General features: G+C 39.8%; 2 protein-coding genes and 1 pseudogene across 4 annotated transcripts; 2 read left to right on the forward strand and 1 right to left on the reverse strand.

Annotated features, from left to right (window-relative positions):
- Positions 1-7,050: 7,050 nt before the first annotated feature.
- Positions 7,051-19,690, reverse strand: ATG12 (autophagy related 12). Of its 2 annotated transcripts, XM_044263222.1 has the most exons (5): positions 19,315-19,690; positions 15,253-15,389; positions 10,153-10,208; positions 8,711-8,773; positions 7,051-8,082 (listed from the first exon to the last, which is right to left on the reverse strand). In XM_044263222.1, exons 1-5 carry the CDS (start codon positions 19,475-19,477, stop codon positions 7,884-7,886), a joined length of 618 nt encoding a protein of 205 aa, XP_044119157.1. In that variant the 5' UTR covers positions 19,478-19,690; the 3' UTR covers positions 7,051-7,883. The 2 variants fall into 2 exon arrangements, with proteins under 2 accessions (XP_044119157.1, XP_044119166.1); XM_044263231.1 differs by lacking the exon at positions 10,153-10,208 and having other exon boundaries at positions 7,939-8,082; positions 19,315-19,679.
- Positions 18,422-18,555, forward strand: LOC122896756 (annotated as a pseudogene).
- Positions 19,691-19,851: 161 nt separating the features above from the next.
- Positions 19,852-98,468, forward strand: AP3S1 (adaptor related protein complex 3 subunit sigma 1). 2 transcript variants are annotated; one of them, XM_044263208.1, is made up of 7 exons: positions 19,852-20,035; positions 46,637-46,728; positions 50,419-50,530; positions 72,131-72,202; positions 88,805-88,912; positions 92,004-92,044; positions 97,848-97,928. In XM_044263208.1, the coding sequence occupies exons 1-6, from the start codon at positions 19,967-19,969 to the stop codon at positions 92,037-92,039; spliced, it is 489 nt and encodes a 162-aa protein (XP_044119143.1). In that variant the 5' UTR covers positions 19,852-19,966; the 3' UTR covers positions 92,040-92,044; positions 97,848-97,928. The 2 variants fall into 2 exon arrangements, with proteins under 2 accessions (XP_044119143.1, XP_044119133.1); XM_044263198.1 differs by lacking the exon at positions 92,004-92,044 and having other exon boundaries at positions 19,854-20,035; positions 97,848-98,468.
- The last annotated feature ends 45,711 nt before the right edge of the window (positions 98,469-144,179 follow it).

A 144,179-nucleotide genomic window follows, 5' to 3' on the forward strand; every position in this document is an offset into this window, starting at 1 on the left:
GGTTGACGACAGAGTCCACTCCCTGGCTGGAGAGCTCCTGTGTCGTCGACTGAAAAGTCTCCATAACAAAAAGAACTGGAAGTCTTTCTTGGTGGTGGTGGTGGGGGGGGACGACTCCAAACCTAAATGTATTGTACTGAAAATGCATGTTCACAAAGGACACTTGGGTCTTGAGCAAGTCTAGGGAGACGACGGAAGGCCAGGGACCCCTCTTCGATTTTAAAATCAAACAATTCCTTTAAAATCTCTTCGGTGCAAAGACCGGATGGCTCATTGATGGCGCCTAAAGCAGTTAATTTAAAGGGTTCTAACTGGACTACTAAGATCAAATCGAAGCGTGCACTTGAACGAGCCTACTGTTTCGGGAAACGTGTTTGCTGTGCAGGGCGCTCAGCACGCATTCGGAACGACACAACTTGAGTGTGAATGAAAATAAGTGTGAGGGACAGATTCATTCCTTCTCCTTATAAACGGACCCAGGGAATAATTCGGATTTAAGGCCTAAATTTCTGCAAGACTGGTCTTTCCCTGCCCCCACCCCCACCCCCATTTTGCTTCACTGTATGTTTCTATACTTAAATTTACTTGTGCCACGTAGTAAGTGCCCTAAAGTTATACTTTAAACATCAGTGTTTAAACTGATTACACTGTAAATATTAACAATATTGTTAGGGAGTAAAAGTGGAAAGCATCTCAGAAGCCTATTTTTTTGTGATAACAGGTTGCTGAGAGGTGGTTAATTGACGTACTCTGGGGCAGACTACTTTGTACATGCTTTTGTTTACTCGAATTTTTTTTGGTGTGTTTTCTGTTGTCTCTTAATTACTTCGTTTTAGCTATCCTAATCTGCTTTCACTGGCTCTTCTTCTTGACCCTCAAAGAATTCAAGAATCTTTCCTAATATAGCCGTATTCACGCATTCATATTCATTGCCTCTCTTCTCCTACATCTTCCCACAAACACAATTTCATTGGTTGTTTCTATGTGGATGTCGCCTAGTTCTCCCTAATTTTATATACCGAGACCAGTTCTTTTTAACATCGTTTGGCACCTGAAACGCAACATATTTGAAACTCCTTTCAAGCCATGCTTCTTAACTCCTGGAGATTCTATTTCTTCTGCAGTGAGGCTACCTAGGTTCAAAAACCACATCCATCACGGTCAGCCCCTTTCCTTGCTTCATTCTAAAACCCTTCTACCAAATGTCACATTTTATACCTCCGTATCTTTTATGATTTCCTGCCTTTCTATTCCTATTGTTACTACACATGCTTCAGCGTCTGTGTTGGCTAGATTGTTGCAGATCTCCTAAACAGCATTCCTTGATTCCAGCAAACTCCTCTCCTCTCCCTCTGCCGTTGGGGTGAATTCTTTATTCACAGCCACTTAGATTCTTATCCTAAGGCAACAGCTCATGATGTCATTTCCCAGCCCCATATTTTCAGTAACTCTTATTTCTAATACACAAGTTAGTCAGTCTGGCATTAAAAGTTCTCCACCTTTTGCCATTATTTACTTTTTTTTTTTTTAACAAGTAGATCTTTCAGCAAAATGGAAGTAGCAACTATCTTGTGTTTACTCAATCCATTCTTTTGATTAAGCTTCCTCTCCTGACTAGATTCTAGAAGGTCTTAGCTCAAATGCTTTTCTTTCGAGTGAACTGTATTTCCCCCTGAACTGGGGTGATAACCAGTATCCTTCTTAAGGCACTTACTACATCAGAGCATGTAATAGTTGCTTATGGGAGTCATAATGTGACACACAGAACCTTTAGGACAGTCTCTGCTTACATTCTATTTTTGTATCCCCTTCAGTGCCAAGCACACAGTGCCCTGTGTATGCTTGAAGGGCAAAGTTAGGAAAAACAGAAGTAACTGTCTAGAGTAATTCGATTGCTTGGTTTTCTTTAGGGATCCTGGGGTAGTGAATTCAAATCCAGAAGACTTCTCTCAATTGTTTTTGGTTTCTGTGCAAAGGACACCTGAATTCTTCCCAGAACAGTTACACTGCTGAAAAGGAGGAGGAGGAGCGGGAGGAAGAGGAAGAAATTAGAATAAGAGGAAAATGATTAGCATCATAGGCTCTATTAACAAAAAGTAGAATACCTAGACCCAAGAAAGTAGTATTTCCACTGTACTCGGCATTGCCCAGGGCAATGATTATCACATTTTCAGACACTGACGTAGGGTAGATATCCACAGAAGGGAACAAGAGTTACTAAAGTTCTGGAAATAATGGTCTCTCCATCCATTCAACACATTTTTATTTTTTTTAAAGATTTTAGTTATTTATTTGACAGAGAGAGAGAGAGATCACAAGTAGGCAGAGAGGTAGGCAGAGAGAGAGAGGGAAGCAGGCTCCCCGATGAGCAGAGCCCAATATGGGGCTCAATCCCAGGGCCCCGAGATCACGACCTGAGCCGAAGGCAGAGGCTTAACCCACTGAGCCACCCAGGTGCCCCATTCAACACATTTTAAAGAAGCATGTGCTATATGCTAGGCACACTTCACAAAATGAAGGCACTGCCCTTATAGGGCTTATGCTCTGGAGTGGGGTAGAGGAAGATAGACACGCCAGCGAATATGACAGTATGTGCGGAGAAATGGACACATAATGTACACAGATGTGTAATAGAGACAAAAACAGCAGGAGAAGCGGGATAGAGAGGGTGGTGAGATCTGTCATTTTACAGGTGTTCAGCGGAACACTTCCCTGATGAAGTGGTATTTCAGCAGGGACTGAAGGGAAGTTAGTGAGATTTGTAGCCATCTGGGGGAAGTTTACAGGTAAACAGCTAAATGCAAAAGCCCAGGGAGGAAATATTAAGTGTTTGATGAACACAGATATGGGCAACAGTGAGTGGAAGTAGGGATTACAAATCAAATAGGCCCTCACAGAACAATGTAAATCACTGAGAGTTTGGCGGGAGAGCAAGCAGATCAAGGGAAGCCAATTATTTGGCTATTAACAACCATCTGAGTGAGAGATAACAGTGGATTTGGCCAGAGTACTGGCAGAAGAGAGGACAAATGGCTGCTTTTGTAACAGGTTTTGAAGGTAAAGCTGTTAGGATTTGCAGATTTGGAAGTGGGTTGTTAGAGAGGGATCAAGAATGAGCCACAACTGGGGCGCCTGGGTGGCTCGGTGGGTTAAAGCCTCTGCCTTTGGCTCAGGTCATCAGGTCATGATCCCAGGGTCCTGGGATCGAGCCCCATGTTGGGCTCTCTGCTCAGCAGGGAGCCTGCTTCTTCCTCTCTCTCTGCCTGCCTCTCTGCCTACTTGTGATCTTTGCCTGTCAAATAAATAAATAAAATCTTTTTAAAAAAAAAAAAAGAATGAGCCACAACGGGGTGCCTAGGGAAGGGGGGAGCTCAGTAGGTTAAGTGTCCGCCTTTTTTTGCTCAGGTCTTGATCCTGGAGTTCCAGGATGGAGCCCTGAGCCGAGCCACTGTGCTGGGCTCACTGCTCATCAGGAAGTCTGCTTCTCCCTCTCCCTTGCCCCCGTCCCCCCATTCTCTCTCTTGCTCACTCTCTTCTCTCTCAAATAAATAAAATCCTTAAAAAAAAAAAAAAAAAGAGTCACAATGACTGTAACAGATTTGTCATTGACTAAGAAGATTTAGGGTGACTGGGGTGGGAATGAGGAAAAAGATAAGCTTTAAAGGTCTATGTAGTAGAACAAACTGCAAATAGTTGGAAGAGGCAGGAGGAAGAGAAGACAGCTTTTTAAGGAACAGAGCCGTCTCAAAACGGTAGGGCCTTCTTTATGGTGACTGCTCTGAGCAGTCAGCATACACTGGCCATGTATCCGCTGTGAGGACACAGACAGAACTGCAGATTTGTAAAGACTCTTTGTAACCTACTCAAACATACATGGTTTATTTTTCATTAACATTGTGTAAGAAAACAGGTACATCTAGTATCTGGTACCAAATCTTTTTCCTTTCTATTATTTCTAAAGATTGAAGTTAAAAACACTCAAGATTTCAGGGGCACCTGGGTGGCTCGGTGGGCTAAACCTCTGCCTTCAGCTCAGGTCATGATCAGGGTCCTGGGATCGAGCCCCGCATTGGGCTCTCTGCTCAGTGGAGAGCCTGCCTCTCTGCCTACTTGTGATGTCTGTCAAATAAATAAGTAAATCTTAAAAAAAAAAAAAACCACTCAAGATTTCAGTTTAAATCTAAAAACCTGTCTAATGAGAACCAAAGTGCTGAGTGAGAATAGGGATCTTGTCTTATATACCAAAGCTGAGGGCATACAGGCACTTAATGAGTGAATAAATGGAAGGTACAAATAAGAGTTGTTTCAAGACTTTCAATAGATTTTGCTTAACTGCCCCTTGAAAATGTGGTGCCCATTCATATTTCATGCACCAACAATATGAAGGGACTTCCCTACCCACAACTTTGCCAATACTGACAGTCACCGTGCTTTGTACAACTGCTAATGTGGTGACAATTAGCATCTCATAGTTATTTGGGTAAGTAAGGGGATTCTGCACTTTTTGTGTTTTAGTAGGCATCTGCATTATAAATTTTTTAAAAATTTTAATTTCCGTAGAGCTAACAGTGGTATGATAGTTTCTGGTGTATGATACAGTGATTGAACAATTCCATGCGTCACCTGGTGCTCATCACAAGGGCTTTCCTTAATCCCCATCACGAATTCACCCATCAACCCCACACTTTTTCTTCTATGAACTGCATTTTAATATTTTTTGCTCATTTTTCTGGTTTTTTTCTTCTCTAACTGGTATGAGTTCTTCATACACACTAGAAGAGCATACATATGTTGCAAATATTTTGCTTTATCTTAAGCCATATAAAAATTTAAGATTTATTTTCTTTAATGTTGCTTTGCCACGTTAAATATTTTGCAGGTTGCATTTAAAAAGTTCATTTAATGTATAATGAATTACTATGAATGTATTAAGAAAATGTACTAAATATTATGTGTGGGTAACAAAAAACCAAAAGGATCCTATTTTCAGGCACATTACAATCATGGAAGGTTATTATATGCATGTTTATTTTATTTTAAAGGTTTTATTTGAGAGAGGGAATGAGGCGGGGAGAGAGAGAGAGAGAGCATGAGAAGGGGGAGGGTCAGAGGGAGAAGCAGACTCCCTGCTGAGCAGGGACCATGATGCGGATTCTATTCCGGGACTCCAGGATCATGACCTGAGCTGAAGGCAGTCACATAACCAACTGAGCCACCTAGCCTCAGGAACGTTTATGATAAAACTATGCAGTAGGGCTGTGATACGCACATTTATACTACAATGCAGTAGGGCTGTGATAGTGGAAGTTCACAGTGAGTGTTCTTATGAAGCAGAGAGTATCCTGAATGACTTAGACAGGCTTAAAGGAAAGTTAAAATCAGAATTAGGCAGAGAGGTAAGATGTGAAGCGGGGGAAGTTCTAGGTACACTTCCAGAAGTCAGCTGCATGAGCAGGTGTCAGGAAAAGGCACTTTCAGGGAACCGTGCATTATCTGGTGTGGGCTGGCTAATGTTGTAGAGAAAGAGTAAGACTACACCTGCTGAATTGTTTTGAATACTTTCCCTTCCATTACGTGGCCTGTAGCTGCCTTCGCCAGTGCCAGAAGCTTGCCCAGGACAGTATAAACCTTGGAAAATGAAGCAGAAGCTGCAGGAAGGGAGATTTTCATTTTCATACCCCTTGCACACCACAGACCAGCCCATTTTGGGTTACGCACAGATGAATCAGGTTGACTAAAGCCATATAATCTTAGGCATGGTCTGCACTTTCAGTTCTCTAATCTGAGTAGAATATGTATTTAAGGTCCCTTGAGGGTAAAACGTCTAGGAAATCATAGATGCCACACAGTATCAAATCTTATTTGGATCACTAATAAACATTTTTAGCTTACCTTAGACCCTAAGTATGGGGAAATCCTGATGAGATCCTTGGCATGGATAGTCAGAGGCGGAAGCACTGTACTCCATTATTACCTATGTTCCATGGGCTCTGGGTCACTGTTGCACAGTAGGATAAAGAACGACATAGCAGACATCGATTTTCTCATAAACACGGAAAACTTAAAATATAACTGGAAGGTTCAGTGCCCTCCAACCTCCAGGTTCAATTACAATTAAGACAGGTTAAATCAGATAGCTGCAAAAATATTTGTGAAGTGTATTTTAGTTTCTAGTCACTTAATAACTTGTGAGATCCAGGCTTAAAAGTAAATGTTGCAAAGTCAGCATGGAATGATAAAATCCTTTGGGTAAGGATTTAAGAGATAAAAGTGTAAATAATGTTTGAAAAAAATGTAAAGTCCTATATATTCTTCAAGGTTATTAGAGATGAAAACAGGTAAAGTATGGCGGCTCCTGGCTCAGTTGGTTAAGCGTCTGCCTTCAGCTCAGGTCATGATCCCAGGGCCCTGGGGTCGAGCCCTGCATCAGGCTCCCTACTCAATGCGGAGTCTGCTTCTCCCTCTGCCTTTGCTGCTCCCTCTGTTCATGCTCTCAATCTCTCTCAAATAAAATCTTTAACACAAACAAAAAGGTATGTATATTTAGCTAACCTGAGATTTTCTTCACTGTAAACTGAATTGTTCCCTAGCATACGGTACTAAGGCCAATACAGGGCAGACCATTAACCATAAAGTACATTGTGGGATTAAAGGGACAAAAGTGTAGTTCAAAGGTTTTTGACAAAATCATGTATTCCTATTATCTTTGAAAATAAACACTCAGAATTCTTGTATACATCTTAGATCCTGCTTGGACATTTCATTCAATTTATTGGAATGCTTTTTGAAATACCACATTACCATTACAATACAGAATGGTATTATACAGACTCGCACTTCAATTACCAGTCTAACAGCATCAGGAAAAATGGGACTTTTAGTCATAGCATGAAATATATATAGAATCTAAGGCTGTCCGGGGCGCCTGGGTGGCTCAGTAGGTTAAGCCGCTGCCTTCGGCTCAGGTCATGATCTCAGGGTCCTGGGATCGAGTCCCACATCGGGCTCTCTGCTCGGCAGGGAGCCTGCTTCCCTCTCTCTCTCTCTGCCTGCCTCTCCATCTACTTGTGATTTCTCTCTGTCAAATAAATAAATAAAATCTTTAAAAAAAAAAAAAAAAGAATCTAAGGCTGTCCAATTATTCAAGTGTCTTCAACTTTAAAAACATTGTAAAAAACTCAAAAGATGTTGCTAGGTTTACTGAGTGCTTCTGACAGTGTAAAAATAAGACATAAAATAACACCAGTTACAACCATTAGGACTCACAATCATTTAAACAAAAGGACTGAAAAGAGTTCTATGACTTAATTGTCCAGAATTTGTAAAATTCCTTGTTTCCCAATAAAATATTTCTAAACCACGCATATTCTCTAAAGCAGCTTTCCAGTGTATCAACACGCATGCTCTCTTGGCTAGTTGTCTGCTAAAAATTAGCAGGAATTGCTTTTTTCCTCCACTATCATATGGCAAAGATATAAAACCAAACTCCTTAACTCCGTCTGCCAGCTAGGCTACCCTCTACTGGACTGTGTAAGACATAAACCCAGCAGGACAATGGGACTATTTCCTAACTGTACATGAGAAAAGGCATACCCATACCTCAAATTGAACTTCACTGAATACACACAGAAAGAATCCTTCAGAAAACTGACTTTCACAATGGGGAAAAAAAGCAGCAGAGTGTTCTTTCTACAAGTAAACAATTTCAGTCAGTGAAAACTGGTAGAAAAGCAGCCTTCTACAGTCTTGGTCTCCTTTTTCAACTACTTGGTGGCCAACCTGGAACAGCTGTAGTTCATGGGTATATTGTAAAGCCAAACTTTTATGATTTGTGTATTAATACAAATCATATTTTTGTGAGTCCATCTACTCTATGGATTTCTTTATGCATAAACACGATTCATAGTAGATACATGCTGTGTAAAGCACATACACAAGTCTCTTGTCACAAGTATCAACTTTTTCCAGAGCTGTTCGCTTTGCAAAGATTCATTTGGGTAGGAAGAACTTTTTCTCTGTACTTCATCCCCAGGCCTGAGATTTGCAGTAATGCAGGACCAGTTTACCATCACTGCCAAAACACTACAAAAAGAAAAAAAAAAAAAAGGCAATAAATTAAACTCCATTTAATTATTATTCCTAGATGAGACTAAGGAAAAGAATGTCACATATATCATAAAATATCCTCCACCATGTAAGTTATCTATAAGACTATTTCTTTTAACAGATCCAGATTACTCTCCGATTCAGATCAGTAATCATAAATGTTTAATAAAACCTAGCATTTTAGGCATGGGTGGGCTTGCATATTATTTTGTTCCTTTCCTACATCTCTGAAGATAAGGTATGTACTGTTTTCTAGTAGTGGTGCTAGTGTGTACAGTACAGCCATTATACGGCCATTAAACTCTAAGAATATTGAGTACAGTCATTCTTATTATGTAGCTTTCCTTTTCAATGTCTTCGGAGGCAGATCTGGATTACTGTACTTCAAAATCATTGTCTGTTGGTATTACTTATTTCTTAATTCTTCCATCACTATAGTCTGAGATCCACCTGTGTTCTAAGTGTTAAGATGTAACAAAGTAATCTCTCCTTTCATGACAGCTAAGAATGGCATATCTCCTCTTAAAATGTTGTCAGTTCACGATCACATAATACACACAGATGTGCATACTTCATTAGGAATCAAAGCACTGATGTTTATTACCTCATAGAGGGTTCCAACTTCCTGGTCTGGAGAGGGGGCAAAGGACTGATTGACATAAATAAACTGCAAGAAAGAAAAAGAGGATTCATTTTTAATGGTATCCTGATTAATCTGCACTTTTCTGGGTTCAGTCAGCTATTTCAGAACTGTTTTCAGAATTGTAAAAAACTTCCCCAGACTCCTTCTAATTCCAGTAACTTACTTAACTAATGAGATCTCTCAAAGATCAATCACATCTTTTCTCTGGAGGACTAAAAGTAACAGAATTTCTGGTCCTAGAATAGTGGTTCCCAACTTTTTATAACTAAGAAACTTTTAAATATTGTCTTTACAAATAGCATTTGAAGGTTCATTCAAGAAAGTAATTACTGGAAAAACTCATTTTCCCACTTATAATTAAAGACAAAATTTCTTCTGATAAAATGCTATACATAGCCCCAAATCAAGAAATCTAATATTTGAGCTATATGTGTACTTTGCTGGGGGGGGGGGGAGATGATAAACATGGTTGGAGATATATACCTTGTTATCACCCGGGAAAACTCTCAAAGGTACGGCACTTCAGATGGAGTACCACTATTATTAAGTCACTTTCAGCCATGTGAGGTTATAAAAAAGTAACATAATTGAAGTAAAAAGTAACACAGCCTTGTTCTTTAAAGGATTCACTCTTTAATGATTCAGTCTGATCTATTTTCACTAAAACATTTCTAGTACTTAAAACATTTCTGGGAGCACCTGGGTGCCTCAGTCTGTTATGTGTCTGCCTTCAGCTCAGGTTTGGGATCCAGCCGTGCATCAGGCTCCCTGCTCAGCCGGAAGTCTGTTTTTCTCTCTCAAATAAATAAATAAAATCTTAAAAAAAAAAAACAGTAACAAAACAAAAAAACATTTTTGAAGACCCTAAAATGAAAGGCCACAGTGTCAAAGTGGCTTTTGATAATTTTCTTTTTTAGAAAACACAACACATTATTTGCAGGTAACATACTCAATTTTCCTTTGTAATCAAATTCTAAGGCTAAAACTTCCTGGGCTTAACATAGTTTTTTTTTTTTTTTTTAATTTATTTATTCGACAGAGATTACAAGTAGAGAGGCAGGCAGAGAGAGTGGGGGAAGCAGGCTCCCCGCTGAGCGGAGAACCCGATGTGGGGCTGGATCCCAGGACCCTGAGGTCATGACCTGAGCTGAGCTGAACGCAGGGCTTTAACCCACTGAGCCACCCGGGTGCCCCTTAACATAGTCTTTAAAGAAAACAAAAAACAAAAAACAAAAAACAGCACTGGAATAGTTGCTTCAGAAATACTACATGGGTTACCAGCCGTAACAAGAATAAATATAGCTTCCATGTCTCCCCAAGGCAATACAGTGTAATTGAGAAGAGAAACTAAGAGATAGATCTAGGTTTGAATTTTGGCTCCAAATACAAATAACCTTTCTCACCCTATTTCCTTATTTGTAGATGTGGAAAATAACAATACCGGTGCTTCATGGGGCTGCTAGGAAAGATAAAATGAGATAGGACACATCATGGATCAGTGCCTGGTATATGTACTCAATAGACACTAGTTATGATGATTAATTTCAAAATAGTCCACGTGTCATTTATCAACTCATGGTTAAGACTAATGGTTCTAACATAAAAACTCAAGAACTTAACACAAATCAGTGTGCATTTTAATGTGAATTTCCTATAATACGTACATAATAACTTGTGTTTAGTTCCTGGCAGTTTTGACTGGACAGAGATTTTAGTCTTGGTACATTTTAAATCAGAAGAAGGGCTCTCGATGATTGTTTATTTTATCAAATAGTCACTGAGTGTCTCCTATGTGCTGGAAACTGCACAAAGTGTGGAACTATGAAGATTATTATGACCTCCTCCCTCAATGAGTTGATCTAATGGAGAGGCAGATACACAAATATAAAAGAATACAGATGGGGAACGTGCCTGTGACAAGGTATACAGTACACAGAGATGTGGCATCAGTTCAGCCTAGCAGAAAGGTCAGGGAAGTTTCCTGAAGGAGATACTTGAGAAATAAACAGGATTTACTAGGTGAAGAGAATAAGGGCTTTGGAGGCAAATGGGCAAAAGGACGGACTGTGAGTGTTGAGGGGACAGTAGAGTAGATGTAGTAGAGAAATACAGGAACTCAACATGGTTTATGTAACAGGAGTTAGCAATTGAAAGCAATAATAAAGAAAAGCAAGGGACGCCTGGGTGGCTCAGTTGGTTGGACGACTGCCTTCAGCTCAGGTCATGATCCCGGAGTCCCGGGATCGAGTCCCGCATCGGGCTCCCAGCTCCATGGGGAGTCTGCTTCTCCCTCTGACCTTCTCCTAGCTCATGCTCTCTCTCAAATAAATAAATAAAATCTTTAAAAAAAAAAAAATAAGAAAAGCAATACACCTAATTTAAAATTCCATGAAAGTAAAATGTTCATGATGTACTCTTTTGCTAAATACTACAATGTGGGAAGATAAAATTATTTTCAAAAATAATTTTTTTTTTAAAGATTTTATTTATTTATTTGACAGAGAGAGATTACAAGTAGGCAGAGAGGCAGGCAGAGAGAGAGAGAGGAGGAAGCAGGCTCCCTGCAGAGCAGAGAGCCCGATGCGGGACTCGATCCCAGGACCCTGAGATCATGACCTGAGCCGAAGGCAGCGGCTTAACCCACTGAGCCACCCAGGCGCCCAATAATTTTATTTTTAAATCGCTAGTCTTTGCTCTCATCATTATGAAACTTTCTGTAGTAGCTTCCTCAGGAAGGGTTCATGGGAACGATTCCAAGTTCTTGCACATTGCTAACAGTTTATGTCTATTGAAAGTCAGTTTGGGGGGTGCCTGCGTGGCTCTGTCATTAAAGCATCCAACTCTTGGTTTTGGCTCAGGTCATGATCTCAGGATCTTGCTATCAGCTCTGAGTCAGGCTTTGTGCTCCAGCATGGAGTCAGCTTGAAATTCTCTCCTTCTCCATCCCCTTGGGCTTCTCCCCAGCTTGCATGCACTCAGTCATGCGTGCCCCACCACCGACAAAAAAAACAAATAAAGCCAGCTTTGTTGCATAGAAAATTCTTATCTCAATTTCTTTCTTTATAACTTTGCTCTCAACATTTGATGATAATTTTCTTTCAAAGTCATGTTCTCTTTTTTTCCCTATGTATCTAAAGGAGTTGTTTTTTGTTTTTGTTTTTAATTTCAACCCTAGTTAATCTCACCAGAATACTTCTTGGTGCTTGTTCTTTTTTGTTGATATGGTCAGATAATTTTTCACTATGTAGTTCCAATTCTTATTAAGAAATTTCCCTTAATACTTTTAAATATTCATTTTTGTTCTTTTGCCTTTTCAGGGACTCCTGTTATCCATATGTTCACTGTCCTTTATCCACACTCAATTACTTGCCTCCTTTTCTGAAATATTTTTTTATCTTTTTCTTTCCTTTTTTCTTTAAAAAAAGATTTTATTTATTTATTTGACAGACAGAGATCTCAAGTAGGGGGAGAAGCAGGCAGAGAGAGAGAGAGAAGGAAGAAGCAAGCTCCCTGCTAAGCAGAGAGCCCAATGTGGGGTTTGATCCTAGGACCCCCTAGGCAGAGGCTTTAACCCACTGAGCCACTCAGGCACCCTTACCTTTCTTTCTGATTAAAAAAATTGGCCTTTATTGGACTCCTGGGTGGCTCAGTCAATTAAGCATCTAACTCTTCATTTCGTCTCAAGTGACATGAGATCAAGCCCTGAGTCAGGCTCTGCACTAGGCCTGGAGACTACTTAAGATTCTCTCTCCCTCTCCCTTTTGCCCCTCTCCTAGAAAAAATAAAACCACCACCACAAAACAGGTTTTTTTGCCTCCTATTTTTTCTAAGGCGTTATTGGTTATTTGCTCTTATGTTTCTCCTACTTAAATCTCCATTTCCAGAATAATTTTTTAAATTTATAATTCTTTTCCTGAGCTGTGTCACTTCAATTGAGTTTTCCTAATGCTGATTTCTGATGTTCTTTCACATCTTTTTTTATTTTTCTTAATGTCTTTTAGCTTGCTCTGGAATATTAAGTTAGTTATTGACCTATATCACAGTCACATCTTTTTGGCATGCTTTCATTGTCTTCAGGAATGTTATTTTTCTTTCTTATAACATTGTATGGGATTTAACCTTGATACTTCTCTGTTGCCCCCCAACCTTTTTTTTTTTTTTTTAAAGATTTACTTATTTACTCTCTTGAGAGAGAGAGCAAGAGTGGGAGGGTGTGAGGGACAGGAAGAAACAATCTCAAGCAGACTCTGTGCCAAGGGCAGAGCCTGACATATGGCTCTATCACAGGGCTCTGAGACTGGGACCCAAGCAGAAACCAAGAGTCAGCTGCTTAACCAACTGTGCCACCCTGGTGCCCCTCATTGCTTATTTTTATATGTAGTTTTTTCAACTTTAGCTTTCTACTCTTTCTCTCCACTTTGACCTGGTATTTCTATTTCCTTCTTCTTTCATGTTACTAACGTGTTCAATTTTGTTTCACTTCTAGAAGTTCCTCCTCTGTGTGGGGTCTTGTCCCGCGATGGAGCCCTACTGAGTCTGTTTGGAGAACTTTCTGGGGCTAGACTGCCCCAGCCCCTTCAGCCCTCCTTGGGGCAGAAGCACTGTAATCACCTGCTACTGCAGAGGAACAAATCCTCTCAATTTCGGCTACCATACTTACCGCCTGCTCTACTTCCCAGTGAACACACGCTGGCTATTTTTAGGCTCTCCTTCTCTCAGGGCTGCCAGCTGCCGAACCTGTCGCTTCTTTTAGCACATTTGGTGATGCCATGCATTTTAGGGTTCATGAGGATACTCCCTCAACTAGGTTTGTTATAAATACTCACCAACTGTTTTTTGGTTTTGCTATCTAATCAACAGCATTTTTTGTGGTAATGTGAAGATCCAATCTCTGACACCACTATCTTCATTGAATCCCTAGCATTGTATCTTCCTTAACATCCATTTTGCTTAAAATACTGTGGGGTATAGCTAAATGAAAGTCAGATATGAGTTCTACTTCAGTCAAGGGAAGCGACAAAATGATTCTACTTTTATTTGTTTCCTATTGCTTCCATGGAAAGAACTAATCAGACTCACTACAAAGGTTTGAAGTTGAACCATATGAAACTGCTATTTTTACCTGTTATAATGGTTGACTGATGGCCGTTTTACATGGTTCAAGCTAATACACATTGGTATCAAGCAAGTGTTTTCAGATTACTGATTACAGGCAACACAAAGAGTCAAGACTCTAACATGGGACATGGCATCATTTCACCTTCTACTCAGAAATTTCTAAAAGTAATGCCTTAATTATTTGGTACTCTTCCAGTTTTCTATTTCACCAACTCTTTCGGCTGTATCCTTTGTACAGACAGCTTCTGCTCTTTTCTCCCAAGTCTGTGTCCTCAGTCCCCTAATGTTTCCATTTAGTCCTGGATGCTAGTCAAGTCCTCTGCTCCTGTGATTTTAGCTACCATAAGCATGTCAATGACATTATAACCTGCCACGTATCCTTGGCATTTCTTTAAATTCTATATGGCAATCTTGTAAAACACGCTTTTCTCACTCTAAATGATCGCAAAAGTAACTTCCTCTGGAAGATTCTTTGGCTCTATGCTATTCCTGCCTCAAACACCTTCTATTTATTGACCTACCCTGCACTTACTTTTGTACCTATAACCTTCACGAGAGTCACTTACAGTCAAACTCTTAGGTCAGTTTCTTCCCCGTCAATAACAAAAAGAAAGAAATTCCAACACATACCACTTTAATAAATTAATTCACTCATTTTATGTATCCTTAAGTTCATAAACAACTATAACACTAACACTAATGCATACAAATCTTAATTCATATTTTAAAAACACTTACTGATTCTTCATTTACCAACTACTTCTTCTCCTACCTGCATTAGTATAGACCACAATTGTGATCTGCAGATAAAGGTGTCTGATATATTACTTATAATGTGACCAAAAAAAAAAAAAAAATACATGTAGCCATTTAAAATTCTGTAGAGAGATACCAAGTCAAAAACCAGTGGCATTTAAAATATTATCCTCACAACTGCCACCACAAAGTGCTTACCATGTACTGTATTATGAAATAGGTTAACTTCCTTAGTTCTTCCATGACATCGCAAAAAATATACTGCTTACCTCAAGAAGATTGGGAAGGAACACTGATAGTAAAAAACAAATTTTAAAAAACCCAGAACTTTTCTGTACTAATATTCTGAGAGCTCTTTCTGCATGAGCTTTCAGTGACTGAGGAAAACAAAAACCCAACAAAGTAGGTTAAAAAGCAGTATGCACTGTAAAAGCAAATCCAAAAATTGTTTCATTTCTGAGTTCCCCAGAGAATTCGATGTAGTACAGAAATTCCATCAACAAAAGAAATAGACATTACTAAAGGAACATATGTGGCTCCATATTCATTTCTGTGTACACCAGTTATTCACAGTTGCCTAGGAACTACTGTGAATTTATGTAGGGAAATGACCACTGTTACTTTCATACCAACTGTTCAGAAGCCACAAGCTTAAGGAACTTTTTGATGAAGTCAATGAGTCCTTGAATGGTTCGGGTTCGCTCTACAGCCCACTTCTTTGTTTTCATTATAGGGGTGTCTCCCACAGCTTTCAACAGGACATCAACTGTCAAAGAAAAAAAAAAACAAAAAACACTGGCAATTACACTGAGCCATCCAAAGTAAATGTGATATAAAAGACTTCAGAAAACTTAAACCTTTAATTGACATACAGTTTATGTATTTATGATACTGGAGGCATGTCTAAGATGTACAAATGTTAGGTAAGATTCTTTCTCATCATGCTTTTGTGGATTTTTTCCCCTTGACCCTACAGTCCCATAAAGACCTCCCCATGAAACTGACCTTTAAAATGCATTTGCATGTAACAGGCAATTCCAAAGAGAAGACATGAAGATAGAAGAGGAAAAGATAGTACAAAAGAAAATAAGAAAAAATATGTAAGATAATGTTATGTCCTTTTTCAACGGCCAAACTAGTAAAGTTATAATAACAACAATGTAGACAGTATTACTGTTGGGAAAGCAAAATTGTACACCCTTTCTGGGGAATATTATGGTAATAGATATCCAAATACTTCAAGATATACTTTGACTCAGTAACACTTCTAGGAATCTAGTCTAAGAAAAATATGAGATGTGAAAAGAGTCACTTAAAAGGATTTCACCTTTGTTGAAGACTTTATTTTTACAGAAAAAAAACAAGAAAACAACCTTGGTAAACCTAAATACCCAGCAAGGATATTTAGAAGAGTGGTTAAATAAAGGATATTATATTCTATGATAGAATTTATGTAACACAGTAGAGCACAAAATTCTAAATTCCCTGGGATCAAAATCCTGCTTCTGTCACTTACTAGGTTATATATCAGGACAAGCTTTTTTTTTTTTTTTTTTTTTAAAGATTTTATTTATTTATTTGACAGAGAGAAATCACAAGTAGATGGAGAGGCAGGCAGAGAGAGAGAAGCAGGCTTCCTGCTGAGCAGAGAGCCCGATGCGGGCCTCGATCCCAGGACCCTGATGCGGGCCTCGATCCCAGGACCCTGAGATCATGACCTGAGCCGAAGGCAGCGGCTTAACCCACTGAGCCACCCAGGCGCCCTCAGGACAAGCTTTTAATCACCCTGTACCAGTTTCTCCATTTGTAAAATGAGGATATCATCTACCTTACAAGGTTGTGAAGATTAAATTAGTTAATACACGAGAAGTACTTAGAACGGTATCAGCTCATAACTCATACTTACTGAACCCTAAGATTATTAAGCTGCTACTAGAGAAACATTATAAAAACATACTTAACAATGTGACAAAGTTATCAAAATGTACTAAATACAAAACAGTATGTACGATAGGATATCAATTTCATTAAAGCCACCACAAACACATATTCACAGAAATGAGGACTATGGACCAAAATGCTACTTCTCAGTAGTGACATTAGAGACGATCACTTGATTTTATTTGTGCTTTTTGTAACCACCAAGTTTTCTACAATAAACTTAATAAACTAGTAAAAAGTATTAAAAAGGAAATACAACTAGGAGCCAAAAGACTTCAGATAGAGAAATCAAGTTTCAATTTCTAGACAGGGATGCCTGGGGTGGCTCAGGTGGTTATGGGTTCTGTCTTTGGCTTAGGTCATGATTCCAGAGTGCTGGAATAGAGTCCCCCATTGGGCTCCCCGCTCTGCGGGAAGCCTGCTTCTCCCTCTGCCTGCTGCTTCCCTGCTTGTGCACACGCTCTCTCTGACAAATAAATAAAATCTTAAAAAAAAAAAAAAAAATCCAGATATCTACAATTAAGAGTTAACACTGAAAGCAAAATAGTGTACTGCTGCCCCCTACAGTCAACTCTATCCTACTACATCTTCCTTGTCTCATTCCTTGGTCTTCAACATTTGAGATTCCCACCAGGTCTCTGCAGTTTATTCAAGGTTTGCCCCTAGAATGAATGAACCCAGAACACAGGACACATACAATTTATCTTCCAGCTAAAGTTTATCTTCCTTTCTCCATTTAATAATTATAACTTTAGTTAGTTAAATATAAATGAATTGGGAGATAACAGAGAAGATTTTGGTTGACTCAGCTTCCATACCTCCCTTAATCCTTGGGACCTAGGGATAACTCAACTATAACTGGGTATTTCAGTAAAGTGAGGCAGAAAATATTGTGAGTTATATATACTACTGAAGGAAGAAGAGCGGGAAGGCAAGAAGCTAGGAAAGTTACTTACAGTAGTTATAGCTGTAACCTTTTTTCTTTTTTTAAATTCTAAAGGTGATTTGCTTAGAGTTCTCAACCATAGCTATATATTAGAATCAAGATTTATAAGAATACAGGAATCCACAACAATTAATTTAGAATCTTCTAGAAGTAGTGCACTGGTAAGTTCAAAAGCTCTCCCAAGTAATCCTAATTAGTACCTAAGGACCAACAACCTTGGTCAGCTTCAGGAATCTGTATTCTTCTGTAGCTTAAACTAAAGCTGGAGCATATGAAATACTGGAGCTTCTTCCATCAGAAGAGATCCTCAAAAAAGGACAACTTCAGGGTATATATTCAACAGCTAGAAACAGCTAGAAACTCCTCATCACAGAGGCGAAATCAAATGCTCCCAAGAGCCAGAAAATGAAAATACCATTTCTCAATGGTGGTTTAAAGAAAAAGAAAACTATGCAGACCGAAGAAAACACGCCCATATAACCGGAGGCCGTATCTGGGTTATGGGCCACTAATTTTTTTCCCTCTGTTTTCCTCAGGTATCTTCAGGGTCAAGTAGTAAGCTTTTGACTGAGGCTGTCAAAGCCCACTCTAGGTCCCCCCCCCCAACAACCAAACAAAAAAAAAAACCTTTGAAGTTTGTTTCTGCTTATAGTAAAATGAGGAAAAAAAAAAAGAAACATGGAATTCTTCTTAAAGACTCTACTGCTTCTTTACAGAAATCATCACAGGTTTCTGTTACTCTACTAGGGCATCGTGGGGAAATAAGACTGTGTTTCCCCCCAAATGTAGAGCCGGTCTGACTTCAAACGGAGCGGGTACCAGGAGACCATTCTCCAAAAGAAGCAGAAACTGATGTTCTATCCAAAGGCTGTGAGATCACGGACTAGAAAACATGCCATACCTAGATTTTAAAACTCGGGCCTGATAAAAACTGAGGCCTAGGGTCAACCACTCCGGATGTGCTGACCCCTGCGATTTCCCCAAATGTGGGAAACTCGACTGCATAATTTGTGGTAGTGGGGGACTGCGTTCGCGCTTTCCCCTGTAACAAAAAAAAAAAAAAAAAAAAAAGAACCAATCCGAACTGTTACCGCTGATGCGAGGATTTTTTTCAAAGGCAACTCTACAGAGGATGCTCAAGGCCAAGTGACTTCCTTAGGATTTTCCATCAACGGCGAACTAATTCCCAAGCAATGAAGGGTTTGAGGACTAATTCAAGCAATGAAATGACTCGCTTATAAAGGTTCCAAACCTTTGGGGGTCGTTTGGGGTGGGGCGGAGGAGGAGGAGATCCTATGCCTTTGGTTTTTCTCTTGACACTCTTCAAACTTGATAAAATTTGTTTTTGGTACAAAGAGTGAATTCACAGGCACTTGATAAGGCGTTTCTTCTAACCCAGACTTGCCACCGACCATCCCTAACTTAACCTTAAGCCATTCATCAAGTCATTACGTCCCCTGTTAAGCACCTGGAGCTACCCGAGATCCCACTCAGCCCCTACCTCCAACCCGCCCGCAGTCTGGCCAATTCAAAGGAGGAGTGGAACGCAGTACAGGAAGTACTGTGGCGGTCAAGGACCCCACACCACAGCGCCAGGGCGCGTCCGGAGACCGCCCTCCCCAGAGCTACCCAACGCAAAGGTCCCGAAAGCCGAAAACCACACTTCCTCTCTCCTCACTGGTCAAAAGCCACCACTGGGCCCAGCCTCCTCGAAAGTTTGCTGCTTTATTGGCCGCCAGGGACCCAGTCGGACGCAATCTAAACCTCCCGCCTCTGCCTGGAGAGAAACTGCTCTCAAAATTACTTTTTTTCTTGGTGTCGCCGGCAGGCTCCTCTGTCCCCGGGGAGACCGCAGCGGAAGAAGGGGGCTCCGGAGTGGCTGTCTCTGGGGAGACCTCCGTAGGTCCTTCGCCTTCAGCAGCGGTTGAGGGAGGAAGCTGCAGCGTCGACTCCGACTCCTCAGCCATCTTGCTCAGTAGAAGGCGAGGGCGGAAGTGGTGGCTCAGCGTATTCAGGGGGCGGGGTTTACGGCAGGGGGCGTCACTGAAGAGGCTCCGGTGTGGTGGCCGGGGGAACTCAACCCAACGGTGAAAGTTGGAGTTGTCAGTTGGTCCTCTACGTGGAACATGCCACAGAGCCCTGAGTACTAGTCCCGCAACTACGCTTTTGCACAGTAACAATCCTCCGGAAGAAGTCTGCGAACCACATACCCGCGCACCTCGTAGTGCGCAGGCGCCTCTCTGACTAGCGGGCTCGAGACCGGAGATGTTTCCGCTTCCCTTCGCGTCGGCTCCGCCCAGGCCCCGCCCAGGCCCCGCCCCGCGGCTCGGGAGCGCGCGCGCGCGCGTGCGGGAGGGGGCGGGTGGGGAAGGATCGCCGGTGAGATCCTGAGGCGAGGCTCGCGCGCCCGCCCCCGCCCTGGCCCACAGCGCCCACCCGGTCGGCCCGGCTCAGCCATGATCAAGGCGATCCTCATCTTCAACAACCACGGGAAGCCGCGGCTCTCCAAGTTCTACCAGCCCTACGTGAGTATCCCGCCGCCGCCGATCCGCGCGAGGGGGAGTAGTTGGCGGCTGGCAGCGCCTTCAGGGCGACCCCCTGAGGCGCGCCGCGGCCCTTCGCGCGCCCTCGGCCGCCTCGCGCTCCGGGGCTGTCAGCCTCCCGCCCGGGGCGAGCGAGGTACCCACCTCCCGCCGCGCTCCTGTCCTCCGACGTGGCTCTACCTGGGCGGCTCCTCCGCGGGTCTGTGGGCTGGGCGGCTTCCCCGAGGCGCGGGCGAGGCCCTGGGGACTTCCCGGGGCCGGGGGCTCTCGGCGGCCGGGCGGCCGCAGCCCACCTGCACCCGCGAACCCACCCGGCGCTCCGGCCTGCCCGCCGCCCGAGCTCGGGGCCCCACCTCCCTGACTCGCAGCCTCTCCCGGCCGACTTCTCTCTCTCCTCGCAGGGACAGATGGGCTCCTGTTTTTCCCGGTAATCCCCTCGTCGCGCAGGAACTTGGGGCTTCCTGCGTTCGCCTGAGCGCTCGCTCTGGACCGTCTCCCCTGGGTGCTCGGTCCAGCTCTCGGCCGCCCGATGTGACTTTCAGGTGCCTCATTAGAGAAAAAAAAAGTGAGGACCGAACATTTTTTTTTTTTTTAAATGGAGCTTTTCCCCTAGTGGCCATGAAGGAGGTCCTGCAGTAGCCGGCGACGTTTGACCCGTCACAGCTGTGACGGTCCGTAACCTGAAAGTTCCCATTGCAGCAGCTGGTTTGGCATTTCGCTCCCTAAGGGGATGGGGTCTCGTCTGTAGCTTTCCTTCTACTTAGGAAGACTGGTCATATTCGTTAAAACTCTCCGTGCAGTGTAAATGGTGTTGCAGAAAAAGCAGGAGGTTTTAAGGGGGGGGTAGGGGAGTGGGTAATGAGGGTTACAGACGTAGGTGCCTGTCTGAGGGCAAAATTCACCGCTAGGTAAAACGTAAAATGAAGCTGTCCGTGTGAGAATTCCTGTAGAGATATTAACTATTGGGTCGTGTGGGGGCATTCTGCTTAGAGTCAGAAATGAACTTTCAATTAAATACTGAGATGGTGCCAAGGCTAGCACTTCTGTGCATATAAACCCCAGATGGAAATGATGCCTGCCGTTGAAAATGAAATGTGAAAATGTCACTTGGCTTAAAATGATAATGCAGTCTGTGGAGGTGTTAGCCGAAGTGAGAAATCTTGAGCTTATTCCTCATTTCCTTAAGTAGTTTTGCTTCTGTGGGTGATAAGGAATATTTTCCTCTGTTCCCATTTGGTTTTAGTATGGTGTAATTCATACTAACGCTGTTGTTTCTGAGTTCGGTATGATTTTTTTTTAAAATATTTAATTTATTTATTTATTTGACAGAGACACAGTGAGAGAAGGAACCCAAGCAGGAGAGGGAGAAGCAGGCCCCCGCTGATCAGGGAGCTAGATGCGGGGCTAGATCCCAGGACGCTGGGATCATGATCTGAGCCGAAGGCAGATGCTTAACTGAGCCACCTCGATATGATTTTTTTTTTTTATCATAATGAGGCGCCCCTCGATATGATTTTTTTTTAAAGATTTTATTTATTTATTTGTCAGAGAGGGGGAGAGCGAGCAAGCACAGGCAGACAGAGAGGCAGGCAGAAGCAGAGGGAGAAGCAGGCTCCCCGTCGAGGGCAAGGAGCCTGATGTGGGACTCGATCCCAGGACCCTGGGATCATGACCTGAGCCGAAGGCAGCTGCTTAACCAACTGAGCCACCCAGGCGTCCCACGATATGATTTGTTTTTAACCCAGAATAAAATCATAGTTGATCCTGCTGAGTGGGGGAAAAATGCCCTTAACTGTATGTTGTTACCCATTTTCCTAAAATGCAGTATTGGTGTTTACTGAAGGAATCTTTTTTCTTAACTATATTCCCTGGGTCATCCATTTGCAGGGTAGGAAAGGTGTTTTGTGATACTGAAACAAATCAAAGATGTGTTTTTTCATAGCTACACTTAATATCAGTACTCAAAATAGTAAGTTTTCTGGCTCCTTTGTGGTATCAGTATAACCCACTCATGTAGTTCAGAATTTAAGCATCAACAGAAAGATGTATTTAATCTGGGAATCCAGGAATACATCTTTCTCCTGTCCGAAAAATGGGAGAAGTGCCTTTTACCTTTATTTAGAGGTAGCAGTGAAGGTTACTGTGGGAGGAGGCAGTCCTGGCATCAGTGGCAATTCTGGTGTCATTTTTGGCCGTGCATTAGTGACAGTGTTACTGGGGACAGGGAGCTAAAAGGTGTAAAGAGAAGAACCTAGTGTTCACTGGACATGTAGAAGTGGGAATGCCAGGAACTGTTTCTATTAATTATTAGTTTTTCCTAAATTGGGTTTAGCCAATTATATATTTTTCTTGGTCAAGAATAATGGAACATAACTGATTTGAGGGGAGAAATCTTTTCCACTCCTTTATGCCATCCAGCCAGTTTGTCAGCATATATTCGTTTCATGCCTACCATGTCCAGGCAGGGTTTTAAAATCTGGAAATGAACAAACGTAACTAATGCTCTTTTGGCGGGCGCGGGGGATGGACAAAGCTAATAAGAAGTAGAATATGTATACCATGCCAGACAGTAGTAAGTGCTGTGAAAAAAAAAAAAAGTGGAGTAGGGTGAAAAGGGAGTATGAGGATGACAGTTTAAAATAGGATAGTCAAGGGGCGCCTGGGTGGCTCAGTGGGTTAAGCCACTGCCTTTGGCTCGGGTCATGATCTCAGGGTCTGGGATTGAGCCCCACATCGGGCTCTCTGCTCAGCGCGGAGCCTGCTTCCCCCCTCTCTCTCAGCCTGCCTCTCTGCCTACTTGTGATCTCTCTCTCTGTCAAATAAAAGAAAAAAAATAGGATAGTCAAGTAAGTCCTCACCTAGAAGGTGACATTCGAACAAAGTCTTGAAATAGGTAAGAAAGCCAGACTTGCCAGTATCTGAGGGTAGGTCATTCCAGGCAGAGGGAGCAATAGATGCAAAGGCCCTGAGGATGGAATGGCTATTTGAAGATTCTGTCCTTTTTGAACAACACCAAGAAATAGCATGGTCAGAGCAGACTATGTAAGGAAAGAGTTTTTGGAAAAGAGGTCTGTTTGTATAGGGCTTCAGAGTTATTCTCTTCTCACTGCCTGGAATGTCCTTCCCTTGTATTGCCAAGTGTCCAGATTTGACCTCTTGTTCCACATTTAACTCAAACATCACTTAAGCACTTCCTGAAGCTTTTTATCTTGCTGGATGACTCCTGTTGGTTCTTAGGATTTTATTTTTATCGTTATTTATGGTACAGTATTCGGTTGCACAGCCTATAATTCCTTGGGGCATCCTATAGATTCCTTGAGAGAAGGTATCAGGTTTTAGATGTATTTGTGTCACCCCTAGCAACCAACATTGAATTTTGAATATAGACGCTCTCAAAAGTCATTGCTTAATGTGTTCATTCGATCCTCCCAGCCTAATATGGAGTTTGGATTAGAAGTGACTTCTAAGGCTCCTTCCACCTTTTAAAATTTTGTCCTTCATTAACTGGATGTTTTAAGAATTCATGCCTTCAGGATAAAAGCAATGGTGGAATAGTTGATACTTCAGCTGTTTCTGTTTTAAGTTGAAGCTTCTAAGAAGTATGTATTCTCAAGACTGACAGTTTTGAGTGTAATTTATTAAGCAGCCCCCAGGGGTGTGGTCCTTATAAGATGCCAGAGATTTGATTCTAACAATAATGGTTTAGCAGTGAGCAGTTTGGAAACTGTTGAACCATTTGCCAGCCATTTCCCTTATTGCATTGGATTTCCATTCCTCATTTATCCTTCCTCTTTTGTAAAAAAAGCTTATTTATTTTTTAGTAATCTCTATACCCAACTCACGACTCATGACCTGGAGATCAAAAATCACATGATCTTCCAACTGAGCCAGCCAGACGCCCCTATTCTTCCTTTTGACACAACAATTTATATGTTCATCTTTACCCTTTGGTAGTGCAGATTTCCGTTTCCTGCTGTAATAGACATTTAAGGTTTAATTGTGCCTGCCAGCTGCTGTGAGGTTTGATATATACGAAGTCACACATCTCTTTTGCTAAACTGAAATTTTTGGTTCATTCCGCTAGAGTCAGATACTAAAGAATTCAGGGGTGGACTCAGAATATTGTCACCTCTTGTATTTGCCCTCTATTTCCTTGAGCTATGACTACAGAAGTTTGAATGTTTTCCTTGGTTTAATTGTTTCTTTAATTGATGGTTAGCCCCAGCAACTTGGCAACAATTAACTTTAGTCTTTTAGTATTTGCTTGGCAATATTTGTGTATTGCCATGAAGAACTAATGAGACATGTAGTTAATAAGCCAGATTTATTTTTACATAGCTATCAAACAAAACCCTTGGGTTTTGATTCCTATGTTATTAATTAAGCATGACGTATCACTATAAATAAAGTGAGCATGTTTTTCTTTTATATGAATTATAGTAGTTGTTTCCACAGATACAAAAGATTGTACACATATAAAATGCACTGTTCATACATGAATTACAAACTGTTACAAATATGAGTTGTCTCAGTTTTCTTATAAACTAAATCTGATTATTGTTGTCAATTAAATGCATGCCCTAGAACGGACCTAAGATTGTTCTTTCCTTTTTTGAATTTGCTGACATAAAAAGCAAAAATTTATAAATATATATATATTTTTTTTCTTTTTAAATTTCTAAGAAAGATACATCCATGTTTACCAATATCTTTTCTTAGTGACTCTTAAGACAGACAGTGTGGCAGATGGGATAGTTAAATTTCTTTTTATGACCAAAATATCATTATCAACAGTTCTAAGGATTAAGGTGCTAACACATGGTAACATATACTATTTGAGTTGTCTCGTTAAGAAGAGAATTCCAAATGATTTGATTTCTTTCCATATTAATTAGGATGCTGTTGACTACCTAAATAGGGTTTTATTTAGCCTGACTTAAATTTGCTTGAAAAGAACTGTATTAGGATACATAATAGGAAGTGCAGAATAGTAGATTCCAAAATTATTTCATTCAGCAAATTAATGACTTCATCACAGCTTCAGTTTCTTTCTCTTTTTCTTCCTTGCTTTTCACGAAGTTGATATTCAGAGGCTGGCTTCCTCATTGAAATCAGTGGTAACCAATTCAGTCTTTAAGCAGAGTGTGATCTGTTCCTGCTAGGCATGTCTTCCCCTTTAGTCTGGTTAGCTCTGCCTAAGATAAATAACAGCTTACAGTAATCAGTATCCACCCTTGGAACTGAGGGTGGACACATGAATGAATTTACTATTCTGTTGGAAACGTGTAAGAGAGGAGTGGATGTTGGGTAGGTAAACAGGTGTCACTATTCCCTCTTGAGTCATGCACATTTCTTTTGAATAGATACTATTTTTCTTCTCTCATAATTTTACATTGATTCTGAGGTGGTTAATACCAGGAAAAACATATTGATAATACGTAGTTCTGAACATGTTCCACAAATATTAAAAAACTGAAGTTTATTGTTGCCATGTTATGGGGCTAATCATCAATTAAAGGTATTCCTTAAAGCATCATTGAAAAATTCAAATTCTAATATCATTATTTTCCTTGTAAGGAAAATTATGTATCCTTGAAGTCTTGCTTTTAAAAAATTGATATTAAAGCTGCTGACAATTGTAAAGAAGGAAATAAAATGTTCAGAATTATAGTGATTTTTTATTTTCATGGAAAGGTTGTAAATAAGACAATATTAGAGGTCATTCCTCTGCCTTTTCAAAGAAGTAGAAGGTCTTGTATAGGGTGGCTGTATTATGTTTCTTTAGTAAAGTTGTTAACTATTAAATTACTTAATTTTTAAATACATTTCCTTTTTTGTGATTATGTGGAAAATATTAAAGTGTTAAGATCACTAAGGTCATCTTGATTTCAGTATTCATAGTTAACTATTAACATTTACTTTAATTCCTTCCATAATGTCCCAGTGAAGAATATACACCTTTTAGACATTAATAACATAAAATGAATGCATTGAAAATGTTGGTGGATTTATAGAATATTTGTGGCTTTCAGATAACGAAATATGTTAATGTCTGGCAATTCTATTGTTAAAATGTTTTAAAATACATTAATGTAAATAGCATTTAGTCATTTGCATTCATTGTTTTCTCTGTGTATGTCTGTCTCTTTACGAAATTGGACTTACATGTGTGACCTGAGTGTATGAGGGCCCTTCCATTTTCTCATCCCGAAGGGAAATCTTTGCTAATTTTCTTTGGAAAGTCAAAGAATTCTTTCTTGTCTTTAGCACTTGGACATGTCTTTGTACTTGTGAATTGTGGATTTCTTTCTTTTTTTTTTTTTAATTTAATTTTGTTTTTTCAGTGTTCCAAGATTCATTGGGAATTGTGGATTTCTTCACTGTTCATGCTAAACCAAGGTGATTCTGAGTTGTTGTCCCCCTAGAGGAGCCAGTCTTCTTCCAGCTTCTTGTCACATAAAACTCTCATATTGGGACAAATTACACTTGTTCTTTCCTTGCCCATTCTGCCTTATCAGTCTTACCCTTCCCAAATCCTTTGAACTGAAGTATAGATAAACAAATTTTTTTTACAGAGAGATCATGCAATGCTCAGAAGGATATTGCAGTATAGGAGGAGTAAAGGCCAGCATTCTAGCTAATGGGTGGTAAGTTCTGCAGACTTCAAAGGGGGGCACTTCTAGACGGCTTTGAGAGGAGGAGTGGTCTTTTTGGATACTCCCGGACCTGTCCATTGTTCTCTCCTTTCCCTTGTGCCCTGCCCTTATTTCTTCCACAAATATTTGTTGTTTGTGTGTCCCTGTTCAAAGCGCAGGTAATTTGATGACCAAGACAAGTATCACCCCTGCGCTGTGAGTTTTACATTCTGGTGATAGGTTATAGACAATAAACAAAGTATGTAAAATTGTGTTTAGCTTGAAGAAAAATGAAATGGTGGAAAGGGATAAAAAGTGGTGGGGGAGGGACTATTCGATGAGATCCTCAAGGAGAGCCTCTTTCAGGACATTTAAGAAAAGAACCGAATGAGGTAAGGGATGTGTTTGAGAACAACTGAGGAAAGAATATTTCAGGCAGAAAATGGTGCAGGATCCCTCAAACGGGACCAAAGTAGGTGTTGAGGAATATCAAGAAGGCAAGCTGAGTGATCGCAGGGAAGTGTGGCAAGAGATGAGGCTGGAGAGAAGGACCACGACAGCCCCGTTTTCATCTCTCTCAGTGTGATGACATCATCCCCAACATGCTCTTCACAAGAAAGGTATTTCGCCCTGAATCCTACTTGTAGTTTGCGCAATTGGACGGTGCCTCTGGCCTTTACAGGCTAGGCAGTAATGTTTTCTTCTGCTCAGTCATTTTCTGCTCTATCCCAGTTATCCTTAGGCTCCAGAGAGGTGGGAGTGCTAGCCCAACAAATGAAGGTCAAAGTGACTCCCCCAGTTCTGTGCAGCCTAGTACTAATGAGACCTGTGATCAAGCTGGTTCCATTTCCTAAATCACCTCTGAAGTCATGGAGAAAAGCATTTATTTTTCTCAGACATCTCACAACCTTAATTATAGGTGAGCACTATTTATGTGAAGCCCCGTAGACCACCTCGATTACTGTGCTGAGAAGCGTTTATGTCTTTCCTGCCTTGTTTTTGAAGCCTGGTGTAATTCAAGAATCACCGGCTGTCAGTCATTGTTCTCTTTGTCACCCAGGAGGAAAGGGCTCTTTTTCAATGTGCCAGACCCTTTGAATTGTTTTGATTTCTTTGTGCTATATAATTAAATGCGTAAGATTGCCAGTTCATCCCATCACAGATATATTCTGCTATTTCCTGTCATGAATATATCTTAGCGTGACAGTTCTGAGTTTTTTAAGGTGGAGAAATACACATAAAATTGACTTTTAAGCAAACAGTTCTGTGGCATTATGTATGTTCACGTTGTTGTACAACTGACACCACTATCCATATCTGGAAGTTCTTCATCTTTACGAATTGAATCTTTGTACACATTAAACACTGACTCTCATTCTCGCCTTCTACCAGACACTGGCAACCAGCATTCTATTTTTTGTCTCAATTCGACTACTTTAGGAACCTCATAGAAGAGGAATCATATGGTATTTGTCCTATTGTGACTGGCTTATTTCACTTAGTAGAATGTCTTCAAGATTCACTGATATTGTAGCATGTATCAAAATATCCTTTTTAAGACTGGATGATCCATTATATGTTACGCATATGCTACATGGTTTACCTGGATTGCTTCAACTTTTTGGCTGTTGTGAATAATCCTGCTACGAACATGGGTCATCAGGTATACATGGGAACATGTGTGTACGAATACCTGTTTGAGTCCCTGCCTTCACTTCTTTTTCTACCCAGAAGTGGAATTGCTGGATCATGTGGTAATTCTATGTTTAATTTTTTTGAGAATTTGCTGTACCATTTTCCATGGTAGCTGTGCCATTTTCCATTCCCACCAGCAATGCACAAGGGTTCTAATTTTCCTACATCCTTGCTGATACTTGTTATTTTCAGTTTTTTTTTTTTTTAAGATTTTATTTATTTATTTGTCAGAGAGAGAGGAGCGGGAGTGAGCACAGGCAGAGAGTGGCAGGCAGAGGCAGAGGGAGAAGCAGGCTCCCTGCCAAGCAAGGAGCCCGATGTGGGACTCGATCCCAGGACGCTGGGATCATGACCTGGGCTGAAGGCAGCCGCTTAACCAAGTGAGCCACCCAGGCGTCCCTTATTTTCAGTTTTTTTATTACTGCTGTCAGAACGGCTATGAAGTAGTAGCTCATTGTGATTTTGTTTTACATTTGTGTAATGACGGTGATGTTAGCATCTTGTCATGTGCTTACTGATTATATATCTTTGAGGAAGTATATATTAAATCCTTTGTTCATTTTTTTTTTAAAGATTTTATTTATTTATTTGACAGAGAGAGATCACAAGTAGGCAGAGAGAGAGAGGAGGAAGCAGGCTCCCCGCTGAGCAGAGAGCCCGATGCAGGACTCGATCCCAGGACCCTGAGATCATGACCTGAGCCGAAGGCAGCAGCTTAACCCACTGAGCCACCCAGGCGCCCCTTTGTTCATTTTTTAACCTGGTTGTTTTATTGTTGTTGTTGAGTTGTGGAAGTTCTTTATGTAGTCTAGATATCATTCCCTTATCAGATACATGATCTGCAAATATTTTCTCCCAATCCATGGGCTGTCTTTTCACCTAAGCAATGGCATCTTTTTTCAAAAGATAATGTCCTTTGATGCATAAAAGCTTTTAATTTTGGTAAGGCCCAGCTTATCTTTTTTTGGGTCTCCTGTGCTTTTGCTGTCATATCTGGAAAATAATTTATAGTGATTGCATAAAAGTTCATTGTATAATGTATCATAATTTATCTAGCTAACCTACCACTGTGGAGTTTTATTTTGAATAAGCGATTTTTTTATGAAGGCTAAATAAGAAAATACTTACAGATAATACAGACTAATAACAAAATAACAAAAATAATAACAGCTACCTTTATTATTACTACTACTTGCTACTTTCCACTGTTGGTTGGAAGATTATGTAGGTAAGGAACTGTAGAATATTCCAGAGATCGCAGATATTTTTTGCATTTCTGCAGTATAAATTATCTCTTTGTAGGCTTTGTTTTGAAATGAACTTCTTTCTTTTTTTTTTTTAAATAAAAGATTTTTATTTATTTATTTGACAGACAAAGATCACAAGCAGGCAGAGAGGCAGGCAGAAAGAGAGGAAGGGAAGCAGACTCCCTGCCAAGCAGAGAGCCCGACGCAGGGCTTGATCCCAGGACCCTGGGAACATGACCTGAGCTGAAGGCAGAGGCTTTAACCCACTGAGCCACCCAGGTGCCCCAAGGAATGAACTTCTTTCTTAATACAGAATACTAAATCATCCAAAATTCTTCCAGAGGAGCAGTTTCATAAGGAGACTTTATAGGAGAAAGTTAGTTATAATACTTGCCCTGGCTTTTTTTTTTTTTAAAGAATGACCTAGTCTTTAAAAGTTACAATTCATATGTTATAAAATTCACCCATTGAAAGTATATACAGTTTAGTACAGTTGATTGTATTCACAGTTGTGCATATGACCATCACCGTAATTTAAATTTAAAACATTTTCATCAAAACAGTTGAAACCTAGTACCTATTAACAGTCACTCCCCAGATCCCACTGCCCCTTTTCCTTGGCAACCACTAATCCATTTTCTGTGTCTAGAGGTTTTTCTGTTCTAGATGCCTCATATAAATGAAATAATAAAATATGTAGTCTTGTGCTCGCTTCGGCAGCACATATACTAAAATATGTAGTCTTTTGTGACTTGCTTTTTTCACTTACAGTGGTGGTTTTAAGATTCACTGTGTTATATATATGTGTTATGTATCAGTATGGCATTCCTTTTAATGGCCAAATAATATCCCTTTGTATAGATAGACCACCTTTTTTTTTTTCTTTTCAGCATAACAGAATTCATTGTTTTTGCACCACACCCAGTGCTCCATGCAATACATGCCCTCCTTAATACCCACCACCTGGCTCCCCCAACCTCCCACCCCCCGCCTCTTCAAAACCCTCAGATTGTTTTTCAGAGTCCATAGTCTCTCATGGTTCATCTCCCCTTCCAATTTCCCTCCACTCCCTTCTCCTTTCCATCTCCCTATGTCCTCCGTGTTATTTGTTATGCTCCACAAATAAGTGAAACCATATGATAATTGACTCTCTCTGCTTGACTTATTTCACTCAGCATAATCTCTTCCAGTCCAGTCCATGTTGCTACAAAATTTGGGTATTCATCCTTTCTGATGAAAGCATAGTACCCCATAGTGTATGTGGACCACATCTTCCTTATCCATTCATCCGTTGAAGGGCATCTTGGTTCTTTCCGCAGTTTGGCAACCGTGGCCATTGCTGCTATAAACAATGGGGTACAGATGGCCTTTCTTTTCACTACATCTGTATCTTTGGGGTAAATATCCAATAGTGCAATTGCAGGGTCATAGGGAAGCTCTATTTTTAATTTCTTAAGGAATCTCCACACTGTTCTCCAAAGTGGCTGCACCAACTTGCATTCCCACCAACAGTGTAAGAGGGTTCCCCTTTCTCCACATCCTCTCCAACACACGTTGTTTCCTGTCTTGCTAATTTTGACCATTCTAACTGGTGTAAGGTGGTATCTCAATGTGGTTTTAATTTGAATCTCCCTGATGGCTAGTGATGGCACATTTTTTCATGTGTCTGATAGCCATTTGTATGTCTTCATTGAAGAAGTGTCTGTTCATGTCTTCTGCCCATTTTTTGACATGGTTATCTGTTTTGTGTGTGTTGAGTTTGAGAAGTTCTTTATAGATCGTGGATATCAACCTTTTGTCTGTACTGTCATTTGCAAATATCTTCTCCCATTCCGTGGGTTGCCTCTTTGTTTTGTTGACTGTTTCCTTTGCTGTGCAGAAGCTTTTGATCTTGATGAAGTCTCAAAAGTTCATTTTCGCTTTTGATTCCTTTGCCTTTGGAGACACATCTTGAAAGAAGTTGCTGTGGCTGATATCGAAGAGGACCACCTTTTATTTCTTTGTTATGTGATGGATGTTTGGGTTGTTTCCATCTTTGACTACTATGAATAATGCTGTGAACATTACATTCATATACAAATATTTGTGTTGACGTTTGTTTTCATTTCTCTTGGGCATATATCTAGGTGTGGAATTGTTATGATAACTCTATCTTTAATTGTTTGAAGAACTGCCGGAGTATTTTCCAAATTGTACTATTTCACATTCTCATCAGAAGCATATGACAGTCCCAGTTTCCCTATATCCTCATTAACTAACTCTTATCTTGTTATTGTTCTTTTTTGATTCTGACCATCCTGGTGTATGTCAAGTGGCATCTATCTGTTGTGATTTTGATTTGTATTTTCCTAATGACAAATGATGTTGAGCATCTTTTCATGTTATTATTGACTACTTGCATATCTTCCTTGAAAAAAAGTCTTTTCAAATCCTTTGTCCATTTATAAGTTGGGTTGTATTTTTATTACTAAGTTCTAAGTCCTTTATGCATTCTGGATGCAAGTGCCTTATCAGGTATATGATTTGCTTATATTTCTTTCTATTCTGGTTGTTGGTTGTTGCCATTTTCCTGCTGATATCATTTGTAGCACTTATTAACTTACTAATCTTATTATAATTAAAAAGATTTTTAATTTTGGTGTCTACTTTGTCTGTTTTTCTTGTTTGTGCTTTTGGTCTTATATCTAAGAAGGGTTTGTCTAATCCAAGGTCATGAAGAGTAAGGAAACCTGTGTTTCCTTCCAAGAGTTTTGTAATTTTAGTTCTTACATTCAGGTCTATGATCCACTTTGAGTTAGTTTTATATATGACCTGAGGTAGGGATCTAACTTTGTCCTTTTGAGTGTGGCTCTCTAGTTTTCCCAGCACCATTTGTTGAAAAGGCGACTGGTTTTTTTTTGTTGTTGTTTGTTTGTTTGTTTGTTTTGTTTTGTCTTAAAGATTTTACCTATTTATTAGAGAGAGAGAGAGAGAACTTAAGCAAGGGGAAGGGAGAGGGACAAGCAGACTCCCTGCTGAGCAGGAAGCCCAGTGGGGGACATGATGACCCGAGCCAAAGGCAGACATCTAAACCACTGAGCCACCCAGGTTCCTCAAAAGACGGCTGTTCTTTATTCATTAAATTGTCTTGGTCTCTTCCTCTAACTATCCCCCCACCTTCCAATTTTACCTTGTTCTTGAATTCTCAAACCTTTCAGCTGTCGCTGTGGTTAAATTATCTCTTTAAATATTTCAAACTCAGTCTGTCACCTCAGCTATGTGTTCAAAAAAAAAAAGGGGGGTCTTCGCTACTAAAACTGGGAGATAGTATAGTGAATGGTAGTTGTAGAGTGTTAATAATAGCTATCATTTATTGAGCACTTTCTTTATTGGGCTAAGCAGCTTTAATACATTTTTATACATTGTAAGGGAAGATACCAGAGGGTTTTTCTCTAAAGAAATTTAATGAAGGATCTGGGCAAGTATTAATATTTTTCCCTCCATGTTTGGGATTTAAGGTAGCCGCATTCTCATTGCTTGTCCATTATGCACTCGGGCTTAAGTGAGGCCTACTTACATAGCACCAAGGCTTTGTGCAGACTTCCTGCTGGCAAACAACCCACACTCACTGAATTTTCTTTCCTGGGACCGTTTCTTTTTCATTATTTTGAAATGTTAGGTTGTTCTGAGGCTTAACCTTCATACCTCTCTTGCTTTTAATGAAAAGTGAGCTTTGTTTCTCATATATACATCTTGCTCTCCTGATCCCATGGTTTTGCCTGTTTTGGTTTTTTTTTTCAGCTTTGAATGCCATGCAACTTCATATTCTCTCTTCATTGAATTTCTAAATTCTATTTATTCTATAAGTCTCTTTCTAGACATCTGTCTCTTCTTCAAAGATGATGATCTTGCTGCTGAAAATCATTGTTCCTCTTCACCTCTTGTAGTACGCTATTTGTATCATGCTTATGTCAGGAATTGCTTTCTAACTTTTATTACAACGACATCTATTTCTCTTTGGGAATATTAAAAAAGGCAAGACACAGAACACTGAATAAAAGTTTGAAATGGTTATATTCATTTTATTTTTTTATTTAAATTCTCAGAGAAAAAGATCTCTTTTTCTTTCATCTTGGTAATCCTTGATATTCTAGCAGCTAGCAGAGTCTGAATGCATTTTAAGAAAAAAATTCTCTTGAGGCGCCTGGGTGGCTCAGTGGGTTAAGCCGCTGCCTTCGGCTCAGGTCAGGATCTCAGGGTCCTGGGATCGAGTCCCGCATCGGGTTCTCTGCTCAGCAGGGAGCCTGCTTCCTCCTCTCTCTCTCTCTCTGCCTGCCTCTCTGCCTACTCGTGATCTCTCTCTGTCAAATAAATAAATAAAATCTTAAAAAAAAAATCCTCTTGAGTGTGTATTAGAGGAGGGATGAGGATTATGACGTATTTACTATTTGACTAGAGGATGTTTTGGTTTTAAAGTTGCCTTTATGACATACGTATAAGAACAGGAAATGAGCATAGGAAGAGAGAAAGGTTTTGTTAGTGGGTTGCTGAGTCTTTAAAATGAATTTTCACTAATGCATTAAGAGAAGTGTTTATTTATTTATTTATTTATTATTTGGTTTACTTTTATTTATTTTTTTTCTCAATTTATTTATTTTAGTGTTTATTTATTTTTAAGAGAAGTAACTAAAACAACAAATGTTGTTGCCTTTATATAACTCTAGTTTTCTTTAGACTGATGTAATCTAGGAGTTGTGACCAGTTGAAATGTATCTGTTGACTTCTGTGATGAAGCTATAGTATTAGGAAATCTGATCTGCCTGAAGCAAGCTCTAGGCTTCTTTACGAAAGCTATTAAATTAAATTGATTAATAAAGAAAGGGAAATTGTCTTATGTCAGCAGAGATTTGATTTGTTTAATCTCAAACTTTGGATGTTTGATTAAAATCTTAAGGCATTCTTCCTGATACTGATTTTCTTAGATGAGTATTGCTGACATTTTAAGAAAGGTGCTTATGAGAGGCAGTCTTAGAAGTTTATATGAGAGGGACGCCTGGGTGGCGCAGTTGGTTGGACGACTGCCTCCGGCTCAGGGCGTGATCCTGGAGTCCCGGGATCGAGTCCCACATCAGGCTCCCAGCTCCATGGGGAGTCTGCTTTGCTCTCTGACCTTCTCCTCGCTCATGCTCTCTCTCACTGTCTCTCTCTCTCAAATAAATAAATAAAATCTTTAAAAAAAAAAAAAAAAAAAAAGAAGTTTATATGAGAAATTATTTTCACTGATAAAATAATAAAACATAGTTATGGTTTAGCTTATATAATCTGTAGTTTGTTTATAAACAATAATAGTGCAAAAAGGATAACTTTTCTTAAAAGAAAACTCCTTACAAGATTTTACACCTGTCATTAGAATTCTAGAGCTTCTTTTATAGACAGTCCCAGAGACAGATGTTTTAAGTAAGTCATTGTTAATCCATGCTTATTATGTGCCAGGTATTGTTTTTAAGAGCTTTATGTATTTTTTTTTTTTTTTAGATTTTATTTATTTATTTGACAGAGAGAGGTATCAGAAGTGGGCAGAGAGAGAGAGGGAAGCAGGCTCCCCACTGAGCAGAGAGCCCCTTGTGGGGCTCTATCCCAGGACCCTGGGATCATGACCTGAGCTGAAGGCAGAGGCTTAACCCACTGAGCCACCCATGCACCCCAGAAATTTATGTATTTTAACTTAATCCTTGCAACAACTATGTGAGGTAAATATTGTTGTATTATTTATACTATAAATGTTATGATATTCAGTCACAGAGAGGTTAAGTAACTTGTTCAAAGTCACACAGTTAATAAAGTGCATGTCCAGGAATAGACCCATATAGTCTGGTTGCAGATTTTATACTCTCCTCCCTTCCTTCTTTATTTTTACTTTGTTTAACAAAGTTATACAGACACATAGGTTAAAGGATCTAATAGTTCTGTAAGGCTTATGATGAAAAATAACATTCTTTCATTTCTCCCTTCCCACAGGTAGATACTTTTAGCTGATTATTCAGTATTTACATGTCTCTAAATGTGTTTGTTTTGCTGCCATATTTTTTCAGTTGCAGGCATGATCTGTTTACTTCTGCTATTGACAATGCTTCTGTAGCTCCTTACTGTGTCCCACCCAACGTCTGCATCCTTCCCAGTCTTCTCACTGTTATTTCATAATACTGGTTAGAGCAGTATCTGGTGTTTTCATTAATTTCCTGTGTAAATGCTTTTCTCACCTGAACCATGTTGTAAATTGTGCTTAGTTTTTTTTCTCTCCTGACAGTTCATTTTCCTTGGAAATAAACAATCGCCTTTTTCTTTGATCTAGTTTTTTATTTACTTACCACTAACTGACATCTTTGTCATTCATGACAATCATATGCTTCTTCCTCAGTGTCATGTTCCTAAAGAAATCTCTTCTGGAATCTTTGACTAGGCCCAGTCTAGACCTGCTGGATGGCAAATATCTGTTATCTTTGGAATATCTTTAGCCTTTTTATGTTGGGCCTCCTATTGCTTGATTGTGTGGTTTGTTACCTTACCATGGAGAACACTTCTCCAGTAACTTCTTAAGAAAGGACGTAAGGAGATAAATTATTTGAGATCTTGCTTGTCGTGAAGAGTCTTATTGTAACTTCACATTGTCTGTCTATAGAATTCTAGGTTGGAAATAATTTACCCTCAGAATTTTGATGGCATTGCTCTATTGTCTTTTAGTTTCCAGTATTGCTATCAAAAAGCTTGAGGCAATTTTGATTATTTTTTCTTTGTGTTGGTCTGTTTTTACTGTCAAGAAAGTATGTAGACTCTTGTTTTTCCGAGATTTCTAAAGTTTCATAGACCCTTTGCTCTGAGGCTGTTTTATCAGTTCTGAGTACTTGATGAGCTCTTTTTTTCTGGACATTCTTTTTCTCTCTGCTTTAAAAATTCCTCCATTTCCTCTGTTCTCCTTTTGAATCTCTTTTTATTCAGCATTCCTCTTGACTGTTCTATTTTTCTTATTCCTCCTCTTCTGTTTTCTGTCATTTTGCCCTTTGACTATTTTGTGGTTGACTTCTCAACTTTATTTTCCAGTGTTTCCCTGAGTTAAAAAAAAATTTCTGTTTAAATTTTTAATTTCCATGAGCTCCCTTTAAAATATCTGGATATTGTTATCTTATAGTATGCTGTTCTTATTTTATAGTTGCAATTTCTTTATTACTTCTCTGATACTAATGATAAATATATTTTTTAAAGATTTTATTTATTTATTTGACAGAGAGAGATCACAAGTAGGCAGAGAGGCAGGCAGAGAGAGAGAGAGAGAGAGAGATGAGGAAGCAGGCTCCCTGCTGAGCAGAGAGCCCGATGCGGGACTCGATCCCAGGACACTGAGATCATGACCTGAGCCGAAGGCAGCGGCCTAACCCACTGAGCCACCCAGGCACCCACTAATGATAAATATTAAAAAAATTTTCTCTGCCATACTTGGTTTGGTTTCTCTAAGTTATTTTCACTCTGTATTTTGTCTTTATGTGAGAGCTGTCTTCAGATGTCCAGTAATCCTTGATTGACTGCTTCTGTCTAAGGTTAGGATTCTTTTTTTTTTTTTTTTAAGATTTTATTTATTTATTTACTTGACAAAGAGAGAGAGAGAGAGAGATCACAAGCAGGCAGAGAGGCAGAGAGAGAGGAGGAAGCAGGCTCCCTGCTGAGCAGAGAGCCCGATGTGGGGCTCGATCCCAGGACCCTGAGATCATGACCTGAGCCGAAGGCAGAGGCTTAACCCACTGAGCCACCCAGGCGCCCCTAAGGTTAGGATTCTTAAAGCTAATTAGCAGCTCTGAATCCATGATCAGGGATTGCCTATGTGAGCTGTACTTGAGATTATCAGACTAGGCAGTTTAGCTGGTGTGAAAATGGCAATTGCTGTTAACAATCCCCCAAATCTTAGTGGCTTGACACAATAAAAGTTTATTTTTACATGAAGTCCAATATTAGTGATTCTGATGAGCTAGAAACTTTTTTGTGTGCATTTGTTTTTTCTTGAGGGCGAGGTCAAAGGCACTTCTGCATTTAGTTAACATGGGAGATCAGGCAGCATTTTTATATTTTTAACAACCAGCTCATCTGGGAGGAAAAAGCTATAATTTGTAGCCTTTGCTACGTGGTGTCAGTACTCCCATGACGGCCAGTTGTCACGCTCTCAACATGATATCACAGAATGCAGAATTGGGAAGATATAAGCACAGTTGTCTTCCAGTTGTGTCCCCTGAAGCATTCTGTTGCAACTACCAACCACATTCCATTGGCCAGAGCCTGTTTGTGTTGGTCTACATTAATTCAAGGAAAAAATGAAAAATATTGTTGAATTGTGTGTCTGGGAAGTAAAGGAACTACATTCTGGTGAACAGATAACAGATTGTGCCATTGTGGGAACTCCCAACGTCATTATCTTTAGATCTAAGTAGAGTTCCTGGAGAAGTTTGTGCCAGGTTCCTGCCTAGAGGGCGAAGAAGACCTGGTTTAGGCATTCTGGGAACTGATTGAAAAAAGGACTAGCAACAGGTATGGGTACATTTTCCTAAATATTCTGTTTTTAGTACACTGTCTGTATTTGCTTTTTATTGCTGCTCTGACAAATGACCAAAAACTCAGTGGCTTAAAACAGTACAAACTTGTTATCATATAGCTCTGTGAGTTACAAGCCTGATAAGGGATTTACTGGGCTCAAATATACATATTATTAAAGCTGCATCCCTTTCTGAAGGCTCTAGGAGAGAATCCATTTCCGTGCCTTCTCCAGCTACCAGAGGCTGCCTGCATTCTTTGGCTCTTGGCCCTCTTCCTCCATCATCTAACCAACTGAATGAATGGCATCTCTCTTTTTTTTTTTTTTTTAAAGATTTTATTTATTTATTTGCCAGAGAGAGAGGGAGAGAGAGCGAGCGAGCACAGGCAGACAAAGAGGCAGGCAGAGGCAGAGGGAGAAGCAGGCTCCCTGCCGAGCAAGGACATGTGGGACTTGATCCCAGGACCCTGGGATCATGACCTGAGCTGAAGGCAGCTGCTTAACCAACTGAGCCACCCAGGTGTCCCTGAATGGCATCTCTTTTGATTATTCTCTGGTCACATCTTCCTCTGACCACGGCCCAGGAAAGACTGCCTGATTTTAAGGAGCCACATGATTAATTAGGGTCTATGAGATAATCTGGGATAATCTTTCCAACTCGAGGTCATTACTTTAATCACCACTGTAAAGTCCTCTTTGTCATGTAAGGGGATATATTCATAGGTTCCAGGGATTAGGATGTCATTTTTGGTGAGCCAGTAGCCCTTGCCCTCCAAAAGACCCCAAATTTTATCTACTCCTTGAAATAAGTTTAGAGACTTTTTTTGGGGATGGCAGAGGGAATTTAGTGGCTAAATTCTATCTCAGAAACAGTCCTCCTTATTTTACATTCCTCTTTTCCAGAAGTACCTACAAGTACCAGTTCTTGAGCGTTTGGCCATTTTGTGATGCAGATTGGGTTAGTTCTTGGGTTTCCCTGTCACGGATTTGGGATTAGGTTTTCTGAGATTCACTTGATACTTGACCACTCATTCAGGCCACTTACTAAATTTTGTTACCCTGTCTTCTTTCTTATTTTCTTCATCCACATGGTTTATGCCCTTAAAAGGGGGGGGGGGCTGATACTGTTTTAGCTGGGTTTGAGAAGGCCACAAAAATAGATATTTTTGTACATGTAACCTATTGTCTTAATTAGAACAGAGCTCATACCTTTAACTACTACACCATACTGTCTTTACTTTACTGCCTCCCTTTTTTGGTGTGTGTCATGTAATCCTGATGTTTGAAAATATGAATGAATGTGAATCCCTTCTTCTACATTTGAAGTTCATTTATTCAGTGTACTTACATTGATGACTCTATGCCAGCCACTGTGTTCAGCATTTCACATTTAAAGAAGATTTAGAGGGGGCTGGAGTCTGATAGAATTCAGATATCTACAAAGGAAATTTGAGCACACTGTTAAAAGTATATGTTAGGATTAAAAACAGTATCATGGAAGCACTAAAGAAGAAGGAAATAATTTTTTCCTGAGAAAGTACAAAAACACTTGACAAACCATCATGTTTGATCTGAGGCTTAAAAGGCTGTTGCTAGGGACGCCTGGGTGGCTCAGTTGGTTAAGCAGCTGCTTTCGGCTCGGGTCATGATCCCGGCGTCGTGGGATCGAGTCCCACATAGGGCTCCTTGCTCAGCAGGGAGCCTGCTTCTCCCTCTGCCTCTGCCTGCCATTCTGTCTGCCTGTGCTCGCTCTCTCCCCACCCCCTCTGATAAATAAATAAAAAAAAATCTTTAAAAAAAAATCTTTAAAAAAAAGGCTGTTGCTAGAGAATGGGGTGAGAGAGTAGGAGAATAGGAAGGAAGCACATGGTGAGAAGTTCAGTGCAGTTGAAGTGGATTATGTAGAAGAGAAGAGATAGATGATGAAAACTCATAGGTAGGTCAGGAATCGGCTTTGGAAGGTTTTGTTTATGGCCTGGAGGGAGTTTGGATGTTAGGTCAGATGGAATCCAGGGAACTAAGAAAGGAAGTAACAAATGCTGTTACTTAGGAAGGAATTCTGGTCCCATGGGTGAGATGGTTTGGAGTGGAGAGACAGGTGGCAGAGTTAATGTTTAGGTGGTTCTTACAGTATTCTGGGTAAGAATAAGAATCTGAGTTGAGATAGTATCTGAATCCAGGTTTACTGTTGTTTCTGCGGTTGAATTAACAGGACTTGGTGACCCAATAGACATGGAAAGTGAAAGGAAAGAAATCATCAAGATTTTTGGCTTAAGATATAGGATGAATGGTAATGCTGTTAAATGAGATTAGACATACAGTAATAAAAATGGGTTTTGTTAAGAGGTACGAACTTCTAGTTAGAGTAAATATGTCACAGAGATGAAAGTACAGCCTACAGAATGTGGTCAGTGACATTGTAATGATGTTGAATGGTGACAGATGGTGACTATAATTACTGTGTTGAGTGTTGAGCAATGTATAGAATTGTCACATCACTTTTTGAACACCGGAAACTAATGTAACATATGTCAATTGTACTTGAATTTAAAAAAGAAAGAAAAACAGGTTTTACTTTTTATTTTTACTTTTTATTTTACTTTTTATTTTTTTTTTAGAAAAACAGGTTTTAGAAGAAATGTGATGTTTTTAGTCTTTCACATGTAAGTTTTTATATGACTTTATGGTTTATAACTGGAGATATCTGTAAGCTGAAAATATCTGTCACCAGTTCAGAAAAGAAGATAGAATTCTGTTAAGCACTAGGGATATAGGAGAATGAAAGATTAGGGAGATAGCATGGTGGAAGCCACAAGAGGAAGTAAGGTCATCCAAGGGACATTGTTTAGCTCTAAATGAAGACTGGAAGGAGGTGGTGGAGATAGATGATCAAGCAAACCTAAGAAAGGAAGAGGGCAGCCTTCTTATACAGTGCTCTTTCTTTCTTTCTTATACAGTGCTTTTTCTTCTTCCCTCACTCTTTTGCATATTTTTATGAAATATTGAATAGATGAAAAATAAATGTATATATTGAATATCTGCAAGATATGGGAACTAATACTTTAATTGCTGCATGTTCACTATCCCTTTTCAAACAAAAATTAACAGTACCCTTGAAGTCTTTCTGCATCTCTCATCTTGTATCCTTTCCTCTGTGTATTTAAAAGATAACCACCATGTTGAATTTTTAAAAACCATTTTCATTTTTGTTTTACTACGTTTTTGTCTTCAAGCAGTTTACTGTTTAATTTTACATATTTTTGAACTTTTAAAAAGTAAAGTCATAGTATTTACATTCTTCTGTGACTTGATTTAAGAAAAATTCAACATTTCTTAGATTGTTACTGGTGTATTATATAGTTATAGTCATTCATTTTCATTGCTGTGTGATATTCCATGCAAGAATATAATAGTTTATTTATACATTTTGCATTGATGGACATTTTACATTGTAATTTTTTGTTGTTGTTATGAACTTTAGTGCTGCTATAAGCAATCTTGTAATCATTTTTTTGAATTTCTTTAGTGTGTAACTAGGAGTTGAATGAATGCCTTTGTCCTTAGGTATATTCATGTTACTAGGTGATGCTGGTCTGTTTCCAGAAGTGGTTGTACCAATTTCAGTTCTTATAGTATGGGTGCTTTGTTGCTCTGTATTCTTGCCAATACTTGATATTGTTAGACATATTTATATATCTTCATTGATAGTATGGGTACTTAATGTTGTTATTGTAGTTTTTAACTAGTGGGGTTTTTTCCTTTTTTTATTTTTCTTTTTCTCCTGTATGAAGTTGAAATCTTTTATAGTTTATTTACCATTCCAATTTCCTTTTCTTGATGATTTCTTATGGTCTCTTTTGCCAAGTCCTTTTTATTTTGAGATTTTATCTTTTTCTTACTGATGTCTTCTGAGTTTTTTTAATATATGCTGAGTATTATTCCTTTGCCAGTTTTTATGTACCGCAACTATATTCTTTGTGATTGTGGCTCCCCTTCCTTTTTCTGGAGTCTTTTGAGCATTAGGAATGCTTGCTTTTGATATGATCAAATTTGCCTGTCATTTTCTTTATGGTTAGCTTTATTTTGTGTCTTATTTAAGAGTCTAGCACTATTACAAGGTCATAAAGATGGGGCGCCTGGGTGGCTCAGTGGGTTGAGCCGCTGCCTTCGGCTCGGGTCATGATCCCGGGGTCCTGGGATCGAGTCCCACATCGGGCTCTCTGCTCAGCGGGGAGCCTGCTTCCCTCGCTCTCTCTGCCTGCCTCTCTGCCTACTTGTGATCTCTCTCTGTAAAATAAATAAATAAAATCTTAAAAAAAAAAAAAAAACAAGATTTTTCTTATTATACTTTTAAAGCTTTATAATTTGAGCATTGACATTCTTTTTTTTTTTTTTTTAAGATTTTATTTTATTTATTTGACAGAGAGAGATCACAAGCAGGCAAAGAGAGAGAGAGGAGGAAGCAGGCTCCCTGCGGAGCAGAGAGCCCGATGCGGGACTCGATCCCAGGACCCTGAGATCATGACCTGAGCCGAAGGCAGCGGCTTAACCCACTGAGCCACCAGGCGCCCTGACATTCATTTTTAACTAACCTGAGAGTGATTTTTTAGTATAATGTCAGAGGTCTAAGTTCATTGTAGTGAAATGAAAACAACAATTTTTATTCCGGCACCATTCATGGAAATGTCCTTTCTTTCTCTACTGTTCTATAATGCCTATTCAGTGTTTTAAATTTAATTAACTTATATTTGTGTGGATGTGTTTATGGTTCAGTTCCATTATTAGTCAGTTTCCCTATTTCTACATCAGTATCATGTTATCTTAATTACTGTGGCTTTATCATAATTCTTACCTGCTCAAACAGGCTTACAGTCTACTCGAGAGTGTCTTGTCATTCTTGTCTTCTGATTTAATATATATGTTTTGGAATCAGATTCAGGTTATTAAGTTTTTCTCTCTCTGTTGGGATTTTGGTTAGAATTACCTTGATCCTTTGGAGCATTTTGGGAAGATTGAGAATCTTCATACTGTTGAGTCGTTCAGGCTATAATCACTACATTTTTCCATTTACTGAGCTCTTCTATAATTTTTTCAGTAAAATTTTGTATTTTCTCCACAGAAGTCTTGCATGTTTTTGTTTGACTTATTCCTAGACACTGCATGTTTTTTGATGGTATTGTATTCGGTATCTTTTTAAAATTATATCTTCCATCTGACAGTTGGAGAAGTTTGGAATTGCAACAGTTTTGTGTGCTGGCTCTGTCTTGTTACAGCTTTTAATTTTAACACTTTTGTGTAAATTATATTAGATTTTCTATGTGAAAAATCTTGTGGCCTGTGAATGACAGTTTTATTTCTTTCAATTCTTTTATCTTTTATTTCTTTTTCTTGTTTTTCTTATACTGATGATGGCTGATAGAGGCACTGAATAGGAAAACCATTATCAGTTAACCTGTCTTGTTTCTGATCTTAAAGGAAGAGAGTGCTTAAACATTTTGTTTGTGCTTATGTTTGCAAAAGGTATTTTTTGGATACTCTTAATTAGAGGAAGTTCTCTTTTTTTAAATTTTCCAAGAGCTTTGTTTTAAATTCAAGAATTGATGTTCAGTTTTATCAGATGCCTTTTCCACATCTGTTGAAGTGACCTATGTTTTCTCCCTCAATCTGTTAATGTAGAGAATTACATCAATCTGTTTATGAATAATAAATCAACCAGACATTACTAGAATAAACCCATTTGGATCATGATGTATTAATTTTTTTAAATATTAATTTTTGTATGTATGTTTTTTGGTGAGACTGGACTGCAGTGTTCATTTCTCATACATTCCTTATTTGATTTTGTGTCAATGTTAGCTTCATAAAATGAATTGAGGATGTTAATTCTTTATCTGTGCTTTGGAAGAGTTGTGTAAGATTAGAATGATCTGTTTCTTGAATCATTGGTCATGCTTGGTGTTAAAGCCATCAGGGCTTGATTTATTTTTGGTAGAGAGATTTAAAATTATTATTTATTCTCTTTATGATAATAGGATTTTTAAAGTTTTTCCTCTTCTCCTTGGGACCATTTTATTATTTTTTTTTAAGGAATTTTCCACTTCATCTTGGATTTTTTTTTTTAAAGACTTTATTTATTTATTTGACAGACAGAGATCACAAGTAGGCAGAGAGGCAGGCAAAGAGAGAGAGAGAGGAGGAAGCGGGCTCCCTGCTACGCAGAGAGCCCGATGCGGGGCTTGATCCCGGGACCCTGGGATCATGACCTGAGCCAAAGGCAGAGGCTTTAACCCACCGAGCCACCCAGGCGCCCCTCATCTTGGATTTTTAAACTTACTTATTATTATTATTACTTATTATGCTTAATATGATGAACATATTAACCTATTATCTATTAAATCTCTGCAACATCTGTGACTAGGTTTTTCTTTGGATTGTTCATTGGTAGTGTACAGCAAATTTTTGAGTGTTGATTTTGTATCTTGAACTTTGGTAGTTTGTTTATAAGCTTTAACAGTTTTTTTCTGGATTCTTTAGACTTTTTTTGGATATATGGTCAATGTGTCATAGATGCCATCTGTGAATACAGATAGTTTTACTTCTTTTTTTAAAGGTTTTGGTTTTGTTTTTGTTTTTTAAAGATTTTATTTATTTGACAGACAGAGATCACAAGCAGGCAGAGGCAGGCAGATTGAGAGGAAGGGAAGCAGGCTCCCCGCCAAACAGAGAGCCCGATGCGGGGCTTGATCCCAGCACCCTGGGACCATGACCTGAGCCGAAGGCAGAGGCTTTAGCCCACTGAGCCACTCAGGTGCCCCCAGATAGTTTTACTTCTTAACAATTTGAATGCCTTTTTGAAATTTTAAAAAACCTGTCCTTTTAATTATTGATTCTTTTACCTAATTGCAATGTGATTAGAGAATAAGGTCTTATGAAATCAGTACTTTGAAATTTGCTAATCATTCCCTTGATATTCTTCACAGTTTTATTTTCATTACATATATGTGTATCAAATACTACTTACTTTTACATATTTTAAAAAAGATTTTATTTACTACTTTTACATATTTTTGAAATTTATTTATTTATTTATTTTTTATTTAACAGAGATCACAAGTAGGCGGAGAGGCAGGCAGAGAGAGAGGGGGAAGCAGGCTCCCTGCTCAGTAGAGAGCCCAATGCGGGGCTTGATCCCAGGATTCTGGGACCATGACCTGAGCCGAAGGCAGAGGCTTAACCCACTAAGCCACCCAGGCGCCCTATTTTTGAAATTTATATTGTTGAATGATTACATGTCATTTTGTTGACTTGCTTTTTTCCCCCTGCTATAGACTGAGGTGTCTTCCTATCCCCCCCAATTCATATATTGAAACCCTAACCCCCAGTTTGATGGTATTTGGTATTGGGACTTTGGAAGATATTTAGATGTTTTCTCAGGTGATGATACCATTTGCGCTCCCACTTGGTGGGATGAGTTTTGCTCCACATCTTTGTCTACAATGTGGTATTGTAAGACTTTTACACTTTGCTAATGTGATGCATGTGGAGTTATTTCATTGTGACTTTAATTTGTATTTCATTTCATTGCCAGTAAGGGATAACATCTTTTTTTTTTTCTTTTTCTTTTTTTTTTTTTTAAAGCTGGGGAGGACAGCAGGAGAAGTGAGAGAATCTTAAGCAGACTCCAGGCTCAGCATGGACCCTGAAGTGGGGCTCTGTCTCATGACCCTGAGATCATAACCTGAGCCAAAACCGACTCAGAGGCTTAACTAACTGAGCCACCCCAGGCCTTCCATGTCTTTTCATTTGTTTATGGACCATCATATTTCCTTCCCTGTGAAATTCCTATTTGTGATTTTGCCCAGTTTTCTATTGAAGTGTTTAAGAAGCTGACTCTTTTTTACTAGCATGTGAATTGCTTGGGGAACTTAATACTTACTGAGCAAACTTTTGGTTTTACGCTATGCTTATATGACTAATATGGATGGACTTATCTCAGTTTGCATTTAAACTTAATTGGAAGCTCTACACTTCTATATTTTCCTTCTAATAAAATACAGATTAGCTACATGAATTATTTATAACTTTACCTCTCTGTTTCAGGTTACTCATTTGTAAAACAGTCACCTTTGAGTTGTTACTATCTAGTGTCCCTTTTACTAGTAGTCTTTAATTCATCTAATATTTTTCTTCCTGGATTTTGAAATTGGGAAGTGTTAGTTTTATTGTAGTAGCAAACTGTAAAATGTTGGTTTGGTTTTGTTTTTGCTCTTTTTTTTTTACATTGAAAAGTGTTGGGTTTTGTTTCTGTGAGATGTGGTATGTTAGCTCTCCAAGGATCTTTCTCATAGATTAATTTCCCTGACAGATAATACTGCCTTCTACTTTTAAAATTCTTAAAATGCTGTTAAACCTAGAAATTTAATCCTAACATATATAAATTATTCTTTCTCAGAGTGAAGATACACAACAGCAAATCATCAGGGAGACATTCCATTTGGTATCTAAGAGAGATGAAAATGTTTGTAATTTCCTAGAAGGAGGATTGTAAGTAAAGCATTTCATGGACATTTCTAATCTTTGACTATATGATTAAAATATATACTGTTTAGTTATTGGTTACGGTAAAAATTTCCTAATTTTGATTAATTGGATAAAGAGATTAATTATCACCTTGTTAGCTATAAGTCTAACTTAAAGAATTTTTTAAAGATATGTAGTCTTTTTTTTTTCCTTAAAAATGTTACAGTACATGTTACAGTAAATGTTAAATGTACTATATTCATGTGGCAAAAATTCAAACGTTACAGAGACGTGTAAAATTAATCATAAACCAAGTCTCCCTTTCCTAACTTTAATCTTTCTCACTTTCTTGTGTATCCTTCTAGAAAATTAATTTTTCATTGACCAACATATAAAGATACAACCTTAAAAAAATTTTATTTACAGGATCACACTAGGTATGCTGCTTTGCATGTTGCTCATTTTCACTTAATATTTTTTAGAAGTTTTGCATATAAACACATTTAGAGCTACGTCATTCTTTTTAATGACTAGAGGGTATTCCTTGGAGTGAATAGACCTGTTCATAACAACTTACGAATTCTTTTATTATAAGCAGACTGAAATCTGCTTTTCAAATAAATATCTGTGTGCATGTATATGTATCTATATATAGGTATATCTGCATTAGGTAGAATTCAGCTAAAGAGTTTACTGTTTTTAAAATGAATAAATAAAAATTAGTTATAATTAGCTTGCCAGCTATTATAAATAAATACTTTTAAATTAGTGGGTTCCATGAAAGCAGTTTTATAAATGTTCCTGCTCATGTTAATATAATCAATTTCTTTTTTTTTTTTTCTTAAGATTTTATTTATTTATTTGACAGACAGAGATCACAAGTAGGCAGAGAGGCAGGCAGAGAGAGAGGAGGAAGCAGGCTCCCTGCCGAGCAGAGAGCCTGATGCAGGGCTGGATCCCAGTACCCCGGGATCATGACCTGAGCTGAAGGCAGAGGCTTTAACCCACTGAGCCACTCAGGCGCCCCTATAATCAATTTCTTTTTTTTTTTTTTTTTTTAAAGATTTTATTTATTTATCAGAGAGAGCGAGAGAGGGAGAGCGAGCGAGCACAGGCAGACAGAGTGGCAGGCAGAGGCAGAGGGAGAAGCAGGCTCCCTGCTGAGCAAGGAGCCTGATGTGGGACTCGATCCCAGGACGCTGGGATCATGACCTGAGCCGAAGGCAGCTGCTTAACCAACTGAGCCACCCAGGCGTCCCTAATCAATTTCTTAATAAGATATTTCTTCATTGACAAGTCAAGAACTAAACTTTAGCTGAGCCCCATTGTGAAAAATTATATATTAGAGAGACCTATGCTTTTCTATATTTTAATGTGTATGATATATATTTTGAAAAGTAGGTTGGATAATAGAAAATCCATTCTTACTGGACCATACATCACTGTTTATCACATAGAAAGTTTACTTGCATTTCTTAAAGGGTTAGATCGTGCTGTGGTTCAATCTACACATACACACTTAAAATTTATAAATTTTGCTATTGCCTCCAGACCTCCCAGTTTAATCGTTGAGACAGGTGTACCTGCTTTGTGTTTTTTGTATTTTAATTGTGCTTTATGTCTGCCACACTTCTGCAGGAGTTGAGTGGTCTCTGCCATTACCACTTTTCTTCATCTCAGCATTTTATTCTCTCGCAGGGACTTGTCACCCAGCACAGGGCACCGAAGGTGATGGTCATGAAAGAACCTGGCTCTTCCCAGGCAGGGCACTTGTGCGATCTAGAAATCAGGGCTCAAGTCTGTGATCCTTCTTTTCCAGGCTTACAAAAAGTAGAAGGCAAACATTACATCAAAGATGAGGCTGTACAGCTGATTCAGGCCTAGTTTTGTGACTAACAAATCTGGTTTTCTTGGTCAGGTTACTTCTTGTACCTTGGTTGCCCCCCCCCTTGTAATATGAGATATTTAAAGTAAGGGCAGGTTTTAAAATTCTGTGGTTTTATATGGTATGTTGCCTTCCATACAAGAATTTGAATCAGTATTTATCAGTGTTGCACTCTAGTTTGAAGATAAAATTACGTTTTAAAAGGTAAAGTATGTACTTGTCGTGCTATGTATTAAGTCTTTGCTTTCTTTTAATGGCATGGATTGTCATTTTGAAACTTACAGTTCTCAATAGTTTGCTCTTTTATGGTAGAGCTGAACAAAAGTTTAAGATAATCACTAAATTGCTGATTCAGGATGAACTGAATCCTGCGGTGAGTGTTCTTTTTGTGTCTTCTCAGGAACAGTTGCCATCATAGTCTATAAAAATCATCTCAGAGATTCTTTAAATTGCACATGCATATTTTTAATCGAATATCTTTTCTAGAAATTTGTCTAGCATAGTAGTCATTCTTAATTCTTGTCAAAAATCGCTTCCACTTTTGCTATAAGAAGCCATGAAAGAAGTGGGTACTTACAGAAGTTGTTTCTCTGGCCTTGTGAATTCAGTGTTAGTTATTTTTTTTAAAAGATTTTATTTATTTATTCGACAGAGAGATATCAAGTAGGCAGAGAGGCAGGCAGAGAGAGAGAGAGGAGGAAGGAGGCTCCCCTCCAAGGAGAGAGCCCGATGTGAGTCTCAATCTCAGGACCCTGGGATCATAACCTGAGCCACCCAGGCGTCCCTTCAGTGTTAGTTTTACAGAGTTAAGAAATAGATGCTATTTTCCTGTGTCTTGTTTGAGTCTTCCCTTAGCTTTGATTACATTTGGCCTTGATTTTATTTTATATTAGGTTTAAAGGTCTTTTGAGAAGGTAAACTAATTACTGTAAATGTAACTATGAAATAGCTAAACTAGAAAAACATAAGGTGTTTGGAATGAGTCCTAAATTACTATTTTTAAAATGCTGAAATTCCAGTCAGTGTAAATAAAAATGTTTGATGAAAGAATTGAATATTTCTTACATAAGTTTTTTGCATTTATATTTCAAAATAAAATGTATTTTTGGAGGAGATTTTGAAGGTAAATTTCTCTAAAACTTAAGTAATATTATTTTTTTTCCTCCCCAGTTAATAGTCAGCTGTAAGCTGTATAACTTACTATGACTTACGAGTTAAATCTAATAAGCATTTTAAAATGCCCTGTGACCTGGTTTCTGCCTACTTCTGTTTGTTTACTAATCTTTTCTTTTCCATGCAACCTCTTTCTCTTCCTTGAACATATATATTTTGTTCTTGATGACCTGGCCTTTTTATTAGCTGTCACCTTTGCCTGGAATGCTCCTCTCTAAATTTTTTCATGGCTAATTCCTTATCATTAGCTCTCAGTCTAAATGTCACTCCTAAGATTTCATCTTAGGTGGCAGATCCGACAGTACAGAATCATCCTGTTTGTAATCACCATGTAGTGCCTTCTACTCTGACCATTTTTTCTTATTTATTTGTTACTGTTCCTTTATCCACTGTCGGTAGCTGGCAGATGGTAGGTACTCAGTGGATGGTTTAATGAACGGATGAACTAATATTAAGCACCAGTTTCTTTTGTTATCTCTGAAGAAAATAACCATGTTAATTCACTAAGTCTCTAAGTTCACTCGAATGCTACAGCTTTACATGCTATGTTCAGGCATCTTATAAAAGGTTTTAAACAAATTGCCAGTTTGTTTGAGCTAATGAAAATGTGTTTCATTTTATTCCTATAACATTCCAATTTTTGTTTTGTCGTTTAGGTTAATTGGAGGATCTGATAACAAACTGATTTATAGACATTATGCAACATTATATTTTGTCTTCTGTGTGGATTCTTCAGAAAGTGAACTTGGCATTTTAGATCTAATTCAAGTAAGTTAACACTCTCTTAATAACAGTTGTGGTGTTTATATATTTTAAAACTTGTATGTTCTTAGTTTTCTAAAACGATATTCTGTTTGGTAAGAAAGAATTTGTTCCGTAGTAGAGATTGGATGAGTAAAACAAGGTCTAGGGATGCTGAAACACATTGGCAATTTTAATCTGATTAAGACTAATCACAGCAAATTTCATCATGCCCTTTCTTCCTGTTCATGTAAGTCACGCAAGAAGTATCAGATTGATGGATCTCTTACCATGTGTGTCCAGATCTGATCCCCAAACCCACCCCTCCCTGCCTCCTGAAAATCTACCATTATGTCCCTGGAACTCGGGGTCAGTCATAATCAAATTCCTCTTTATCTTCAGCCTCTTTATTTATATTGCCTTCACTTTTTTGCTTTAAATTGAATTGGGCTTCCCTACTGACACTACCTGTAACTGTCTCAAGTAGTAGTGGTTATCCTGCTTTCTTTGTAGTGCTGAGCCATGAGGTGTTTTCTTCACTTCTCGTTGCTTTTTCCAGACCATTCTCTCTTCAAAAATGCCTCCAAACTTTATTTCTTGTGTTTAAACTTATACACCTTCTACCCACCCTGTTTCAGTAATCTCTCATCCCCACCTCATATTCATTGGGGATTTTATCAAAAACTTTCAAAGGTCTGAGATTTACCTTTCTTGCAAGTCACTTGTACATTAACTACCACAGTGTCATGGATGCTTGCAGAAGACAGGAGACTTCTGGGTTGGAATCAAAGGACTTATTCTGAATAGCACAAGCAGCAGACACGGTAACAGCATTTGCTTACTTCACTGGTTCCCCAGGTCCCAATTTCCACAGTCACCAAAGGGTGTGACTTGAAGAGGGCCAGGAGATACCTATACCCACAGTGAATTGAGTTATAGGAGAGGAACTACAGTCTTTTATATTGGACACAAATCATGTCTGCTCATGTCCTAGAGGAAGAGTGTATCTTCCACGGGTATAGATAAACCTGCCATTTGCTTTAAAGAGAGATACTCTCTATTTTTCAGGGCTGTTTGCTTATTTATATAAGCTTGCTTGCAGAGAAAGTCTGCAATGATGGCAGTCATTGCACCTGTGCTCACTTATGTGCAGAAATGTCAGAGTGATGAAGAATTGTCTCCTGTCAGATTGTTGTCTTAGTTCACTGGCATTCACTCCAGTACTGCTTGGGTTCTAATTCGTGGTGATTTCACTATTCAATTTTCCTGGGGATAATTCTTTCAGTACTTTGGTGTCTTCAGACCCGGAATTCCTCTTCATTGAATTTTTGCCCTTTGCCCCACCTTGCTACTCATTTCCAGACCTTGTTTTTATCCAAAGTGCCATCCCTCCATAGTCTCAGTTGCAGTTTCCTTTCTGTCTACCACCTCTTATCTTTTTGTATCACAATTTCTGTTGCTCAGCTAATTTCCTGGGCCTGTTGGGACCTTCAGTCTTCTAAATAAAGCATTTTTCCACTCTCCCTTGTCCTCCTGATGTCTTACTTTCCTTACCCAGTCTAAATCCCATCATCAGTCATGGTAATCATAGTCTTGTATATATTCAGCACTTTCCTTGTACCCATACTTCTAAATGTAGTTAAAGAAAAAAAAAAAAGTAACCATACCATAGGTCTCACCTTGTATTTATGATCTCTAAACTCAGTGAGTCCTTAGTGCTACCCAGTAATCCTATTTCCCTGGTCCATCTCCGTCCCAGACTCCTAGACAACAGCTGAGATATGTTCTCCTTTCTCAAACCTCTTTTGCTTCTAGCATCTTCCTTCTTCGATGAGAGAATAGAAGCCGGCAGAAGAGAACATCACCCATTTATATGCTAGTCTTTTCCTCATGGCTCTGACACTTCTCCCTCTTTCTTCTATATCCTTTTTCCCCTCCTTTTCTGGTCATTCCTCTAGCTGTTCTATGTTCTCCCATTAAAAGGAGAAGTCCTGTCCTTACTTCCCTCTCCAGCCTGTGGCTCATTTTTTTCCCATCCTTTATGTCAAAATGCCTTTAAAAAGTTGTCTGTGCACACTTGTCTCAAATATTTCTTCTCCCCTTCGCTCTTAAACACACTCGATTCAGGTTTTCTGCTCTGTTGTTGCTGAATCCAAAGATTCTCATCAGTCCTTCTTTTTTTTAAGACTTTTTATTCATCTCTTCATGAAAATACTTTTTTCCTCTGGCTTCTAGGATGTCGTACTTGCTGGGTTTTTGTGGACCTCTTCAGTTGCTTAATTTCAGTGTCATGGTCTCTCTTATCTCTTCTTCAGCAGCCTAGAGGAGACAGAGGATCTGATCTGATACTACTCTCTGCATGGCCGTAACCATGTTAGTCCAAGCCACCACCAGCTTTCCCCTGGACTATTATTACAGCAGTTTCCTGACTGTTCTCCCTCCTTCCACTACCCTTTTCCCCTCTCATCTCTGCCTAGTAAAACAGCCAGTGATCGTGATGAAATAGGTCATAGCTCACTTTCTGAATTCATCAGTGGCTTCCCCTCTCACTCAAAGGAAAAGCCAGCTTCCTTACACATGACCCATGAGGCCCCACAAGCTCTGAGTCCCCTGCTGTTTCTCAAATACACCAGGCATTCTTCTCCCTCAGAGCCTTTGTATTTGTTGGTCTTTGTATCTAGATCGTTCTTCGATTTGCTATTCCCATCGTTTTCTAGCTCCATCGTTCTTTCAGGTTTTGACCCAGATGTCACCTTTCAATATGGCTTTCTTTGGTCCTTTCTAAAAATTTTCCCTCTCTCACATTTTCTAACTCCTCTCTTGCTTTTTAGAACTTTGGTACTTTTCCTTAGTACATATCACCATCTAACATACTATATATTTGATTTAATTTGTCTTGTTCATTGTCATTTTCCCTTAACAAGAATGGAAGCTCAGTGAGGGCCAGGTTTTTTTTATTTTGTTCACTGGTTTATCCACAGGGCATAGAATGGCAACTGGCACGTAGTAGGTCCTCAACATACAGTTATTGAATGAATGTATTTAGTGCCTGATACTTAGCGTTCTATGTAAACAACTGACAACAAAACCCAAAGACTGAGTAGAAGCAGGAGAGTCAGTTAGAAAAATAAAATACAGTTGCTACATGCTAGTAATATTTTGTTTTGTGTTTTTATCTGAGCCCTAGTTACATTGGTGAAAATCTGGAAGCTCTGTATACAGTTGAGATTTCTGTGCTTTCTGTTTGTGGTATTTCCATAAGAAATTAACACATTTAATTCTGACACAATAAGCAAATGTAACTGCTACAAGTGATTGTATTGGGTTAAGATTAACATGAGGGAATGCTGTGCGCTTGTTTTTTTTCTCTTTCTTGACCCCAGACAGGGCAAAAACAGGCATATGGTGTAGGCACATTGTAACAGATTGGAGAAAGCTGCACATAAAAAGGAAATTTTTTGTACCAGACAAGTTTCATGGTTTTGAAATCAGCAAGAAGGGGGCATGCCTTGAGATGTAGTTAGTGTGATGGAGTAAATGAGGAATTAACCAAAGCACAAAACTTTGGTGGTAATTCTGAGTACCAAAGCTTAGTAATAGTAAAAGTGGCTAGAAATGAAAAAAAAAAAATGACAATGAAAAAATGAAATGAAAAAAGATGACAAGTGATAAATGGAACTATTAATATGCCAGAATACTCTCAATCTATAATTCTTAACCTAGGTTTTGAGAAAGAGGTAGGTATCTGAGCTACCTGAAACCACAAAGTATAACTAGATAAAGAAGATATAGTATACACACACACACACACACTCACACATGAATTTTACTCAGCCATCAAAAATGAAATCTGGCCATTTGCAATGATGTGGATGGAACTAGAAGGTATTAGGCTAAGTGAAGTAAGTCAGTCAGAGAAGGACAATTATCATATGATCTCACTGACATGTGGAATTTAAGAAACAAAACAGTATCATAGGGAAAAGAAGGGAAAAATAAAACAAGACAAAACCAGAGAGGGAGACAAACCATAAGAGACTCTTAATCATAGGAAACAGAGTTGCTGGAGGGGAGGAAGGTGGGGGGATAGGGTCACTGGGTGATACCCATTAAGGAGGGCACGTGATGTAATGAGCAATGGGTGTTATATAACACCAATGAGTCACTGACCTCTACCTCTGAAACTAGTAATACAGTCTTCATTAATTGATGAATTTAAATTAAAAAAAATAATAAAAAAATAAAAAAGGGAGATTCTTTACAAAAAGCTGGATCTTTAGTCAGGTACTTCTGAGTCCTTAATTATTAAAACATTTCTAAAAGAGAGTCACATGACTAGATATCTACATACATGAACCCCATGAATAAATTTTTAAAAATTAAAAAAAAAAAAAAAAGAAACCACAAAGTAATCATAGCAGACATTCTTGCTGTTTTCCATTGTTTAATTGGTGGTGAGAAAATAATATCATTAAGATAAATATATATGTATGTATATGTGTGTATGTGTGTGTGTGTATGTAAAAAGATAAAATGTGTGTATTATATGGTAGAAGAGAAATTTTTATACTGTTTAAACCTGTAAGGGCAGACATCAAAGAAATTTCAAGTTTGAGATGAATATGCCTCACGATCCCGTGGATAGATACTCTGTTCCTGGGGCCTCCTTGAGAACCACTGCTAAGTTGTGCTTTGTTTTCCCAAAGGCTTTTCTAATGAAAAAAGAAAAGCAAACCTTTAAGTATGGATTAGTGACAGGGTTTATCAGAACCCTATATTGTATCCATTTATCTTTGTTCATTAACACACTTCTTGGTTTATCCCATAAAGTAGTAGTTAATTCACTGCACTATTATTTCATAGCAGCTATGTGTTTTTTAGAAAATGATTTTTAATATGAAACTGCTTTCAGTTTCTCTCTCGGTTATCCACAGCTGAAGGGAGTGGTGGGCATTCACACTACATTCCAAAACACTGAATTTTTCTGAGCTAGCTGCTAATGTTACAGGAGGAAAAAAAGAAAAACAATCTGTTTAAAATGCCCTATCTGTATCGAAGAGAAAGATTTCATTGAAGAAAGACTAAAACAAATGTGGATTTTCCTAGAGACTAATTGGCCATATCTTATGCTTGTATCCTGGGATTTAAGCCATCGTCTTTGATTATTTTTTGATGCTGTGGGTCATCTTAATTGTTACAATAGCATGATTGTTATATCTCAGAAGAGAATTATGTGGGTAGTTGTTAGAGAACAAATATCCTACATTGTATCTGAAGTAAATTTTATCATGTGTTTTTGAAAAGTGGAAAATAGGTCTTTTGTTTTGTAAAATATTTTAGCCGTTGCTGTTCAACATGTTGATCATTAGTCTTGATATTAGGTAAGACACAGAAAAGAGGGTTTCGGGAGAATTGTGTCATATTCCATTACTGATGTAGGCCAGAACTATTTTTATAACAGGATGCAGTTGAGTTATGGTATGTTGATAGATTATGTCTTTTAAAAAGTTATGTAATTTACCTTACAGGGACTAATTCTATCACTACCACAAACAGGTTGGAAGTTCTGTAGTTGCTCTCTTTCCCTGTGATCACCATGGATCATTAAATCATTACAAGGGAGTGCTGAGCATGCGTGAGTCAGTCACTCTAAAAATATTGGTCAAATGAAGAAAGATGGAAGGGACTAGCTCACTGTTTCTGCTTTGGTTTCATGAAATAGCTAATCAGAGCTAATTTAGAGTTGATATTCTTGCTTTGTCCATCTTTTTAGCTTTGAGGAAGACAAGTATAATGTAAAAAGTAGAAACAGAAAATTATAAAGCAAGAGAGTTTAGATCAAAACCTCTTGGTCTTGCATTTCTTCCAAGAATGGATCAAGAAAACTTAAACATCAATATATAAATAATAAACATATGTGAAGTTTTGCTTTTTTTAAATGTTGAAATGGTGCCATTCAAATGATCATTGAAAACATGTTTTTATGTGTTTATGTGTTTATATGCAAAGGTTTTGTGTTTCTAAGATATGCATATGTTGTCCCAGATTTGACTTTATCTCTTGTGTGAAATCTGAGAGAAGGCATCATTAGTAAATTCTATGTGAAATTTATACCCCTCTGTCACCAAAGTGAGTAATCAGCTTCTGTTTTCTTTTGTTTCTTTTTTTAGTTCTTTGTAAGTAAGTTGGAAAAAAGGTGATCTTTTTTGTTTCTGGTATGTACTATTTTAGTGTGGTATCAACAACCATGTAAGTGCATTTCAGAGCTGGAGGCTGGCTTTTTTTAGTCTTTCTGTTGTAGCATGTCTTCATTGGAAGTGTTAAAATATTTACAGAGTGAGAATGAGAAGTTCATTAAATATTAACGTTGGTTGTTTGAGTTATTTATAAGCAGTCATATTGTCCTCAATTAATTTATTATGCCAAGCTAGTAATAAAGAGAGGCTTAGAAGTTCACTAGATAATTCCAAATTCTGTTACAGTTTTCTGTACCACATGTAACAATTACATCAGCATGAGTCTTGTTCAGTTGTGGTCAGGAAAAAAATGGAGAACTAACAACTGAACTTCTCTTTAGGTTTAAAAAGATGTTTGACCATGGCCTTACCATATGGAGTTAAACTAGAGCTCCATGTATAGCATCTGTTGTTACCACAGTCCTGAGCCTTAGACTGGTTTTTATGAAATTATTTTACTTAATGGTTGTGAATGCCAATTTAGTATGATATTGAGCATCTCATTTAATCTCAATAGATCTTTTTTTTTCACCTGAATAAAGTATACCTATTTTAATATGCTGCCTATAAAACCTCATGGGGTTGTTTGAAAGATCAGTGAATCAAGCAAGCTAGTCTTGGTTAAAGCCATTCAGCCTCTGCTTGGTACTGGCTGTGTAACTTTGGGCAAGTTATTTTATGTCTTTGTCTCTCATTTTCCTCACTTGTAAAATGGGAGTGATGGTAATAATACCAGTTCATAGAGTAGGTGCAAGCATTAAAAACAATACTGTACAGGGGCACCTGGGTGGCTCAGTGGGTTAAAGCCTCTGCCTTCGGCTCAGGTCATGATCCCAGCGTCCTGGGATCGAGCCCCGCATCGGCTCTCTGCTCAGCGGGGAGCCTGCTTCCTCCTCTCTCTCTCTGCCTGCCTCTCTGCCTACTTGTGATCTGTCTGTCAAGTAAATAAATAAAATCTTTAAAAAAAACAACAACAATACTGTACATAGAGCTCATGGCTAAATGACTGACATGTAGTTGTTAAGTCAGTGGTTTTTAGCTAACATTATCACTAAGTAATATATTTATAAGGAAGGCATATAAAGTATTTCATTAGTATGCAAATTGAATAGGATAAAGAAGTCCTTTTATCTTTCTTTTTCATTTTTATGAGAATTTGTTAATCTTTTTATCCTCTATGTTGTGTAATAGCTTGGGATGAATTTTATATGGTGATAGAGTTATCTGCTAAGAAGCTGACCTGATTTGGAGACCTTGTAAGCCAAGAATTCTTAACTGACAAAAGATCCTGTGATTCCATTTATTGCATAGGAAATGATGCTGGGTGGGTGCTACTGGACAGAGAATGGTGTGCTGGGGAGGCCTCACTGCCTTCCACCATATGTCATTGTTCTCTTTTGTTATAAGGGTAGGCTTGAAAGTACCTTGTTATAGTATACTACTTAAACTTTGGGCTATATAGGTTTTATTTATATATTTATAATTTTATTTTTTCAGTGTTCCAAGATTCATTGTGCGTCACACCCAGTGCTCTATGCAATCCGTGCCCTCCTTAGTATCCACCACCAGGCTCACCCAACCCCCCACCCCCTCCCTTCCAAAACCCTCAGTTTGTTTCTCAGAGTCCACAGTCTCTCGTGGTTTGTCTCCCCCTCCAATTTCCCCCAACTTACTTCTCCTTCCTATCTCTCAGTGTCCTCCGTGTTATTCCTTATGCTCCACAAGTAAGTGAAACCATATGATAATTGACTTTCTCTGCTTGGCTTATTTCACTCAGCATAATCTCCTCCATTCCTGTCCAGGTTGATACAGAAGTTGGGTAGTCATCCTTTTTGATGGAGGCATAATATTCCATTGTATATATGGATCACATCTTTATCCATTCATCCATTGAAGGACACCTTGGCTCCTTCCACAGTTTGGCGACTGTGGCCATTGCTGCTATGAACATTGGGGTACATATGGCCCTTCTTTTCACTACATCTGTATCTTTGGGGTAAATACCCAGTAGTGCAATTGCAGGGTCATAGGGAAGTTCTATTTTTAATTTCTTAAGGAATCTCCACTGTTTTTCCGAAGTGGCTGCACCAACTTGCATTCCCACCAACAGTGGAAGAGGTTTGCCGTTTCTCCACATCCTCTCCAACACTTGTTCTTTCTTTTCTTGTTAATTTTGGCCATTCTAACTGGTATATGTGGTTTTTATTTGAATTTCCCTGATGGTTGATGATGATGAACATTTTTTTCTTGTGCATGTTAGCCATTTTTATGTCTTCTTTGAAGAAGTGTCTGTTCATGTCTTCTGCCCATTTTTTGTTGTGATTATCTGGTTTTTTTGGCTGTTGAGTTTGAGGAGTTCTTTATAGGTCTTGGATATCAGCCCTTTGTCTGTAGTGTCATTTGCGAATATCGTCTCCCATTCCCTCCCAAACAAAGGGTTGCCTCTTTGTTTTCTTGACTGTTTCCTTTGCTGTGCAGAAGCTGTTTATCTTAAGTCCCAAAAGTTCATTTTTGCTTTTGTTTCCTTTGCCTTCGGAGACATGTATTGAAGTTGCTGTGGCCGATGTTGAAGAGGTTACTGCCTATGTTCTCCTCTAGGATTTTGATGGATTCCTGCCACACGTTGAGGTCTTTTATCCATTTCGAGTTTATCTTTGTGTATGGTGTAAGAGAATGGTTGAGTTTCACTCTTCTACACATAGCTGTCCAGTTTTTCCAGGACCATTTATTGAAGAGACGGTCTTTTTTCCACTGGATATTTTTTCCTGTTTTGTCGAAGATTATTTGACCATCGAGTCGCAGGTCCATATCTGGGCTCTCTACTCTGTTCCACTGGTCTGTGTGTCTTTTTTGTGCCAGTACCATGCTGTCTTGGTGATCACAGCTTTGTAGTAAAGCTTGAAATCAGGCAACGTGATGCCCCCAGCTTTGTTTTTCTTTTTCAACATTTCCTCAGCAATTTGGAGTCTTTTCTGGTTCCATACAAATTTTAGGGTTGTTTAAACGTTCCAGCTCTTTGAAAAATGCCAGGGGAATTTTTATCAGGATGGCATTGAAAGTATAGATTGCTCTGGGCAGTATAGACGTTTTAACAATGTTTATTTTTCCGATCCATGAGCATGGAATGCTTTACATCTTTTTGTGTCTTTTTCAATTTCTTTCATGAATGTTCTGTAGTTCCTTGAGTACAGATCCTTTACCTCTTTGGTTAGGTTTATTCCAAGGTATCTTATGGTTCTTGGTGCTATAGTAAATGGAATTGATTCTCTAATTTACCTTTCACTATTTTCATTGTTAGTGTATAAGAAAGCAACTGATTTCTGTGCATTGACTTTGTATCCTGCCACATTACTGAATTGCTGTATGAGTTCTAGTAGTTTGCGGGTGGAGTCTTTTGGGTTTTCCATATAAAGTATCATGTCATCTGCAAAGGGAGAGAGTTTGACTTCTTCTTTGCCAGTTTGAATATCTTTTATTTCTTTTTGTTGTCTGAGTGTTGTTGCTTGGAATTCTAGTACTATGTTGAACAAGAGTGGTGAAAGTGGACATCCTTGTTGTGTTCCCGATCTCAAAGGGAAGGCTCTCAGTTTTCCCCATTGAGAATGATATTTGCTGTGGGTTTTTCATAGATTTTATGAAGTTGAGGAATGTTCCCTCTATCCCTATACTTTGAAGAGTTTTAATCAGGAATGAATGCTATGTTTTGTCAAATGCTTTTTCTGCATCAGTTGAGAGGATTGTGTGGTTCTTCTCTCTTCTCTTACTGATTTGTTCTGTCAAGTTGATTTGTATATGTTGAACCACCCTTGCATCCCAAGGATAAATCTCACCTGGTCATGGTGGATAATACTTTTTTTTTAAGGTTTTATTTATTTATTTGACAGACAGTGATCACAAGTAGGCAGAGAGGCAGTCCTGGAGAGAAGAAGGGACGCAGCCTCCCTGCTGAGCAGAGAACCTGATGCAGGACTCAATTCCAGGTCCCTGGGATCATGACCTGAGCCAGAGGATTTAACCCACCGAGCCACCCAGGTGCTCTGGATAATACTTTTAATGTACTGTTGGATCCTATTAGCTAGGAACTTGTTGAGAATCTTGGCATCCATATTCATCAGTGATACTGGTCTGAAATTCTTTTTAATGTGGTCTTTGCCTGGTTTGGGGATCAGGGTTAGTGCTGGATTCATAGAGTCTGGAAGTTTTCCTTCTGTTTCTATTTTTTGAAACAGCTTCAGGAGAATAGGTATTATTTCTTCTTTGAATGTTTGGTAGAATTGCCCAGGAAATCCATCAGGGCTCTTGTTTTTTTGGGGGGGAGGGAGGCTTTTGATCACTGCTTCAATCTCATTACTAGATATTGGTCTGTCAACTTGTCGATTTCTTCCTGTTTCAGTCTTGGAAGTATATAGGTTTCTAGGAATGTATCCGTTTCATCTAGGTTGCTTAACTTATTGGCATATATCGTTGATCATAATTTCTGATGATTGTTTCTATTTCCTTGGTGTTGGTCGTGATCTCTCCCCTTTCACTCATAATTTTATTAATTTGGGTCCTTTCTCTTTTCTTTTGGATTAGTTTGGCCAGTGGTTTATCTTATCTTATTAATTCTTTCAAAGAACCAGCTTCTAGTTTCATTGATGTTATTTTTTTTAAGATTTTATTTGGCAGAGAGAGATCAGAAGTAGGCAGAGAGGCAGCCAGAGAGAGAGAGAGAGAGAGAGAGGGGAGGAAGCAGGTTACCATCCAAGCAGAGATCCTGATGCATGACTCGATCCCAGGACCCTGAGATCATGCATGACCTGAGCCGAAGGCAGAGGCTTAATCCACTGAGCCACCCAGGCACCCTTATTGATTTTTTTTTAAAGATTTTATATATTTATTTGTCAGAGAGAGTGAGCACAGGCAGACAGAGTGGCAGGCAGAGGCAGAGGGAGAAGCAGGCTCCCGGCTGAGCAAGGAGCCAGATGTGGGACTTGATCCCAGGATGCTGGGATCATGACCTGAGCCAAAGGCAGCCACTTAACCCACTGAGCCACCCAGGCGTTCCTCATTGATGTTATTTTTAAGAATTATCTGGGAAGACCAACAGACTGGCACTTGGGAACCATGGGGAATAAACCCCTAGTCCCGGGGAGGGTGAGTTCTGGTGCAGTTCCTCTTGCTGGAGAAAGAAGGTGCCCTGGCCCCAGTTGGCTTATTTTCCAGGCACTCCAGAGTGAATGCTCAGCATCATTTTAGGAAGATTTTACCTGCTATACCATACCATACCATACCATATACCAGAGTATTAAAACTTTCTTTTTTTAGTAAGATTCACTTAAAAAAAAAAAGATTCACTTCTTATATATATGTGGGAAACCAAAAAATATTTCTACAAACAATTTGAGTCAGACACTTAAGAGTGATTCATCATTCCTGAAACTCTTTTCCTGTTTTATTTTTGTTGAGAAGTCTTTTTTCCAGTAACTGAAAATGTAGTATTCACTTTTCTCTTGATTACACTTCTACTTCTTGATAAATCCTGGTATTGAATTTGATGATACTATTCTAATTTACATGTTTGTTCACATCTCAGCTGCCCTCTTGGGAGGCATCACAGAGCCAAGTTGGTGTTTGGAGTCAGATGGCATGGGTTTGAATACTGGCTCTGTCATCTGATAGTTACTTTGAGCACATTACTTACTCATATCCATTCCCAATTCTCTTGTCTGTAGGTACCAATACACATAGCTACTCTATCAACATTGTCTTAAGAATTAGAGCTAATGTATATAGTTAGCATAGGGCCTAGAATATAGTAGACATAGTATTTAATTCAGAGAGGTGAAATGAAGGAAGTATTTTGGAACTCAGGTACTTAAAGTCAGAATTTTGGAGGGGGAAGTAACTTAAAATTTATTCCCCCCCCCTTTTTAAATGATTTTATTTATTTATTTTTAGAGCATGCAGTGCACATGCTTGTGAGAATTGGAGGGAATGGGCGGAGGGAGAGAGAAAATCTTAAGCAGACTCCATGCTGAGTGTGGAGCCCAATGTGGATCCCCATCCCACAACCCTGAGATCATGACCTGAGCTGAAACCAAGAAACAGATGCACCTGAGCCACCCACGTGCCTCTATTGTTTCTCCTTCTAAAGCAGGTTTGAGAGGAAAAACTCAACTTATGTTGGTGTTTTTCTTTGATTTAAGGTGAATTCCTTATTTCCCATAATGGAATGATAAGTTTTTAGGGAGGAATTGGGCATAGAGGAAGAGAGGGGGCCTTTGAGCTTGGTTTTTCAGATTTTCTTTTTCCTTAAACTTGTTTAAAATTTATATGGAAATTATTTCAGACTTAAAAAAGAGCAACAAATACAATACAAAGGATTCTTGCATTTCATACCTTCTCCCATATTCCCTACATTTAACTTATGTAACCACAGTACACGTGATTAAAATCAGGAAATCAGCATTGATAGAATATTATTATCTAATCTACAGATCTTACTCAAAATTTGCCAGTGGTCCATTGATGTCATTTTTCTTGTTTAGGGTTTAATTCTGATTACATATTGCATTTAGTTTTCATGTCTCCTGAGTCTCCTTTACTCTCTAATAGTTCATCTTTGTCTTTCATGCTTTCCATGTCCTTCAAATTGTGATACTTTGAAGAGTACTAGCAGGTTATTTTGTAGAACTTTCCTCTGTTTGGGTGTACCACAGAAGTGCTTTTATGACCTTCACAGGGCATCATATCAGGGATCTCATTTTGTCTTGTTACTTGTGATATTTATTCTGATCCCTTGTGTAAGACGGTTCCTGCCAGGTTTCTGTACTCTAAACTTCCATGGTCTCTTTTTACTTTAAAGTATGTCATGGGGAATAATTTTGAGGCCATGTTAAGTGTGTTTTTTTCTAGTCATAGCTTTGGTCATTAATTTTAGCATCTCTCGATGATTCTTGCCTGAAGGAATGACTATTGTGGTGTTTGCTAAATGGTGATTTTTCCATTACACTCTGTATTGATTGGCTGAAATTATGTAAGGAAAATCTTTGTACGTTTTATACTTAATTTTCTTTTGTTTTAACAGTGCTCAAAATATTAATTGTACCATATATATTGAAAAAGATATTTGAAATATAATTTTTAACAATTTGTGTCAATACAAGTTTTTAAAAATCTCACATGTAGCTTTTGTGCACAAAAATAATTTGGAGGCAGGGACGCCTGGGTGGCTCAGTTGGTTAAGCAGCTGCCTTCGGCTCAGGTCATGATCCCAGAGTCCTGGGATCAAGTCCCACATCGGGCTCCTTGCTCAGCAGGGAGCCTGCTTCTCCCTCAGCCTCTGCCTGCCATTCTGTCTGCCTGTGCTCGCTCTCTCTCCCTCTCTCCCTGATAAATAAATTTTTAAAAAACCACATTATAAAAAAATAATAATAATTTGGAGGCTACTTTCATTTTCAAAATTAATATTTGATGTAGCAGCCTTGTACATTCAAAATCCTGGTTCTTCCTTAGACTTCTAAATCCAGCATATAAAAAATACTAAGTCCATTTAGTGGATTGTCTCCAAAGTAATTAAATTTCCTATAGTACAAGTAGTTTCTGCTTTGCACAATTACGGTTTTCATGTGGGTGGTGGAAGTATGGAAAGTTAAAATTTTTGCTTTATATTATTCTGTATTTTCCCAAGTTTCTAAATACCCACTTCTTACTACATTAAAAATCAAGTACTATTTTCTTTTGTTGGAGGCAGTATGCCTAGTGAATAAGAATTTGGATTCTGCAGAGAGACTTTGTCCTACCTCACTGTTTTAGTAGTTAGTTGACTTTTGCCTTTCATCACCCTTCTGCAAGTGGTAGATAATAAAAGTACCTGTCTTGTGAGATTATCATGAAGGATTAAATAAAATAATATATTTAATGGGGCACCTGGGTGGCTCAGTGGGTTAAAGCCTCTGCCTTTGGCTCGGGTTATGATCCCAGGGTCCTGGGATCGAGCCCTGCATCGGGCTCTCTGCTCGGCAGGGAGCCTGCTTCCTCCTCTCTCTCTGTCTGCTTCTCCGCTCCTTGTGATCTCTGTCAAATAAATAAATAAAAATATTTTTAAAAATAAATATATAATATAATATATTTAAAGCACTTGGAACAATAGCAGTGCTATAATAATATATACTCAATAGATTCTGGTATCATTTACTATTTATTTATTTATTTTAAGATTTTATTTATTTGACAGACAGAGATTACAAGTAGGCAGAGAGGCAGGCAGAGGGCAGGGGGAAGCAGGCTCTCTGATGAGCAGAGAGCCTGATGTGGGGCTCGATCCCAGAACCCTGAGATCATGACCTGACTGAAGGCAGAAGCTTAACCCACTGAGCCACCCAGGCGCCCCCATCATTAATCTTTAAAAAAAAAAAGAAAGAAATCACATAAAAATAATTATTGATGTGAGCTCTTTCTGAATCATTTTGACATGTAATAGAAGACAGACTGTCCTCTCATCAACTCTTAGTTTCTTCATGCTGAAGTTGAAAGTTTAATGTGTGTAACGTACCTGTTTGTTTTTCCCAAGACTGTTACCATTGAGTTATTAGTTTCCAGGTCAGGTTTTGTGGAAATTCGGTCTGGAACCCAGTCATACTCTGATCTTCAAAGGTAGCTGATCTGATTTTAAGTTTAGTCTGCCTTCCCTAGCTCTTTTAGTACATTTTTAGTGGTATTTTTTGAGTCTTGGCATGAGCTAAACCAGCATCTCTCTAGGACATGTTGCTGCTGACTAAAAACAATTTTTTTTAAAAGATCTCTTGGTTACTACTAGCATTTTTAAATTTATGCCTTCTATTTTTGGGCTTATAATTTTTTCTGTCTTAAAATATGTCAATTGAAGGGATGCCTGGGTGGCTCAGTTAAGCATCTGCCTTCAGCTCAGGTCATGATCCCAGAGTCCTGGGATCAAGTCCCGTATCAGGCTCCTTGCTTGGTGGGGAGCCTGCTTTTCTTTCTACCTACAACTCTCCCTGCTTGTGCTCTCTTTCTCTCTAACAAATAAATAAATAAATAAAATCTTTTAAAAAATCAATTTAACTTATATGTATTTCATTTAATGTTACAGATTTCCTCTTAAAATTTAATAGAAATCCCCAAACCCAGAAAAAAATTATATTTTTACCTAGAAACTCTAAAGGGGGGGGGTGGGTCTGCCATATAAATGATACTGTTTAAGGATATTTTGTGGCATCTCTTTTACTTAGTGCATATTTTTATTTCTCCATAGGTATATATTATAATGCAAGCCAACATATTAGGGGGAGGCATTTTTTAAGGCCTTTATGTGTATTAATTTAATCAGTAAACAACTCTATGCCAAAGATACCATTATTATTATGCCCAAATGAAGAAACTGAGGCTTAGAGTGAAACAACATGCCCTAGATTTCATAGAGGCTAAGCTGGAAGTTTAGTAGAGACATGCTTACTAAAGCCTGTGCTCTTAAGTATTAAGCACTGTTAAATACTAAGCTGCCTCATGACAGATTCCTGTTACCTTTGTGGCCCAGATGCACAGATCTGTAATTAAAGGCAACAGAAGAAAGTTATGTTGTTAGAAAGGCGCTGGGAAAGGAGATTTTTTTTTTAAAGATTTTATTTATTTATTTGACAGACAGAGATCACAAGTAGGCAGAGAGGCAGACAGAGAGAGAGAGGAGGAAGCAGGCTCCCCGCTGAGCAGAGAGCCTAATTCGGGGCTCAATCCCAGGACCCTGAGATCATGACCTGAGCCAAAGGCAGAGGCTTTAACCCACTGAGCCACCCAGGTGCCCCTATATGTAGATTCAGATTAATATATTCATTTTAGAATTTAATTTCTATTTGAAGATTTCTTTATTTTAGAGAGAGAGTATGCTCATGTGTGTTAGTAGGTAAGGGGCAGAGGGAGAGAATCTTTGAATCAAGCTACCTACTGAGCATGAAGCCCTACATGGCTTCATCCCAAGACCCATGAGATTATGCCCTGAGCTGAAAACAGGAGTTGGACACTTAACCAACTGAGCCACCCAGGTGCCCTCCTTTCCGTATTAATGAGCACATCATGAGGGCCCGGCAACTTCGGCAGGTTACCTTGCTTTTCTATCAGTGTTTATCAGAAGAATTAGAATTTTCTATTTCTATTTTAATTTTGTAATCCTTGCATTTAAAAAAAATATTTATTTATTTGACAGAGGGAGACACAGCGAGAGAGGGAACACAGGCAGGGGGAGTGGGAGAGGGAGAGGGAGAAGCAGGCTTCCCACTGAGCAGGGAGCCCAACACAGGGCTTGATCCCAGGACCCTGGGATCATGACCTGAGCCAAAGGCAGATGCTTAACCAACTGAGAACTCAGGTGCCCAATACTTGCATGTTTTTGAACAGCCAGATGAACAGTACCGGTTCCCTTTTATTAGAAGTGTTTTGGGCGCTTTAACTAATTTTTATTTTTTTTTTTAAATTTTGAGAGAGAGAAGCATGTAGGTGCACACACAAATGAGCTGAGGGACTCAACTTGGGGTTCAATCCCAGGACTTTATCCCTGGCCCCTATCCCAGGACCCTGAGATTATGACCTGAGCTGAAGGCAGATGCTTAACTGATGCCACTCAGGCGCCCCTAAATTATTTAACTAAATCTGTAAGATAATCCAGAAAGGTAGGTATTTTTTATCACTATTTTATAGTTCTGAGATCTAGAGGAGTTAATGATGCTCAAGCTCAGGTAGCTAGGTAGCAGCAGAGTAGGAATTCGAAGCTAGGTCTTTCTGGTTTCCTCACTACTAGACCATACTTTCTCTTTGGCAGCCCATATTTTTTTTGCCACTCCATGGTTCACCAATGGTATGCTTAAAGCTACGGAGGGAATTTCTTTTTCACTTTGCCCAGCGTCATGTGCACATTGATTCACTGGATTCCACTGATCTTTTATAACTATTCATAAATGACAGGAAATTATTTAGACAGCATTTTCACCAAGATAGTCATCTTCTGATGGTTAAAAAGAATGTGTAACTATCATACATGGATAATCAAACCAGTGGGTTTGGAAGAAGTAACCGTGGAAAAGTAAAGGCATACTAGAAACTTTATACTGATGAGTAAGTCTAATTATTTATTTATTTATTTTTAAATTTTAAATAGGCTCCATGCCCACGTGGGGCTTGAACTCATGACCCTGAGGTTAAGAGTCACATGCCGTACCAACTGAGCCAGCCAAGCACCCCTAATCATGATTTTAAATTAAAGAAGACCAACTCATGCCATATTTCTACTAGATTCAGTTCAAACATGAGAAATAAAACAAAGCTTTTGTTTTTTTTGTTTTTTTTTTAAAGATTTTATTTATTTATTTGACAGAGAGAAATCACAAGTAGACAGAGAGGCAGGCAGAGAGAGAGGAAGGGAAGCAGGCTCCCTGCTGAGCAGAGAGCCCGATGTGGGACTCGATCCCAGGACCCTGAGATCATGACCTGAGCCGAAGGCAGCAGCTTAACCTATTGAGCCACCCAGGCGCCCCAAAGCTTTTGTTTTTTTCTGGGAGAATATCTTCCTAGCATTGCTGTAGGCAAAGATTTCTTAAATTGAACATTAAAAAAAATACTAACCTTAAAGAAAAGTGGTGTTAATTGGAAAATACTGAAAATTAAAACTTCCAAGAATATTGCTAGGAGAATAAAAAGGTAAGCCACAAAACAGGAGAAGATAGGTGTAATACATGTAGATGTCTAGAGTATGTGAAGAAATTCTAGATACAAGAAGGAAGGGACAGACTGGTCCAAAAATGAACAGAAGTCTTGAATGGACATCCTGAAGAAAGCTATCCAAATGGCTGATAAACTTGAAACAGTGCTCAGTCTATTAGCCATCAGGGAAAATCAAATTGATATTATAATGACATACTACCACACACACATAAGATTGGTTAAAATGAAAAGATTGACAACATAAAGTGCTAACAAAGATGCATAATTTTTGGAGTTCTCATATACTGCTGTTTGGAGTATGAAGTCTTTTTTTAAATTAATTATTTATTTGTCAGAGAGGGAGAGAACGCGCGAGCGAGTGCGTGCGTGCAAGCTGGCAGAGTCTTAGGCAGAGGTTAAGAGAGAAGCAGGCTCCCTGCTGAGCAAGGAGCCGGATGCAGGACTCCATCCCAGGACTCTGGGATCTCGACCTGAGCCGAAGGCGCGGCTTAACCAACTGAGCCACCCAAGCATCGCTGGAGTATGAAGTTTTATAATTACTTTGAAAATCTGTTGGTAGGGCACCTGGGTGGCTCAGTTGGTTGGGTGTCTGACTCTTGGTTTCGGCTCAGCTCATGATCTCAGGGTCATAGGATCCTAGGATCGAGTCCTCTGTCCTCCAGCTCCCTGCTCAGTGGGGAGTCTGCTTGAGGACTCTCTTCCTCTGCCCCTCTCCTAACTTGCTTGCTCTCTCTCTAAGGTAAATAAATAAATCTTTAAAAAAAAAGAAAAGAATATCTGTTTGGTGCTATCTGCTCAAACTGAATATTTGCTCCTCTGTCACCCCACAGTTCTCCTCTGCATGCATTGGGTAGGTATGTGTGCATACATTCAGTAATAGACATGGATGCAAGTATGCTTAGCAGTGCTAATGACCTTGTGCTGGAAACAACCCAAACTCAACAGGTAAATACATTGTGGTATATTCATAACAATTGCATACTGTAAATGAGAATGAATCAGCTTTCATATTATGTAATAAATGAATCTCACAAAAATAATGATGACTAAAAGATACAACTCACAAAAGATTATATTCTGTGTGATTTCATTTAATATAGTTTAGAAATAGGTAGAACATGCTTATAGTGTTGGAGAGCGGGGTAGTGGTTACCTGTGATGGTGATGGTGGCTAGTGGAGTATGAGGGGCTTCTCGTGTGCTGGTGCTATTCTGACACTTGATTTGGGTGTTGGTTACACAGATGTACTTACTTTGTGAATTCATCAGATTATACTTTGTTGTGATTTGTGTACTTCTCTGTATGTAGGTTATACTTCAGTAAAAATTTTCTGAAGGGGGGGGGCAGAACTTAAATGGCTTTTCTTCCCGTATGTTATTTAACTGTGATGTTACAAATTGGAAATCAGACCATGTCCAACTTAAACAAGTATTTTGTTCGTTTTCAGTACGAAAGGTTTTTTCTTCTTCTCACATTCTTACTTTCCCTCAGAAGTTAACATTTGTTAAGCTTGTTCAACTCTGTGCTCAAACAGCATTATCCCATTCAGTGCTTATAACAAGAGTCTGTTTTAACAAGAAGGAAATGATCTGAATTAGTTTCAAGTAGACTGAGTGGAATCATTCCAGTGTGCACTCGTTATCAAGGCCTTGAGGAGAAATAGATAAAGTTGGGAATTTGAGTGGCTGTTATTTACTTTCCACCTACCTCAGAATTGAACCAAACTAGAAACTCCCTTGAGGCTGACTTGTGTGTGCTCCACAGTTGGTCATCTGAAGAATTGCCTTCTCTTGAATGAAATCACTGAGTAAAACTGTATATTTTTGGTTACTTACAGACCTTTTATTTCTCCTAGTGACTTTGCTCTAAGTCAGGGAGCAGCAGATGACAGCAGGTCAAATCCAGCCTGCTACACCTTTTTGTTAAGTTTTATTGGAGCAGAGATATGCACCTTGTTTATTATCTATCTGTCTGCTTTTTGTTGCCCTCAAAGCTGACATATTTACTATCTGACCCTTTGCAGAGGAAACTTGCCAACCCCTGGTCTAAGACAATACTGATTATGGCTATATAGTGTTGATGTTGTTTCACCCGTCTTACACTTCTACACTGGTGGAAGGAACCTTGGTCTGGGGGGTCTGTATAAATTGGCCTGAGGTAGGACCAGTTTAGCAAGAAGCCTGCTGTTTCCATTTTACTCTTGGTCCTTTGGGGTCACCTGTGAATAGAGTAAGCGTACACTTCAGTTTGCTAGGAAAAGCCCTGCTTTGCATCTTTTGTTCCAGGCTGTTACAAAATTATGATACCATTGCATACTATTATAATAATTACACAATCTTAGCTGCTCCCTTTTACTCTTCATGCCCCAGTTTGTCTGATAAATTGTGTAGTCATTCTGTCTGTGACAGTTAACTTTGAGAAGGGCGGTGGGCATAGAAGAGATAGTGACAACCTACGCAAGGTAGAATTTAAGAGATTACGTTTTGAAAGCTTATGTCAGGGGTCCTCAGGACAATCTCACTGAGCCACTAGGATTCACAGGGCTCAGAAGTTGCTGTGCTCATAGTTTGGGTTTATTACAGTGATAATAAACGGTAAGATAATCAAAAGCCCATGAGGGGTTGTCTGGGGAAAACCAAAGGCAGGCTTCAAGGTGTCCTGCCCCGTGGAGTCACACGAGATGTGTTTGATTCCCCCAGAAATGACATGTGGTAAGGTGAACAGTGTGCTCACAATCAGGGACCCTCCCCCAGCCTGTGTCCCCAGGATTTTTGTTGGTGGTCAGTCATATAGGCAGTGGTGTATGTCACCATTGTGACTGACCTTGCTTGCTTACTTCAACTTTAGAACCTCAGAGAAAAGGAGATGTTCATCCTAAATCACACTGTTAGCATAAACTCTCTGCTCAGACTGGTATTTGGTGCCGCCCGAGGACTCAGGCATGCCAAACACTCTTATCAGACAGAACTTTGCAAGGGTTCCGAGCTCAATTCCCAGGAGCTTGGTTCTCAGGAGCGAGCCCAGGGCTCATCTATGAACAGGCCATCTGGGGGGAAGGTGTAGGTTTTGAGCATCCTGTGCCTGCTGAGTTAACCCTTTCCCACATAAGGCCCTGCATGGTATTGAAGCCAGAGTTTGAACCCAGGTAAGGCTGATTCCAAAGTCTTTGCTCTTTCCATAAATAATTTTGAGTGATCTTTTATGGTGAATTGCTAATTAAAAGCATTAGATGTGGTAGATACTTGGACTGCATGCATCTATACTGATAAATATTTCCAATAAGCTTTTTTTTCCTCCTCACATGAAGATAAGGAGCCTGTTTGAGTATTTTTCAGTGTTTTTTAAAGTAATGGTGCTAAGAATTTCTAGTTCTTAGTTACTTTCATCAAAGTTTATTTTGTTTTGTATGTTAATGTACTGAAATGTAATTATCATGAAGAATAATTACTCCTGTTATACTTAATACAATATCTGATTTAAAACAGAAATACGAAAAAAAAGAATGGTTTTCATAATATCAAAATACTGTGAAAAAATTAAAAAAACAGAAATGCGATAATAGATTAGAAAAGTGTTAGTTCACAGTTAAGAATTGTTTCCTTTCTAGATGATAGGTTTGAATGAATTTATACAGTGTTCAAGAGCATTTAACCTTTATTTTTCTTTTCTTTTTTTTCAGGTATTTGTGGAAACATTAGACAAGTGTTTTGAAAATGTCTGTGAACTGGATTTAATTTTCCATGTAGACAAGGTACTTTCTATATTGTCAAATCTTCTAAACTTTTTATCTGAGAAAAAAATGGTAATTTGTATTTCTCAAGGTAAAAATGGATTTAGCAAATAATGCTATTTTTATTCCTTTATTTATTTAGTATAAGTCATAAATTATTTTTGCTATGAGCCAGACACTGTGCCTGGTGAAGATTCAGACCCTGCCCAGAAGAGTCACATCTCGAGGATGAAACAGTGGCATTAACAAGGAGCAGTGTGTGTTCAGTGTTCATGGGAACAGAGCTGACCTACCTGCCTTTGCCTGGGAGAGTGTGAATGGAGGAAATTACATTGAGGTTGGATTTTGTAAGGATTGTAGGTATTTCACTGTCGGAAATGGAGGATGACTCTAGAGGCAGTGAAAGAAAATACAGGTTTTGGAGGGGGATTTGGTATTGATCAGGTGGCTTAGTTTTAAAGTGCCTTTAGTGGGACAGGTTTTGTTTTGTTTTGTTTAGATTTTATTTATTTATTTTAGAGGGGGAAAGAGAACACATGTGTGAGCGAGCAGTGAGCACATGCACACTGTCTTGGGGAGGGAGAGGGACAAGCAGACTCCACACTGAGTGTGGAGCCTGACGCAGGGCTCAATCTCAAGACCCTGAGATAATGACCTGAACTGAAAACAAGAGTCAGACCCTCAACCAACCAAGTCACTCAGGCACCCAGCGCCATGAATTTTAGGCTTTGTTCTGAAGCACTTTAATATTTTAAATCAAGTGTTTATTGGCATTTATTGTTGCTTTGTTGAACATCAGTGGGGTGTTTGTTTGTTTGTTTTTGGTTTTTGCCAGATAGTTTTTTTTTCTACATTATGAAGATTGGATTGGTAGGTAGATTAAAGACAAGGGTATCAATTAGAAGTCTTTTGCAGTAGTCCAGAAAGAAGTGAACTAAAGCATTATAGTAGTGATGAAAAAAAGTGACTTGACAGGATGTAGTCGTTTGCTGAAAGCTGGAGGTGAGAGGAGGGAAGGGTGACTGAACTTTCTAGCCAGTATTACTGGGTACTGGTGAAAAGGAATTTTGGAAGAGGAGCGTCCACATATGCAGATTTTTTTCTGTATTAAGTTTATGTAATGTAATGGATCATTTTGGAATGATTAAGCCATTGAATAAAATGGTCAAATAATATGCTGAAAATTTTAGCAGAAAATGTGATTTTTAAAAATCAGCTTTAATTTACACATGTTAATTATATATGTAAATATACGTAAGTATAATTTACACACGTTAGAATTCAGCAGTTTTGAGCACACCGTTATAACTAAGTCTTGGCAGATGCATTGAGTTGATGTAACTGCTAACACGGTCAAGATGCAGTGCAAGGAAGGAATGCATTTTATTATTTGTGAACCATCAAAACAATGCCTTTATTATTAGCCAATCCTCTCGATCATAGTTCTCATTTACTAAATGATTTGATTTTGTGTCGACTCATTTTGGACAGAGAACTTAAATTTGATATTTTTAAGAATCTATTTTGAGTTTTCTACTGCTTTTCTCACATTATCGTGTCTTATACTTTTTCACACTGTTATTTTTAGGCATTAGGGTTTGCAGTATTCAAAGTTAGGTTTTGGTACAGGATTAAAATACTTTAAAAAGGTCTTTTTAGAATGACTGTTCATGGGCACCTGGGTGGCTCAGTCAGTTAAGCATCTGTCTTCGGCCCACGTCATGATCTCTAGGTCCCGGGATGGAGCCCCACGTCCAGCTTCCTGCTCAATGGGGAGCCTGCTTCTCCCTTCCCGTTCTCCCTCTGCCTCTTCCCCTGCTTGTGACTGCTTGCACTCTCTCTCAAATAAATAAAATCTTAAAGATAAAACACAATAAATAAATAAATAAAACGACTGTTCAGGGTACCTGGGTGGCTCAGTCAGTGAAGCATCTGCCTTCGGGTCAGGTCATGATCTCGGGGTCCTGGGATCAAGTCCCTTGCAGGGAGCCTGCCTCTCCCTCTGCCCCTCTGTCTCCCCAGCTTGTACTTGCTCTCTCTCTCTCTCAAATAAATAAAATCTTTAAGAGAAATGAAATGATCGTTAGAGATCATTAGCTTATGCAATCAAGCAATTTCTTAAGAAGATTGAGGAATCACTGGTAAATGTTGTAGTAAGAGTGAAATTTTCACATTTTTCCTAGAGAATAAAAGATTTCCTCAGTAGAGAAATTAAGCTCCACTCATCAACAGCTTTCATACATGACACAGTGTTTTTAAAACTTCCTTTTAGAAAAATAAAAAAATGTACATAAGTGGAAAATAAATGAAAGTAATCTCAATTGTAGAGATTGCCTAATGTTAGTGGAAAAACTGAGGCATATTAAAAATTTCTAAGTTTATTTGAACAAAAATTTATTCATATCGGGCAACGCAAAACCATGGACAGTTAGGAATCCTTCCCAACAGGAGCTGGGGAGAGGCTTTTATAGAAAAGAGGAAGAAGCAAAGAAAGGGATTATCTGATTGATTATAACTCAAGCGGTTGTATTATTTGGGAGAGCTGAATTGACTATGATTGTTTGTCTTTAGGTTTTGACTTCTACCCTTGAGTTCTTTACAGGCATATGTTTTGGTTTGCTTACTTAGGGTGCTGGGGTGTTAGAACCACCGCAGTCTAATTGTTTAAATAACACTAGTGTTAACATTTTAGAGTATGTGTATTTCTAGATTTTTTTTGTACAAGTACGTGCAGAAACAAGTCTTCAAAAGAAATGGGACCATATAGTATATAGTACGTATAGTCTCTTCCTTTCACACAATAGTGTCTGTTTTAAAACCTGCAAAAACTAACCATATCTCTTCTTTGTGGGCTAAGTACTTGTTTTGGTTTTTTTCAGTGCAATGAGACAAAAAGCTTCAGGATAGCAGGAGTCAGAGACCAGTCAAATAGACCTTTCCTATGCCTACATGCTCAGTCCAGAACAACTCTAGTCTTATTTTAAGCCCTTCTAGAAAAGTAGGATTATTTTCAACTCTTAAGCAGCTCTGGATCTTAGAACAGTCAGGAATCATTACTGGCTCAACTCATTTTTCTTTTTTCTTTTTTTTTTTTTAATTTTTTTTTTTTTTTTAGATTTTATTTATTTATTTGACAGACAGAGATCACAAGTAGGTAGAGAGGCAGGCAGAGAGAGAGGGTGAAGCAGGCTTCCTGCAGAGCAGAGAGCCCGATGCGGGGCTCGATCCCACGACCCTGGGATCATGACCTGAGCTGAAGGCAGAGGCTTTAGCCCACTGAGCCAACCAGGCGCCCCACAACCCATTTTTCCTTAGGGTCTGCTGCAGAATTTTGCCCACAACCCTCAGCCTGTGTTAGGACTTGATTAATCTAAAAGTCACCCTGAAGTAGTGGGACAGTCTCCCTGTGTAAAATGTGTTTGCATGTGGAGACTGAAGATCGTGCACATACACTGAGAAAATCTGACCTGAAGGGTTTCTCACTCACATAACAAGGTTTCATAAGTAGTAGTAAAGTCATATTTATTTGATTAAGAGAGCAAGGAAAGAGATCATAGTCATTAATAAAATTATAAACAGTAAAACATCTGACTTAAAAGATGGTGGATATATAAATAAAATTTGATCAACCTCATGGTAAAGTGAAAGTACTAATTTCAGTTATATCTGTTATTATTCAGGGCCCTAAGTATGAATTGAATGAAGCGATCTATTTTAAGACAGAAATGATGGATTTAAAAGATACAGTTTACATAGGAAAGACAGGATTAATTCTAGATTATTTCCCTTTACTGTCAGTTTTCCTAACAGATCAATCAGTTCCCTAATACCCACCAAAAATGATTATTGTTCTTTCTGATTTTGTTTTGTTTGAGTTCCCTGTGACATAGGAATTTTAACATACTTGATTTATTTGGTCCACTGAAGATATTACTCTTTTGGATGCTCACATTGTCCTGTATTTATTCAAGGGAGAGCCCCTTCACATTGTTTTCTGAGTCCTTCTGCCATTCCCTCACCTCCATGGACTTGATAGCTGTTCCTGTTCTGGTACAACTAGATGTTGCAGAACCCCTGTCTTCATTTCCTACTCTAGGCATGTTATCAGCTGTTCCTTCTAAGAGCCCTGATTCCTTTTAGTTGGAAATGGTATATGGAAACCATAGTATGGAAGTGCTCATAGTTATGAGGCTGGTCATTTTTTCCTAGGCGTTTTCTATGGACAGAACATCTTCCATGTTTTCTTTCCAGCCCTGAGTCAGGTATTTCTTTTCTTTTCTTTTCTTTTTTTTTTTTTTAATTTGACAGACAGAGATCACAAGTAGGCAGAGAAGCAGGCAGAGAGAGAGAGGAAGAAGCAAGCTCCCTGCTGAGCAGAGAGCCTGATGCAGGGCTCGATCTCAGAACCCTGGGATCACGACCTGAGCCGAAGGCAGAGGCTTTAATCCACTGAGCCACCCAGGTGCCCTGAGTCAGCTATTTCTTTAAGGAATCCTGGTTCTTTCTCATGGTGTTTAGAAATTACAATCTCATTACCATATTTACTCATTGCTACCAGAGTAGTAGTATTCCTGGTTCTCTGAGCCAAGCTGGGAAATAGATGTAGGGGTATTCTAGCCTTCTCCTTTTCTATATTTGCAACTTGCTACTCTGACAGTAAATGATTATTCTGATTATTCTCATTCTTTTTGTTCTCATTATTCCTGATGCATTTATTTATTTGCTCAGTTCGTCCTTTCTTTAACCAGACTCCTAGTTGGGCCATTGGAAAGCTTAATTCCAGACATGCTCGTGTCTCAGACATGCCAGCACCAGCCAAAAGCTTGGCCCCAGACACACCAGACCCTGTCCCCCTTGACTGAGCAAGTTGTTAGTCAATTCTGATAAAAATTTACAATGAGTAAAATATTAAATAAAAACCATTACAGATGATTTGAAAAACAACTCAGTAGGATTTCTCAAAGACAAAAAAATGTCAAAATGGAAAATTCCAGTTTATGAATATATATAAAAATATAGGTTACACATATCTGAATAGAAGGAAAGATAGAACCTGTTGTCCATAATGGAGCATAAAAAGACAAGCAAGGGGCACCTGGGTGGCTCAGTGGGTTAAGCCTCTGCCTTCAGCTCAGGTGGTGATATCAGGGTCCTGGGTTTGAGACCTTTCTGCTCATCGGAGAGCCTGCTTCCCCTCCGCTCCCTCTGCCTGCCTCCCCTCCGCTCCCTCTGCCTGCCTCTCTGCCTACTTTGATCTCTCTGTTTGTCAAATAAATAAATAAAATCTTTTAAAAATTTTAAAAAAAAAGGACAAGCAAGATTGAAAATATGGAAGATGGTTTACAGGTCAGGAAAGATACAGCAAGAAAGGCCTAATAAACATTTATTCTTAGTTTCAGAAGAAGAGAGAAAGAACAAGGCTTATTCATAATATCTGGGTATCTAATAGCTGGGAATTTGCCAGAATTAAAGAAAGATACAATATACAGATAAAAGAATCATAAGCAGAATAAATAAAAATAAATCTACATTTAGACTCATGATAGTACAATTGAAGAGCAGAGAAAGAGCTCTTAAAATACCATTTTTTATATGCCAGTTTTATTTCTGGATGCAGAAATAAAAGAAACATTACCTTCACAAGAGCAGTGATAAAATTAGGAAATGATTTCTCAACAGCAACCACAGAAATTAGTTATTTTCTTTCAAAACTAGTTTTCAAAACTAGTTTTGAAAGAAAATAACTGTCCAACTGTAATTCTCAAGTCAAAAAAAGTATATTACAACAATTGTCAGAGAAAAATAATGGGAGAATTTGCTACCAGCAAGCCTTTACTAAAGGAAATTCTAAAAGAAGGTACATTACACAGAAGGAAATGTGAGATATAAGAAGTGATGAGTTAAAGAAGGGAGAACAAATGTCTTCATTATTATTAATATGTTATATACTTTCCCTTTCTATTTTTGTCTTAAAAATTATATCAAAATTTTGATAAACTAACAAAATATACTCCCAATTCCTTTCAGAATTATTTTCAAAATTGTCATACTTTAGGATTTTCTTTCATGATATATATATATTATTGATATATAGATATATTATAATGGCATGATTTTGATAACATACTAGGAAAGAAATCAGTAATTTGGGGGGGATAGTACTCTTTAGCAGCAGAACCTGCTCAACTGACTCAGTCTTAAGATAATATTAACCAGAAGACTCTAAAACGGATTATTTTCTTAGCAAACACTTTAAGATGAATAATATTATCAACTCAAAGTTTTGATTTGTGTGACACTTTGATATGTCAGATATCCTTTTGGAGAATAATTATAACAAAATTTAAAAACATTTTTAGATTTAATGAAATTGTATCTTTTGAGAGGATCTATTTCTGAAGCTAAGCTTTTTTCTCTTTAATGTTATTAGCACTGACACCAGTAAACCCCCCAGTCATTTTTTTACTTAAGTTTCTTCATTATAGCTTTTATTTTATTTAGCAACCTGTGTGGGGCTTAAAATGATGAGAAAATACTGTATGTCACAGACTCTTAAGATTCCAGCTTTCTCTCACATTATAACACCTTTGAGATTGGGATTCATGTTACATTCTATAGCTTGTCATAATTTGATTGGCAGTATTTTTCCTTTTTAGTCGTATGTAAATAATAGTTTCTTTTTTTAAAATTTAAAGATTTTATTTATTTATTTGACAGAGAGAGAAAGAGACAGACACATTACAAGTAGGCAGAGAGCCAGGCAGAGAGAGAGGGGTAAGCAGGATCCCTGCTCAGCAGAGAGCCTGATGCGGGGCTTGATCCTAGGACCCTGAGATCATGACCTGAGCTGAAGGCAGAGGCTTAACCCTCTGAGCCACCCAGGTGCCCCAAAATAATAGTTTCTTAAATAATCAGTTGTAGCTTAGACTTGAAAAGTATAATACCAAAATGGGAAGAAAGTCCTTTTTACAGCAATTAGAATTATAACTACAGGTATTAATAGATTACTTGAGGTACATTGTTTATATACAGAAGTATATTTATATACAGAAGTATATAAATTGAGCTTCTCTAACATAATTTAAAATAGTTGATCACTGGGGGAACTGGATGGCTCGGTCACTTGAAGTGTCCAATTCTCGATTTCAGCTGAGCTCATGATCTCAGGGTCATGAGGTGGAGCCCCACATGGGGAGCCATGCTCATCAGGGAATCTGCTTGAGATTCTCTCCATCTCCCTCTATCTCTCCCCTCACTCTCGCTCACTCGCTTTCTCTCTCAAATAAATCTAAAAAACATGCACACAGAAAAACAGCCAGCAAGAACCTGTGTTGAAAAAAATAAAATAATTGATCACTTCATCGTAAGTGGCTATTGTTAATAATTTAAAAATGGTGTCTTGGGCGCCTGGGTGGTACAGTCAATTGAGCGTCTCACTCTTGGTTTCTCCTGGGATAGTGATCTCAGGGTTGTGGGATCAAGCCCTGCCTGGGGTTCTCCAGTCAGCATGGAGTCTGCTTGGGATTTCTCTTCCTCCCCCTCTCCTGTTCCTGCATGCACTCGCACACACACACTCACTCTATCCCTAAGATAAATAAATAAATCTTTTTAAAAAATCATGTCTTATGGTATCTTTCTGCAAGCAGAGGTAAAGGAGGTGTTCCTTCCAAAACACATTTTACAAAATACTTAGTGCTTAACACTCTGCAGGGTTATATGAAGAATATGCCCTTATCCCAATTCTCAAGTAGTTTGTAGTTATTTTAGGAGGATATGTAATATCTGACTATCTGTTTATGTCTCTGACAGACATACAACCATTAAAGAACATTGTACTGTTATCCATAGTAAAATATTTTTTTATTTTAAAATTACAATAATAATATTTATCTTTCTGTAGAAACAAAGAAGTCAAACAATACCAAAGACTATATGATTAAACATTGAAGTTCTTCTTACCTTGTCCCCCTCCTTATACACACTCAGCCCCATCCTACACTGTTTCCCTGAAGTAATTTGTTTTAATAATTTGACTAGGTAGGCTTCTAGACTATTTTCCTATATATTTTCAAAGATATACATAGTTCTCTTGGTTTAGTGAGTGATAGAGTTTTGTTTGTTTTTAAAGATTTTTTAAAATTTTATTTGAGAGAATGAGAGAGGGAACACAAGCAGGTGGAGTGGGACAGGGAGAAGCAGGCTCCCAATGCGGGGCTCGAACCCAGGAATCATGACCTGAGCAGAAGGCAGATGCTTAATGACTGAACCACCAGGTGCCCCAGTTTTTTATTTGTTTTATTTGTTTTTATTTTGTACAGTGTGCTATGCCTGGCTTTGTTAACTTCATCTGTCTTTAGGTTAACCATATCAATACATGCATATCAGCTTTATTCTTAGGTGGAGAATTAAACAGAATGATATGCCTCATATTACTTGACCACCCCTATAGTCAGATATTAAGATAGTGAAAGTAAGAATACTTGGTGCAGAGGATTTCATTTCTAACATAAGTTATAGCAAAGTTAACTTTTATGCTCTGCAAACAAGTGACTGTAGAAAGGAATCTGTATAATTTGACCTTTTTTCCTTTCTTTGTCCCTTTTTATATTTGCTTCAGTCTAGTAGAGGGCTTGTTATTGTTAAAAAGTGAAATGTGTTTGATTTAGTCTTCATTTTACTTTCCAATGCTTACGTACACTTTACTCAAACCAGGTTGCTGCTGTCCAGTAAGCCCTTTATGTAAGTATTTAATAAACATGTGTGATGAGCACTGGGTAATGTCTGGAAGGTTTGAATCACTATATTGCACACCTGAAACTAATACTACACTGTATGTTAACTAATGGGAATTTAAATAAAAGCTTTTAAAAAAATTTAATAAACGTGTTTTACAAATGGAATACTAAAAATTGCTTTAAAAAAACCCATATGGTTTGTTCTTTAACTTTTGAATTTTGAGATAATTGAGATAAATAATTTTGAAGAAAAAATTGTATATAATATTTATTAGATACCCACAATGTACAATATATTTTATAAATAATAATATAGAGACCAAGTGCCTGGGTGGCTCAAGTGGGTTAAAGCCTCTGCCTTCGGCTCAGGTCATGATCCCATGGTCCTGGGATCGAGCTCTGCATCGGGCTCTCTGCTCAACGGGGAGCCTGCTTCCTCCTCTCTCTCTGCCTGCTTCTCTGCCTACTTGTGATTTCTGTTAAATAAAATCTTTAAAAAATAATAATAATAGGCCATTTAATCTTAAATAAGTTAGAGTAGCATTAAGCAAAAGTCTCCAAGTTCTGCACTGACACATCTTTGAGATAGAATTACTATTTATTTTTATTTTTTAAAGATTTTATTTATTTATTTGTCAGAGAGAGAGAGAACACAGGCAGGCAGAGTGGCAGGCAGAGGCAGAGGGAGAAGCAGGCTCCTCTTGAGCAAGGAGCCTGATGTGGGACTCAATCCCAGGATGTTAGGATCATGACCTGAGCCGAAGGCAGCTGCCTAACCCACTGAGCCACCCAGGCATCCCAGAATTTTTACTATTTAAATGCATGAAATTGCAGCACTTTGGAATACAGTATGGATGTTCCTCAAAACATTAAAAAAGAACTACCCTACGATACAGCAATTGCAGCACTAGGTATTTACCCAAAGGATACAAAAATACTGATTCAGAGGGGCACATGCACCCCACTATTTATAGCAGCATTATCAGCAATAGCCAAATTATGTAAAGAGTCCGTGTCCATCAACTGATGAATGGATAAAGAAGATGTGGTGTAGATATAATAGAATACTGCTCAGCCATCAAAGAGCATGAAAGCTTGCCACTTGCAACAATGTGGATGCAGCTAGGAAGTATTATGCTCATCGAAGTAAGTCAGAGAAAGAAACATACCATATGATTTCACTTACATGTGGAATTTAAGAAACAAACCGGTGGACATAGGGGAAGGAAAAAGGGAGGCAAACCGTAAGAGACTCTTGACTGTAGAGAACAGACGGTGGCTGGAAGGCGAGGTGGGTGGGGGATGGGCTAGGTGGCTGATTGGCATTAAGGGGGACACTTGTGATAAGCACTGGGTGTTACATTTAAGTGTTGAATTACAAAATTCTGCTCCCAAAACAAGTATTACACTTTATGTTAAAACTAGAATTTAAATAAAAACTTAAATTTAAAAAATTTTTAAATATTTTAAATAAAAAAAATTTTAAATAATAACAAAAAAAATAAATGTATGGAGGGCGCCTGGGTGACTCAGTCAGTTAAGCGTCGGCCTTCAGCTCAGGTCATGATCTCACGGTCCTGGGATGGAGTCCCATGTTGGGCTCCCTGCTCAGCAGGGAGTCTCCTTCTCCCTCTCTTTCTGCCCCTCCTGCTTGTGCACATGTGGTCTCTCTCTCTCTCTCTCTCTCTCTCAAATAAATAAAATCTTTAGGAAAAAAAATGCATGGAAAAAATGGCATGCTTGTCTTATCACTAACAAATATTCAACACCTTTGTGCTGCCTCTTAAACAGCTTCAGTATATGCATGACTATAGCCTTTAAACTAGTCCTCTGAATTATTGCATGGTCACTCTTTTATTTTTACCAAGGGTTTTTTTTTTTTTAAATATATGCACATGCTAAAAGTTTTCAAAACATAAACAAAAATGATAAAGTGAAAGACCCATCTCTGTTCTCCCTCAGTCCTCCAGTTAGAATGGCCAAAATCTGGAACACTTGACAACACCTAGTACTGGCAAGGAACTCTGATTCATTGCTGGTGGGAATGCAAAATGGTGCAGCCACTTTGGAAGACATTGTGGTGGTTTCTGACAAAACTAAACATGTTCTTATGATATAAGCCAGCAATCATGCTCTTTGGTATTTATCCAAAGGAGTTGAAAATAAGTCTACCAAAAAAACCTGCACACAGATGTTTATAGCAGCCTTTTCCATAATTGGACATACTTGGAGACAAACAAGATGTCCTTCAGTAGGTAAATGACTAAAAAGTATTTGTCTTTCCAGGAACTTTCTGGGTATATCTGAGTGTGTACATATATGTAATTTTTTTTTTTGTAAACCTCAGTGGGACCATATTATAGATATTATTCTGTCCCATTCCTTTTTCATCTAATAATCTAGATGACTGAGGAATCTCTAGATGTCTCATTTTTTTTAAAGATTTTATTTATTTATTTGACAGAGATCACAGGTAGACAGGGAGGGGGGGTGGAGGCAGGCTCCCTGCGGAGCAGAGAGCCCAATGCAGGGCTCGATCCCAGGACCCTGGGATCATGAACCGAGCCAAAAGCAGAGGCTTTAACCCACCTAGCCACCCAGGTGCCCCTAGATGTCTCGTTTTTAAGTGTGTGGTAATTAATAGTGTACATCCTAAGAAACACACTTTTTCTTTTTTTAAAGATTTATTTATTTGGGGTGGGGGTAGAGGGAGCGAGAGAGAGGGAGAGAAGCAGACTCCCCGCTGAATGCTGAGCGAGGTGCCCTAGAGTCTTGACTATGAAGAACAAGCTGATGGTCCCCAAAGCAGGGGTGGGTGGGAGGGAGAGTGAAACAGGTGATAGGGATTGAGGAGTACACTTGTGATGAGCACCAGCTGTTTTAAGTAAATGTTGAATCACCATACTGTATACCTGAAACTAATATTATACCATATACTAACTGGAATTTGAGTAGAAACGTAAAACAAATAGTGTGGATTCACCATTTTACAGTTCTGTGGTTTTGTTTCTTTACTCTTACCAACCAAGTTTCATTGATCATTCTTGTACATAGACCAGGCACCAGTATCCTTTATTATTTTCTTAATTCACACTCTTGTTTTCTACTGCCTCTTTCAGTCCATTCTTTATTCTTTTGCAGAACTGTGACTTTATGTGTATGTTACATGATCTCATTTGTATAAATTAGACATACCTTTACACACACATAACAAGTATATGCCTAAGAAGTTTTTGTGAACGATATGCAGGTTTCCCTTGTTGTCTAAAACGTAGAGTGTTCCTTTGAAACATTTTGTAAGCCAAAGTGGCTTAAAGCAAAGAAGCAATTACCCTTTCACAGAAGGGAAAATTCTCTTTGGATTTCTTTCAGTTAGCAAAAGCAGGTATGAATGTAGGCCTTTTTAAAAAGGGAAGGGTGTACGGGGAACTTTTGGAAAGTGGGGGAAACCTGTTCAAGATAGAATGAGAACTGTGATTATCTTTGAATAGAGAGACCTAGAAGAAGTATGGAGTTGGGTAGATCGGACATATATAGTTAAAAACAAACAAAAAAGCAAAAATACATTACTAATGTGGTATTTGCTAGTTTTTTTAAAAAATTAAATACCTATGAAAATTCAAGAAAAAGCCCATTCAACCTTTATGTTAGGTGAACATCAAAGCAATTTAGTAGATGAATTATATTTCAAGCATAATGTCACCCTTTTATTTCCATTAAAATCTGCTTTAAGTAAGGGATGCTTGAGTGGCTCAGTTGGTTAAGCGTCCGATTTCTGATTTCAGCTCAGGTCCTGATCTCAGAGTTGTGAGATCCAGCCCCATGTTGGGCTCCTTGCTGGGTGTGGAGCCTGCTTGAGATTCTCTCTCTCCCTTTCCCTTTGCCCATCCCTCTTTTGTGCACTCTTTCTCTCTCTCTCTCTCTTTTAAAGATTTTATTTATTTATCTGACAGACAGAGATCACAAGTAGGCAGAGAGAGAGGAAGGGAAGCATGCTCCCCGCTGAGCAGAGAGCCCGACTTGGGGCTTGGTCCCAGGATGCTGGGATCATGACCTGAGCGGAAGGTAGAGGCCTTAACCCACTGAGCCACCTAGGTGCCCCTGCACTCTCTCTCTTTAAAAAGGAAAAAAAAAAATCTGTTTTAGGTAAAATTTATAAAACAAAATGCTAGAATATGTCAGCCATATGTGTTAGGGCTAAGCTAAAAGCAAAGCTTTTATCATCTTCTTTCTCTTACTAAGTCTGCTAAAAATTCCTCCCAGTTATTAGAATATGAAGTTTTCTTTCACTAGATAGCTTCTAAATGATCCCTCCGTACCTTATTTGAATACCATGACCTTAATAATGTTGGATTCATCTCCCAATTGATAATTCTCATTCCTATACTGTTAATCTCTGGAATTTCTACCTCGTCACCTAGAGTATATCCTTTTGGCATTTATTATATTTATATATTATATTTTTAATAAATATATCTTATATTTCTAATAAATGAGATTATGCTTAAGGATTTAATGAGATTTGTATTTTTTATCTTCTTGAGATTTCTGAATTTGCTTTCATAGGAGTTATTTTTACTTTGAGGACAAAATTACATCTTAGTCCTTATTAAGTTGACATATGTTTTTAGTATTTCTTGAGTATGACCCACATTTGCAGGCTACTCATATTTTAATACATCTAACCTTTGTGAACATTTCTATAATACTGAAATCTATGGCTTCCACTAATCTACATGTGTTTTTGAGATTTCTGGAAAGGCAGTAGTAAATGTATAAGCCTGAACAAGGTGGGGTTGGTGGAGTTGCTGTACTTTTTGTTTGTTTTAATTTTTATTGTGTTATGTTAGTCACCCTAAATACATCATTAGTTTTTGATGCAGTGCTCCAAGATTCACTGGAGTTGCTGTACTTTTATCAGCATTACAAATTGTGCTTTCTTGTGAGAATTTGTTTTAAAAAGAAGAGGGTAGGGGCGCCTGGGTGGCTCAATGGGTTAAGCCTCTGCCTTTGGCTCAGGTCATGATCCCAGCATCCTGGAATCAAGCCCCACATCAGGCTCTCTGCTCAGTGGGGAGCCTGCTTCCCCCTCTCTCTCTGCCTGCCTCTCTGCCTACTTGTGATCTCTGTCAGATAAATAAATAAAATCTTAAAAAAAGAAAAAGAGGGAAAGTTCTGTTAAAACAGAAGTCTTAATGTCGCTGGCCGTGGGCTTTCTTTCTGAACACTTTTCCTCCATATGATTGAAACCTGTTAGCTATTGTAGGGTAATTATATTTTATCATCCAATCACCTTCTTGACCTTTAATTGAATCTTCATAGATTATGACTAAAAATTAATTTACTGTATCGATTTGGTATATTAGTTTAACAGAAGAAAGCAAAGAATGGGACTTGGGTCACTCAGACTTAGGTTTTGATTGTTCGTTTGCTACATATTTGTTTGTGTCTTGAGTAAGCTGGTTTATTTTCTTAACTGTTACAAAGGTTAATGTGAGAATTAAATAAAAGTGGTATTTAGTCACAAAAGGGATAGCAGTTAGGAGTGATGATATTCAGCACTAGTTTTTTTTTTTAGCACTAGTTTTTTTTTTTTAAGATTTTTTAAATTTAATTTTTAAATTTTTTAATAAACATATAATGTGTTTTTATCCTCAGGGATACAGGTCTGTGAATCGCCAGGTTTACACATTTCATAGCACTCGTCATAGCACATACCCTCCCCAATGTCCATATCCCCACCACCCTCTCTCATCCCCCCTCCCCCCAGCAACCCTCAGTCTGTTTTTTTAGATTGAGTCTTTTATGGTTTGTCTCCCTCCCGATGCCATCTTCTTTCATTTTTTCTTTTCCTACCCTCCAAGCCCCCCACATTGCCTCTCCACTTCCTCATATCAGGGAGATCACATGATAGTTGTCTTTCTCCGATTGACTTATTTCGCTAAGCATAATACCCTCTAGTTCCATCCACGTCGTCGAAAATGGCAAGATTTCATTTCTTTTGATGGCTGCATAGTATTCCATTGTGTATATATACCACCTCTTCTTTATCCATTCATCTGTTGATGGACATCTAGGTTCTTTCCATAGTTATTGTGGACTAGCACTAGTTTTTAAAACAATTGTGGTTTCTGGTTTTGTTTGCTAGGAAGAGTAATTTCTATAATTCTTTCTTCAAGAGTTGTATGTGAGGTGGCCATCTTTCCAAAATGAAAAATTAGTAAATGATGTTAGGATTTAAAAATCATGTATACATTTGCATGCAGTCTTATAAAGGAATGAAAATCGAATTTGGTAATTACCTATTTAGCCAAAACCAGTTTTTGCTTAAAATAAAATTACTGGGGGCGCCTGGGTGGCTCAGTAGGTTAAGCAGCCCACTCTTTTTTTTTTTTTTTAACTTTTTATTTTTTATAAACATATATTTTTATCCCCAGGGGTACAGGTCTGTGAATCGCCAGGTTTACACACTTCACAGCACTCACCAAAGCACATACCCTCCCCAGTGTCCATAACCCCACCCCCCTTCTCGCAACCCCCTCCCCCCAGCAACCCTCAGTTTGTTTTGTGAGATTAAGAGTCACTTATGGTTTGTCTCCCTCCCAATCCCATCTTGTTTCATTTATTCTTCTCCTACCCACTTAACCCCCCATGTTGCATCACCACTTCCTCATATCAGGGAGATCATATGATAGTTGTCTTTCTCCGCTTGACTTATTTCACTAAGCATGATATGCTCTAGTTCCATCCATGTTGTCGCAAATGGCAAGATTTCATTTCTTTTGATTGCAAGCAGCCCACTCTTGATTTTGACTCAGGTCATGATCTCAGGGTCCTGGGATGGAGCCCTGTGTCTGGCTCTGCCCTCAGGAAGGAGTCTCCTTGGAATTCTTTTTCTCATCTGCTCCTAACCCCATGTTCGTGTGCACCCTCTCTCTCTAAAACAAATAAATCTTAAAATAAAATTACTTCATAGTATCTTTTAGGTTCAGTGCTACATACTTTGCATCAATTTTTTTTAATCCTTATGATGACTGGATGAGGTGTCTCTACTACTTTTATCTCTATTTCACAGATAAGGTAACAGTTGTATGGGTGCTGAAGGGCATACAACTAAAGCGTGGTAGAGTCAGTATTCATACCTAATTTCAGAGTCTCCATTCTTTATACCACCACGTTGTTTTTAAAAATTATAACAAAGTATGCTATTCTGTGATACCCTAGTTCACCTTTGAGTTGGTGATTTTTGATTCAGTAACTATCTGTGAAAAAACACTTGGATTATATTTCTTCTCCCCAGTGGAAGATGCTATTTTTAGTCACTGTAAGATTGTATATTTGATGATAAAAAAATCTAAGTATTACATATATGGCAGTATTTGGGACAAAAACATTATTAAAATTCCCACAATAATAAGAAATTTTGCTTTATTTCAATCAGGAGCTTGTTACAGTGTCACATAGCTTCATTAAATGCCTTGAGTATAGAACAACTTAATAATTATTGGCCAAGAATCTGGCATAAAAGGCCATTGTAGATACTTTTTTAATGTTAAACTGGCTACAGCAATAGTTGGTGTTTATTGCTCATTTACTTTGTTTTCAGCACTTCCAGGGATGACCTCATTTAATCCTTTCAACAGTCTAGGAAGGAGACACTATTAATATCTGTTTTAGAACCCATTAAACTAAGACTTAAAGAGGTTCTGTAACTGTCTCAGGCTGGATAGTAGTAGCAAACATGGATTGTGAGCCCTCCAAACTATTTTTATTTTATACTTCATACTTATGAAGTAGTCACAGCAGTGTTTGAAACAAAAGCTGCTGGAATGATGAAACATTTTTGTACTGAATTTTCTTTATAGTCGTATGTTATTTTTCCCTTTAGGTTCACAATATTCTTGCAGAAATGGTGATGGGGGGAATGGTACTGGAGACCAACATGAATGAGATTGTTACTCAAATTGATGCACAAAATAAGCTGGAGAAATCTGAGGTAAGAATGGAAAGCTCTCTAGTTGATGGAGGTAGTAAGCATGATCATAAATTATGCATGATGTGTAGCTTTCACTGTTTGTCCTTCAGTATCACCCTTAAATACAGCTGATAGGCTTATTCAGTTTTTTTAAAAATTGAATATATGTATCTTAGTATGTTAAATGTTCTGTGACTACTAACTACCTGATAGTTTCATGTTCTCTTTTTTTAACCACGGTTATAACTGCCTTGGGTAATAAACACAATTCCAGATTCTTAACAGCTTAAAAAAGAAACTATGTGTTTGAATAATGAAATCAGTATTTGCTCTACAAAACCTTAGTAATCATCAAGGAAATCTTAGACCTGATATTTTAAAGATATATAATTTTGGTGTCACAGAACTATTTCTGGGAAAGGAAAGGAGAGGAAATGGAATTCTCATGAGGAAGTAGTGTTCTACCTCATGCTTTGTAAGCCTGAGTGAACACTGAAAAAAGAAATTCATTGCTTTAATCTTTTAATTCTGGATCCTTCCAGAGGTCACTGACAAGCTGGCTACGTATCACATATTTTATACAATGATACATGTGTTCATGGCTTTTTCTGTATTCTATAGGAGGAAGATTTGATTAGTTACACATGCTTAGCTTTGTGCTGTTAGATGAGGTGCGTGAGGATCAACCAGCACCTGAGCATTGTGTAAAACCCTACTTTAGAATTTTCGTGACTCTTTCCTCAGTAGTAGGCTGAGTATCAATAACAAATATTGTAATTGAGCCACTGTAGTTCTTGTTATTCTAGCAGAAGTTTAGAAAGATGAATGGTTTTGACATGTCATTCAGCACTATACTCGTTACCTTTCATAGTTATAGTCATAACTAAGACTAGAAAAATAAATTTTATTTATAATTATTAATACCAGCCCAGGTGCTTGGTTCATTTACAGTGATTATTACTATAAAAGCAGCAAGGTATTAAAAATATGCTAGTGTTAATTTATAGCAGGTGAGTTCTAAAGAATTTTTATCTTGTTGGCATTTTAAAGAATCAGTTTAACATAATGCTTTGTTCATTGGAATTGAATGAAACACAGGAAGATGGCTAAATCCAAAACCTGAGGGTTAGAAACAGTTGAAGCTTTGTAGAAAAACATTTTCCAGTGTTCTCTTTTAAAGTGAAATAGTCCTGCATTTCTCTATAACTCAATTTACCATCCCTGTGAGTTGCCTGAAGGGGAGACTTATAATGATGACTCTTAAATAACTACTAATATTTGGTGTGTCCTACAGCCAATTTTTAAAATACTGGGTTTTGAAAAGGGAAAACAAACGAGATTAGTACAGAAAGTTTTGTTTTAGGACAAGGAAAAGAACTCACAATATTATTTAGTATAGTTGGTTTGTCGCATCTTATTTAGTATAATAAAAGATTTACTCTAACCTCTGAGCTATTAAAGTCTTAAGTGATAACTCGAAGTTTTATATAATTTGTGCAAACTTGCTTTACAAAAGCCTATGGATATAGATTCTAAATGCCAAGAGACAGTAACACAACCCTTTAATAATCAGTCAGAAATGAATGGATATGTGGGAATTTGTGACTTCTGTGTAACCATCTGTAAAAAATATATTGACCTTTTGTCTGGAATGTTCATATTCCAGGTTTTTAACTTCTTTTCATTGGTGGTGTCCTCTTTTTTATTTTTTTCTTTTTGTCCTTGGTTTGCTATTAACATACTGACAAAAGTCATGAAGGACCTATAATAATTGAATAATGGATATTTGCTTTCTGATTGTCCAGTAACACTTGGCTAATGAGGCAATTTTTCCTTATCTGTAAAACAGAGCAGTAAAATACAAAATTTTACATTTTCAATGGAAATAGTTTTAAGAATACTGTAACTTTAAAAAATCTCCCCACAGAAACAATTCTGTTTAAAATGGTTTTAATACTGGTGGAAAAAGTACTGATATTTTTCATCCACTGATCATCTTTTAATTTGTATAGTTAGCTGTTACCTACTACAAATTAATTTTTCTCCTCTACTAGGAAATATATTTTAAGTCTGGGAATAGACCACAACATTATGTTTTTTTTATCAGGTGCTTCTCTATATGTGATGTCTGCTACTATTTTAGTTATAAAGTAGAATATTGAGTCAAAGTGAGGCCATTTAGTCATGATCACTATTTTAACAAAATTATGCCAAAAATAATGTTGGCTTTGTGCTATTCTTCAGTAATTTTTGTAATATGTTTGGAAGACTACCACCTTTATTTCAGATACATTGAAATGTTAGAGTTCTCAGGATGGATCCCATTTCCCTTTTACTTAAACTAGATATATATATATACCAAATATATAACTGCAGAATAATCCAAAATTATTTGAGAACACACTACAGGCTTTAATTAATCTGAGTCTTCCTTAAACTTTAGTTAAAATTTATTACGCAAGCAAAAACTTGTCAAGAAATAATTAAAATTTAGAATATCATAGTTGATGAAAAGACCTGGTTATCATTCTTTTAAGATTAATTTAAATGGTATTGAGAATAGCATTTATCTTTTAAAATTCAGCCTGAGTATAATTAAGATACAACTTTAAAGACACAACATGGATATACCTAGGTGACTTTACTTTGTCAGAAATTAAATATTTTATTATTTTGGTTTAAAGGTAGTATATTTCTGGTGACAGTGGAAGGTGGACCAGTTTAATTCCTAATAACCTAGACAGGTAGAAGCAAAGATCTCCCAGATCTTTAAAGAGAGGAGAAACTAAGATATGCTCTGAATGTATTTTCATCTATCCTGATTTGATAGAAAAATGGTTTACTATGACACGGGTCTGGGGAAAGGAGGGTTTAAACTGGGGGGTTGGTGGGATTTGGGGGAAGTTTAAGAGGCACTCAGGAATCTTCCTAGGAATAAAAGGACTCCCTGGGGGTGGAGGTAGAGGGGTGGGGTTGGGGAGACTTGTTAGGTTTTATGTATTCATGTTATGAATAAATGGGTCTGAATATAGTCACTACTTTTTTAAAGTCAGTCTTCTTTTTTTCCGAACATCCTGATCTTTCTAGCTCTTTCCATTCTTCTCTCTTACAGACCTTTATCTTTCAATCTCCCAGACAGGACAGGTAGACAAGGTATTGCTGACTTTGAGAAAACTGTACTTTAACAAAGGGAAAGCAAAATGATGTCAAAGGCAATTAATTATTTAGGCCAGACTCAAAAATTCTTTGTGTTAATGAACCCATGTAGTCCCTGTAGCCTATTTTTCATTCTAGTTTCTCCTTGTAGTTTCTTCATCTTTTATTGGACTTACTGTATTTTACTAGTGTTTCATTGATGTCATATTTGTTCTGTTTTGTCTGCCTGCATTGTAAAAGGAAAGTTTTTTTGTTCTTTTTTTTAAAACATTGTCATTTAATTGACATATTACATTTGTAGAAATGACAGTTTACTTTGTATATAAAGATGTAGAGTGTATTTCAAAAATAATATGGTGGAATTAATTTAACTCTAACAGAGAGGCTCCCCCCCCAATCTTTCTAAATTAGGATTCTAACATAAAATTGCCTGCTGGGCTTTGGAAGCTGTGAATTTGAAAACCAGAAGCTGAACCTTTAGAGTTTTGCATACAAAGTGAAAAGCAATGAAGGTTTAGAATAGTGACTTTTAAATAGTACTTTTCCCCACATAATGGTTTTCAGTTTCAAAGTCTTAACATAATGGTTTTCAGTTCCGTATCAAAAGTGGCCAAGAAAAAGTATAAGATAACAAATCTTCCAAAATTGAATTAAAGGTTCTAAAAATTAAATGTTCTAAAAATTGGAATTAAATATTTTGACCAAAATAAAATGGATTTCCAGGGAAGCAACCTTCTGACATCTAAACACTGTAATAAGTAAGACTCAGTAAAATATTGTTAACCTTGGACATTTTTACAAAGCATATTGCCTCATATTGAAAATGTTTTTAATGGACTCATAGCTTTATAATACCAAATTTTCTCTGGCATTTCCTATGCATTTTTTTCACACCCTAAGTTAACTGTGTAAATTATTATTTTTTTTTAATTTCAATCTAAATGCTAACGAACAGCTTTTTTTGTTGTTGTTGAAAGCCATACAAAGATGAAAAATGAAAAAGTTCATAGGCCTCCATTTAAAAATTTCAAAATGAAAATACTTTATTGAGTCCCAAAGAGGAAAAAAAAAAAATCTGTAAATTCAACAAGTTAGATTATCCACTTTACTAATTAGAAAAGTGCCACTGAGAATTTGGCATTGCTTTTTTAGCCACTTAAGTATTACTTTCTGGATGTGTTTGAGAAGTGGCAACATACAGGTGGCTTTTTAATTTCTTATCCCAAGATGATAGGCGCTGTCGTGAAGCCGGGAATACCACTTTTGGTCCTTAGATCTCTGTAACTTTATCCCCAGAATAGAAAATATATAATTGTCTCCTTTATTCCACTGACCCAAATCACTGCCAATTTCTGTGTTCTGGTCCTTAGTTTATGTTAAATTGTCATTTTTTAGCAAAGAACCACTTGGGTCTTTAACTTCCATCACTAGAACTAGTAATTAGCTTTCTTCTTCTTTTTTTTTTTTTTTAAATCAATATCTATTTTCAAAGAGCTTAGAGAATAAGAAAAGTGGCCCTAATACAATGATGCTGGCCAGTCAGCTTGTGAATTGGTTCAGCTTTTTACCTTGACATTCAGTTCACTCTGTTCTTCTCCAGAATTATGGTGAGGACCCCTGCATTCACGTGTAATGATTGGAATTAGTTACGTTAAATCCATGAATTGGGCATTATTAGTCTGCTATATTTATTTTGCACAGGCAAGTGCTGTACTGGAAATTAAAACTATAACTGAAGATTATATTAACTGGATTGTATAATTTGGAAGGTTTTTAAATTTTTAAATATTCTAATTTTGATAAAAATTTTTATAAAATGTTACAGTTCTTCCTAGAGGGTTGTCATGAGCATTTCTAACCCGTTTGTTTATAATTGGAATATTAAAGCACTGCCCTTAAAGAGCAAGCCTATTACAGATTCCGAGATTAAAATTACTCTGCCTTGCATTCAGAAATTAAAATATTGAATTTACTATTTTGCTCAAAACATGCATTCAGAAACTGCCATTATTTTGTTAATGATTTTGAGTCTGAAACCATTTAATACTGTGTTTATTAATGTTGATGTTCTTTCACTTTGCTGTTAGGTCAAGATTATGAATGTGCATAGCAACTTCCAGCAGGAGGGGTGGGTAGAGGTTTTAGTATGTACAGACTATTCCCACTACCATCTTACTCTGTATTTCAAGCTTGAAAAAATATTTTAAGATGGTAGGATGGTATTTTATGTCTTAGATGAAATAAATATCTAGATTCTTTCCTTTTTCCTTCGAGAAAGTTAATTGCTTATTGCATGAGGAAAAGGGAGCCTTCCGATTCTTCGTAATATATTTTAGTAGTGCTGCTTTTTCACTTTTGCTTGCACATATTTTGTTTATTTTTGGGTCTGGCAATTTAAAAACAAAATCAAAAACAAATCATATCCATCCATTACTATCTTTGTGATTCAAGTGCTTGAAATTTCCGAGAGTATGTCTGTATAAGTCTTCTATCTGTTTGGCCTCATTTTGGTATACTTGCAGACTTCATTTTGTTTTCTTTCTCTTAATTCTGTTAATTTATTTAATTTCATGGGAGAGAAAACATGGCCATTCTTTTATATACTGTACTTCATTCTTTCATCCAATTCATACTCTTAACTGCTTTGGATTCATATATTTATTTTTTAGTGGAGTTGCTGCAGTTTGGTGGTGCTCGAGTATAATAACATAGATGGAAACAAGTTATTTCTCCAGTAGGGTTTCATTCTTTTTATTTCTGCTCTGTGTCAACTGTGTAATCTTAAATCTTTAAGAGCTTTGTTGTACTGTCAGAAATATCTTAATTTTACATTTTAAATTGTACATACGACTAACAAGTCAGGTAAGCTTAATTTCTGTAAATTTTAGTGTTCAAAAAAAATGAATTAGTAAAAGTTATCTTGTTGCTTTGAATATATCTTACTGAAAAAAATCATAACTAAGACAAAAATTACTTTATACCTCTCTCTTGGCATACTGACCTCCTAATGGCAAATTACCTCTTTTACATTTTATTCTTTCATAAAAATGTTTCAGACTTCACTTTCATGGAAGTCTAAAAATGAAATTTGTTTTATAGCAGTTCTGGTGTTGACTACTTGAGACATCTTTTATTTTTAAGCCATAAGTTTTTATATATAGATAGCTCAGTTTAGCATCTACTTACTGATCAACAGTTCTTTTTATATTTTTTATATTTTATAGTCTGCAAAATCTGATTTCTTAAAATGTTAGTTTAATTAAAATTGAAGTTGCACATTACAATTTTTTTTATTCCCTACCATTTAAATTCATGACATATTACACAAAAGTATTGAACATGCTTGAGAAATAATTTGATTCTCTTAATTCATTTGCGTGTTCTGAATAGTTGCCATCCTTTGCATGTGTATGGCTTGCTGCTTATGTTTAGAGGAATTGTAGTTTGTTGTACTTAGAAACTTCTTTTTGTTTTTACATTATAAGAACTTGGCACATATATGCTATTTAAATCAATTGCTATATTGACTTTATGTATTCTCATTAGCAGCCAACAGTCGACACCATCTTTGGTCACAAAGAAACGGCTTAATCTAAAGAAATTTTACAGGATGCATTTTTGTTTTCATTTTCTTTGCTCAAGTTAAGTTAGCTGTTCATGGTACAGGGTCTTATGGAAAAGAAAGCTTCTTGTCAATGACATTTAATACTTAAAAAATTATTTTTACTGTTTATAAAAGTAAAATCATAGCATCCAGTAAAACATACACACCTATCTACCTTCTCTCTCTCTGTCTCTATCTCAATAATAAAAATCCTCTGATCATTCATGCCTGTTAAAATATTTGTACTCAAATATCTTATTAGTAGTTTTTTTAAATAGTCTACTCATCATTTGTGCCCTTTTAGACACACCCAAGTAAAAATAGTGGCAAATTGGTTTTTTAATTAGAAAAATTACAAAATCCTTTTACCTGGAAAACTGATACTAGCTCCAGGATATCTAGAAGTTTGTAAAATAATTTATTCTTTGGCCAACAACATACTTTTGGGTAAAAGGAAGAGAGCCTTGACAAGATCGTAAACCTCTTTGAACTGGATCCTTCTTTGATCCTAAACCATTCCAAATTTTGGTAGCTGGACTACATTGAACTTGAAATAATCAGATTAAAGACCCTTTTCATTATGAGTCATGTTACCCTAAACAACATTTATTCGTATCTCCAACATCTTTGGGGGGTATAAAAACAACTGCGTTGCTTCAGGTAGGTATAAATGTAGGGGTCAGTCAAAAACAACTTACTTCCATTAAATCATAAAAATTGAATGCTCCAGCCCTACTCATTCTTTAATTGGATATGGAGTGTTTCATTTATATCATTGCCTGTGTGGACCATAGCTATTATTAATACTATTTTACTGATTTTTTCTATTATTTCCAATTCTGAGTTGATAATCCATGGCTTTTATTTCATTGCTTAACAATGTTTGTATCCTTTATTCAGCAAATAGTTTACACTGGCCTATTTTGTATCAGTCAAGATTTTTCTCAGGTAACAGCTTTATTATTATTATTATTTTGATTAACAAAAGAGGTAGGATTACATAAGAGAAAAAAACCCTAAAATTTCAAAAGGGACATTAAAACTAGTAATTCTAATTACACAGACATTGTCTCATATATGGAAGATTTGTTTTTGTTACCTAATTGTCTGCTTTTGTCAAGATGATGTATGCCACTGAATTCAGATGTATGTTGCCTTGATTGTGTCACCTGAATAAAAATTGATGAAATCTAAATCTAACTTAAACCATAAAAGTATCAAGACTGTTGAAGCTATTTGAAAAAGATGATATATATGCATTTTTCTTTTAAGCATATTTTCTTTCAAAATAATTTCACAAATTATAAATTTCCCTAAGGTGAAAGTGAAATACTAATGCTACTAGATGTTTTAAAATTCATTTATTTACATAAATAACACCTTTTGCATTTATGCTGTTCTTTCTCCAAATTTGTATATTGTAAACTGAACCTATGTTGTTGGATCTGCTTTATGTGACAAAGTATTTTTAATCATTATATTTTTTTCTAACTCATCAAAGGTTGGAAAAGTCCTCCTGTTGCAGTTTCATTTTTAGGCAGAACTGTTCTTTTTAGACTGAGGCTTTACTTTAAAAGCCTGATTTTTTTTTTCTTCAGTGTTCTAGAACTTCCATAGAAAAATTTTGAAGAGCCTCTGCAATTAAAATAATTTTTTAAAAAAATTTGTTGTTTTGAAATGCTTTAAGGGTTTGGCCCTAAGTAAAGAAACTAGACAAGTATGATCTGTTACTTTCAGTTTTTATTTTACATCACATTTTGATAACAAATGCTGTTTTAAAAGCAAAACAAAACAAACCCCAAATCTATCATGATTATTGCAAGAGATGTTTAAAAGGAAACTGATGTAAAATATGCTTCATGCTTATATCATAAGTCAGTAAGCCAGGGTGCAGGGGGAGACCTGGTTTTTGTCATTTGAATAGTGGATGTGATGTCTAAGTAGTGCAGGCTAATTTGTATTGAAATCTTTACATTCTTATCATTGCATGTATTCACTGTATTTTTTAATGTGTCAACTGTTTTCTCTTTATAGATTAGCGTTTCAAAGTAACCATCCCATACCAATTCAAACTACCATCTGGTCTCTAAGCTTGTTATATGAATCTTTTATCATTGTCCTCCATTTTTAGTGTTTTTTGATGAGCTACACCTGAGTTGTACATTTTCTTTTTCTTTTATTTGCTTCTGTATACAGGCTGGCTTAGCGGGAGCTCCAGCCCGTGCTGTATCAGCTGTAAAGAATATGAATCTTCCTGAGATCCCAAGAAATATTAACATTGGTGACATCAGTATAAAAGTGCCAAACCTGCCCTCTTTTAAATAAAAAATTAAAAAGGCCACTCCCAGGTAAAATCCAGGGGGAAAAGTCATCTAAGTTTACCATGCAGTTGTTTACCAAAAATAGAGGAGGAGAGTCTTAACTTTTGCTCTTGGATTTAAGTCAAGGTACTGTATAAAAGTTGTGTAAAATCGGTATGGAAGTTCAATGTTGCTTTTCTTGCTCAGTGATTTTGAAGAAATTGAGTAGTTCCAGTGTGATGTTTCTCTTTCTTTTCTAAACTGCATTCCTGTGCCCACCTACGGCATGCCTCTGTGTATTGGCTACTACAGTATTTCAAAAAGTGTTTGAGACGTTTCTTTAAATTATGTACAATCCAAAATGTTGGTGTTTTGTATGGATCACAAGTGCAGCATTCCATAATTCTGTTATTTGTCACAATGGTTATTTAAAGAACCAAGTATGTATTGCATGAAAACATTATGACCTTTTCCTCTTAGTTTAAATAAACTCCAAGGTAACTGGACTTCTAAAGCACCTTTCTGTTTGCCTGATATCTACTTTAGCAATAATTTTTTTACAACCCTCTAACTCAACAAAGTAAATAAAAGTATATTTTATCACTGTTAAACAGCTGTTGGTGTTGATTTATTTAATTCATACTTTTTTAATATTCAAAAACTCACTATTCTAAAAATCAGTTATTTCACGAGTCAAGAGGTGTGTATGGGGTAATACGTTGTGTACGGATGTGAGGTGGGAGATGACAAATCTTTTTCCAAAATCCATATTGAGAAATCACAAAACCTACTTTATACAGATAGGTGTAAATTTTTCATCTGGTCCCTTCTTTCTGAGTTGATGAAAAATAATTTTGGCAAATACCTAGTTGCTTTTGAACACAAACCCTGTGGGGCTCCACCTAACTATTCTATCCCAAAATTGAAGCTAAAGCATTTTCTTCAGTTTTAACACTCTCCTATTCTGATTTCCCATTATTGTCCCACATTTTCTTATTTGGTCTTATCTTCTGAACCATGAATGGAGTTCCTCTTCCAGTTAGACCAAGGTGGTATTCTGTTGTTGTTTTATAGCTTTAGTCCTCCCCACGTGTTCTCTTTGGCACATTTCCTTAGATTTGTGACATGTATGAATTTTACTTCATGAGCTCTGGGATGTAAGAAAAGTCACTTTATTTTTTCTAAATAATATTTATCTAACGCTGAGTTTCTGTTGAGGCCATCGATATTCAGTCTGCGATTGTTTAGGATTTCTATCAGTTCAGAGATGTGTGAAAGTTCTGGAAAGCAGAACATTCAGGTGGTCGGTCCCTGGTCTTCAATCATTTGATAAATGTGTTTTAAATGTCTACTGTGCCATCTCTCAGGGAGCTATAAACAGTACCCCACATAGTGCCTGGCAGGATCTCCCCCCGCCCTTTTTCTTTTCCCTTTGTTTTGGGGGAAAAATTGTGAGAAGATTAAGTTCAGGCTTGATTAGGATGTGCCAAAATTAGGTAAACTTCTGGGCCAGTTACTAGTTTTACCTCAGGAAATAATCAAAAGGATTTCATCTCCCATTGTATTCTAGTAAGAAAAACAAAACATTGTACAAGTGGTGAGAAGAGGCAAGTCATCTTACTTATTTCTTACTAACCAAGGAATAGGTAGAGATGCTTAATTTTATGAGTAGTCAGAAATGCAAGTGAAAAGGACAATTAGATTTTACTTTCACTCATCATATAAGAAAAATTAGGACAGGTGACAACATCCAATGCTGAAGAGGTTATGAGGAATGAGAACTGTCATTGCTGGTGGGAATGTAATATATCGTTAACATTTTTTTTTGTAAGCATATGCCAAGCTTTGTGAAAAAAAGTTTTTTTTAAGATTGATTTATTCTTGAGGGAGAGAGAGCACATGAGCGCAGGGAGGAGTAGGGAAGGGGAGAGAGGAAAAGGGAAAGAGTCCCAAGCAGATTTTGCACTGAGCATGGACCCCAGTAGGGCTTCGATCTCATGACCTGTGAGATCATGACCTGAGTCGGAAAGCAAGAGTCGGACACTCAACCAATTGAGGCACTGAGGCACCCCGACTTTGTGAAAATTTTTAAAAATAAAAATACACATTTTACATATACCCATGACCCACTCTCGGGACTCTAGTCTTCTAGCATCCTTGGTTTCTGTATACACGAAGGTATTTATTGCATCAGTTTTTTATAAAGCAAAAAATTATAAACTGGAGATACCTTCAATACCTACCAGTAAGGAACTGGTAAAACTGTGGTAACTATCACACTAATCATAGCAAAAGACTGGAATGGCCCAGATGTCCTTTGGAAGGAGATTGGTTGGAAAGCTAGTTACATCCACAATATGGAATCTTATGGAATTATCCAAATGAGAAACAGCGGTGTACATTACTACAGATTGATTCCCTAGAATACACTGTTAAGTGAAAACAGCAAGATGGAAAAACATACATATGGTATTATATTAGTAGTCGAGTTTTTCTCTAGAGAAATAGCCAATAGGATGGCTGTATATTCATAGATCTTCCTCAATAAACCAGTCAGGAGCAGACAATATCCTAAGTCAGAAATGCATTTGTTAAACCTAACCTACTGAACATCAAAGCTTAGCCTACCCTACCTTAAACGTGCTCAACGTCATGTTAGTTATGTTAGTTTAAAGTTGGGCAAAATTAGCTCACACAAAGCTAATTTTATAATAAACTGTTGAATGTCTTATGTAGTTTCTTGAATACTGAGTGTGAAAGACAGGATGGTTATATGGATAGAACGGTCCCTAAATGTGTTGGTTGTTTTACTTTGGTGATTGCATGGCCGACTGGGAGCTTGGGCTCACTGCTGCCTACCCAGATACACAAGAGAGTATTGTACTGCATATCACTAGCTAGGGGAAAGATAAACATTCAAAACTGGAAGTACAGTTGCTACTGAATGCATACTGCTTTCGCACCATCATAAAGTTGAAAATTTGTAAGTTGTACCATTGTACATTGGAAACTTACTGTATAGTAAGATTAACAGCATTTAAATCAATAGGCTGAGTAAAGGGGATTGTTCTTCCTAATGCAGGTGGGCCTTGTCCAGTCCATTGAAGGCCGAAATAGAATAAAGGGGCAGATTCACATCCAAATAAGAGAGATTTCCTTCTACCTGTCTTCAAATTGGAATATCAGCTTTTTCCTGCCTTCAGAAAAACTGACACATCAGTTTATCCCGGGTCTTAGGCCTGCCAGCCTTTAGACTGGAATTATACCATTTGGCTCTCCTGGCTCTCAGGCCCCCAGACTTGGACTGGAACTTCATCTTCGGCTCTCTTAAATCTCAGATTGCTGACTCACTCTGTGGATTTTGGGGCTTGTCAGCCTTCGTAATCATGTGGGCCAATTGCTTTTAATAAATCTCCTTAAATAAAATCATGGTGTTGGTGATATTTTTAAAATAACACGAGAGATTTCTTATAAAAGTCAGTTCGATTCTGAAGGGAGGAAAAAGCCAGTGTCCCAGTTTGAAGACATGCAGGAGGAATTCTCTCTTACTTGGGTGAGGGTCAGCCTTTTTATTTGATTTGTGTCTTTGACTGATTGGGTGAGGCCCACCCACACTGGGGAGAGCTCTCTGCTTTACTCAGTATACTGACTTAAATGTTCATTTCAACTAAAAACCCCCACAGGAACATCCACAATGTTTAAGCAAATGTCTGGGCACCCCTGTGGCCCAGTCAAGTTAACACACAAAATTAACCATCACAGTAGGCTGCCAATTACCCAAAAAAAAAAAAAAAGTGTGTGTGTGTGTGTGTAGTGTGTACATGTATTGTTAATATTTTTAAGGGGGAAGGATACACTATATATTTTTTTAAATATTATCAATAGTGAGAGGGAGGAAACGGCAAAAATTTGGGAATAGAAACTAGACTTCTCAGAAGGTTCTTGGGTGCATCCTTTAGGACTGAAGCACTCACTCCCTCCGCTGCTGGCAGAGTTGGTGGCTGAGCACACTCAGCAGAGTTGCTATTTGAATATCCATCAACTGAAGACTGTTCATTCACCTAAATTCCGACTCTTCTCCAAACATATCCTACATCCAGGTTATAAAAGCCCAGCCCCCTTGCCTAAGGCAGGACAACTCTGAAAGGCCATCCCAGCTCCAGTGCTACCCCTGAGGTCAGCTGAGGCCTTTGTTGTGACTGCACTGCTACTTTTTTTGTCTGCCTCATCATACTGCCAACAGACACAGGTTTTGAGTCCAATGGCATACCACGGTGGATGTCTTGCATGCCAATCTCCATCTCAGTCTTTCTTTCCAGGGAAGCCCATCTAAGGCAGCAATAGCCAAGAATGGTCTCAGGAAACAGATTTTGCCATGAGACTTTGGAGCCAGATCATGCACCGGTAGGTTGCCAGTGGAGAATCCCGTTACCGGAGGAACACGGAGCATGGACCACCACCATGGCAATGTAATTGTTGAAACTTTCATCGATGCTTAACTGGAACGGGATACTGAGAATGCTCTGGTAGGGTCAATGTCTGAGGCCTTGGAGAAGTTCAAGAGAAGTAGAATTACAAAGAGTATGGAATTGGATGTTGGTTGTTGGGGGCAGTCAGTGCATTCGAGAAACGCTGAAGGTGATTAATCACCAATTAAAGGCTATGTATGAAAAGCCAGAGGGCCTCCTTGACAGCCTATAAAGCCTCTCATCTCATGCAGCTGGAAGATGGAAGGTGCTGAGGACCATGGCAGATTGGCATTTAAGATTGGCAGAGCTCAAGAGAAGATTGGATTCCAGCACCATCATATCTGCTAAGCCAAGGTCAGGGACACAGTTGGAAAGAAGTAGGACCTGAAACTTGAGATGAGGACATCTGGGTTCATGCACCCAAAAATCTTGGATATGGACCTGCAGAAGTAGCCCCCTTCTTCCTGTTAAGTTTCCGCTCACTGCCTCCGTTTCCCTTGTTGAAGAGGATGCGTTAACTTCTGCATCCCAGGATAACATGTACCCACTCAGGATTGCCTCACCTGCTCTACACTAAGCCAATAACTAGAGTGAAGAAGACCCAACGCACGTCTCAGTCAGGTGCTGAGCCTGCCAGAGTTGCCGTAGAACCTCACCCAAATAAACTCAGACGAGCTGAGAGAGTACATATGAGCCTGGATCCTGAGGATTCTGGGTCAAGGGGGAAAGAACATAAAGTTGGATGAGAGAGAGTTTATTTATATGTAAGTGCTTTCCAATGATAAAAGGTTTTCCAATGATAAAATGGAGACAGCGCTGATACACAGCTAGGGTAGTTCTTAGAAGCCTTAGCCACTTAGCTTGACCCAGCTAAGTATCACAGAACTTCCAAGGCAGACAAGGGGAAGGAGGGATCCAAGAAGCTCAAGGGCATGTGTACATTAGACTCAATAATACTGTGTAATATAAGACAACACAGAGATTCCTTCATATATCCAAGCAACAAGGAATGTTCTGTTTAAAGGAACGGCATCATTTAGAAGCTCAGTACAGGCTGTCTTCTGAAAGCCAGGGCTGATGGTAGGAAATAGCTGTTACAGAGTTGAGCCCTGGTAACAATGAGGATGATGAGATCCTGCATTAATAGATCCATATTATGGCACTTAACTGTCAGGAGCAATCTGGGTAAATTATCTTAATGAACTACAAGGCCAGGGTAGCTGACACCCAAAGGTCCTGATTTGCAGAGAGCAGTCCATCTCTCTGCAGAGATGGTTAAGGGAACACAGCTTCAGTAGGTACAAGATAGATGGTTGGCTCGTAAGGGCACTGGCCAATCTATATAGTCAAAAGAAATTTTTAAAAATGGATGATCAGGAGGCCAAGAGCACCCACCACAATAAAAAGCCATGAACTGGGGCACCTGGGTGGCTCAGTGGGTTAAGCCTTTGCCTTCGGCTCAGGTTATGATCTCAGGGTCCTGGGATGGAGCCCCATATCGGGCTCTCTGCTCAGCAAGGAGTCTGCTTCTCCCTCTCTTTCTCTGTCTGCCTCTCTGCCTACTTGTGATCTCTCTGTCAAATAAATAAATAAAATCTTAAAAAAAAAAAAAAAAAAAGGCCATGAACTCTTATCCAGATTCGACCGAGCCAGTTCTCAGACCGAGATCTCACTCATTGACAGAAATACCAAATCTCCAGGAAGGAGGGACCTGCTTACCAAGGCATGTGCCTATGGTATGCTTCCCCAAAGGGACTTAGTGGTAACCATACACTGGGAAATGGAAAAATACCCAATATTCTGAGTAGTATCAGGCACAGTTTCCAAAGTGACAATGATAGCTAGGAATCAGACACCATGTGCCCTTGCCCGTATTACAGCAGGATCGTATGGGGCTAGATAATAAATTCAGTCCTGGCCCAGGTCTAGCTCCTCGTCCACGGGGTTCAAAAACCCACCTGGCGGTCATTTTCCCCATCCCTGAATATATCTAACTGGCATCGACACAGTGTTTGGGGAAAAAGTACTCCGAGTGGTTCCTTAGTCTGTGGAATAAGAGCTACTATAGAAAGGAAGTCTCCAGGGAAGCATTGAAATTGCCTTTATACTCTCAGCCAAGATAGGAAGTAAATCACAATATTGCATCTTGGGTAGATGAGAAAGTTTAGGCGCCACACTTGAAGACCCTAAATGGTGCAAGAATGGTGGTCTCTATTGCGTATCCCCTGAATCGTCTAGTCCGTTCCCTACAAATGGATCTTGGAGGATGATCTGCAACTTGACCAAGTTGTAGCTCCCATTGTAGCTGCTGTGCCTGATGGTATCCTTGTTTGGGGAGGTTAACAAGGCCCACCGATCTGGTAAATGCCTTTTTTTCCACCCCTGTTAGGAGGGACAGAAAGTTGATGTTATGGGGGCACAAGAGTGTACCATGAATGTTGTTAACTCAGCTGCCCTCAATAATAATAATACAGTCACGAAGGGTCTGGATCATCAGCTGACCTAATACCACATTGGTTCATATACCGATAACATGGTGTTACTTGAGCAGGATGAACAGGGACTTGCAAGCACATCAAAGGCCTTGAAGATATGTGCCCTGGATGGTGATAGATGTGGCCTATGAAGAATCAGGGGCCCACCATAATCAGGAACATTTTTAGGGATCCACTGAGCTAGGATATTTCAGGATATCCCTTTCAAAGTCAGTAAGTACTTCACAACTCCCCCATTCTACCAACCAGAGAGATTGGTAGGCCTTTCAGCCTCTGGAGGCAGCATATTTCATACTTGGAATACTGTTCTGTCCAGTTACACAAAGAGCTAGCTTTGAGTGAGGCTCAGAACAGAAGAGGGATCTGCCATAGCTCCAGGTTGCAATACAAGTGAACTTTCCTCTTGGACCACACTGCCTGACAGACCCAATGATATAGGAGGTGTCAGTGATGGAAAAAGATGGCTTGTGAGTCTGTGACATGACCCAGCTAGAGAATTACAACATAAACTTCCTGATAACAATGAGGATGATAAGATCCTGCAATAAAATCCCATACCTTGTCCTGCAACCATACCTTGTCTCCTGCAGTGCAAAATTACACATCTGTTCAAACACAGTTCTTTTTTTTTTTTTTAAGATTTTATTTATTTGACAGAGAGAGATCACAAGTAGGCAGAGAGGCAGGCAGAGAGAAAGGAAGGAAAGCAGGCCCCCTGCTGATCAGAGAGCCCAAAGCAGGACTCCATCCCAGGACCCTGAGATCATGACCTGAGCCGAAGGCAGAGGCTTAACCCACTGAGCCACCCAGGCGCCCCTGAAACACAGTTCTTGAATGCTACTGGGCCCTGGTTGAGATAAGCATCTGATCTAGGAAATGATCATACATCCAGATTGGAAGTAGGATCTGCCAGACCCACAGATTCATTAAATTAGGTGAGTCCGGCAACGACGTGTAGGAAGATGCAAGTGGTCCATGGGAAAGGATGGGGCCAGATGGCAGAGATGAGCTGCACAAGTCCTCGCCCCAATTTCATTTTCTACTATTGATCAGTGCTTCTCCTTTAGCTCCCCGGATAGATAATGGTGAAGAGAAACCTTTCCTGTGCACAGAGCTTTGGGTTGTATACATGGACATCCACTGTGTGAAAAGTGGCCTAAGGATTCATAGGCAGTAGCTGATGGTTTGACTGATTAGCCAAAGGCCTGAAAAGATAAAGCTTGGAAGATGAAGGATGAGGACATTTGGGGAAAAGCCATGTGACTAGATCCATAGAAATGAGCATGAAAACATGAAGACTGTAAATCGTGCGTTATCTATCAGAGATCATCCATCACAGAAGAGACACTCTACTACCAAACAGAATGACTCAGCAGAGTGTCAGTGTGTCTCTGATCCTGGCCACTACAGTGTTGGTACCGTGGAAGTTTGAAAAGAGTAGTGGGAAGGCGGAGGTTCTCACCAAGGCTGATTTAGCTACCTTTTGTGTCAGGTGTTCTATCTGCCAGTAACAGACCAACACTGAGCCCCTGATAACAGCACCTTCCTTTGTGGAAACCAGGTAGCCACTTGGTGGCAAGTGACTTGTGACCCCTTCCATCTTGGAAAACAGAGTGAATTAATGCTGACTAGAATTATCACATATTCTGGGTATGCGTTTACCTTTCCCAGCCCCATGGCCTCAACCAACATCACTATCTAAGGACGGTTTGGTTTGTCCATTACTTTGGATTCCACATATACAAGAATCCACCATACAGCAAAGGAGGCAATGAGATGGACTGATCCTGTCATTTGCTGTCAAACTCAGAAGCTACTGGACTGATAGAATGATGGAATAGCTTTTTTTCCCCCCCTAAAGGCACACCTGAGGCAACAAGGTTGGACATGATAACCTCGCAAAGACAGGACAATGTCCTTCAGGATGTAACGTATACTCTAAATCAACAATCATTATATGGTACTCTGTTCTCAATAGGTGTACTGCATGGGTCCAGGTACCAAGGGGTAGAAGTAAGCATAGCATCCCCAGTGACCCACCAGGGGGATTTCTGCTTCCTCTTCTCACAACTCTAGGCGCTATGGACATAGAGGTCTTGTTGGTTCCCAAAAAGGAAACCCTTCTGCAAGAGTCTTTTAAGCTTTAATCTATAGCTGCCTCCAGTCATTCCTCATATCCTCATATTAAACAACCAGTGGGCAAAGAAAAGAGTCCCATGTCCTCCGCTCCTCCACAGCTCATTGACATCTGACCAAAAAAGCCTTTCGGAGCACCAGAAGTAAGAGCTGTCATGCCTCATCTAGTGAAAACCACGGCTGTTTTGGGAGATTGTCCGCTTTCATTAGGACCCTGCTGCTGGCTTTCCAGCTGTTGACAGCATGGCTCACTCAATGCAACTCCAAAACTAGATGTGAAAATATATTATGGGGAGGGATGTGGAGACAGAGGGGGAGAAATTGGAAATGGAAGAGAGAGAAATTGATTATTGCAGGTGAAGAAGAGGTAAGGATAGCTATTAGGCTCCCGCCCATGCAGTAACATAGAATTTGGATATTATTTCTGTGCAGCACTACCTTTAATAGGTTGCTCCCTAAAAATTGATGGGGGGAGATGTCAGCATCCTGGATGCGTAGGATGTTCCTCCTCGTTCTCCTGCTCCCCCCTCCAGCCCCCCACCACCAATACTTTTTTTAAACAACAAATTAGAAATTTAAGCATGAACAAAAAAAGTGCCTCACTGGGTGCTACTGGACCCAGCACCCTACACCAAGGGATGACTTGTACCCACCTATGCTTCCATAAATGGACCAACACCTGGAAAATGCTGTGGATCCAAGGTGGTCCTGTGGACCCCTGTTTACCCCAGTAAGGGGGGAAAAAAACAAAACAAACCTGGAGTGTGCTAGCCTATTCAGATGCACAGGGGCCAGAAACAATTTGTAGAACTCCAGCCTGCTTGTGGGGAGGTTCCAGCACACCTTTGGAATAGGAAGGATGAGTTTGTACACACTGGAGAGGGAGAAGCTCCACCAGAGCCCTCGCCACCCAGGGTGACAGCGCATGGAGCTAAGCTGTCACGTGTGGCAGCCTCTCCTGTGGAGAAGACAGAAAGCTGTGAGTGAGTGTCCCACTGCCCCAGTTTTGCAGGTCATGGCCTAAGAAACCCATTTCCCTCCAGTAGCACCCAAAGGCAGGACATCCACATGTGGGGGGAGGGAGGAGAGATGGAAGGAACCAGGTAAGAGTATCAAAGGACACTGAAGGAATACGGTTCCTACTGACTGCTTCTGGACTTCACCAGGAAGTTGGCCCACAACCTTTTGGAGCATCCTGCTTACCCCCTCCACCCCAGTGCTACATCCACACCTCCCCCCTACTCTGTGGCTAGATCCTTGTTAGTGCTCCCAAGTCAGGGGGTGTGAAAACAGGTCCAGTATTCACAGTGCTCTCAGGAAAAAATGGATCTGTGGGCAAGAGAGGCACCACAAACTGGAACTGTAAAGTCATCTTCCGGAAAACAAAAGAGCGGTTTCCTACAGCGGGCTTGGTGAGTGACAAGCATCAAAAAAGATGGAAAAGCTTAAGAATTCTGCCACAAGAGGGAACAGGGATAGTGGAGACAGGTCAATCCATTCAAAAGCTGATGAAAACCCAGTTCTAGCCAGGCCAATGATCACTACCCCATCTGAAGTTCGCGATAAAGATTTAGGGAGGTGTGTGCTTCAAAGGGGAAAAAAGCAATGTAAGGAACATGAAAAATCAAGAAAATATGTCACCCCAAGGAGATATAAATAATTTCCCAACAACTTAGTGTATAGCTGCAGCAGACTGCGATTTGACTGGTAAAGAAAGAATTCAGGGTGGTTGTTTGGAAGAAATCCAGTGAACTACAAGAAAACTCAGTTCAATGATAATGGGGGGGGAACCCAGCTAAACACCTGAACAACTAAACTGAACTCTCACCGAAGAGAGAAATTATAGGAAAGAACCAAACAAAGTCTGGAGCTGGAAAATTCAATGAGTGAGATGATGAATATGGTACCATCTGCAGCACAGTCATGCTGGAAGATAGAATGAGTGAGTTAGAAGACAAGAATTTAGAAATAACTCAGCAGTGAACAAAGGAAAAGGAATAAAATGAAATAAAATAAAATAAAATAAAAGGAATAAAAAAGAACAAAGCCTGAGTGATCTATGGGACTCAATCAAAAAGACAAATAGGAGAATAACTGGGATGCCAGAAGAAGAGAGAAAGGAGAAAAAGTGTTTCTATAAAGAGATAATAAGGACACCCGGGTGGCTCAGTTAGGTTAAGTGTCTGCCTTCGGCTCAGGTCATGATCCCAGGGTCCTGGGATCAAGTCCTGTATTGGGCTCCCTGCTCAGTGGGGAGCCTGTTTCTCCCACTCCCTCTGCCTGCCACTCCCCCTGTTGTTCTCCCTCTTCCTCTTTCTGACAAATAAATAAAATCCTTAAAAAAAAATTTTTTTTTAATTAAAGAAACGATAGCTGAAAACTTTCTAAACCTGGGAAAAGACTCAAATTCATGAACCTAATAGATCACCAATTTACATAACAGTAACTAATTAGACATCCATCCATGAACAAAAGGTAGGCATAAACAGAGGGAAAAATAAACAATGGATATACAAAACAACCAAAAAGCAATAGATAAGATGGCAATAGTAAGTACCTCAGCAGGGAGCCTGCTTCCCCCCCTTGCTCTCTGCCTGCCTCTCTGCCTACTTGTAATCTCTGACTGTCAAAAAAAAGGGAAAATTTAAAAATGTCTTAAAACAAATGGAAATGGAAACACAACATACCAAAATCTATGGGATGCTGCAAAAGCAGTTCTAAGAAGGAAGTTCACAGTGTTAAATGCATCCATTGAAAAATTAGGAAGGTTTCAAACAACCTAATTTACATCGCAATGAGCTAGGAAAAGAAGAATTAAGCCCAAAATTAGTAGAAAGAAGGAAATAATGAAGACCAGAGAAGGAGGGGCCGGGGTGGTTCAGCTGGCTAAGCTCTGCCTTCAGCTCAGGTCATGATTCCAGGGTTGTGGGTTGGAGCCCAGAGTCAGGCTCCCTGCTCAGCCGGGAGTCTGCTTCTCCCTCTCACTCTGCCTCCTACCCCTGCCCCCCATGCTCTCTCTCTCACAAATAAAGAAATAAAATCTTTTTTTAAAAAAGATTTTAAAATCTTTAAAATGGGAAGAAATAAGTGAAGTAGAGGAAAGAAAAAACAATAGGGAAGACCAACAAAACTGAGTTGGCTTTTTGAAGAGATAAAATGTTCAAACTTTTAGTTAGAGTAACCAAGGAAAAACAGAACACTCAAATCAGAAACAAAAGAGGACACATTACAACTGAACTGCAAAAACATCCAGAATCATAGGAGACTCCTATCAACAATCATATGCCAAGAAATAAGACAACCTAGATAAATTCCTAGAAACACACAACACTGAACCAGGAAGAAAGAGAAAGTATGAACTGACCAATAAGTAAAAGAGATAGAATAAGTAATCAAAAACCTCCCAATGCAAAGGACTAGACAGCTTTCCTGGGTAATAGCAGCAAATAGTTGAAGAAGGATGAATGCTTGTCCTTCTTGAAATCTTTCCAAAAACTGAAGAGGAGGGGACATTTATAAACCTGTTAGGCAAGACAGGCATTACCCTGGTTATCAAACTCAGATAAGGACACCACCAGAAAAGAGAACTGTAGGAACCATAGATCAGTATCCCGGATGAACACAGATGCAAAAGTTCTCAACAAAATGTTAGCAAACTGAATTCAGGAACATTATACATCGTGATTAAGTGGGATTTGTCCATAGGATGTGAGGAGGGTTCAACATACCCAAATCCATAAGTGATTTACACCACATTAATAGAATGAAAGATGAAAATCCCATGATCATCTCAATAGATGCAGAAAAAGCATTTGACAAAATACAATATTCTTTCACAATAAAAACCCTCAAAAGATGAGGTATAGAAATAACATACATAAAAGCCATGTATGACGAAGAAACCCCTTACGGTCAATGGAGAAAAATCGAAAGCTTGTTCCCCTAAGATCTAGAACTAGGCAAGGATGCCCACTCTCACCATTCTTATTCAGCATGGTACTGGAAGTTCTAGCTAGAATAACTAGGCAAGACCAAATAAATAACTTAATAAATAAAAGCCATCCAAACTGAAAGGAAGAAGTAAAATTGATGTCATTTGCAGACAACATGATTTTACACTGAGAAAATCCCAAAGACTCAACCAAAAAACTACTGGCCCTAATTAACAAATTAGTAAGGTTGAAGGATATAAAATCAACATATAGAAATCCATCAGACTGATTTGTAGCAACTGAGACATGTGGAAAAGCAAAGAAAAATATCCCATTCTCTCAAAACCAATAAAATACCTAAGAATAAATTTAACTAAGGAAGTGAAAGAACTACACAATGAAAACTGTAGGACTTTGTTGAAAGAAATCAAAGAAGACTCAAACAAATGGAAAGACATTTTGTGTTCACAGATTGTAAGAATTAATATAGTTAACATGTCCAAACTACTCAAAGCCCATTACCCATACTACCCTACTGTTTATTTTCCTCTTTGCTAGAGTATTGTGCTCTTTCACTTACTTTTTTGTAAGTTATTAGCATCTTTCCATTTCATTTTGAGGAACATCTTCTTGTGAGAAATTTGCTGATGGTCTAGTGGAGGGGTTTCTTTGTAGGTTCCTTCTTTTTTTTTTTTTTTTTTTTTTTTACCTCTAGCTACCTTTATGATTCTTTATCGTTGATTTTTCAGTTAGCAATAATCGTGCCTTGGATTAACTCTATTGACTATGATACTGCCATTGTCATGTGTCTTGGAGAAGGTCTTTTTGCACTGAGATAAGCTGTTCTATTAGGTTATTAGACTTGTATGTCCAAGTCCTTCCCCCAGGGTTGGGAAGTTCTTTTGCTATTATTTCTCTAAATATACTTTCTGCTCCCTTTCCCCTCTCTTCACCATCTGGTAGACCATTATTGTTATATTTGTATTTCTTATTATATCTGATAGTTCTCAGAGAGTATCTTCACTTTTTTAAACTCTTAGTTCTCTCTCTTATTGTAATTGAATTGATTCTAAATTCTTATCCTCCAGATCACTAATTTTTTCTTCAATCTGATCTGCCATTTCTTAAGCTCCAACGCATTCTTCACTGGATTCGTTGAATTCTTCAACTCCAGAATTTCTGTCTGGTTCTTTTCCAGTTTTCAATTTATCTATTTTCAATTTCTGTTTCAATTTTCCAGTTTTCTTTTTTTTTTCTTTTTTCTTTCTTTCTTTTTTTTTTTTTTTTGCATTGTGAGCCTTTTAGTTTTTCTTTTTTTTCCAATTTATTTATTTTCAGAAAAACAGTATTCATTATTTTTTCACCACACCCAGTGCTCCATGCAAGCCGTGCCCTCTATAATACCCACCATCTGGTACCCCAACCTCCCACCCCCCCGCCACTTCAAACCCCTCAGATTGTTTTTCAGAGTCCATAGTCTCTCATGGTTCACCTCCCCTTCCAATTTACCCAAATTCCCTTCTCCTCTCTAATGCCCCTTGTCCTCCATGCTATTTGTTATGCTCCAGTTTTCAATTTCAACTCCTCTAAAAAAAATCACTGACTTTATTCCTGAGCTATTTCATTGCCTTTCTGACTTTTCTTGTGAGTTGTTGAATCTCTTCATAACTGCTACTTGAATCCTTTAACAGATCACAGTATTCTGTCTTTGGGTTTGGAAGCTGGGGAATTATAATTTTCTTTTTGTGATACCATACTACCGTGATTTTTTGTAGTGTTATCTGATGACTTGTGCCTCTGCTGTCTCTCCTGAAATAGCACACACCTGTTTTGGTTCACTTTGACATTACGATTGAACAGAAGAGCAGTTAGAAACTTTTATCTTCCACAAGGTGGCAGTATAACTCAAGTTTTTGTATCTTTACCTGACCTGGCTGTGGGCGGCACTGAGAAGGGCACATTTTAAAAAGCTGGTATCAAAAAAAAAGCTGGTATAGAGAAAAGTGGTTGGGGGGGTGGAAGGGTGTGGACTTAGCATCTGGAGCTTAGTGGGTGCCCAATCCTGAAGGGGGGATCTTCCTGAGGGGTACTCCCAGAGTTTTATGGGCAGAACTTCTGCAGAAATCTTGAAGCAGACAGTGGGTATCTCCTTCCTTCAAAGTCTTGGTTAATCTTGTCTGTGCCTTTCCCTTCTCTCTCCTCTCCTTCCCCGTGTAATGGAGGTCCATCCTCAGAAATCCATACTGCTGGAAAGAAAGCGGTTCCTCTATCTGTGACCTGCTGAGCCCCGTGGTCAATCAGCCACACCTGTTTTCTACCTCCTGTGTGGGAGGTCACTGTTGCTGCTGCTGGAAAAAACCCAGGGCCCCGCAGTGTCACTCTGGGGAATGGGACCGACTCCTTGAGATCCTCCTTCTCCTCTGTCTCCAAACTCATCTCTGTCCTGCTCCGACGGCTTGCCTGCTTCTGCATCAGGCTGGCTAGACCTCCACAAACGTTCTACGTCCCTTGCATGTCTGCGCTGTTTGGTACTCTCCATTTGTTGCTTCCCACCTTGCTTCCCCCTTATTGTGTCAAGTGAGGCTGCGGCAGACTCACTGACTCCCTTAAATCCACAGTACCCTTTAGGTTTCAATGCTCCTACTTTCTAAATCACAGTTGGTAGAGATCTGGGTGGTCTGGTGTCACGTGCAGAGATACTTCTGTTTCATTATGAAAAGAATGACCAGTTAGTTGCAAAGAAAAGGGGAAAGGAAAAAGGAATATCTCATGTGGCCATGATGCTAACATCATCCCACCCAAAGCCATCTAGAGATTCAACGCAATCCCTGGCAAAACTCCAATGGCATTCTTCACAGAAAGAGAAAAAAAAAATCCTAAAATCTGAACCACAAAAGGCCCCAAGTATCTGAAGCGATCATGAGAAAGAAAACAAAGCCCGAGGTATCACACTTTCAGGTTTCAAATTATACTACGAAGCTATAGTAATTAAAACAGTATGGCGCTGGCATAAAAATAGACACATGGACCAATGGAACAGCATAGAGAGCTCAGAATTAAACCCTTGCATATATAGTCAGCTAATATTTGACTAGGAGCCAAGAACACATAATGGGGTTATGTTCTTCTACTGTTTTCAACAAATGGTTACCATTTTCAACAAAAGGTGCTGGGAAAACTGAATAAACACATGCCCAAAAAATGAATTTGGCCCTGGAACTTACACCACTCACATAAATCAACTTGAAGGGACTCTGGAAACAGTATGGAACTTCCTCAAAATTTTAAAATAGAACTTTCTTATGACACAGCCATTGCAGTACAAGGTATTTACCCAAAGGATACAAAAAGACTAATTCAAAGGGATACATGCATCCCATTGTTTATAGAAGCATTGTCTACAATAGCCAAATTATGGAAACAGCCCGAGTGTCCATCAACTGATGAATGGATAGAGAAGATGTGGTCTCTGTATACAATGGAATATTTCTCGGCCATCAAAGAGAATGAAATCTTGCCATTTGCAGAGTATATTATGCGAGAGTGTATTATGCTAAGTGAAATAAGTCAGTCAGAGAAAGACAATACTATATGATTTCACTCATATGTGGAATTTAAGAAACTAAACAAATGAGCAAAGGGGCGGGGGGAAGAGCAGCAAATTGAGAAACAGACTCTTAACTACAGCGAACAGACTGATGGCTACCAGGGGAGAGGTGGGGGGGGATGGGTGAAACAGGTGATGGGGATTGTGGAGGGCACTTGCGACGAGCACCCGGTATTGTATGGAAGTGCCCATCACTATATTGTACACCTGAAACTAATACTACACTGCATGTAAATTAACTGGAATTACATTAAAACTTAAAAAATCAAGTGGATCATAGACTTAAACATGTGACCTGATACCATAAAATCCCTACAAGGAGGGATGAACTCCTTGACATTTATTGGCAATTATTTTGGGGATATGATGCTGAAAGTGCAAATGACAAAGGCAAAAATCAACAAGTAGGACTATGTGAAACTTGAAAGTGTCTTCATAGCAAAAGAAGCTATCAACAAAATGAAAAAGTCAACCTACAGCGTAAGAGAAAATATTTGCAAACCATATGTCAGACAAGGGGTTAATATTCAAAACGTGTAAAGAACTCACAACTCAATAGCAAAAAAAAAAAAAGATTTCAAAAGGGGCATTGGAACTAAATAGACATTTTTCTAAGGAAGACATCCAAAAGGCCAACATGAAAAGATGCTCAATGTTACTAATTATCAGGGAAATGCAAATCAAAACCACAATGCAGAGTCACCTTACACTTGTTAAAATGACAATCATCAATGTTGGGTCCATGGTCAAAGGAGCGAGACTGATACAAAGTGAAGGTCAAGCAAAGCTTTATTTCTTGCCAAGCATCAAGAATCAAACTGAGCAGCTAGGGCTGTCTCTTGCAAGGAGGTAACCTCTCTCTGCCTTACAGACTAGCTTTTAAGGGCAAAGGCCATGTGGTTGGGCCTGGCCATGCACAGGTGGCCAATGAGATTGTAACACACAGAGAAAGCTGCACAATCATGCTAGGTCACACATAAGTGATCAACTGAATCAATTGAATTACAATTTACCCTATAGTAGATATTTGAACTAGCCTATCACCTTGGTCAGAATTGGCACCCAAAAGGTGGGGCCCATACTCCTTGGTAACTAGGGAGACAGTATGCGCCCCCACTGATCAGATGTCTCCACCTGGCCTGACCCACCCTTGTATTTGGGCTTTGTTACCTGGGACTGGTTTCCAGGACTTGTTTTTAAGTAAGTCCCCTAGTGGGGAGGGGGGAAAGGGACAGTTTAGGTTTTACTGTATAAACAACAAAGTCATTCAAGGTCGTAGTTTAACCGGATGGAATCGCTCTGGCTAAATAGGCCCTTACATTCCTCCCTTTTCTTAGGAGATTAGTCAAATCCTTGACTTTTAGACAGTTCTATGCCCCCCTTTTAATGGCTGCCAGACTGTTTTAAGGACTCCAGTGTGATTTACTCAGAAACAGCATTCCTCTCCTAGGGCTACACAGAGCCCCCTCTTTTTAGCAATAGTATGTCAAGCCCTAATTGTCTATATTTCCCACCGATATCTTAACAATAGAAGCAATAATGAACTCAAGGAACTCACTGTTTCTGAGTCTTAGCTTTAGTCCACCGTCCCCGGGGTCCATCAGCAGTGGTATCCATCTCTGCGGGGCGTCTTTGTCTTGGGCTCGTTTGACGTGACCTGCGCGAATCCAGGCCCGGATGCCCTCAACTTCCACCGCTGTGATCGCTCTGGCTAAATAGGCCCTTACAATCAAGGCGACAGAAGATAACAAGTGCCGCTGAGGAGGCAGAGAAAAAGGAATGTGTGTATTGTTGGTGGGACTATACAATTGTCCTGTCACTACAGAAAACAAATGCTATGCATTGAGACAGAGGTGGCAACAGCCAGGGCAATCATATTGCGTTATGTAAATGCATGAAGTCAACAAGTACACCTTAACTTTGTGCAATAACATGGGTCAAATATATTTCAATTTTTTTTTTTTTTTAATGGATAGGGCCAGAAAAAGGAAAAAGAAACTCACAGATCCCTCCCATGTCCATCACCCATTACTGTAACCGGCCAATGTCTTCCCTTGGAGCCCGTTATATACACTTTGGGCAGGGCTCGAAAGAATCACGTGCGCTGCAGGTTCCAGAATGATTAACTGCACGGCCTCTAGAGTCAAATCGTCCGATTTCTAATCCCTGAGTGGCCTCTTGTTAATCCAAATGCTCCCTCCCTCTAAGCCCTAGTTTTCCCATGTGTAAGTGGGAATACCAATGGGATTTACCTCACTGAATTAGTGTTACTATATGAATTAATCTATGAGACGTGCCTAACACCATGCCAAACCCAAGGTCAGCATTTAACGAAATCATCACTTTTTTTTTTTTTTTTTTAATTTTCTGTGCCTTTGCTCCAGAGGGAACTACATACAAATACGGAAGGAGCCTGACTGGTTAGTAAGGAATGTCTTTTGCTTGCAAGGGTTTGCTCTGCTTGGAACATTGCCCTTCTGGAACCCTCCTCTCACACAACCCTCCTTCACTCTTCAGGCTCCTGAGTTTTGTTTGGCTCAGACCTCCTCTCACCACTACGCCAACCTACCCCACCCCCGCCCACCCTGGGCTGGGGGAGGGACTACACAGGGCAACAGAGAAATGAAGATCAGAGCCCTTTCCACTGTAAAGCTGCCCTCCATTCAGAAGGCAGGAATTCTAATTATTACGTTGAAAACCTACAAAGATACTTTGTAATGTATCTTCCACTTCCTGGAGTTTATTTATAGGTGCTTTCATGTTCCTGTGAACCTAGAAGAGATAATAATACCCAAACCACAAAACCATTCCTTCTGCAATTAACAATACATGTGACTTTTCTTTTCCAAACACCCCCCCCCACCAAATATGGAGGCTAAAATAGGTTATTTTCACACTCTACCCTTGGATACTAAGGGAACCATCACCCACCCATACCCCTGTCTGCTGGGCCTGTGAATGTGACCCAGGCCTCCCTCAGAAAGTTGTCCTGTGCTGGCTCTAATTAGATGTCATTTCCTAAATACATGGTATATTTTATACCAGTTATTTGTAGAAACAGCAGATGCTGGTTATGGACTATTCCTTAAGCGACTTTCTACTGTCCTACGGAGGGAACATATAGGATAAGGGACTCTGGTGAAAAAAGCGTGTGTGAAGAAAGCTCTGAAGCAACTTTATTTTATTTTTAAAGATTTTATTTATTTATTTAACAGAGAGAGAGAGCGAGATCACAAGGAGACAGAGCAGCAGGCAGAAAAGGGGGGAAGCAGTCTCCCTCTTGAGCAGGGAGCCCGATGTGGGGCTCCTTCCCAGCACCCTGGGATCATGACCGGAGCTCAAGGCAGAGGCTTAACCCACTGAGCCACCCAGGTGCCCCGCAAAGCAGCTTTATAATGTGGAAACCAACATCAATACAGTTTTCAAAAAACAGTAGTAAGAACCTGATCACCCAAAGCAGTAGATTTTTTTTTTTAAGATTTTATTTATTTATTTGACAGAGAGATATCACAAGTAAGCAGAGAGGCAGACAGAGGGAGAGGGGGAAGCAGGCTCCCCGCTCAGCAGAGAGCCCAATGCGGGGCTCGATCCCAGGACCCTGAGATCATGACCTGAGCCGAAGGCAGAGGCTTAACCCACTGAGCCACCCAGGCGCCCCCAAAGCAGTAGATTTTAGACGACTAGAGGAGGCTGTGGAAATTTGAAACAATCCGCCGGTCTCGTGAATTAGTTCCCTGGAAACAGCGGCCTGAGAGAAAGCCACGGCGTGTGGAGGGGATCTCTCCCAGGCTTGCACCAGTCACCGCTCTCAGATTCATTAATACACTTTGAAAAAACGCAGCTGTCACTTATCAGGAGCTGCCACGGTCTGAACGTTTGCATCCTCCCCAAAGTCACGTGTTGAAACCTAAAGCCCCCCCCACCCCCCGCCCCATGGTGAGGTCGTGAGAGGCCCCAAGGGTCCAGCGCTCATGAATGCGATTCGTGCTTTTATACAAGAGCTTTATATAAGTGCTTTTTATCTTGCAAGCCTCGGCCTCCCATGGGAGGCCGCGAGAAGTCTGGAGCCCAGAAGAGGGCCCCCACGTGCCTGCATGGGCCAGCACCCCAGCCTTGGACTTCCAGCCACCAGAACTGGGAGAAAGGAACTTCGGCTGTTCCAGCAGCCTGAACGATCTCCAACACAAACCTAACCCGCATGAGCCTGTGACCGTGACTGCGCTAGGTAGGAAAAGCCTGATTCTGGACCCCAGGACATAGTAAGGGAGGACAAGCTGGAGACAGCGACCCAGTCATTCTGCATACAGCTGACGAAGAGAAGCAGCAGCTAGAGCTTGGCTGGTCCACCCTGCCCTGGTGACATTTGCGGCTGGATAATCCTTCGCGTCCTAGGATGTCCCTCTTGCCTGTACATGGTCGTCCCGGCAGCAGCCCGTGTCTCAGCTGTAATAGCAAAAAGGTTTCCAGATACTGCTTAACATCCCCTGGGCTGCAAAGTCACCCTCAGGTGAGAACCAGCGAAGCAGAGAATTCAGTTTCTGAGAAAAACTTCACACTGTCTGTTAATGCGTTTAGGCTTCTGGTGAAAGTGCCACAACTGTGAGCCACTAAGAAGCATTTGTCCCCTATGGTCAAGAGTTTGACGTTTAGGGGCACCTGGGTGGTGCAGTTGGTTCAGTGTCTGACTCTTGGATTTGGCTTCGGTTGTGAGATTGAGCCCTGCATAGGGTTCGGCACTGAGCGTCGGTTTCTCTCTGCACCGTCCCCTCCCAACCCCCTCCTGCGCGCTCGTTCCCTTTGTCTGTCTCTCAAATAAAGAAATAAGTCTTTAGGGATCCCCGGCGGCTCAATCAGTTAAGCAGCTGCCCTCGACTTGGGTCATGATCCCTCCCACAGTTCTGGGATCCAGCCCTGTCTCGGGCTCCCTGCCCAGCAGGGAGACTTACCTTTCCTTCCGTCTGTTCCCCGGTTCATGCTCCCTCTCCCTCTTTCTCTCTCAAATAAATAAATATAACCTTTAAAAAAGCGTTTGGCATTTAAATCCCACCTCAAGTGGGTCCCTATCGGTCCACCTTTGGGCCTAGACTCTTCGCTGAGCTCTACTGTTTTTCAAGATACTCATTAGGAGACTATATGAAATCAATTCAGTGGGTCCTAACCAGAATTTTTTTTAAAAAGATTTTATTTGTTTATTTGTCAGAGAGAGAAAGAGTGAACACAGCACAAGGAAAGGCAAGCAGAGGTGGAACCAGACTCCCTGCTGAGCAGAGAAAAAAACGATGCGGAACTCTATCCCAGGACCCTGGGATCACGACCTGAGCCGAAGGCAGATGCTTAACCCACTGAGCCACCCAGACATCCTGGCATTTTTTTTTTTAAAGAAAGAATGGGATAGAATAAAACATTACAAAAAATAACCACAGTGGGGCGCCTGGGTGGCTCAGTAGGTTAAGCCTCTGCCTTCAGCTCAGGTCATGATCCCAGGGTCCTGGGATTGAGCCTGGCATCAGGCTCTCTGCTCAGCAGGGAGCCTGCTTCCTCCTCTCTCTCTCTCTGCCTGCCTCTCCATCTACTTGTGATTTCTCTCTGTCAAATAAATAAATAAAATATTAAAAAAAAATACCACTTTATTGTCTTACAGTTCCAGGGGTCAGAAATCCAAAATCCGTTTCACTGCCCTGGAGTCAGTGTGGACAGGGGCAGGCCCTCTATCCTATAGCTAACTGCAAGGACCTGAGTTCTGCCAACAACCCATGAACTTACAAGAAGATTATAAGCCTCAGAGGAGACAACAGATGAGATGTTGATTATGACCTGGGGAGACTCTGAACGGGAGACTTGGTCAAGACGTGCCTGGACTTCATACCCTTAGAAACTGTGCGTTCATAAATCGGTATTGTCTTCAGTGCCTAAGATTGTGGTAACTTGTTATTGTAGCCACGGGAAACTAAGCCAGGCATTCAAGGGAATCATGAGCACAAAAATCCCAAACTCTGTCGATGTCGTACCTGGATGGTAATAGTGAAAGTGATTTTGTGCAATGACACGGAGGCATCTCAGATGTATTTTTGCTAAGTGACATAAGCCAGACCCAAAAGGATGCATACTGTGTGAGTCCACTTGTATGACATTTTGGAGAAGATAGAACTATAGGGATGAAGACTAGGTCGGTGGCTGACCAAGGTTGGGGGGGGCAGTTGACAGCACAGGGCAATGGGACAACATCTGGGGGGCCAGCAAATGGTTCCGTATGATGACCGTGGTGGTAGACGCAGATCTCTATACATTTCTCAAAGGCTGGAACTGTACATCACAGACTATGACTTCCCCTCTGTACAAATTTAAACGTTGGGTTTAAAATTAAGCAACTTGGAAAGAATTACAGACTCCTGATTTAGAGCTCCTTGCCCTAATGGTTCCCCGAAGCTGGCCAGGAGGGGAGGCTGAAGTCAAGAACTCGCTGGCCCAGTACTGCAGCCATCATCATTAGGCTTAGCCTCTGTAGAGAAGGTGGCTCCCTAGGCTTGTCCTTTGAACCCTTCTGTCCCTCAGGCACCTCTCTTAAGTTGAAAAATATTTTAAAACACATTTTAAAAATCCAAAAGCATGGCATTAAAAGTATAGATTTCTCTGGGCAGTATAGACATTTTAACAATGTTTATTCTTCCGATCCAAGAGCATGGAATGGTCTTCCATCTATTTGTGTCTTCTTCAATTTCTTTCATGAGTGTTCTGTAGTTCCTTGAGTACAGATCCTTTACCTCTTTGGTTAGGTTTATTCCCAGGTATATTATGGTTCTTGGTGCTATAGTAAATGGAATCGATTCTCTAATTTCCCTTTCTGTATTTTCATTGTTAGTGTATAAGAAAGCCACTGATTTCTGCACATTGACTTTGTATCCTGCCACGTTGCTGAATTGCTGTATGAGTTCTAGTAGTTTTGGGGTGGAGTCTTTTGGGTTTTCCATATAAAGAATCATGTCATCTGTGAATAGAGAGAGTTTGACTTCTTCGTTGCCAATTTGGATACCTTTTATTTCTCTTTGTTGTCTGATTCCTGTGGCTAGGACTTCTAATACTTTGTTGAACAAGAGTGGTGAGAGTGGGCATCCTTGTCTTGTTCCTGATCTCAATGGGAAGGCTGCAAGCTTTTTCCCATTGAGGATGATATTTGCTGTGGGTCTTTCATAGATAGATTTGATGAAGTTCAGGAATGTTCCCTCTATCCCTATACTTTGAAGCGTTTTAATCAGGAACGGATGCTGGATTTTGTCGAATGCTTTTTCTGCATCAATTGAGAGGACCATGTGGTTCTTCTCTCTTCTCCTATTAATTTGTTGTATCACATTGATTGATTTGCAAATGTTAACCATCCTTGTAGCCCAGGGATGAATCCCACCTGGTCATGGTGGATAATCTTTTTAATGTGCTGTCCTGTTGGCTAGGATCTTGTTGAGAATCTTAGCATCCATATTAATCAGTGATATTGGTCTGAAATTCTCCTTTTTGGTAGGGTGTTTGCCTGGTGTGGGGATCAGGGTAATGCTGGCTTCATAGAAAGAGTCTGGAAATTTTCCTTCTGCTTCAATTTTTTGAAACAGCTTCAGGAGAATAGGTGTTAAGTTTGGTAGAATTCCCCAGGGAACCCATCAGGTCCTGGGCTCTTGTGTTTTGGGAGGTTTTTGATCACTGCTTCTCGTTACTAGATATCAGTCTATTCAGGTTGTCAATTTTTGGAGTTTATAGTTTTCCAGGAATGCATCCATTTCATCTAGGTTGCTAAGCTTATTGGCATATAACTGTTGATCATAACTTCTGATGATTGTTTCTACTTCCTTGGTGTTAGTTGTGATCTCTCCCTTTTCATTCATAATTTTATGAATTTGGGCTTCCTCTCTTTTCTTTTGGATTAGTGTGGCCAATGGTTTATCCATCTTATTGATTCTTTAAAAAAAAAAAACCAGCTTCTAGTTTCATTGATATGTTCTCTGGTTTCTACCTCATTGATCTCAGCTCTAATCTTGATGATTTCCCTTCTAAATGTCTATACTGCCTAGAGCAATCTATACTTTTAATGCCATTCCGATCAAAATTCCACTGGTATTCTTCAAAGAGCTGGAGCAAATAATCCTAAAATTTGTATGGAATCAGAAGAGACCCCGAATCGCTAAGGAAATGTTGAAAAACAAAAATAAAACTTGGGGGCATCACATTACCTGATTTCAAGCTTTATTACAAAGCTGTGATCACCAAGACAGCATGGTACTGGCATAAAAACAGACACATAGACCAGTGGAACAGAGTAGAGAGCCCAGATATGGACCCTCAACTCTAAGGTCAATTAATCTTGGACAAAATAGGAAAAACATATACTGTGGAAAAAAGACAGTCTCTTCAATAAATGGTGCTGGGAAAACTGGACAGCTATATGTAGAAGAATGAAACTCGACCATTCTCTTACACCATACACAAAGATAAACTCAAAATGGATAAAAGACCTCAATGTGAGACAGGAATCCATCAGAATCCTAGAGGAGATCATAGGCAGTAACCTCTTCGATATCAGCCACAGCAACTTCTTTCAAGATATGTCTCCAAAGGCAAAGGAAACAAAATAAACTTTTGGGAAAATAAACTTTTGGGACTTCTCCAAAATCAAAAGTTTCTGCACAGCCAAGAAACAGTCAAAAAAACAAAGAGGCAACCCACAGAATGGGAGAAGATATTTGCAAATGACAGTACAGGCAAAAGGTTGATATCTACGATCTATAATGAACTCCTCAAACTCAACACACACAAGAGAGGCAATCATATCAAAAAATGGGCAGAAGATATGAACAGACACTTCTCCAATCAAGACATACAAATGGCGGGCCCCTGGGTGGCTCAGTGGGTTAAGCCGCTGCCTTCGGCTCAGGTCATGATCTCAGGGTCCTGGGATCGAGTCCCACATTGGGCTCTCTGCTCAGCAGGAGGTCTGCTTCCCTTCCTCTCTCTCTGCCTGCCTCTATGCCTGCTTGTGATTTCTCTCTGTCAAATAAATAAATAAAATCTTTTAAAAAAAAAAGACATACAAATGGCTATCAGACACATGAAAAAATGTTCATCATCACTAGCCCTCAGGGAGATTCAAATTAAAACCACATTGAGATATCACCTTACACCAGTTAGAATGGCCAAAATTAGCAAGACAGGAAACAACATGTGTTGGAGGGGATGTGGAGAAAGGGGTACCCTCTTACACTGTTGGTGGGAATGCAAGCTGGTGCAGCCTCTTTGGAGAACAGTGTGGAGATTCCTTAAGAAATTAAAAATAGAGCTTCCCTATGACCCTGCAATTGCACTACTGGGTATTTACCCCAAGGATACAGATGTAGTGAAAAGAAGGGCCATCTGTACCCCAATGTTTATAGCAGCAATGGCCACGGTCACCAAACTGTGGAAAGAACCAAGATGCCCTTCAATGGACGAATGGACAAGGAAAATGTGGTCCATATACACTATGGAGAATTATGCCTCCATCAGAAAGGATGAATACCCAACTTTTGTAGCAACATGGACAGGACTCGAAGAGATTATTTTGAGTGAAATAAGTCAAGTAGAGAAAGTCAATTATCATATGGTTTCACTTATTTGTGGAGCATAACAAATAGCATGGAGGACATGGGGAGTTAGAGAGGAGAAGGGAGTTGGGGTAAATTGGAAGGGGAGGTGAATCATGAGAGACTATGGACTCTGAAAAACAATCTGAGGGGTTTGAAGTGGCGGGGGGGTGGGAGGTTGGGGTACCAGGTGCTGGATATTATAGAGGGCATGGCTTGCATGGAGCACTGGGTGTGGTGAAAAAATAATGCATACTGTTATGCTGAAATAAATTAATTAATTTAAAAAAAGAAATACACAATAAAGATGTAAGCAAGGAAAAAAAAATCCAAAAGCATGTAGTATGATTTTCTTCCCATCCCCCATATGTCCATTTGTCCTTCCTGCAATTCTTGTCTCGGGATACACACGTATAGAGATGCTTGTAATGCTGTCCACCACATACAGACTACTGTACTTGATGGGTGGAATTTATGGGGGCTTTCTAAGCTGCTTGAGTTATTTGTAATAATCGTGTTATTTCAGTATTTCCAAGCATTGGGGTCACTAGGTTTTTCAGTGAGGGAGTTGGGGAGACAAGTGCCAGTCATTAGGAACTTCCTATCTTGATAATATCCTAGGTACGATAGGGACCAACACACTGTTTCATTTCTTAAGGATTGGCAGGATAGGAGCACCTGGGTGGCTCAGTCAGTTAAGCATCTGCCTTCAGCTCAGGTCACGATCTCGGGGTCCCAGAATCCAGTCCTGCATTGGGCTCTGTGTTCAGCAGGGAGCCTGCTTCTCACGCTCCCTTTGTTTCCACTAGTGCTCTCTCTCTCTTTAATAAATGAATAAAATCTTAAAAAAAAAAGTACATTCTTAATTTTTTTCCCTGGATTTTTGTTTGTTTGTTTGTTTGTTCTTTTTTTTTATTATTTCTTTTTTTTTTTTTTTTTTTTTGGTGAGAACTCTCTCCCCGCACCCAAGATCTTGACTGACTGTGTGATTTTGCTGATAAGATACATAACCATCTTTTACAGCTGCTGCGGGGAGTAAGAATATTGCGTGGTTCCTGCCACGATCCAGCAGCAGAACTTGGTTCCTTGCAGCCAAGAAAGCAGGTTTTTGCAAGCCTTGAATCTACTGCAGAGTAGAACTCTACCCCCGAGGGAGAAATGGGCGTGGCTTTCTGATCTTTCAGGTGGATGGAACTGCAGTGTGGGCTTGCTTATGAACGAATGGAACGGGGACAGGACTTAGGAAGCATCCCTCCACTTTTTTTCTCCCTATCTCTCAAAGCAGAAAAGGTGGCCAGGTCTCTCAATTCATAAAATTCTAGGTTAATTGGAAGTGGATTCTAAAACTGTAAAATTCTAGCATGGGAAGGAATTTCCAAAATCCCCAAGTCCTACTCCATCAGGCTGGAAACAAAGTTTCCGCATGCTCCGTTTTAAGGAACCCACATAAACCCAGTTCTGCTTAGAAAACAACTAAATCAGCAAGTGGGTATTAATTTGACAAAATGAGCCAGGGCCATTATTCCTTGAAATGTGCTCCCCAGCTGCTTTGAAAGTGTGATCCAACTTATAAGAATGGAATTCACACACACGACCTTTAGGAATTCCTCTAAATTTAGCAGATCCACATCCCTAGAATGTCTGTGTGCAAGGCTTTGTGCGAGGCACCCTGGGCATCGTCCAAACGGACCCCAGCTCCACCGCGAAGTGATATATGACCTTGAAGAAATCGTCCTTTATCCTGGAAGCTGACACCCCGCAGGAAACAGTCAAAACAGGTTGTAATGGTTTCCAGAAATCATCAGAGTCCAGCTACAAACAACAAAAACCGTGGTCACTCCCATTTCCCGGTGCCTCCGTCCTCCTTCTCATTTCTCTCTATCTGTCATTGCTTTCCTGCGTGCCAGGCCCAGAGCCCACGAGCATCTGATTATAGCACGTCAGGTGTTCACTCGGAGGGATGGGAACGTGTCCCTGTCCTCCCAGGTCATGCATGTTCACACTCAGAGGTGGTAATCCCAAGCCCGGGTGTGAATGGAGCTACAAAGTGCACTGTGTTCCTGGCAGGCCCTGTGTCCCCATATGTCCCCTGGTAAACTCTGCCACTTCTGGGAAGACTGTTGCTGCCTATGGTTCAGCCTCGCCTACTCCCTTCCCTTCCTGTAGGTCAGACCTGCCTGGCCACAGGGAGAACTCCCCAGCGGCGTTTGCTAGAAAGGGTCAGCGCACAGCCAACATTTATGGGTCTGGCCCATATCCACATGCCCTCAGTACAAGAGAAATCTTGACCGAACTTGAGCGGAAGTTAATGGAACACAAACTAACCACACTAACATTTTGTGAGTGGGAAGGGCTCACAGAAAATGAAATGAAAATGTAAACTGAATTAAAATGTCCAGATTGAGACTTAAAAAAAAAAAAAATTGTGAGAAGGACATTGACAGCCCAAGTGGAAGCATAGGGATTTGTTCCAGTTCTTTAATTAAAAAAAAAAAAGATTTTATTTATTGATTTGAGAGAGAGAGGAAGAGAGAGCATGAGCAGGGGAAGTGGCCAAGAGAGGGAGACAAGCAGACTTCCCGCTGAGCAGGGAGCCCCATGTGGGGCTCCATTCCAGGACCCCGGGATCATGATCTGAGCCAAAGGCAAATGCTTAACCAACTGAGCCACCCAAGTGCCCCTGTTCCAGTTCTTTTAGAAGGAGCCCACAATGTGAGAGATGCTCACATACAAATATTCTGAGCAACCTGCAAACTCGAGTGGGAGAAGGAGGAGCAGAAGATGTGAATTGTCAGCCTGAGCGTTTCATGGCTGTCCGTGAGCCAGGACTGATGGGAATCTTTAATCCAAGGTTAGTCTCCCGAGCTGGTTCTTCAAACAACAGCTTAGTGTGAGTCATTTTGCTCTGAAGTTTCCATCGCTTTCTAAAACTTCTCTTGCAAATGACATAATCTTATCTTTGCAAATAGACCGCAAGTTGCAGGAAATCAGAGGTTGAGTGTTGGACTTCTGCACCCTCTGTCCGCGCCCAGCCTGCCTGAGCCGTTGGTAGTAGGTTCACAATACAGAACTGGGCTGGTTACTCACAGAGCTAAATCGCCCCAAGTGAAAACCCTCTCCATCCCCTCCTATTTTAAAAAAAAAAAGATTTTATTTATTTATTTGACAGACAGAGATCACAAGCAGGCAGAGAGGCAGGCAGGGGGGGGGGGAGGCAGGCTCCTTCTCAGCAGAGAGCCTGATGTGAGGCTCAATCCCAGGACCCTAAGATCATGACCTGAGCCAAAGGCAGAGGCTTTAACCCACTGAGCCACCCAGGCACCCTCCATCCCCCCTGTTAAAACAGGCGCATTCCTTCACTCTGAAGAAAAGATGCTTCTCTCCCCCTTTTTGTGCATCCAAGGAAGTGAGAGACCGTGAGCACCCCCCGATCTTCCAATCAGGCCTAATGATCGGCTCGTGTGCCAGGATACGGTCAAACCGACTGGAAGGTGGCTCATGCAACAGAAAGGTATTGTCTTACAATTCTGAGGCTAGACGTCCGAGACCCAGGTGTTCCCTCTGAAGGTGCTTTTCGGGAAGGATTGATTCCAGGCCTCTCCCCTAGCTCCTGGTCATTTGCTGATAATCTTCGGTGTTCATTGGCTCATCACCTGATCGGAGATTGTCACCTTGATCCTTGTCTTCATGTTCGCACGGTGTTCTTCCTGGCAGAGGTCTGGGTCCAAATGCCCCCTTTTTTATAAGCACAAGAGTCATTTGGATGGGAGGGGCCCACCCTACTCCAGTATCATCCCGTCTTAAGTACATCCATAGTGGCAATCCTCTTCTAGATAAGGTCACATCTGAGGTACTAGGAGCCAGGATTTCAACATATGAGTTGGAGGGAGGAACATACAATCCTACCGTAACAGCATCTACCAACTTGGCCAAACAGGAGGTCTCCAGGGTGCCCTCCAGCCCCTCATCCATGTTGATTTGTCCATTCATGTGACAGAGAACTTGGTAAATATTTTGAAGGTTACGTTGCTCCCATGAAGTTCATTCAGTGCCGATAGGTTGACTGATTCCCAAGAGGCATATAAGTAGAACATTTTTGTTCCACATTTGGATAATAGCAGGAATGCTACAGATTTATATGTTAGTGGTTCTGTGTCAGCTGCATGCTTAGAAACTCCACCTTCATATTTTACCAGCTGGTGAATCAGGGGCACCCAATGGATCTACCCAATGGAGTCTCCAGTGTCTGAGGAAAACCAGACCCTTGGAAGCTACTGACATCCAGCCATGGGGGTTTCTGAATCCGTGATCTGTTGGGATGAGTCAAGGTGGAATGATGATGTCTTTAATGGTAGAAGGAAGACCAGCCAGGGGTTGAAGACCTATCTTGCAGACCAGAGACGTCCTTGGTAACTCTCCAAACCTTGACCACACTGAGGATCCCAACTACAGAGCCATATATAGGTTCTCCTTTCCTCCTACACAAAGTCGGGATATATACACCCTGGTACACCATTCCTCAACACATTTTTCTCCTCCTGTTTATCAAGGATTTTCCCTTCCTTCGTGGCCACATTTACAACCAGCTGTCACAAAGCGTGGCACAGATCATTTTTCATCGCTCTTTTTCTTCTGCCAAAAACAGAATAACCATGCCAATGTTTGACTATCACTTTGCAAGTTTAACAATCACTGGAGTTGGCTGTATGCTGCCTGGTGGACAAAACACCATCTGTGAGGGTGGGAGGAGGAGGTACAGGGCAGAAGGGAGGAGTACCCTTGGGCATTTTCAGTCCGGGCCATCAGCAATCCTTTAGACCATCCGTTTTCAGTTGTCTCCTTTCCAAGTTCAACAACTGCAGTTTCCTTCCGTCTACTACTTTTTATTTTATTTATTTATTTATTTTAATTTTATTTATTTATTTGACAGAGAGAGATTACAAGTAGGCAGAGAGGCAGGCAGAGAGAGGAGGAAGCAGGCTCCCGGCTGAGCAGAGAGCCCGATGCGGGGCTCGATCCCAGGACCCCGAGATCATGACCTGAGCCGAAGGCAGTGGCTTAACCCACTGAGCCACCCAGGCGCCCCCCGTCTACTACTTTTTTAAAAAAAAAAAATCTGTTTTGAATAAAGAGCGCTATGCTATACAACAAACAAGTTCGAATATCTCCGATAGAGGCAAACACCCTCATTCTTGGAGCTTAGAACTTCACAGTCTGAGGGGTTTGGGCCTTACTGGGGCACCCACAGTTGTCTCCCCTTCCTGAGGTCAGCCTGGATTTAAGTGGCCCCTGTCTCAGCCTGAAGCTCTTGCCCCCGCACACCCAATGTTCCATTCCAACAAAGCTAGTCCTCCTCTTATTTTATTTCTCCCGCTCCTTGGGATTTAAAAAAAAAAAAAAAAAAAGTCCTTTCAAAATAAAGTCCCTGTTCGCAGAATCCTGAAAGAAGCTGTGGCCCCAGGAGAAGAGAGCATGTAGAGCCCCAAGTCAGGAGACATCTGAGTGCGAACATCTGGACAGCTGTCTTGGGCTCAGTGCAAAAGACGGCCTCAGGTTTTGGCAAGCTCTCTTCATCTTGTGTTACTTCTGCGGAGCCCCATAGTGCAGTCTGTGCTGAGGCTTCTGTTTCTGTCCTGTTGGAGGGTTGGAGGGCAAAGCGGAAGGAGACAGGGAAATAGCAAGAGCTTATGGCTTCCATAGCTGGAGGCTGTCCTCATGAGGGCTGCCCTCTTTCTCTTGGGTCCCAGCTCCTTCCGGCTGAAGGTTGCCAGAGGTTCTGACCAACCCCAGCTGTCCCGGTGCCTCAAGGGCTCATGATATCTGGGGTGGGCTGGGGGTAGTTCTGTAGTGTAACAACATTGGACACCCAAAGGCTGATCCTACTCTCCTTTCCAATACACCATGACAAGGTGAAATAAAATGGAGTCACTTATGTTAGGGGCTTTAAAACGGAGCCAGGAGGCTGCTAAAGACATGGGCCTTCCACATGCTTTCATGGGGTGGAACCGTGAACTTTTGAACTGGGCCAAACCACAAATACCCCAAGGACTCTGCAAGAACACCTGCCACTTGCTGCAGAAGCAGACTTTTGTGTGGTCAGAGCCTGAGCAACCGATTCTGCTTGGCCACGGTGAGTTTTCTTCTGCTAACACCAATCAGAATTCTTTGTAAACAACTGTACAAGCATTCCTTTTTCTGTCTTTAAAAATCCCTGACTTTTGCTCCCCTGGGGGACACTAGCTGGGTTGCTGCCCACGTCTGTGGACACTGAATTGCAATTCTTTGATCTCAAACAAATGTGTTTGCTTTATTTTTGCCTCCTGGCTATTTGAGGTTGACGGAACCCTAGCCCAATTCCAAGGTCAGCTACTCTAGCACTTCTCCCTTCAGATGGAGAGGCTCCCAGGGTCTCAAAGAGGGAGAAAAGATACCCTTCATCTCTAGCAGGTGATTCAGCTACGTTATCGTTTATGTCGGTGCCCACCGACTGCCGAACTATGAATGACTCTCGAAAGTAAGCCCCATTGCCAAGAGGCCAAGAGGCTCAGTGCATCACATCGGTCTGGGAATAATCTGTTTGGAATTGCAAACTGTACTGCTTGGTACAATAGACTTCAGTTTTCATTTGGCCCAGCTCCGCCCAAGCCCCAAGGAATTCCCCATGAAGGCACATCTGAGAGCGCTCTTGGAGGTGCGTCGGAGGTCGGATGTCTGGCTGAACAAAGGGAGCAATACTTCTCTCTCGGACACCAAAGACCAGATGGAGTTTGGGGACACAGAGCCGTTCCTTGATCTCTATCTTCTTGAGTTCCCCGTCTTCAAAGAAGAAACACAAGCATGCTTAGTAGTTTCAGCATTCTGAGTTGGGAAGAAAATGATGTAAGTTCTTCCCTGAATTTTTAATTGTTCAGTCAGAGGGAAAGGGAAGGGCTTAGCACAGATTTGCAGGCATTAAACCTCTGATTGCAAGGGAGAGTAGGGAAGGGGCAAGATCAGAATGTAGATGTTCCCCTAACGGGTGGTGGTGGAGGGTTCTTTCTGTACAGCAACCGTCTCAAGGTTTTGGACTAGCCATAGCATTTGCACATGACTGGCTGTTTTGCTGTATGGGAATATTTGGTCTGGACACATATTGTCCTAACCTAAGAAACAAATAACCTTAGCCTGGGTTCTTCAAAGAGCAGAGCCTGAAGCAGAAGCTTAGGTGCTATAGCTTTATTAGAGGGGGCGAGCAAAAGTGTGCGAGAAAGAGCTAAGATGGGGAGGTAGGAGAACCAACATGTCTTCTGAGAGGAAGGCAGAAGAATTTATATTCGGGTTGTCAAATAGGACCTTGCCCACCTCTCCCCATTCTGGCTTGTAGAAGTGTGGGCAAGGAGTGGGCCCATGCCTCATCGGCTCTGAGGAAGTTGAGGTCCAGGCCAAGGGGTTCACATTACAAGAGGCAAGACCTGTCAGGCGGTTGGAGGCTCCATGGAGCTGGTCATTGCAGTGGATGGAAACAAGTGACTTCTGACTCCACTGTCTTCTCGGGCTCAAGACCAAGAGTGGGATTTGACCTCACACTCCAGGTGGCTCATACTTCCTAAGTCCTTGTCCCTCTCACACCTTTTCATCTTCTCATCTCTTTCCCCTCCTCCCTGGTTTGGACTAACCCATCAGCGTAGTAGACACTGATATATAGCATGGAGAGATTCCCTCTTCAAGGCATGATTTGCTGATCAGTTGTGGGAAGTGCAATCGGCAGACAGCCTCCAGCCGTCAGCTTCTTCAGGCTCTGCCTCAGTTGCAGAGTTGCTTTGCCTGAAGTCACGCCCACCTTGGGGCAGTCTGCGTCAGTCGACTGAACGTTGGGCTAACCATTGATTTCAGGGATGTATAAAGTTCTAGACATTTGTTTTGGGTCAGCTCCAGAGTTCCCCCACCGGGTTGGCCTGTGTCACGGTTTGACTTCTCCCTCTGCCAATCCTTGCCCCCATCACAGGAGTTGATTCCTAACAGCGATCTTACGCCCAAAACATCATCTCACCATCAGCCCTTGGAGAACCACCTTACCACAGTCAGCTGACAGTATTCCATGCCCAGCATGTCTCAAGTATGTGTGATGAGTAGGAAAAGTTAGGCCATTCAAGAATGTACACCTTGTCTTCTACATCCTACCCCCGGCCCCCAACTAGCCTCAAGGGACCAAGTCCTGAATCTATTCCAGGAGCTGTGATGTCAGCAGCAGCAGTAAATTTCTGATTCATGTTGTTAACACCACATGAAGATACCTGGGGCCAGAGAACCCTGGACAGAAAGCCCCGGAATTTCTGCTACTAAGTGCACAAAGCAGTGTTTTGGGAACGTTACTATACGTGTGACCTCATGATATATCCGAAGGCTAAGACATCGAGATACATTTATGTTCAGTATTTGGTGGTAATAGACTGCCTGAGCCCTTGAGTTTGCTCTCTAGGTTCCTTACCACTGCCCTTGCCTCCATGTTGATTGGTCCCCAGGGGAGGCAGAGAGCTCTATATCCTTCTTTTTTGCCCCCTCTGTGCTCTTTCAGTGTGACCCCTTTTACCATTACAGTAGTATTCTGTTTGCTCACATTGGATATGATAGGTTGTCATCGTAGGGGACATGCCCTGTGAGGCCACACAGCCTCTGCAGTGTTCCATGAACGAGACTCACACAGAACGCGCAGGATATGCTTATCTACTCTTCTACCCACGCACTCTGACACACACCCCCTAGGATGTTCGTCCTTCTTTCCATCAAGCTGTACCTGGAACCTCTTCACCAGTCTTCCCTCCCAGCGAAAATGATATATACTTCTTAGAGAGATGTGGAAAAGTCAGTTGAGAACTGAGCCTCCGTTGGAACCACCCTCCTTCGATTTCCATGTTACTTGATCCAGACATAATGTAAAGGATGCATAGACGCTGACAGGAAACTCCCTGTTTGCTCCATATTGTAGCTCAGGCCCGATGTGGTAAGAATACTGTCAGTACCAGAAATTCCTTCCATATGCTGTTCTAACAGTTGATTCATTTTGCAGAGTTGGGAATTTGTTGGGAGACTACGGACTTAACTCTGTGAATTCACAAAAAACTAGATTCAGGAGATCCAAAGGAAGTCAAAGGACAGGTATAGTAGGTTAGGTAGGTGCTTGAGGCAGAAACACTTGGGACTCACCAACTATCCATGACTTCCTGCACTTCCCAGTGTTCCTTGCAGTTAATTCAGGGCGTGTGACTAGGTCTGGCCAACCGCCCACAGGGGGGACGTCCTGTATGGCACTTCCCTTCTGGGCTTTCCCTATCATGTCTTTCTCCTGCTCTAGAAGGTTCAATTGGTGAACCAACGAAACTGCAAAGACCACTCAAGCCACAATAGACATCTTTCCTCTTTCTGTATTCCTTGGTTCCTAGGAACCTTGCTTGGTTCCTAGATCCTTCCCGGGCTTTCTCTTCTCCCTGCCCACCTGCCCCATTCCTCAAATTACATCTTTCCCTGGTAATGAGGCTAGAAACGGCATCTGACAGAGATATATATGTGAATAATAGGGAACTCAGGGTCATCCCAACTACTGTGGAATTTGTTGCCTAGGTCTCTGGGAGGCCCATGGTGTCACAGAGGAAACCCATCATGCATTTTTTTTTATTGTTAATTCTGCAACTAGTCCCTTAACTAGGAATCATGTAGCTTTAATTTTTCTCTTGGAGAAAGCCCATGTGGTTGGATTTTGTATGGTACTCGGTCTTTGTTCTCCATCATCTATAATTAATGATTGAAAATTTTTCATTTCAACAATTTTACACACAGATTTTTTCTCTTTTTTTTTCAAGGTAGTCAAGATTTATTTCCACTTTGTGATATTTGTTACAACAGAGAAAAATCCTCAGTCCCTTCTAAATCAAGATCAAAATAAACATACAAGAAGGCACTGTATTATACATATCTCATCAAGAACCTTATTGTTTTATCCACCAACTCTGAAAAATTAGCTTTCCATCCTCTTCTACTTGTATCCCAGACTGAGATTTTGCCATAACCCTGCCGAAGGAGAAGATCTTTTCATGTGACATTTGAACAAATAGGAGCCTCTGAGCCCAACCATAGATTTTCAGTTTTATAGAAAATATGGATCTAAGTCTCTGCTTTGTTTTCAGCCATGAATTCCCTCATGGCTCCTGGTGTGTTCTTTTGGCTGCTGCTGCCATTGTTGACTTCACAACAAGAACATCAGGATTCCAAGGACACTGTGTCTCCTGGATTTCTGTGGGACCCTGCTCTGGGCCGCTGTCCTGATGGCATCTTTATCAGTCATTGTCCTCTCCTCTCATCCTATCCTCCACCCTTTTTCCAGATGTTGATGTATTAATTCTTGCCAGACCCTTGCTATTATTGCTCTTCGGGGCCCTTTCAGAATAAGGAACGGGCAAGTTTACAATTTAAACCGTATGGGCTTGAATTTTCAAGTTGTGATCTTAAACCTTTTGGTGATTACTCTTGTCCAAATCAGCTTCCTGCCCTCATAAAAAAAAAAAAAAGTTGTCTCCAAAGAACATTTGGCCATCGAGTAGCTATTGCAAAAGAACATATTGTCGGTGATTTAAGTGTAAAGGAACCAGAAACATATGGATTACATTTCCTTCTAAATGAGCATGGTCTTCAGAATCAGAGAATGGAAGAATGATTTGGCAATATCCACTGCAGAGGTGGTCAGTATTTAAGTGCTTGACAGGTAAGGCAGAGCACCAGGCTGGCTTTCAGGATTTCCTGTAATTGAGGGGCAGAGAGCAGCTATACTTGGTTCTGTTGGGGCCCCTCCCCAGCTGTGAGGCCTGTCGTACAGTGCAACTATTGGCTATGGTTGGGAAACCACCACTGTCCAAAAGCATTACTGAGTGAGGAACAGGCCATCATTCACTCATAATAAGTGGTTCATAAATGCAAGACATAACACTAATGGGGGTATTATACACTTGAAGCTACCGGAATATATTAGCTACCAACACACTCTTTTTTTTTTTTCTTAAAGATTTTATTTATTTATTTGACAGAGAGAAATCACAAGTAGATGGAGAGGCAGGCAGAGAGAGAGAGAGAGAGGGAAGCAGGCTCCCTGCTCAGCAGGGAGCCTGATGCAGGACTCGATCCCAGGACCCTGAGATCATGACCTGAGCCGAAGGCAGCGGCTTAACCCACTGAGCCACCCAGGCGCCCCCCCAACACACTCTTTGTAAACAGATCTGGTTTCAGATCCAAGCTAAATGGCCTTGGGCAAATCCCTTTGCTTTTCTGGGCCTATGTCCTCATCAGGATGAATATTAAATGAGACAATGTACATAAGGTGCCAGTGTCAAACCCTGGAACCTTCATTACTATGCAGATTTACTTGACTCCTCAATCGAGAGAAGAATGAGTTTTTGTCACTGTAGCAGAAAGAATGTTGATAACCTTTCTTTTTTTTTTTTTTTTAAATTTTATTTATTTATTTGAGAGAGAGAGACAGTGAGAGAGAGCACGAGCAAGGAGAAGGTCAGAGAGCGAAGCAGACTCCCCATGGAGCTGGGAGCCCGATGCGGGACTCGATCCCGGGACTCCAGGATCACGCCCTGAGCCGAAGGCAGTCGTCCAACCAACTGAGCCACCCAGGCGTCCCTGTTGATAACCTTTCTTGTGTCAGACCGGATTTGACCAGGTATGTGTGTCTAAGTTTTACATAATGTGCAGAGATTGGCCAGTGATCTGATTCAACAATTGTCTATGGACCATCTTTGTATTTCACATGTTTGGTGGATTAGTGAAAATCTGCATTGAAATTTGAAATTACTATAAAAATTCCTGAGTAGCCCTCAAGTGCGGGATGGCAAGCTAGCAGCGATGGGAAATACAGACTTTGGGTTGGGCCAGGCAAGACCTGTAGTCAGTAGTAGAATTCAAGAAAGTACTGTAATAACAGCAACATTATGTTATGAATACCTGTCAATGAAAATCTTCCTTCTACTTCTACACCTGTGTGGGGTTGGCAGTCTTCTTAGAATTGGGTCCCTCTGTGTCCCTCTGTCATTCTTTTTTTTTTTTTAAGTTTTATTTATTTATTTGACAGAGAAAGACATAAGGAGAGAGAGAACACAATGAGGGGTTGTGTGAGAGGGAGAGGCAGGCTTCCCGCTGAGCAGGGAGCCCGATGTGGGGCTTGATCCCAGGACCCTGGGATCATGACCTGAGCCAAAGGCAGATGCATAATGACTGATCCCCCCAGGTTCCCCTTCCTTTATCATTCTAAAAGAAGCCTGGGTCCCCAAGAAGAAGGACCATACAGAGCTGGCCCAAGTGCATCCTCACATCCTTGTTTCCTTGGATACGTTGGTAACCTACGTGCTTCTTTCCTAGCCACTGCAGACTTGACATGTGTAACAGGCAATCTGCTAGTTCCCTCCCCTTCTCCTGCCTGCCTTCTCTTTTTCATTATGCAACCCTCTCCTGCTGACTCAAGTATCTTGCCTTGGAACTATCTTGGGTTCAGTCTTCTACTTCATCTCCCAAATACTAAATTGCAACATTCTGTGGACTTAAAAATTTTTTTTATTGAGATACAATATTCATTTTACACTCTGTCAATTCCAGATGTGAATCCAGTGGTTTCTAGAAGAGTCACAGACATGGGCAGCCATCACCACAGTCAATTTTAGGACATTCTCCTCACCTCCAAAACAAACTCTGTCCTTTATAGCTCTCACCCCTGTGCTCTTCCATTGCCCACCCCCAGCCCCAGCCTTAAGCAAACACTACATTGGGGCTCTGTAGATTTGCCTATTCTGGAATTTCACATGAGTACAATCAAACAGTATGTGTTTTTGGTGACTGGCTTCTTTCATTTGGCCTAATGTTGTAGCATATATCAATACTTCACTCCTTTTTTAATGGCCAAATATTTCATTGTATGGGTATACCATATTTTGTTTCTCTATTCATGGACCATTCATGGTTGATGGACCTTTGGCTTGTTTCCACTTTTTGGCTGACATGGGGAATGCCGTTACCTTTGTGTGCAAGTCTTTGTATGAACATACATTTTCGTTTTTATTAGACATATATCTAGGAGTAGAATTTCTGGGTCATATAGTAACTCTAAATTTAATCATCTGAGAAACTGCCAGACAGTTTTCCAAAGTGGCTGTACTGTTTTGCATTCCCAACAGCAGTGTATACAGGGTTTCGACTTCTCTACATCCTCTCCAACACTGGTAGTTGTCTGCCATTTTGATTCTAGCTATCCTGTTCACTTTTGAAAAATTCTTTTTCTCTGAAAGAAAAAGGCAGAGTCTCCCTTACCTAGAACTTTTTGTCTTTTCCCAACGTGGCCACCCTATTTTAGCACTTCATCACCACCTACAGAGTCCTGGAGTCTAAACTGTTTTTTATTTCTCCCCTTTCTAAATCACACCACCCAGCTCTGCCAAACCCTACGAGATAGGCAAAACTATGAAATGTGAAATGTGCATCTGTCTCTGTTTAATCTTCTTCAGATCCCTTCAGTGGCTTCTCAGTTTCTATCACACCAACTCTGAACTCTCTTGGCTTCCCGGGGAGCCCTGGAAAATCCAGCCACACCCATCCCCCTCGCAACAATCCTCCTTCTTCCTGACCAAAGATTCAGGCAGCTCTGAGCCGGTCGTCACAAGTGCAGCTCCTGCTCTGTTGTGGCCCCTCAGCTTCAGATTTTTGCTGTGAACACCCCTTCTTTCCTTCCTCTTGAACAACCAATACCGCAGCTTCCAAGAAGACTTCTCTGACTCTTTACCCCTCCCATCCCCTGTCCAAGAGGTAGATGTAGCCAGTCATGTGTCCAGGACATTGGCCAATCTTGTACTTTCTCCCTGGAATGGAAATCTGAGCCAAGGAATACCAGGATTGGAAACCAGTGACAGTGGTCTCCTCAAAAGGCTCTTCATTCATCCCTGTGATAGCAAACCATGACTTGGCCTTGATGTCCTGTTTCTTCCATGACCTGATTCTTCTCTTGAACCTATAAGCTATCCCCTTAAACTACCAATACAATCTTTTCATTTGTTTATTTGCTTCTATTAGTGAAAGTCAGCCTTTACTGCTGAACCTTGGTCATCCTAACAGGTACACGGAGCACCGTGTAAAAAAGATTCTACAGCACTTGCTGGGTACCAAGCACTGTGCACAACACTTCACCTAGGTTCAATCCATCATCATGGTCGCCCTCTGAAGGAAGTAGCATTTTGTCTCCCTTTTAGGAATGAGGAAACTGTATCTTTGAGACGGTGAGAAACCCATGACACAGCTGATTAATGGAGGCACAAGGTTGATGCTCAGTTCCTGAGTGTGGGCCTTCTGCTAATAACACTGTTGGGCTTCCTTGACATCTGTCTGGCTGCCAGTGAGGGCTTTTCTCCCCTGAGTGCCTTGTATGTTCTTTGGTATTGAGGAGAGTTCACATTTCTCTGATGGTACTTAATTACATTCCACCTTCCTCTGGAGCCCTTTGTGTACATGCCTAGACTTGCTTAGTCCAGAATCTATTATATGGAAGAGGTAATCAATAAATAATTCTGCATGGATAAGTAAACGTGTAGTTGGATCTAAAGAAGACAAAATGAAACTTCCAATTCTAATTGAAGAAATAAACCGTGCCAGCAGGGCAAGCAGATGGACCTCACCCTGGCAAGATGGCGGCAGCCATCCTTTTCCCATGAACACACTTATAACTTCTTCTTTATGTTATGTTAAGTTTATGCTAAGTTAACGTTATGTTAAGTTATGTTATTACAAACTACTGATCTCCTTTCCAGTGCTCTATACACAAACCTTTAATAGCGGATTGTGGTTTTGGTCACCAAGGTTACTTTAATTAAATTCAGTAGTTAGCAAAGAGTCGTGGCAAAAATTCTCCCAAGTTATATCATTGGCCAGTGGAGCAAACTACCCTTTACCAGGGTCTCACTGCTGATGTATTTTCTCCTTGGTGTTCTTTTAAGATTCCAATTTCTTTTTTCCTTTTCATCTTACTTCTCCAAGACTTTCATTATGGCACAACTGATCCAGTTGCCTCTCTCCTTGTAATCTTAGGATTGTGTACTGGAAGGAGTTGGAGGAGAAATGGTTTTCCATTTCATTACCAGTAGTGGTAACTACTGGTCAGGGTGAGGATGGCAGGAGGGGAGCAACCATGCTGGGGTGGGCGGATGCCGGGTTGGCTGGCTGGCCTTGGGTAGAATTAGGCAGTGTGGCACAGGCCAGCATAAATTACGTCAGTAATAACATTCTCCTGTTCCCACAAACCAGATGAGTTGCCTCATTGAGGCAATTTTTCAAAACCTCCCTAGGAAAGATGCAAAATCTAACTTTTCCTCTTAAATATCTCCAACTGCCACAATTTACTCTGTAGGGATCAGTGCTTTAAGATTTTTTTTTCCTGCTGTAAGGGACTTGGAACACATTTGTATGTTTCTGATCCCCTTGGGAAATAGAAAATGTGTTAAGTTGCCCCCCCATTAGATGAACCGTGTGATGGAAAACCCTGGAGAACTCTGCAGACAGGAGATCAGTTGCAGAAGATCGATAAGGAGAATGAAAGAACCGAGGATAGCGGGGAGCTTCCTCCATTTCAAAAAGTGAATATATTCAGTATTTATATTTCACTGAAATGTTCTCTCCCAACATTCATAAATGAAAATGCTTCTCTTTCAAAATTTTATTTATTTATTTGAGAGAGAGAAAGGGAGGGAGGGAGGGAGGGAGAGCGGGTAAGCAGGGGGAGGAGCAGTGGGAGGGGGAGAGAGAAAGAACCTCAGGCAGAGTCCACACTGAACCCAGGCTTGACTGCACCACCCTGAGATCACAACCTGAGCCAAAACCAAGAGTCAGAGGCTTAACTGACCGAGCCGCCCAGGCGCCCCACAAGCCCGGTGGTCCTTAGGAGAGCCAGGCTCAATGATGGAGACACCATGGACTCCCAGGCACGCCGACCTGATCTTCAACCCTGGCTCTGCCGGTTCTCTGAGCAGGTTGCTGAAGCTCTCGGAGCCTGGGTTTCCATGTTTATAGGATGGAGATACAAACAACTGCCCACAGGGCCACATGGAGTGAATGAGAGGCGTGCCTATAATGGACGTGTTCCCAGGAGTAGCTCACAGTAGCCGCTCACCCTATGAGAGCAGCGTCTGTGCTCTCCTACCTGTGCGCTGGCCCGATGGCCAGCCTCTGCTGCCTGATCCATGAACTGGAACCCGACAGTTACTCTGTCCCATTCAAAGAGATGGTGAAGGACGTTAAAAGAATCAGTAGAAAGGCTTCTGTGACAAAGAACGTCTTCTCTAAAGAAGATAGAGTTCTCTACTGTAAAATGTGCCTGGCACCACCAAAGCACCCGACCGTCTCCTGGGTAAGATCGGAGCGACCTGCAACCTCTGAACAGTACTGCAGACTAAGTAAGTACCTCAAGGCAAGTGGAGGCTGCCCAGCGTGCAGGCATTTGGTGACCTCCATTCAGTTCTTACAAGTTCAGTGCTTGCGAACGCAAGCCCTTTGGAGACTCAGGAAAAGCCGACTTGAGTCCCAGAAAGAAAAGGAACATTTGAAGCAACGGTGAGTTTATATCACCCTGAAAATAAAAATGTCAGCATCGAATGGACCTTACTAGCTGAACTGAAGCCCTTTAATAGCCTGGAATATAAAGCAACAACCCACCGTATAGTGAGTTATCAAGCTGGGAAACTGGTTACAGCACGAGAAGTCATAGACCTTTGGTTTTTATCTTGGAAGACAGACTTTATTTGGATTTGAACATTTAAAGTTATATGCAATGATTGCATTTCCCCAAGCCCTCTGGGTTTTGGAAATGACTCCTGGCCTTAGAAATAACATTTTGGAAGCTGACTCAATGCTAGTGGATGTCACTTCCACGAAAAGAGAGTTGGAACGTAGAGGAAAAAACAGAGCTGTTTAAGGTTGGTCATCAAATTGGTCTTTAAACGCTAACTTTTAATTTATCATGTATTGCCAGGGAAAGAGTCACTTCACCTAAACAAATTTTGTATGCAAAAAGGAAAATAGTTTTGTTTTGTTATTAAGCTTCATGATTTCTGTGAGGAAATCAGGACATTTTTCAGCCCCCTTAAGCAGCACAGACAACATACAAGCCAACCTTTGTCGACTTTGCCGTGGATGGTAATGATAGACCCTGACGATCACTATCTGGAGGACAGAGAAGTGATACATCAGGAAAAGCGTAGGATCGGGAAAGCTTGGGCAAATCTCTTCATCTGGAACTCGATCTTTTCGTATTTAAAATTAGGGGTTGATGGGTAAGGTTCTTCAAGAACCAAAATTCTTTCCTTCTGAGGTCAGTTATGGGCTTGGGCTCTGAAGCCATTTGCTGTAGCTAAACCATGTCTTCATCTTACTTAACCTCTGAGCAGCATTTAACACAAGCCCCTGCAGGCACCATGCTCAGGTGGGTCCCACGGCTCTACTCCTCTGATTTTCCACTTACTTCACTGGGCTACACTCTACTGTGTCCTTCAGTGAATGCTCCTCATCTTCCCAAAGACTAAAAGTTGGAATGTACCGTCTCCCATCCATGTGTACGTCTTTCCTGGTTTATTTCACCCTGTTCTATGGCTAAAGCCATAAAAATATCCCAGCAATTGAGCACCCCATGTTTCTAGGTATCGTCCCAGTATCTCCCCTGAATTCCGGAAAACCTACGCAGTGTCTCCGCTTGAGCATCTGATGGGTGTGTTCTACACAGATTTCCCTCCGCGTGCCTCATCCTCGGCTAGAATTCTGGATGTCCGCAAATGGCACTTCTCCGGATCCCGTTTGTCAGTCAAAGCTTTGGAGTCAGTCTTGCCTCCTCTCTTCTGCTCACATGCCCTGGCTTAGCAGATCTTTTTACCTCCACTTTCAAAATGTATCTTGGATCCAACCGGTTCTCATATCTTCAACTGATACCACCCTAACGGGAGATGCCATGGTGTGCTGCCTTGAGACAATCTCTGAACTGCAATGATCCTTTTGAAATACAGCCTGAGTCTGTCCTTCCCCGGCTCACAACCTTCCAATGCCTTCTTGGCATAGAGAAGAGACTCTGAAGTCTTCATCTTACCCTGGGTGACCAAGCCCCTGGTGGTGCTTTGCTCTATCCTCACCACTCCCTGGACTTCTGCCCCCCTTGCCTCCTTGCTCTTTCCTAAATTCAGTAAGCCCGGTCCTGCCTCAGGGTTCTCGCTCCTCCTTCTGCCTATAACACCTCCCCCTCCCAGATCTGTGTATGATTTTTTTCCCTCACTTGCTTCAAATGTCACTTCTCCAGAGAGTTCTTCTCTAGCCATTCTTTTCTAGTCTGCAATTGCTGCTACCCAGCTGTCACCATTCTCTTCCTTTACTGGCTTCACACTTACTTAAAACCTTTATTTCTGCCCAATATTAAGGATCTGTTTTCCTGTTGATTATCTGTCTCCCTTGACTGGAAGGTTGTCTTAAATAAATAAATTTTATTTATCATAAATAAATAAATTTTATTTATCATAAATAAATAAATTTTATTTATAATAAATTTTATTTATTATAAATAAATAAATTTCATTTATTATAAATAAATTTTATTTATTTTTGTTTGACAAAGATCACAAGTAGGCAGAGAGACAGGCAAAAAGAGAGGGGGAAGCAGGCTCCCTGCAGAGCGGAAAGCCCAATGTGGCACTCGATCCCAGGACCCTGGGATCATGACCTGAGCTGAAGGCAGAGGCTTAATCCACTGAGCCACCCAGGCGCCCCGAGACTTGGGCTGTTTTGTTCACTGCTGCACCCCTGGCAGCTACAACAGTGGCTGGCATTTAGTAGGAGCCCAATACCTACCTGTTTGTCAAATGACTTATGAAGGTGTTGGACGGTTGGCATCTGATTTAATTCGTCCCAGGATTACGAGCACAATGTTTGATAGCCTTACTTCTCCGTGTGCTAGCTTCTACTCCCACTCCTACTTTTTTATAATCTGCTGCTCCTCATGAACCGTGATTATAACCCACAAAAATTTCCAGGGTTCCCAGGGCAAGCTAGATAAACTTGTTATGACAGTGAGATTCATTTTATGTATCGTGCTGCATTAATAGGCCCCTTCTGTGGCATTGTAGAAAAAGGGCACCTGAATGGGAGGGAGAAGCGTGGATGTCTTGTTACTATGACTCGCCCAAGAACCTACAGTGTGATGAGGGTGGGTCACGTGGCTTCCCATCCCCCCTTTCTATCCTGAGGTGCTGGAGATATCTTCATGTGGCTGCTGAAGAGCACTGGGCATAAATTTGTGACACCTATTTCTTTCTTTTTTTTTTTTTAATTTTATTTTTTTTTCAATTTATTTATTTTCAGAAAAACAGTATTCATTATTTTTTCACCACACCCAGTGCTCCATGCAAGCCGTGCCCTCCATAATACCCACCACCTGGTACCCCAACCTCCCACCCCTCCGCCACTTCAAACCCCTCAGATTGTTTTTCAGAGTCCATAGTCTCTCATGGTTCACCTCCCCTTCCAATTTACCCAAATTCCCTTCTCCTCTCTAATGCCCCTTGATGAATACCCAACTTTTGTATCAACATGGACGGGACTGGAAGAGATTATGCTGAGTGAAATCAGTCAAGCAGAGAGAGTCAATTATCATATGGTTTCACTTATTTGTGACACCTATTTCTATCACTAATGGGAAGATTTTTTTTTTTTTCTTGCTTTTGGGTTTGGGGCTGAGTGAAAGATAGGTTTGGTTGAAGTGAGGTAGGAGTGGTTTGGAATTCAGGCATCTTATAATCCTTTATTAATTTGTAAAAGATTTGTTGGGTGTATACTATGTCCAGCACATACTAAGAACTCTAAATACAGTGGTGGAGAAGACCGTCTTTATCTTTGCCTTCATAGAGGAAACAGTCCAGTGGATAAGACGGGCCTCAAATAAGCAACCGTG

The sequence above is a fragment of the Neovison vison genome, chromosome 1 (assembly GCF_020171115.1).
Source record: "Neovison vison isolate M4711 chromosome 1, ASM_NN_V1, whole genome shotgun sequence".
NCBI classification, from domain to species: Eukaryota; Metazoa; Chordata; class Mammalia; order Carnivora; family Mustelidae; genus Neogale; species Neogale vison.

Excerpts from the sequence above, each read along its gene's own strand:
- ATG12 (XM_044263222.1), bottom strand. The coding sequence starts at position 19,477 with ATGGCTGAGGAGTCGGAGTCGACGCTGCAGCTTCCTCCCTCAACCGCT. Across the intron at positions 10,209-15,252 it reads TTGTGGCTTCTGAACAGTTG|CAGCCCCATGAAGCACCGGT; the intron begins GTATGAAAGTAA and ends TATCTTTCCTAG. Across the intron at positions 8,083-8,710 it reads AAGTTGGAACCCTCTATGAG|TGTTTTGGCAGTGATGGTAA; the intron begins GTAATAAACATC and ends TTCTTTTTGTAG.
- AP3S1 (XM_044263198.1), top strand. The coding sequence starts at position 19,967 with ATGATCAAGGCGATCCTCATCTTCAACAACCACGGGAAGCCGCGGCTC. Across the intron at positions 20,036-46,636 it reads CCAAGTTCTACCAGCCCTAC|AGTGAAGATACACAACAGCA; the intron begins GTGAGTATCCCG and ends ATTCTTTCTCAG. Across the intron at positions 88,913-97,847 it reads ATAAGCTGGAGAAATCTGAG|GCTGGCTTAGCGGGAGCTCC; the intron begins GTAAGAATGGAA and ends TTCTGTATACAG.